Source organism: Mercurialis annua, linkage group LG4, assembly GCF_937616625.2.
Source record: "Mercurialis annua linkage group LG4, ddMerAnnu1.2, whole genome shotgun sequence".
NCBI lineage: Eukaryota > Viridiplantae > Streptophyta > Magnoliopsida > Malpighiales > Euphorbiaceae > Mercurialis > Mercurialis annua.
In genome coordinates, this window is record NC_065573.1 from 23,898,564 (window position 1) to 24,012,529 (window position 113,966).

The window sequence follows — 113,966 nt, forward strand, 5'->3', positions numbered from 1 at the left end:
TGCAATTTCCGGAATTAAAAACAATTGAATAATGATATTCAAAAGTAATCAAATGAACTCACAAACACCGCTAGGTTTGATACTTATTCCTGTAGTATGTGTGTTAGACTCATGTGGTCGTGGTCCGATCGCTCGCTAGCTGGTCGGATTTAACACACAAAGCAAACAGGATAAAACATCAATATATGTTTTCTATATAATTTCTAGGTTTGGAAACCTAGTTCTAGGTCAAACATATAATCATTTAAACACATAGCACTTATTGTCTCTTTTCTTTTAAAACCATATTCTTAATTCTCATTTTGAGAAAAAGATTAAACTTCTCTCTAGAAGTTGTTTTATGAATAGCAATACCTAACAAAAACCATTTATAGTATAGACTTAATTGTCAAAACAATTCTTAATCATATATCAGGTATTTAGCAAAACCGATTGCTAAATCTTTAAAACCGTTCAAACGTCGACTTTAACTCTTTTAAAGTCCGTTATAAACATTTTACTTTACTTTTAAAACCTCGTTTTAAAATATCTAACTTTGGTTTAAAAACATTTATTTAAAATATTTTAGGTTTGGTCGGAAAACACGTCGAGTTACTAGGCGAAAATATCTTGGAATCGCCCCTCGAAAGTCTGACAAATAGGTTCGAAAAAAGTCTGTAAAACGTCCTATCGGCAAGCCACTGTGCGTCTGCACAGAACCAACAGTGCGGGCGCACAGTTGGCTAGTTGTGCACTCGCACAGGCTACCCTATGCGGGCGCACATCATGCTGTGCGTGCGCACGGCACACGCATCCTCAGAAATTTTGATTCCCGGGCCGTTCTGACGTGCTTCTTTAGCCAAAAATGCCAAAAACGCCCTATTTTAACGCCCTATTTTAACGTCCTACTACACGTACATACAATTCAAACGTAATTCGGACGTATAAATCGGTCGTTCGATACGGTAATCGTTTATAGACGAATATATATTAAAAATAAATCGAAATAAACGCTTAATACGAATATAATACCTCGATTACTTGAGTAATCGTTGAAGAAACGGAGTTAGAATCGAGAAACGGATCAAACGGACATAACCCTAGGTTCGGCTTCGCAGTGAGAGAACAAGCAGCTCTAATTTTTTTTCGAAAGAAATGAGGCTTTTGCCTCTATTTGGTAACATTTATAACATATATATAGTTTTGGCAAAAATACAATTTAATACTAGCTTAATCATGCACTCTAAACCAACTTTTAAACTAGTCGTCCGTAGTTCAAACAGAAACGACTTCCGAATTTCGTGAAAATTTAGCTAAAAATCAAATAAAATATAATAAGAATAAAAATATAATTTTTATTCCCGTCCGACTTTTATTTTATTTTTAATAAATTATTTTTTGATTTATTAAGTCTGCATTGACTATGCTTGATAAAATTTCTACTTTCAAATTTTAACAAATTTTCACGATAACCTTTTCAAACATATTCCGCGAATATTGGCACCAAAAATATTCGCTCGAGAGTTATGAATTATTCTGCACCCAATTCATAAATCCATATTATTGTCGTTAATTATATAGTTAATCAAATTTAAATTCTAAAAATTTAAATTTAAAATCCTATAGTCATAATAAAAATTTAGAGACACTTGTAAAGCAAATTTCTCTTAAATTTAATTTACCTCCTCCCGTCTAATAAAATATTAGACACGTGATTATATTTTATCCTTAAATTTCTGGATTAATACACTAAGGTCGAATATTAATTGACAAACTCTTAAGATGTTATCTAATTCAAATTTTGTTATAAAATTTTGTTATATAATTTTTAATTATATTTTAATATAAATTGTTATACAATGGTTTAAAAATATATCAAGGTTTGGAACAATTAGAAATTTAAAATTTACCATAATTTGAAGAAATCAAATAATAGGCTAAATGTATATATTGGAACCTCACATTTGGTTTGATTTTCAATTTGGATCCTAATAAACTTTTTTTTATGGAGATAGAGGTGGCCATGGACCGGGTTGAACCGTGAACCGGCCCGGTCAAACCTGGCCCGAAATCAGTCAAACCCGGAACCGTGTTTAAACCGGCCTGGAACTGCTAGAAGGCCGGGTTCGGACCGGTTCAATATTTTTGGAACCAAAACCGGCGGTTCCGGTTCCGAACCGTATATTTTTTAAAATATATTTAAACTATTTATTGAATATATATACATTTATAATTGATTATCAATATAGAATACTATATATATTTATAATATATACTATTATAATTATATAAAAATATTTATTTATTTTTAATATATTTTAATTTTTTTATTCCTTTTAAATACTACCCACTAATTTATTTTATTTTTATAGCAATATATGATTATATCAACCATATAAAAATAATTAATTATTAAAATTTATGATAAACTAAATGTAGTTTTAAATTTTAAGTATAAAAAATTTCAATTTTAATTTGATTTAAAATATTTAAGTTTAATTTTTATTAATTTTTTTTTAATTTCGAACCGCCAAAACCGAAATCGTAAACCGGAACCGATGGGTTCCGGGTCGGCATTGAACCGCCTAAAGGACATTTGAGGGCCGGTTCAAGTATTTCTTGAATCGTGATCTGGTGGTTCCGAACCGCCGGTTCATGAATCGTGGACACCCCTAGATAGAGATACTTAACGATATAAAAAAATTTACATCGGACCCTCCGAACCTAAGATGTCGTATGTCCGCTAGTGAATTACCGATGTGAACCATCGAACCTAATATTTCAACACTTAGTTGGCCAATCACTAACAACCAGAGTTTTTTTTCATTATTGGATGTCTCATTTTTTTGTTACATACTTAGTCTTTTAAATTCTGACAATTTTCTGTTTACAGGTCTCTGCTGGAAGTATGATTCCATCAATTATTATTGTAAAGAAGATGGAGATATCGATTATAAAAAGAATAGTGATAAAAAATAAATTTTATTCGAATAGAATGATATAATAATAATTTTTTATTAATTAAATAATTGATTTTGAAAAATTATTATACGTAACCGTTACGTCATGTCATTCGTGCAACAATCCAATGAGGTGTTGACCATGTGGAAAACTTAATAATTAAAAAAATTAAACTTTAATTAAATTTTTTTTATCGCGAATGTTCATTGACCTATTATAAATATGATATGGCACAACAAATGCATAACATAAAAACTCTTGAATTTTACTATTATAAATATATATATTAAAAAAGAATAGATTAGTTTTTTGCAAAGCCATTAATTATAATATTAATGGTTTTATCAGGATAGATTTTATTTTTTATTTTTAGTGTTATAAAATTTGGAGATAGAATGAGTATATATGTAGGTGAAATAACATTTAATGCTTAATCATTTTGTATTGAGGTACTTACTCAATACACATCATAATGGAAAATTTATTCATAGCCATGATGTGTACCTCTTCATATTCATCATGAACAAGAATGATGAATTTGTTACTTGGAAATTGAAATAATTATATGGTATGGCTCTTGACATCGACAAAAACAAGCAGTATGCCTATCATCATAATTTTGTTGCATATATAAGTACATTTTAAGCTTCTCATATACATATAATTAGAAATAATAATTTGGGTACTTAATAACAAGCTTTTGATTTTTCAGTTAAACTCATCTTCTTTTTTATTTTAAAAATAAAAATAAAAAGAAATTTGCATAAAAATAGTGCTTTTGAAAAAACAAAATAGTTTTCTCCAATCGATTGTATGTTGTCAAAGTATTAAACAAAATATTGCAAATAATTGAGTCAATTTTTTTTGGACTGCATAAATCAAATTAATTCTCCACTAACAATTAATGTTTAATATTTGAAAAGCTTCGCAATCGATCATGTTGTCTCTTTCTTAAAAGGAAAAAGATGCAACTATTCCTCTCATTTAGGAAAAAAGGTTATATACGCCCATAATGTTTGACTAAGAATAATATATACTCTCAAGGTTCGGAATAGTGCAGATATATACCTCTAACATTTTTAATTGGACTTATTTAGGCCATTAAAGTTTTTCAAAAAAGAGTTATATATGCCCCTAACAAGGTTAAATGTAAAGCCTAAATTAGCTAATTTAAAAATATTAGGGGCATATTTGCACCTTTTCAAACCATGAAGGCATAGATGATTCCGAGTCAAACGTTAGGGGCATATATGTAACACCTCGTATTTTTCCATCTAGTTCCGTTAAGCTTACCAATCACTTTGGGATTCGTTTGAGTGGTTCGAAGGTTCTAAACTTTTTTATTTATGTTTTGAAGTGCCTTGGGTGTGGTCTCGGAGTTCGGAGCGGTTCTAAGCTCGTTTTCAAAAATTGAATTTTTCATCGGAGGCAGTAGCTTTTCGCGGGCGCTACTCCTTGTGGATCGCGGGCACGACGTACCCGTGTAGCGGGTGCGACGGGCGTGCTGTGTAGATCGTTGTTTTCTATTTAAACTTGTTTTATTTGTCCGTAATCAGTTTTTATCACCTCTCAAAACCCTAAAACGACTGATTCATCACTCTAAACCACGCGCGCCGTCCGGCATGGTCTGGTCTGGGTTACGTCGGTTCGAGCACTAAATTTTTTATAACGATTTTATTTTATTTTTTGCAACAAAACACTATCCTTTAATCAGCTCCTTCACATTTAATTTTGTTTGACTGATTTTATTTCAATAAAAACATATTTCAGCAAAGCCTACAGATTTTATGACTTGACTGCACAGGTGATTATTGAATCCGTGGATGCTGATTTTTATGAACAAAAATTTCCTTTTAAACGAGTTAGAATTTCGAAAGAGTTTGGAACTGATTTTCATATCTATTCCTTAGAGGAGGATCGTACGAATTTCCAAGAAAATCTGACTTCTTTAGATGCAGATTTGTGGAAGAAGCCATAAATGATTAGATGGCTTCACTGGAATTCAATAAGACATGGCACTTGACTGATGTGCCTCCCGGTTGCATAACCATAGGTTGTAAATGGATCTTGAAAAACAAGTTGAAACCTGATGGCACAGTTGACAAATATAAAACTCAACTTGTAGCCAAGGGTTATAAACAACGTGAAAACGTTGATTTCTTTGATACATACTCACATGTTACTAGAATAACATTCATTAGAGTGCTGATTTCTATCGCTGCACTATATGATTTGATTATACACCAAATGAATGTTAAGACTGCATTTTTGAATGGTGAATTGGAAGAAGATATATACATGGACCAACCTGAGGGTTTTGTGATACATGGTCAGGAATAGAAAATGTGCAAGTTAGACAAATCATTATATGGTCTAAAACAAGAACCTAAACAATGACATGAAAATTTGATAACCTTTTTATCTTAAATGGTTTTAAAGTAAATGAAAGTGACAAATGTATTTATTATAAATATGAGAATGAACTTTGTACTTTCATATGTTTATACGTTGATGACTTGCTGATCTTTGGATCAAATATTCATGTTGTAAAGGATATTAAATCATTGTTGCGTGCCGACTTTGATATGAAAGATCTTGGAGAAGCGAGTGTAATCCTTGGTATAAAGATTACTAGGAGTGAACATGGAATTTCGTTAGATCAATCTCACTATGTTGAGAAGATCCTAAAGAAATATAATTAGTTTGACTGTAAACCTGCTTGTATACCTTATGATCCAAGCGTAAAAAATTTCAATAACACCGGTGATAGTGTACGACAATCTGATTATGTGAGCATCATTGGCAGCCTTTGGTATTCCATTGATTGTGCTAGACCCGACATTGCTTACGTCTTTGGATTACTGTGCAGGTTTCTAGTAGACCTAGTATTGAGCATTGGCATGCTATTGAAAGGGTCATGAGATACCTTAAAAGAACCATGAATCTTAGATTACATTATTAGAAGCATCCTGATGTACTTTAAGGATACAGTGATGCAGATTGGAATACATTATCAGACGATTCCAAAGCTACGACCGGCTATATATTTAGTATAGCTGGAGGAATTGTTTTTTGGAAATCAAAGAAACATACGATTTTGGCTCAATCTACGATGTAGTCAAAAATGATAGCACTAGTTGCTGCTAGTGAAGAAGCAGGATGGCAAAGAAGTCTGCTAGCTAACATTCCCTTATGCGAAAGACCGATACCAGTTGTGTTGATTCATTGCGATAGTACCGCGACTATTGCAAAAATTGAGAACCGTTACTATAACGGTAAGAAACGATAGATACGTCGTAAGCACAACACTGTTAGAGAATTTATCTCAACAGGGGCTGTTAGAGTGGATCATGTACGCACTGATGATAACTTCGCAACTCCTTTGACGAAAGGATTAACTAGAGAGAAAATCCATAAAACATCCAAAAAAGTGGGATTATTGCCTATAGAATGAGTCATTCATAATGGTAACCCGACCTAACTGACTGGAGATCCCAAAAAATAGGTTTCAATAGGTAATAACAAGTTATGAATGATATGAGTCAGAACATGGAATATTGAAGCATGATTCCTGAAACGATTAGAGGATGAATTAATATAATTTCTTAATGAAGTCTATACTTCATATGGAGTGGAATACCTAGCTACAGAAGTACTCTTGATAGCTTCACCTTGATGAATGCGGAAGTGGGGCCGCTTTCCATGAAATTTGAGGCAAAATATTTAGAGCGTTCACTAAACTAGGATAGACATGTAGGGTGATAAATGCATGGGCTTTTAAATACACTTAATGAAAAGGTTATGCGTGGTTTGATGTCCGAGACAGAGTTCAAGACTACGAGTCACTCTTGTTGAATCAGAATCTTACTCACTATGTAAAGGTTCAAATCGAAAGACACCTTTGTATATGCACAATCTTATTGATACAAAAATTGCTCGAGATATTTTAAAAAATTTCAAATGGGGGATTGTTGACTTAAGTGTGTGTGAACACACTTTATTGTGAAAATTTCAAAATAAGAAAACTGCATTGAATTCCCACATTGGTAAGGAGTATGACTTTTATATGTAGTGGTTTACTCAATTGGGTTTGGGCCCGAGGGGTACTCAGTTTTGTGAGTGGGTTAGGAGTTAAATAATTACCGATTTACCACATGCGCGCGTGCTGTCTGTCCGGCCTGATCTGGTCTGGATTGGGCACTAAATTTCTTATAACTGTTTTATTATTATTTTTTGCAACAAAACACTATTCTTTAATCAGCTCTTTCACATTTAATTTCGTTTTACTGATTATATTTCAATAAAAATAGATTTCAAATTTATTGCTTTTAATGCTTTGTCCCCTCTTTGCTTTCCTATAAATGGAGGTTCTCCTCTCATTTGTTTAATACACTGAAATACGGAGCTCATTTTTGAGTAAAGGAGACACGTCTGTTGTGTTATAAATTTCGTTCTTAAGCAATAAGAATAAGTGTTATCGAACTGTCACCACAGTGCAGTGATGGCAATACTGTTCGACTGTTTTATCCTAGGGGCGATGTGGTTGATCGTCAACTTTGCACATTCGAGATGAGCAGCGATGTGGTTGATCGTCAACTTTGCACCTTTGAGAGAGCAACCTAATCCGCCACTCAGTCTTTTCAGAATTGAAAATTTCAAACAGCAATTGTTCCAACAACTGGAAACATTATAAATAGGACACGAGCCTATGCTTCCAAAGGTACGATAAAATTCGACCACTTTATATTACTCCTACACACCAAAATTAACTGACTAAAGATTCGAAGCGGTCCCGGAGTCCCGGACCCGCTGTTTCTGATTCTTATCCTATTGTCCTATTTCAGGACCCGAGCCGCACGTCAGACATCCGGATCCATCATTTGGCGCCGTATGTAGGAACCACTCCCAAAAAAATTCTTGCTGATCAGATCACGAGATGACGGACGTTAACCAAGGCGCCCCGGGACAAACGGCAAAAGAAAAAGGTCTGTTACCAGGCGGACTAGGAGGATCTACCGAGGACAGCCCTCAAACAGCCATAGCACCAGGAGCAACATGTTGATCCGAGATCTTCTTCCAAGGATTTAGCAGTCCCACGTCCGCCCCAGGAGATTGGTCAGATCAGACCTTCCAGAAAGCCATGGATCGCACAATGGACGACGCAATGAGGCGCTTTCGAGAAGATGTTGCCACGGTGGTCAAGGAAGCAACATAATTAATCATATCCCAAACGTTGAGTAGTAAGGGCCAAGACACAACCAAAATAAAAAGAATAATATTTCGCTTTTCATCAAAAAGAAAAAGAATGATTTTCAGCCCAATTGGCAGAAAATAAAATCCAAGACTCTTAAAATTTTGGATTTAAATTCCACTTTAATCAAAATAAAAAAATTTATGAAATTATTGAAAGGATGGAAGGTTAAATATTCGAAAATTGAAGACAGAAGACTGTAAATTAGTAGCTGCAAACTAATAAAGGTCGACGGTAACATTGTTTTGTGAAAATAACCAAAATTATATACGATGCAATTATCAAAATACGTGATAATTATAACTAGTAAATAGATATATATTCTGATAAAAAAAAAGGTCTGCAATTGAGTTAAAAGATCAATGGCACTACTATATGAGGGATTCATGAAAAAAGAGCTTTTGAAATGGCATGCACGTGAGAAGGAACTGCCCCTTTGCATTTCATTGACTAGTGAGTAGTGACCCCTCCATGTGTGTATCAGACGTCCAAGAAAAAGTATGTTTCCATTTATTACTTTTTTCAGCCATTCTATTTTCATTTCATTTCTTCATTCTGCTTCAAATGCCAAATCTAATGCTTATTAAACACCACATTGTTTACCCAAAAAAAAGAGAGATTTTAGACGGAGGGATCGGCATGGATCGGTTCGGTCATTGAATCGTCTACCCCTAACACTAACCGATTGTCTGGACTTTTTTAATTTGTTTGATTCGATTAAAATAGATTGATAATTGAAAATGCAAATCTTTTTTCTAATACCAAACCTTCATTTATAACAAAAAAATTTAAAATTGGTTGATTTGACCTTTTTAAGATATTTAAAACTTTTAATAATCAATTGCGAACCGAACCAAAAACTAGTATGTCATTCGCCTCAACATGATGAGTAACATGCAATTTTTCGGTTCGATTCGACGATGGCTACAGAAAGTTTTATATCTCAAAATGGTATAAATCAGACGATTTTGAAATATTTGACTATAACTGACGATACAAGCAAAACTTTTGGTATTAAAAATAAGGGATAATTCTATAAAAAAATCACGAACTTTACACAAAATTTCATTTAATCACGACTTTAAAAAGTTTCTATATAAAACTATTAACTTTCATTGTTTTCAAATCTATCACCGATTATTTTCCAACGTATTTTTACCTTTCATTTTTTTTTTCAAATCCGCCGGATTTCGGTGGCCATGTGAGTAAAAATACACCGGAAATTAATTTGGTGATAGATTTAAAAATAATTCATGATTTTATATGACAACTTTTAAAATCGTGATTAAAATAAAATTTCGTGTAAAAATTATGATTTTTTTATGGAATTAACCTAAAAAAGAATTGCCTTAATAGAAATATCAATCAATTTTATTATACTTATTTGATGTGGTAAGATGCATGACAAATTGCGTTTGCCACATCTGAGTAAACATGATTCCAATTCTAAGAATATAACTATCATTTCAGTTAAATTTGATCAGAAACAGTACAGAGTTTCATAAAAAAAATTGAATTGCCTCTTCTAATGTATTTGATATATATCCTTTCTCAAATGTAAAGTCTAGACCAGTCACTATTGGTTGGTTTAATATAGAGGAGAACTCCTTAATCAAAACCCTAGCCGTCTCTCTCTTTTGAAAAATCTCTCAAACTCAAATTCTAGTAAGTTTTCTTTTTCTTGTTTATTTGGGGGTGGTTTTTGGCCATTTTTGGCCAAAAATCACCTCACCAATCTCTCAAATTTAGTTTTTTCATAGTTTTTATCTTTAGTTTTCGAATAAAGTTTCTTTCTTGGCCAATTTTGGTCTAGATCTTGAAATTATTTTCTACCATAGTCTTTTAATTGAGATTAGATCTAATCTAATCGAAATTAAGAGTAGTTTTTTCATCTTTAGAGATGAAATTGTTTTTTGCGGTGCAAACGACTTGGATCTCTGAAACAATTATAGGCAACATCTTACGACGGATTTCATCAAGTACAGGTATGTTTTGCGTCAATATCGATGATGTTTTTAATTTTCAAGAGAACAGATGTATCACAAAAGATGTGATCAGTCGTGCATTCGAAGTTAGACTTCTTTAGAACGTTCAATAAATCTAGATTTTATTATTAGATTTAGTTTTAGTTTACAAATTTGGGTGACCCTTGGTGGTTAGTTTAGCCCTAGTCGATGACTGTATTTTTACAGCTCTCATCATCTTTTCTAGAATAGTTGACTCAGTATGTTGAGAAACCGTTCATGTAATTTTCGTTATTATTAATGGAAATTTTAGCCTTTGTTAAAAAAAAAAAAAAAAAAAAAATATAGAGGAGAACTCTTTGATTCTTAAACACTCATTGATATTATATTTCTAAGGTTAAAAATTATTAATAAATCTATTCTTATTTGCTAATCCAACGCAAGTCAAATGCTCTGATAATTAAAAATTTAAATCAAAATAATTATGAATAACTTCCATTTATTTATGACATATTTATTTTTTTTAGTTATTTAATATTATTTCCAACATAAACATTCTACATGTAGCATTCTAAAATGTCAACACTTGCACCACAATTACGCCCAAAATCTACATCGTTACGTAATAGAAGAGGAGCAATGATGGAAATAAAAAATAAAAAGTCATATTACAAGATATCTCACCACTTATTAAAGTAACAAAGGTACCCATTATTTATTGAAGAATAAATTGGATGAACCATAACGCGTGAATAAAAATTATATAATTACATGGGACTTAGAGTAAGGGAAATCACGTGAGTTAAGGATGGGGATAGTAATTAGAAATGTGCGTAACCAAACCAAAACCGATCAACCAATCCGAATTAATAAATCTAATTTTATTTTATTTAAAATATAAAACTATATCTTCTTTCGATTTGATTTATAAAGAAAATCAATTTAGTTTTAGTAGAAATTAATTTCAAATATAAAATAAAATTAAAAAGTAACTCAATGACCTATTTATTTTGATATTTTAAGAAAAATAGCTTGGTTTAATTAAAATAAATAAAATTGTAATTTAACTTGAAATTGTCAAAGTTGGAGAAGAAGAAGAGGAAAATAATGATAGTGATGATGATGAAGAAGAAGGAAATTGGGAAGGATGGGGACAGAGTGCAATGGCTTAAGGAGACAGTATGGGGAGCAGCAATCATTTGTAGTTTGGATCTTATTAGGGTTTTCAAATGCATTTTAAATAAGAAATTTTGATTTTGGTACAATGCCCATATGTTGTGGGGTCTTTTCTCTATGTCAGCCCTAGAGATAATTATTATGAGGTGATTGTTTGTAAAATTAGATGCTCTCTCCATTTTAAAATAATAATTTAATTCTTTTTACTGTTCAATAAATATATATAATGTTATAATTTTTACAATTTTTATTTATTTCTTATTATAAATTTATTAATTATTTAGACTAATTTATTTTTTAGGCTAATAATATTAAATAATAAACTTTAAATAAAAATAATATAAAAAAATCAACACTATAAAATTTAATGGACAAAAAACATGAACAAGTATTTAAGATAAAAATAAAATAAAAAAGTGTACTATTATTTTAGAACATCGAGTGTGCATTAAATGATAAAATATAATTCTAAATTAATAATTATATTAAAATGATAAACTAATAACTAAAATTTAGCCAAATTATTCAAAACCCCTCAACCTTTCATGAATATAAAAGGTAAACATGGGTGCATTTGAATATGGATTTGGACGTAAATTTGGATATAGACCGAATCCTTTGTTAGGATTATGGAGTTTAATAGAATTTAAATTGGGAGATTTACAAAAATACCTAAAAAAATTATAAATATATATCAAAAATATCTCAAAAATTTAAAATTTATAAAAACACCTTAAAATTTAAATATTAATTTTTTTACACCGCAGTTTATTTTTTTATTCCGCAGTTTCAAACAGTTTCAAAACACACTGTAAAATAGTTTCAAAATATAGTTTCTAATAGAGTATCAAAGACAGTTCCTAATTTGGTTTGAAACGGTTTATACCAGTTTCTTAAAAAATAAGTTGAAGTTGTTTTACAAAACGTTTCAAATACAGTTTCTTATAGAGTTTCAAACAGTTTCAAAAAATAAAATAAAATTTGAAACTGTTTTATAAACCATTTCAAAAATGATTTCTAATTGGGTTTCAAACAGTTTATAAGGGTTTCTTAAATAATAATTTGAAACCGTTTTAAAAAACTGTTTCAATTACAGTTTCAAAGGATTTCAAAACTTTTCTTAAATTGACATCTTTGAAACCGTTTATAATACAGTTTCAAACATGTTACAAAAACGGAGTATTTTTACAAAAAAAATAGAGTAAAAAAATAAATTCAGAGTAAAAAAATAAATTTTTGAAAAAAAAGGTAAAAAAATAATTTTTCAAAAATCGGAATATCTTTACAAATATTTTTAAAAAAGGAGTACTTTTGTGAAAATTCCTCATTTAAATCTGAGTCAAATCCAAATCAATTTATACAGATTTAAAATTTAGGATTTGAAATATTTTGTACAAACCTGATAATTTTAAATTATAATTTATTAGCTCTATTATTTTGAAAACTATCCAGTTCAACTTGTTCGATTATAATCCGATTCAGAAGGAGATTGTTTTAAAAAAAATTCATAAGATCAATTTTGACCGATGTTCTTTATCGATTTTTTAAAACAATTTACAAAATAATCAAAATAATAAAAAATATTTTAACAAATTGATCAATAATTTTTTAACTCGAACCTAAAAATTCCATTTTTTAAACCTGAACGGTCGGTTTGATATTATAAGATATTATTTTTTTGTTTCGGTTCGATCCGATTTTCGACATAACAAAATTAATTAGATTATAATATAAACCGAACTAAAATAATCTAGCAAAACCCGACTGGTTTGATTTGGATTAAAAAATAATAATTTTTTATAGACCAAATGACCAAAAAAGACCAAAACTTTCATGAAAGTTCCACAAAACTCCAAACCTTTCAATTTTATCCAATTTATCTTGAAACGCATGATTTCGTTTTAATTATATCCAACTACACAATTTTGCTTATGTGGCGCCTATGTGGCGCTTATGTGGCATTGCCACACATCAGCGCCCCATAATTAAAATTGTATAGTTGGACATAATTGAAACGAAATCATGTGTTTCAGAACAAATTGGCCTTCTTTTGTGAAACTTTCATGAAAGGTTTGGCCTTTTTTGATCATTTGGCCTTCTTTAAAATTTTGATTTTTGATTAAATTGAAAAATTTAGTTCTGTTTTATTTTTGAAAAAAAAAGTTCGATTCAGTTCAATTAAATTAGATTTAATATTATAAAAAATTTGGTTAAGTTTTAATGTAAATCGAACAAAAAATCAAACCGAACTAACTAGTTCAGTTTGATTTGAAAAATTAATTCTTTTAAATTTCAGTTCAGCATGGTTTTGGAGAAATAAAAAATTCCAGTTTGTTTTTATTTCGAAAAAAATGAAAAATTTAAGTTCAGTTTTCTCTGGTGTTATAAAAAAATTGGGTTTTAGTTGGTGTAATTTTGAACATAAAAAAAATTGGTTAAATTTTAGTATAAACTAAACCAAAAATAACGAAACCAAATAATTGACTAACCGATTAATTCAATTTGTTTTATAAAAAAAATATTTCTTTCAAAATTTTGATCCATTTTGAATTTGAAAAAATTAAAAAAAAATTGATTCGGTTCGGTTTGATTTTTAAAAGAATTAGTTAGGATTGTTTTAATTTTTTGAAAATCTATTTTTAAAATTTCAAAAAAAAAAAATTAATTTCAATTTATTTATCTAAATAAGAAATTTGAAATTTGAAATTTGTGGATTTGATATATAGAATTTTAAATTTATAGTCCAAATCCAAATTTATCCAAACACAACTTTATAGTGAATTTAAATACACATTTAATTCAAACCCTTTTTAAATGTTTTAAAACAAACTTCATGTTCCTAACATTGGTCAACAAGCGTTAAAAGAGTCAGCTGTGGCATCGTTCCGTCACGATAACGAGATTAGCAAGCGATATATTCAATGTAAACAGCGTGAATGGCATAAAATTTAAATAAATTTACATACGTTAAATATTGTAGATATAATAATATATATCTTATAGCTTTGAAAAAAAACAGTGGTCAATAAGCAATGGAAAAAAATAGCTAATTTGAACCTTGAGTTTATCACAATAGACTAAATAGTTAAAATTATGGATAACATGATAAACTTGGTCTATCTAAATATTTCTCAAAATGTATCTGAACTTTTTTAAACTACAAGCTAGTTAAGATCAGTTCGTGTTGGCAAGTACTCCTTAATCAACCAATTATCTCCATCTTGAAGTGGCAAACATTTCCTAATTGGTCTTTAGAGGGTACTGAAATTGCTATTCTGTATTAGATGCTGGACAGTGTTGGCAACTTCTGGGTAACTAGAAAGTTGGAAATTAAAAATAAAATGTTAAATGCGACATTTAAAAAAAATAGTGATTAAAAGCTGGGATAAATTGTGATTTAATATTTTATTTGACTAAATGATAAATTAAAGAAGACAGAGTTAAGACGTCCCCTGAACTTATGACACGGAATCATCTAACCTAATTTATACATTTTTTAGCAATTAACCCGAAATGTTTTCATTTTTGGGTCAATAACCCCATAATTTATATTTTTATTTCAGAAAATAGGTTTAGGATAATTTTATTGCAACAATTAGGGAAGTATTTAATTATTTTTTTGCATCCCTCACCTCCGATTTGTATTTTAAGTGTTTTAAAAATACAATTACGGGGTTATTTGATCCAAAAATAAAGAGTTTTGGAGTTAGTTGGTCAAAAAAGTATAAATTGGGTTAGATGACCCCGTGTCACAAATTCTGGGAGCGCGTTGACCCTTTGTTAATAAATTAAACACCAATATTTCAATTTTCAACTCAACTAATGTGGGCCTAACCTGAATGGTTAAGGCGTCTCTAAGTGCATCGAGAGGTTGTGGGTTCGAACCACGCCTCGGTAACTAACAACTAACATGAGACTTTAAAGAGTCGATTTCCACCTTTGATAAAAAGAAAAAAAAAAACTCAACTAACATTCTGCATAATTAAGTAATTTATTTAAATGGTCAACAAATCAAATCTGTGGTGAATTATTTAGCTGTAAAACCTAGGTATACGAACATAAGATGGTGCATGGTTACACAAAACAGAGTAGATTGAGATAGTGATTAAGTGATATAGTACAGAGAAAAAACTAAATGAGAACATCAGAGAGCAATGATGGGTTCTCTCCGGGGACTGAGCTCCTTCATATTTTGTCAGCCTTTTCTTATATTTTTGTTTTAGGGTTTTGCGTTCTGTATTTGTTCCTTTTAATGCAAGTCTCCATCACTTACTATTTTTTTCTTTTTCATTAATTTTTCAAATAGTGATGGGGATTTGTTTTATTATCTAATGTCTAAAGAAAATAAAGGATCAATCCACCCCCTTAATTTAGCTAGCATGAAATATCAAAAAAATTATGCTAAAATAATTGATAATTACTTTTAGAATTTTGCCAAACCATATTATTTTAATCCCTCTGCAAAAGAATGGAACACATAATTAAAAATTAACTATAATTAATCCTGATTAATTTAAAATAAAAATAACAATACTCTCCCGTCTCTGTGGAGTCTCTCTCCTATTCTAGGGTTTCCTAGGGTTAGGTTTTTTTCTTCTTTGTGAAGCCTTTTCTCGGTAGTTTCCGAGTTATTTTCCGTCTGTGTACGTGTGGGGCTGTGTTTCCAGATCGTAGGGTGGACTTGGGTTTTGCGATGGAGGAAGGATTGGTGGAAGCTTGTGCTCAATTGAGGTTAACGGAGGAGGAACAATTTGCAGTTAACCTCGAAGATGTGGTGGATGAGGGGGTTGAAGAGAAGTCCGACCTAAGTGTTGTGGGAAGGTTGCTGACAAATAAACCCTATAGTTTAAACCATATGAAAAACGCCCTAGCTAGCGCTTGGCGGCTTGCGAAGGGTTTTAATATGCGAGATGTAGGAGATAATCTCTTCATATGTGAGTTCTTTTCAAAGGTCGATAGAGCGAAAATTCTCAGGGAGGGACCGTGGCACTTTGACAAGCAATTAATTCTGCTTGAACCAGTTAAAGGTAATATGCAACCTAATAACCTGTTATTAACGGGCTGCCCAATCTGGGTCCGAATCTATGATTTACCTCTTAACTGTCGTGGGAAGGCAGCGGTAGAGAAAATTGGATCGAAAATCGGTAAAGTAGAGGAGAGGGATGATGATAGCGGAGGTGATTGGAATAGATATAGCAGGATTCGTGTGGTGATAGATACTAATAAACCCCTTATGAGAGGTATGACTGCTATAAATCCGTTAGGTGAGAAAGTTTGGATTTCGTTCAAATACGAGCGAGTCCATAACTACTGTTATTGGTGTGGTATGCTTGACCATGTAGAAGCTGAATGCGAAGATAAACCGGAGCAAACAGACTTCTCAGAATGGCCATATGGCCCTATTCTTCGTGCTACCCCCCGGAGGAGGAAATTAATGGGGAGCAGAATGTACATGGGATCCGGAAGCAGGAGCTGGGAGAATCAATCGAAGTCCACATCTTCTAATGTAAATTTGAGAAATGTTGTGCGACGGAATTTGTTTGGGGAGAATGATGGACAAGACGAGGTGGACGAAATAAATGACAGTGACGTGCAAAAGTTGCATGAAACTGTAGCAGTTCAAGAATCTCATGCAGGTGTAGTGATAGCTGAAGACACTATTGAAGGATTGGTGGAGGTTAATGTGAGTATGGGCCAAATTGATGAGTTGGTGAAGCAAACGAATGGGGAGGTGCATATAAAAAAGTTGGCCAAGGGAAGCAGTAGTAAAAAGAAAAAGTGGATTAGAAATACTCCAAAAAGCAAGCGTGAGATGGGGAATGGTAGAGGTACATCGTTGGTGATTTCTTCCAAACGGAATCGCTCAATGATTCAGGAGAATGTAGAGCTGAATAATCTTTTCTCAAAAAGAGTTCGAGATGGGTTATCAGACAAGTTTGGAAATATCGAGATATCGGCGGAGACTGCGGAGCAGTCTCGCCGGACGCAATGAAAATCCTGAGCTGGAACCTCCAAGGTGTGGGGAATCCTTGGACGGTACGTGCGCTTAAATTCGTTGTTCATAATAATTCCCCAAACATTTTCTTTTTAATGGAAACCAAACTTTCTCGCGATGAGTTTGGTACTATTTGTAGAAGTTTCGACTCTTTTAACTATTTTATTTCTGATTCGGTTGGGAGACGTGGTGGCCTAGCGCTGTTCTGGAAAAAGAGTATTGATGTTACGATAAATGATTTCTCGGAAAACCACATTGACTTCTATTCTTGGGATGTCAGTTTGGATGTGCAATGGAGGGGCGTAGGGGTCTACGGGTGGCCAGAGGGCTGTAATAAGCACCTTACATGTGACTTGTTGAGAAGGGTTGGTGGAGATAGAAGTATTCCCTTGTTGATATTCGGTGATTTCAATTTGATTTTGTACAATTATGAGAAACGGGGAGGACGTATAAGGGACCAAAGAGAAATTGATAGTTTTCAGGCTACTATTGACGACTGTGAGGTTGCTGATCTGGGCTTTGAAGGTAACGAGTTTACCTGGACCAACAGGAGGGAGGGCGAGGACCTTATTCAAGCGAGACTGGACAGGTATTTTGCCAATGCTAAATGGCAGGAGACCTTTGTAGATTGGAAAGTTTCCCACCTTGCTAGACACAATTCTGATCATTGTCCCATTCAGTTAAATACTCAGACTGAGAGACAACAATATGTGGTTAAACCATTCAGATTTGAACCTCTCTGGATGCGTCACGAGGGATTTGAGACTTGTGTGATTGAGTCATGGGGTAATGAAGAAGGATGTGGAAATATTATGGACAAATTAAAGGGATGCGGTCACAGTATGAAAGAGTGGGCTTTTCACAATATTGGGAGCGTCCGTAAACAAATTAAGAAGAAAACTGAAAGGTTACAATTTCTCCAAGCTAGCGACGGCGAAGAGGGTCAGTATGGAGCTGCTGTTGTGATTCAGGCGGAGCTTGACGAGCTTCTTCTTAGAGAGGAGATATTGTGGAAACAAAGATCTCGAGCGGATTGGCTTCAAAGCGGGGATAGGAATACAAAATTTTTCCACCAAAAGGCCTCGAATAGGCAGAAGAATAATGCTATCCTGCGCATTAAAGATGAGTTGGGAGCCTGGCAGACGGGGGAGGGAATTAATCGAGTTGCCATCACTTACTTTCAGAAGCTGTTTAGTACGTCGGTTCCGTCTAACCAAGAGGAGGTCCTTGCATGTATTCAGTCGAATATTTCTCAGGAGCAGGCTGTAGACTTAAGCAGATCGGTTACTTCTGAAGAAATCACCCAGGTTATAAAGCAGATGGGCCCAACTAAAGCTCCGGGTCCGGATGGATTGTCGGCACTATTTTACAGCTCTTACTGGAAAGTTGTGGGGAATGATGTGATAGCCTGTGTGAAAAAGTTTTTTGCGGATGGGGTGATGCCGAGTAACATGAATCACACTAATTTAGTGTTAATCCCAAAAGTTTCGAAGGCCACGGAGATGAAAGATTTTAGACCCATTAGTTTGTGCAACGTCATTTACAAGATTATTTCGAAGACGTTGGCAAATAGATTAAAAAAAGTCTTGTCATTTGTTATTGATGAGGCTCAGAGTGCATTTGTCCCAGGGCGCCTTATTACTGACAATGCACTGGTTGCCTTTGAAATTTTCCACTCAATGGCGAAGAGATCGAAGAGTAAAAGGGGGTCAGTGGCAATCAAACTTGATATGAGTAAAGCGTATGATCGCGTGGAGTGGTCATTTTTAGAAGAGGTGCTTAAAAAGATGAAATTCCCTTCCCATTTCATTCGGCTGATTATGAGCTGCGTGGAGTCGGTTTCATTTTCGGTAATGGTGAATGGGAAATCTCACGGGCATATTGTTCCTCAACGTGGTCTACGTCAGGGGGATCCTATCTCGCCGTACCTCTTTTTGTTGTGCATGGAAGGTTTTTCGGCGATGCTCAGAAAGGGCGAGCTTGAGGGTCGGTTGACGGGCGAAAAAGTTTGTCGAGTGGGTCCGTCGATAAATCACCTATTCTTTGCGGACGATAGCATTCTTTTTGCGAAAGCAAATGCTAGCGAGATAAGGTACATCAAACATGTGATTTGTTTGTTTGAAAGGGCATCAGGCCAAATGGTGAATTTCGATAAATCCGAGATGTTTTTTAGTTCAGGCACGCTTCGGAGATATCGTAATGAGGTTGGTGACATTCTGCGAGTGCGAGAAGTTGAGTATTTTAAGAAGTATCTTGGTATGCCCACTTTGATTGGTCGATCTAGAAAGCCTATTTTTGCTTTTCTTAGAGATAGAATCCATAAGCGTATGGACGGTTGGAAGGAGAAGTATTTATCGAAAGCCGGTCGAGAAGTCCTCATTAAGTCTATTGTCCAATCTATTCCAACATACATTATGAGTTGCTTTGCATTGCCGATTTCGTTCTGTAATGATATGCAAAGATCAACGGCGAGGTTTTATTGGAGTGGGTCGGAGAATAAACGAAAAATCCCATGGATTAGTTGGGACAAGATTTGTAAAGCCAAGAAGGCGGGTGGCTTAGGATTCAGGAATATTCGGGCATTTAACTTAGCAATGTTAGCAAAGCAAATTTGGAGGTTGCACCAATTTCCAGATTCACTGTGTGGGCAAGTATTTCGAGCTAAGTATTACCCCAACTCAGATGTCCTTAATGCCCCGAGATGTAGCAGATCAAGTTATGTTTGGCAAAGTTTCGAGGAAGGGAAACTGGTGATGAAGGCTGGATTGGCATGGCGGGTCGGGAATGGGCAGTCAATCCGAGCGAAGAGTGAAAACTGGATTTCCAATGCTCGCTTTATGAAACCGATTGGTGCATTTTCTCTATCGGATGATTGTCGGGTTAGTGAATTCATAGATACAGCGAATGGGTGTTGGGATGGGGTAAAAATTCGTCAAGTTTTTTCAGAGACCGATGCTCATAATATTCTGCAGCTCCCAATTAGCAACCGGCTGCCGCCGGACAAAATCTTTTGGCCACACGATAAGAAGGGTATTTTCACGGTAAAATCAGCCTACTATGTGGCGGACAAGTTGTGTCGGAGCGATGTAGCAGGTCCGTCCAATGCACAGGGTACCTCAGATTATTGGAAGAATGTATGGAGACTGGCGATCCCTCCGAAGGTAAAACACTTCCTTTGGCGCATAGGCCATAATACGCTTCCTTGCAATGTAAACTTGGTGAAAAAGAGAGTCAATATTTCTAGCTTCTGTCCGAGGTGTAATACTGAAGAAGAAACTATCTTGCACTGCTTAAAAGAGTGCGAAGTGGTGAGAGGCTTCTGGTTGATGTTGCCTATCAACTTGAGATCTGGCCGCTATCAGTTTAACTCGATTCCTGATTGGATTGCTTTTATGTGTTCTACGCTGAAACAGGAGGAGCTGCAGCTGTTTGTAATGTCGTTGTGGGTAATTTGGACGGATAGGAATAATTTGGTATTTGATAATCATCGACCTCCTTTGCAAGTTTTGTTTAACAACATCCAGTCGATGTTAGCTACAGGTAATACATTGAAGCCCAGAAATCCTCCATCTCAGGAAAGTGTTCAGGCCTGGACTCCTCCTCTACCAAGGTGTTGGAAAATCAATTCAGATGCTGCAGTTTCCGTCGACAAAAACCTGTCCATTCTCAGTGCAGTCTGTAGGAATTCGGATGGAGAAGTTATTCGTAGCGGGGTGGCGGTTGTTCATGGCTGCGTGAATGCAGAATTAGCAGAGATTAAAGCTGTTACTTTTGGGCTAAACTTAGTAAAGGGGTTGCAGGTTGATAAAATCATCTGTGAGATGGACGCACTGAACATAGCGAGCAGACTTCAGAATCCATGTGGAGCGGAGGACTATCTGCAGCTTATGGTGGAGGACTGCATGGCTGCATGCACGGACCGGGATGTGAGTTTCCAATTTGTGAAACGATCTTGCAACCAAGTGGCTCACGCGTTAGCCAAATGGGGTATTTTCTTTGGTAGAGATTGCGTTTTTGATGGGAACGTTCCGTTTCCGGTTAATGAACTTGTAACCATTGGTATTCATTAATAAAGCGCTTCTTATTTCTCAAAAAAAAAAAAAACTATAATTAATCCTAATTTAAACTTAATTTAAACCTTTGATAGTACCACCATATCGGCAGAAGCAGCACGACGAGATCCATAAAAGCAACACACATCATTGCTTCAATAGATCCATCTATTTGATATAAATCGTCTTCTTTATTGAAGCAAGCTCTTAAATCAAATCAACAATTAAGTTAGTTAAGCTAGTACTATTAGTTAAAATAAGTTAGTTATGTAGTTAGTAATTAAAGTTAGTTGCTAGTGTAAGGTTGTTAAAATTGACAAAGAAACAGCATTTACTGTTATTTTCAGTAACAACTCTATAAAAAACCAGCTTAGCCAGTATAGCTATTACTCGCAACATAGCGGGTTAGCTCTATAAATTGTCATATTTGATTCATTAATAAACTAATGAAAATTTTTCATATTATTATTCTTCAATGAACTCTCTCTACAAATTTTTATCTCTTAATCTTATTTTACTTTTATTGCTGTAAATTTGATATGGTATCATCAGAGTAGAAATAATTTATGCTGAAAAACTCTAAAACAATTCTTTCTTTCTTTTTTTAATATTTTCTTAATCTTGTCACATTATTCTAATCAATTTTCTTTAATCAAAATCTTGAAAAATTCTAATATTTGATTGTTTTTGGAATTGAAACGATAAGAAAATGTCGTCTGTTGAATTTGAAAGTTTTTCAAATCTGTATTATCTACACCCAAATGAGAATCCACCTTTGATTTTTGTTTCACCAATGCTAAATGGGAAAAATTATTACTCTAGGTTCATATAAATGCAAATTAATGTGTTTACTATCAAGAACAATCTTAAGTTTATGGATGGAAGTATACTAGTGACTTCAAAAGAAGATCAAATATATATTGTATAGGAAATATTTTCTCAAGAGAATGCTTTACGTATTTCAGACTTACAAGAAGAAATAAATGCGTTTAAACAAGATAGTCTGTCATGGTTCCAATATGCACTTGCACACCATAGTGTCATTGTGAAGCTTTAAAAGTTGTAATAAAATATTAACTAAAACTAAAGTATTAGTAGTTAAATTTGCATAAAAGGATTTAAATTTTTTTGAACCATTCTATGTTAAACAAATAACAAAGTAGCTATTTTTATATACTCTTTACGTCTCAATAACGTAGTCCACTTTAAAAAACTTTTTTGTCCCAAAACTCTTGTCCACTTTCAAAAAATAACTAACTTTTACATTCAATTGTTTTATATTATCCTTATTTAAACTCCACTAATGAGTAAATTGAAAATAAATTGTAAGTGGGCCCTATATTAAATAAGAGTATGATAAGAAAAATAAGAAAAACTTTACAAAATTCATAAATAATAGTCGTTTTTTTAAACTGTATGAAATATGATAAAGACAAAGTGTGGACAACTTTATTAGAACGGAGGAAATATATAATTTTGTATGATTACAAAAGATATGAGTAAACAAAGAGACATGAAAGAGCATGCAACCCTGGAAATAGAAGCATCTTTGTTCCCTTGGCTCTATCAGACAAAATTATTAATACTTTGTCATGCTTTTTTATTTTTCATTATCATAATCATAACCCACATTAATTATCAATATCTTCATATGAGTATTTATTTTCTCATCTTGGGATGCTTTGTGTTTGTTGGTAAAGATTGGGACATCAAACCCTAAGAATTTGCATTGTTTCATGATTGTCATCATTTGTTGATAATGATAATCATTCGCTTCTACTAATAATTTATAGTATGATTCTTTTTTTACAATTCTATTCCTTTTTGTTGAAAGTTGAAAAGATTATTTCCTAGTCAAAGTTTAAAAGCATAGGTAATGATAAACGATAAACATTTTCTTTTTGTGATAGATTGATTGGTTTGCTTGTTGATTTATCAGTTTCTTTTTTATTAAATTCATTTAGGAAATACAAATACAATGAACATATAATTTTTTATAAATGCAAAAATAATATAAGAAGCTTTGATATATTAACTTTCAAATTTGTATCTAACAATTAAATATATAGAAATGAAAGATACAAAAGAAAATAATCGAAAAGAGATTAATCTAGACGTAAATCTCGATAAGTGCCATAAGAGGTCTAAATGATTAACAACCCCGCTTGTTTGCACAGTTGCAGAATTTAATTTATTGCAGTTTCATATTAATTTGGACACGTCTTTAATAAAAAATTTAAAAGAAAATAACATCCAAGCATTTATTTATATATCAAAATATCTTTTTATTCTTATTTCTAAGTTTTAGGAATTTGGCCAAATTAAAAAAAAAATGATATGCAATCCGGAAAAACTTAATCAGACAAATGATCTTACACATGCAAACCTAAAAGACTTTGATCAAGCCAAGAGTCTTCAACATGCACAAAAAAAATAAGACTTAATGGCAAAAAAAAAAAATCTTTACGACTTGTGCAATTATATCTAAACCTTTTAATTTTTACAATAATATCAAATTGCATTATTTTGTTGCAATAATATCCAAATTGCACTTTTTATGTGAATTTTTTTTGAGCTTTTTGCCATTTTTTGGGACTTTTACTATATTATTATACATCAAAACATAATAATAGCCTAATATATTAATTGAAAACAACAAGTTTAGCCATCAATTTGACTATTATTGCTACAAAAAATGCGATTTGGATATAATTGCAACAAAGAAATGCAATTTGGATATTATTGCAGAAATTAAAAGGTTTGGATATAATTGCAATAAGTCGTAAAGGTTTGGTTTTTTTTTTTTCCATTAGGCCAAAAAATAATAGACATAATTTTATTTTTTGATAATTGGGGAGGGGAAGCGCTTGTGGAAAGAATCAAACCCACGACCTAGCAGTTTGCTGTCTAGTGCTTATACTATTTGAGCTATAGCTCATCGGTAAAAATAGACATAATTAAGAAGGAGAAAAAACTCCATAATTTAGAGCATTAATTGATTATATATTTGGTTTTCCGGCCACCATTCTAACCTATGATAGTAGTGTTTGTCTTTGGTGTGAAGGGTAATTACTAATTAGAGAGGAGTGTGAATATTACATGCTAATCGAATGTTTGTTGATTAATCGGTTGGAAGAGAAACTTTTTATATAGATAGACCATATTCATCATATTATCGGTGAATAAAATTAAGAAATAATCGCAAATAAAATTTTAATGTCTTACGCTTTAATCACGGCTTTTAAATTTTGACAAATTTAACGTTAACCTTTGTAATATTTCTAACTCAATGAATAAAATTAACGACTGTGGTGCTATAAAATATCGTCATTTTAGAAGTATTATAACGTAGCATAATTTCACAGTCGACTTGTTTTATGCATTGAATTGCAAAAGCTATAAAAATTAGCGACGACAAGAAAAATATTTCATTTTGAGGGCAAACATATTGTAAAAATTGTTCAATTTGGAAATAAAAATGTTACTTTTCATCTACTTCAGTCCATAAATTTTAAAATTAAAATAGACTATTTATTATTTACACCCATAAATTTACTTATAATAACTAAAAATATGATAAGCTGTACTTCAATATTCAAAGACATAACTGAAATTATACTAATAGAATACCAAAAGGATAATAAAATATACATATAGTATTCTATGAATATTTAAAAACTGAAAAGATAAAAAAAAATTAACTTTATAATATAAAGGTAATACTAAGATTAATCTAACAACATATTAAAAGTATACACATCAATATACAAATATTTTATAAATTAACTAAAAAACAAAAAACAAATATTATCAATACTATATCGATAATAAACTATCAATATATTAAAAATATACACATAAAAAGCATTTTGAGGTGTATATTTTTTGCTACCTCCTCCCAGGCCATATAAGATAAATATTGACGGGGCTTTCAGTGTAGGATCTAAAGTTGGTGTTGGCGCCTATGTAGCTTGGAACCATAAGGGCCGGGATATCTCTTTTCTCTCCTGCCGCTTCCACCATGTTTCTTCTCCGGCACTAGTCGAAACTCTAGCTCTATGAGAAACCATTGCTTTAGCATCAAACTTAAGCTTTATAATCCTATCTTTGAGGGAGACGCCAAGAGTATCATCGATGCCATGAATAGGAACTCGGCTATTGATTTGGATTGCCAAGTCATCCTCCAAGATTGTAGGAATTTATGTAAGAACTTAGTGGAGCATTCCTTTGTTTTTGTTAAAAGAAATGGTAATTGGATGGCACACATGGTAGCCAAAAAAGCCCTTAATGATTATGGCTTTTGTTGTAAATGTAATCCTGGAGCTCGACTTCTGAGGCTAGAATCGAGACTCATGTAGTCGGTTTTTTCTTCAATGAAGAGTTAGCTTTGGCAAAAAAACATCCCTATTCTTGCAAATATTTTCCAAAAAGTTGGAATGTTTGTAAAAGCTCCTAAATAATTGAAGTAGGCTCACTGGTTTATCAAGTCCATAAAAAGCCCAACTTTTATACATATGAGGTAGACAGTAGACTCGAGGTGAAGATGTTTACTTATGCAATGCATCACCCACATTGATTAGGCTAATTGAATCAATGGTAAACAGACTTTTACTGAGTAAAGCAAAATTTATTATCATGAGAGCATTAAGTTGAATTTACTGGTAACGAATAGTTGATTATGACCAACATATACAGCAAGCACTCAGCACTATAAATACAAGACTAAAAGCAGATTCAGCATCAAATACAAAGGCAATGCTCCACACAGTAAAATGAGTTCAGATGCAGTACCATTATCAAGATTGTTTCTAAGAAAAACTCATGTAAATAAAGCCATCCAATCCGTACCTAATGTTCAAATCATCAAAAAGAAACAAAATGAAGTCTAAAACCATGCAAATTTAATACAATAGCAATGTTTGTATATGTTGTAGCACAATCAACCAAAAACACGATCACTCAGCAGAATCCGAGACATATGATGCACAAATCTTTAGTTTTCCATACATCAATACTCATAACACTTCCTACAGGTAATTCCTACATATAATGAGTTCTTATTCTACAATATTTTTGAAAATGATGTGCCTGATTATTCTTGCGTTTAGAAAAAGCAGAAACAGAAGAACAAAACGTCTATCCCCTTCCGGACTACCAGCTAATAGATTGGTATCAGAAAAAGGTGATGATTCTGGTAAAAATTAAAAGATGCCTCAACCGAGTTGCCTAGGACGAACTTGCTTGATTAACCAAATATTGAACAATCTCTTTAAAGAACTGCAATTTCTATTCACAGAATTATAGAAATGTAACTGGTTAGATGACACCAGTTAGGCAGTTACAGTTAGCTTGTTTCGTCGTAACAGTCGAGCAATAAATTTTGGTGTTTATTTCTGATCTCTTCAGACTTGCTATCTGTTTCAACTACTTAAAATTCTAATCATCAAACAAACTTTCAAAAAAAAAAAAAACACTTTCAGTCTTCACATTCTAAGCAGCTAAACCATCAAAGTTTTAACAATGGTGCTCTCTAGTGTTGTTGGCACAATTTTTTAAAGAAATAAATAGCATTAGCAATTCAATATTCCCAAAACTTGCTAAACCTATCACCAACCATAAAATAAACGAAAGAAGACGATTTCTATGTTAGCTTATCAAATATGTAATCAATAAAGATGGAAGTTGCAAATTTGCAAAAAAATATTTGGATGAGACAAAAAAAACCAAGAAAATGAAGCTGGAGAAAGTATTGTAGAAAATACCAAGAGAAAAAAAATTGAGAGTATAAATGTCTCAAAGATGACTTGAGATGATGGGAACTTCTTGAAACCCTTTTAAGTTTTAACCATAACCATAACAAAAACCAAACCTAACCATGAGCAAAACCACCAAAGCAAAACAAACAATTCTATCTTCTAGGATTCTTTTCTTATTTTGGCTCCTCTAATTTCCAGAAAATATTCTATCTATGAAAAATAATATTTCTAGAAAAACATTTTTCCGGAAAATAAAATATTTTCCATCGCTTGGTTGTCATTTAGAAAATATATTAAGCAATTAATAATAAAAATAACCTAGAATAAAAAGAAAATCAAAATCAATATCTTATAGAGGGAAAATCACATATATCAAGGACAAAAGTTGGAGAAAATGACTTTTCCTTTTTAAAAGGAGAAGTCATTTTCCATAAAAGTGAATTTGCTTCCCATTGATTGAAAAATATCTTACATTGACTTATTCTTTTAGCTTACAAAAAGTGAATTATGAGAAAAATATTTTATAAAAGAGTATTTTCCATGAAACAAATGGAGCTTAACTCTTGGTATTTTTATTTCCATTAGCTTACAGCAGTTTACATTTTATGATTTTCCTAAAGAAAGAAAGAAAAGGAACTTACTTGCTAAAGTAATGAATTGCTTTCAAGACATGTTATTATTTGAACTTGAATGTAAACAAAATCATAGATAAATTAAGACCTTAGGGCAACAAGATCTACCTTATTCCATTTCATACTATATATTATGTGATGCCAAATGAAATAATTCTACAAATTTTCCATAATTATGAAGTTTGAAAATCTATGTACACTGGAAAAGCGATTTGCCTACTCGGTCTATAAATTTAACCTTCCATACAAATTCAGAGCACACGCCCCTTATGACAGTACAACAGTATTTCAAACAAATATTGGAAGAGCAACAAATGGGAGTTATACAATCACCTCATGAAAGTCAACAACTGCAGTAACAGGTGAGCTTTGTAGAGTAAAACTAAAAATGAAGGTAGAACTTACATATGTGTTGACATAGCTCGAGCAACTTCCATGCTATAATATTATTAGATGAGTCCTTCCTAGTTGAATCTTCTCCTTCTAGGCGCACGAGAATCGACTGTGTCAATATCTGATGCTCTCGGGTTATCGTTTCTTCTTCGGGATGAAGAAGTTGAAAGGGTGCCCATGGAATCAATTTCCACTGCAGTGTCCACTTGAGACTCTGAGTTTATAACTGCAGCAATGCTTGAGAAAGAATCTCTATCATCAACAGGTTGGGAAGGCTCCTGAGTCCTTCCTGTAGGATGGTGACGTAAATATGCTTCAATTAACCTTTCTGTAGAATTCAAAGCGGAAGAATGTGAAGCGTGAGCTGAAGATCTTTGAGATTGTGATTGTGATTGTGATCTACGAAGTAAAAATGAGTGGTATCTACGAGCATTCCTTGATTCTGGGCTACTCGTGCCACTCTGTGTTAAATCCACTATGTCATCAGGAGGTGCAATAGGATTTTGCTCAGATCGTTGCCCCCTAAGTGTCATAATTCTACTCAGCAGTGCATTAGTCCTATCTCCCATTTCACGAGCACCACTAGCATCCTGCACAGGATTCAAGTCTCGAGTCAAATCAAATCTGCTTCCAAGACGCCGAATCATTTCCTCCATTGGGAAACTAAAAGAACTCCTCTGAATAGTTTGCCTCCAGCTTTCAACCCGTCTTGCATGCGGCCTAACGGGGATGTCGAGACTTGAATCCTCCTCTACCTCACGGGTATGACTTCCACGTCCATATATCGGTGTAACATTTTTTATGGTTACCTCACCCTTGCATACAGGGCATTCCTTTGCATCTGAATGCACATGTAACCATCTGTACAGGCATGCCCAGCAAAACAAGTGCCCACAACAAGTAACAACAGGATCTGTAGCCAAATCCAAACAAATATTACAATCAAAGAAGCTCCCATCAGTGCCGCTTTCCTTCTCAACATCACCTGTCTTCTCCGAAACTTCATCTTCCAAAAATCCATTGTTATTTTCACACATTTTCGGTACCTCATTGGTTCTTTCTTCAGCAGCAACACTACCCTCACCAGCCTGTAAAGTGGTCACACTCTCCGAATTCCCTATCAACTGGTTCAGTTCTACAGAAAGGGAGTGCGTTTCATGAGGAACTTGGAGTGGTCGCCATCTCCAACGCTGTCGGGTCCTGCTACTACTGATTCGAACAGCCTCCCTAATTCTCTCCAAAGGGTCATCAATCCAGTCCTCCAAATTTATTGGCTCACTCGGTATCGAACCTGACCCAGTCTCAGGACCAGGACCCAGATTCAAATCAAGATTCATAGTATCAGATGTCTCCTCACCCATCATAACTAGAACAATCCCAGATCAATAAAACCTACATTTTATTAGAAATTGAACAAACTCAAGTCAAAAACTTTACCCTCAATTCATTGTCAATTCAATAAACCCAGCTCAAATATCATACTTTATATCACAAATTAAACAACCCAGGAATCAAAAATTAAAAAAATGCTAAAAAAATTCTAAAACAATAAAACCCTAACTTCTTCACATCAATTTAAACTACAAAAAACAAGGATTTAGCACAATAATTAAAAAGCTTTAAACTTTACAATTCTACAGATAATTTAGAAACTAAACCCCAAAAATTAAAGTAAAAAGAAAAAGAATAACCTGGTGCCGGACAATTAAAGAGGCCAACAACGATCAGCTTCAACAAACTCGTTCCCAACTCGGAGCTGCGTGGTCGACGAGTTGACTCGCCATTCCTAAATTCTGTGGTTGAAGCTTATAATATGAGAGAATTGCGATTTGAAATCAGTCTCTCATTACCAAAAGACAGACACAGAAGAGAAAGGGAAGGGAGAGGGAGAAACGATTGTCTGCATTTCAGCTTAGGTGAGTTCTGATATTTTTGTGATTTTGATTATTGATGATGATCTGACGGTTCCAAATTGTTGTTTGACTTTTCATTAGCTATTTTCTTTTTGTCAAAAGATGTAGAAACACCCTTAATCGTTTAAGACAAATGTTATTTGCCCATAAAGTCTAATTCGTTGCAATCCTATCCTTTAATTATAAAATTCGTGCAGGTCAGCTCTTTTCCTAACAAAAATATTAAAGTTTGTAGAATTGGTTTGCATCAATTCTGTAATTTTAGGAACCAAATCAAAATATTAAAATTATTTTTTTCTTATAAAACTTTAACAATTTGTAAGTAGCTTTTACTAATTTAAAATAGAATTAAGAGTATAATATTTTTTTTCAATGCTAAAACTATTCTAGATATGACGAATATGATATATATAAAAATAATTTTTAAAATAAAAATTAAAACTACTTCATATATAATGAATAATTCATTTTTTATTCATTTTTTTTTTTTTATAATTAGGGGAGGGGGGGAGCGCTTGTGGAAAAAAACGAACCCACGACCTAGCAGTTTACTGCTTAGCGCTTATACCATTTGAGTTATAGCTCATTAGTTTGATTCATTTTTATTATCGCTAATGAATTGATTAAAAACTATAAGTAATCATCAAATAACAGTAATTTTTCTTATAGCTTATAGTTTTTCTTATATTTTATAAATGAATGTAATTTCTTGTGATATTTTGAATGATTAAAATTATTTTTTAAATAAAATTAATCACAAATTATATTTATAATAAATTTGAAATTAACTATCATATTCATCATATTTTAAAAATAGTTAGAATACTTTTTGGTGTACATTTATATACTAAACAATTGTTATATACTTAAAATTGTATTCATGTAATTAAGTTTCTAAAGTTATAATATTATGCAAATCAGTCATTCAGAGACTGTTTAAATTTTCTTTACAAACGGACTTATTTGCGTCATCATTATAAATTTTGAGAATCAAACTGAACTAAATTAAAGTTTAGAGATGTAAATAGTATTTCATCTAAAGTTTAAGGTCCTTTTTGGCCTCTTTCACGAAAAGTCTTTGATTTTGTGTGTGTAAATTAATGGCTCGGATTGATTTGACTTCACAAAATAGTGTCAATAATTTTGAACAAAAGTTGGATCCGGCTTTTGAACTTATGTCTCGAGATCAAATAAGTTATTTTTAAACTTTTTTAATCATCAGATCTTCAAATTTATATTTTTGGAATAAATAAGTCAATTTTAACCTTTTTAGTCAATTAAATTTTAAATTCTCTTAATTTAGATCAAATAACTCTTCATTTATATATTTCAAATGTGTAACTTATTTGACTTCGAGATACATATTTGAGCATCTAATCGACTAAAATTATCTACTTGACTGTGAAGTAAAAGTTTAAAAATCTAATTGACTAAAAAAAATAAAAGTGATTTATTCGATCCCAAGACACAAATACGATGGTGGGGTTGATCCTTTATTCGAATAATTTTTAAAATTGGAAAAAATTTTGTTTTGTGAAAAAAATTCATTATTTGGAAGTTACATTTTTTAATTCATCACTTAATTTATTTTATTTTCTATCTATAAATTTACTTAAAATAGGGGTATTGTCTGAGAAGACAACAAGTGGTAGTCCGACGAAGGTGCCCGATTGTCGGAGTTTGGTGATCGGAATTTTGACCAACCAACATTGGTCAACTACGATCAATGGTGTATATTGACCAGTTAGCTGTTATCTAACGTTTCTATGTATAGAATGATCTGAAGTGAATTTTAGGTGAATTTCAAATGTACACTGCTCATTTGAACATAATAGTAAAAAGGTTAATGTCATAAAAATTCACCAAATCTACACGTTTTCTCATTTTTTATCACATAGTTTAAATTTTTTTCATTTTTGTGCACGAACTACCACTTTTTTTAGAGTGCTGAGATATCACGGCTCTATCGGTGTAATTTGCTGAAAAAATTTAATATTTTTTGATGGTTGGTCATATTGTTTTGCTAATAAATTTTGATAGTAGATAAATATGTCAAGGGCGCCTCAGAATTGCGGCATAGTGAGCTCAATCCAAAGTAAGTAGAAATAGCATTGAGTTGAACATATTGGGCTGGTTTTGGATCCAAAGTTGAACTTGAAGTCCAATCTTCGAATAAAAGGGCTGCAACACAAGAGACAGCCTCATTTTGGGTCGTTGTTAAAGATGCCGTCTCTGTGCTGTGTTGGCAGTGGGACCCACTTTCAATAAAGGTATAAATAATCCTAACAAACTACCAACTCCCATCATCTCTCTCCAACCTGGCAATCCTCGTTACTGTCTGTCTGCTTATTCCCCTCTTACCGCCTACCGCTTCAGCCTGTCATCTACACGTGCTTCATTTCTAGTTCTCTGTCCTCCGCACGTGACATAACCTCCATAATATTATTAGGTATTATTCCTCACGAAAAAACTACTCTATGTAACGGTTATTTCAAATCAGCAACGTAATTTAAAATATTAATTTAATAATATGAAATTTATTTATCAAAATCATATAACATATAAAAATCACATGATTTTAACCAGTAATTTAATATTATGAATTATAGGAAGATAATTTAGATGTTTAGTATTTTAAAAGTTAAAGATGCAACACATCTCTAAAATATTAATGAAAAAGTATGTGTATTTCAATGAACTTCAATTTCTAAAACTAAATTTATAAAATAGATATAAATAATATTTTAATAAAATATAAATCAAATTAGTTTCAATAAGCAATTTATTTCAACACTATAATTTTAAGAGTCTAATTGCATTGAATTAAAAAATTTAATTTAAATATATAAATTTTCTCAACACCAAGAATATTATAAGTATTTTAAAAAATGTGATTAATATTATACATATGAAAAATAAATTTAATATTGAATATTATTAAACTTTAAATTATTTTAAATATAATAATAGTAGTTTTATTTTAAATAAATTATTTTTACTATTCATAATATTACAAGAAATTTCTTTCATATATATAAACTAATTTTAAATAATATGTATTAAATATTTTATTTTCAAATTAATATGCTATAAGAAAAGATATTTTTTTAATAAAATTAGATATTCATATTTTTCTTAGCTTATAATTTTTTTAACCGAACTAGAGTTTAAAGTTTTTTTATATATATATATATATATTCATCAACATTAAATTAAATTATGGGTCAACTTTTATATATATATAATATTTAATTATTTATATAATGCCTCATTTGTCCTTTTTCATTACCAATGGATAAAGAAAAGGAAAATAGTATGACCGGTGCAACAAAAAAGAGTTAGAGAGAGAGAGACAGAAGCCAAAATGCATAGAAATGAAATGAGCTTTTAAAAACATAAATTTTCTTTCTTTAATATTTGTTCTTGGTCTTGTAGTATTATTATTATTTTTTTGTTGGCTTCTTTCTAATTTCTTGCACTCTCCTCTCTCAAATCTCACCCATCTTTTTAAGTCTTTATTTCTTTTTAATCGGCACTACTTGTAAATTTGTACTGATGAGGATCAGGCAAAGAAAAACACCATTTCCTCTATCATCTCTATCCCCAGGCCCACTACTTCCTCTTTCAGATCCCAACTCAACCGGACCATCGCCGATTCAGCAACTTCAAGAAGACGACGATGATGGTAAGGATCAACATAAGCATCCCCCGGCCGGTGGTTCTCAAGATTCTTCGTATTATGGGTTCTTGAAGAGAGAAGAAAAGAAGGTGAGTTTGACTTACTTTTTTTCTTTTCTTGATTAAATTTGTGTGGTTGGTGGTGCAATTGGGTTTCATTTTCAGCATTTTCTTGGATCTAACTTTATGGCTATATTATTTATTTTGCACCCACCACAGTTACATTCTGATCTTGTGAATTTTCTTGAAATTTTTACTGTAGGTATTGCTGCAGGAAGAGAAGCTGAGTAATGATATAAGGTAAGAAAAATCGAATTCTTTGATGAAATCTTGGAGTGAAAAAAAAAGGGTGAATATTAAGGAAGGGAGACCCATACATTTTAATCTTATCCAAGAAAAGAAATAAAAAGTAGTGTTAGTGGAAATACTGTTCAGGTGTTTTTATATGAACTTTGGCTACCCACCATACCATACTATATACAACTAATTAATATTTTTATTACGATTTTCTCAATTTTGGTTAGCTAACTAAACACTAATTATGTATACATAATGTTTACCGGGTGCACGTTAGCATGGGGACGCTGGTCCCCCATTCAGAATATATTGCACATATCCATATCATAGCTAGCTCATCACTCTTTAATTTTATTGTGGCTATGGATATGTTTCGGGTTTGGTTTGTTTTTAGGGGAGGGAATTTCTTCATGGGTGCACCAATTATGGGTTTTCAAGAATCATCAACTTCTTCCCATCAAGGTAAAAATATTATCATACGTGTATATGTTCAAGAAAATATTGTAACGTTTCAAGAAAATAGAAATTACTGAATGAAGTTATATTTTGTGATGCACTCGGTATGTAGCGGATGGGACATTGTGTGAGGGAGAGGAAGCAATATTAATGGAGAATGATAAGCAAATGATGAAAACGAAAATGAAGACGATCAAGAAATGCATGAAGCCGAATCCGAGCATGAAAAAGAGGGTGAGAGGAGGTCAAGTAATGGAGGGATCGCGGTGCAGTCGAGTGAACGGTAGAGGGTGGAGATGTTGCCAGCAAACACTCGTAGGGTACTCTCTTTGCGACCATCATTTAGGTAAAGGAAGGCTTAGAAGTATGACTAGTGTGCGAAGTCGATCTGTATCTAATAGTACTGCACCGCCAAAGAAGAGCGAGTCCCGGCCTTTATTGAGCTGCATTTCTGCTTCATTAATGTCAGCCGTGGAGGAAGATGAAAAGGATATACTACTGTTGGATAATAAAGTTAAATTACATGGTAATGAAGAAGATTTATCGTTCACGAAGAAAAAGCCGAAGCTAGGTATGGTGAAGGCTCGATCAATGAGCAGCTTGTTGGGCCAAGCTGCAGATGGTAGTCATGGAATTCAATTGGTAGAAAATGATTATGAGCTGACCAGCCGCTGGACGAAGACAGAAAATGTTTAGATTTAAGGTTTTTTTAAAGTGCATGGCTAGTGTAATTGTTGTAACTTGTAAGCTCTTGTTTATGTTTTGAAACTCTTGATGAATGTATAAGATGGGAAATATAATCAATGTTATTAATGTATCTCTGTATCTTATTGTTTTGTGCCTACGGGGAATCAAAATGGACGCATCATATCGGAGATACACTCTCGAGAATGTGTAGAGCAATCGTGAAGTTTGTTGAGGATTCCTTTACCTTTGAAGAAAAGAGAAATGGCCGTATACATGCACCTATCTTATGAACATAAATATGACATATGAGTGAAGTAACCAGGTGGTGTGGCCTAGGGTGGGAGCTCTTGCCCATGGGATGGAGGTTCTGAGTTCGAATCTTCACACCCACGATATTAAATTTTGTAAAGGACACACGTGGGGTCCCATTGGTAATGTGGTGTCGTCAAATATCTAACTACTAACATATGAGATTCTAATAGTCGATTATCATCTTTGTCTGAAAAAAATAATATATGACTGAAGTACATTGCAATTTGTGACAAACGTTAAACCAAAAAAATCACACATTCATTTCGATCCAAGTGGTAAATATTGAAGTGGTGTACCATGCACATTCGTTACGTATAATAGTGCACGTGTGTTTATATATCGATTAGATCTTTTCATTTAACGCCAATTAATTTTAAGATGGTCGAATTTTTAGACATATAAATTTCTTTATTGATATGACTAAATTTTTGTAATTTGTATAAGAAAGAATAGTTTGATCTATTATATATTCGATAAATGCTAAATAACCACAACTTCTTATAGTATGAGTTGAATTTTCAAATAATAATACACTACTAGAAGACAGTCAATTTGCGACGGATTTGACGGATTCAAATCCGTCGCTAAAATCAATTTTTATTAAAAAAATCATGATTAAAAAAATGTTTATTAAAACAATATTTATTAATTAAAACAATATTAATTATAAAACAATTTATTAAAAAATAAATTTATTATAATTATTTATTAATAAAATAATTATTTATTTAAAAATAATTATTTATAACAAAATTATTATATTAGAATGTGGGAGTAAAGTGTAACAGTAATAATTTGTTGTTTTTATTTAAAATAATTATTAAAAAAATATTTTATTTTTATTTAAAAATAATTTGTATGAAAAAATAATTATTTTATATAATACAGGAGTAAATTGCACGAGTACCTTTTTGTTACTTTTTGTTATATTTAAATACAATATACATAGATATAAAACAAGAATCTGAACTGGATAAGTTGGAGTAACACGCGGGGGAACTACAAAGTTAAAGAGGAGTAGATGGGAGTAATGTGAAGGATGGGTGACCTACTGGGGAGTTGGAAAATTTGCGATATTTGCGGGTCAGTGCGGGTGTGTGTTGTATAGCCGGTGGGTGTGTGATGGTGGTTGACCGTTTAAATAATATTTCATTTTACGATTTTAATTAAAAAATAATTTTTTTTTATTTTTAAAAATTAGCGACAGATTTAAATCCGTCATAAATTTTTTTAAATCCGTCGCAAAAAAAATTTATTCTGTCGCTGCAAAATTGGCGACGGAAAAATTCATCGCTAAATGGCTGTTTTTTAATAGTGATATTAGTAGTTTTAATGTGACATTTTGATATACAAAAGAGTTATGAGTATATTTGACACTTAAATAAAAAATGGACTAAACTGGCACAATTCTAAAATCGTGGTACATTTATACAAAAATCATATGAACAAAGGATCACTTTACCCCCTGAACTTGGCACAAAGTATCAAAAACGTCCAAATTAGCAAAACGGGATCACTTTTACCCTGAACTTGTCAAATTTAGTACAAAAAACCCCCTCCCCACTCTCACCCTAGAGAGTGTACCTCACTCTCCGGTTTTAATAGGGGTTTTGGTTTTCTAAGGTGGTTTTTGATTGAAAAAAGTTTAAAATAGTCCTAATTTTTTTTAAACATTTTAAATTAATACCTAATAATTTAAAAAAATAACAATTTCATCCTTTTAATTTCAAACGTAAAATTACAAATTAATCCTCGAACTTTTACTTATATACCAAATTAATCCCTAAAATTTATATTTTTTAAGAAAAAAAAATAAAAATTTTTTACACATTAAATCAGATCCATGGGTCAAAAAATTGACCCATGGGTCTTGAAGAACAGACCCAGGTCTGTTCTTGAAGAACAGACCTGCGTCTGTTCTTCAAGAACAGACGGCAGTCTGTTCTTCAAGAACAGACTGCCGTCTGTTCTGAAGAGAACAGACCGGCTGGTCTGTTCTCTCAAGAACAGACCTCGCCGGTCTGTTCTTCTTGAGAGAACAGACCCGCGGTCTGTTCTCTCAGGAACAGACGGCGGCGCCGTCTGTTCTCTCAAGAACAGACCGGCGAGGTCTGTTCTTGAGAGAACAGACCCAGATCTGTTCTCTCAAGAACAGATCTGGTCTGTTCTTGAGAGAACAGACCTCGCCGGTCTGTTCTCTCAAGAACAGACTTCCGGCGAGGAGGAAGTCCTCCTCGCCGGAAAAAGAAAAAAAAATTAAATTTTTTTTGGATAAAAGTTCAAAAAGGCCCCTAGATTTATTAGAGTTTAATTGTTATTAATTAGTGTTTGAGTGTGATTAATTAGAGTAAATTAGGTTTAATTAGAAACCCACTCTCCAATTAAGTGCCACGTCAGCATAAGGGGTGTTTTTGTACCGGTTTTAACAAGTTCAGGGTAAAAGTGATCCGGTTTTCTCAATTTGGACGTTTTTGATACTTTGTGCCAAGATGAGGGGGTAAAGTGATCCTTTGTTCAAAATCATATATAAGAATATTTTGCATATCCTTGGCCAAAAATCACCTCACCACCAATCTCTCAAATTTAATTTTTTTTCATAATTTTTATCTTTAGTTTTTGAATAAAGTTTTTTTCTTGGGCAATTTTGGTCTAGATCTAGAAATTATTTTCTACTATAGTATTTTAATTGAGATTAGATCTAATCTAATCGAAATTAAGAGTAGTTTTTTTCATATTTGGAGATGAAATTGTTTTTTGCGGTGCAAACGACTTTGATCTCTGAAACAATTATAGGCAGCATCTTACGACGGATTTCATCAAGTACAGGTATATTTTGCGTCAATATCGATGTTGTTTTTAATTTTCAAGAGAACAGATGTATCACAGAAGATGTGATCAGTCGTGCATTTGAAGTTAGACTTCCTTAAAACGTTTAATAAATTTAGATTTTATTATTAGATCTAGTTTTAGTCTACAAATCTGGGTGACCCTTGATGGTTAGTTTAGCCCCTAGTTGATGACTGTATTTTTACAGCTCTCATCATCTTTTTTAGAATAGTTGACTCAATATATTGAGAAACCGTTCATGTAATTTTCGTTATTATTAATAGAAATTTTAGCATTTGTTAAAAAAAAAATAATAGTTAGAGTTGAAAGTGATTGTCCAATTGTGGAGTGACCATGTAATAAAAAAACTTACCAAGTTAAATTCAGTTTAAAGTTTTCTCATACCAAGCTGAAGCTTAAAAAGAATGTTGCTCTTAGGCACACCGTTTGGATTGAGGGATTTTGAAATCGATGGATTTAACAAAATTAACAAATTTCAAATGTATGAAATATAAAATTGGTGGATTTACAAATTTCATCGTTTGATAGAATTTAAAATCAAGAGATTTATAGGGATAATTTTGGAATAATAAAATATTCTAACAATCCATCATGTATAAAAAAAGGTGGATTTCAACTTTCCCACTTTCTAAGTGGGAAATCAAATGAAGAATTTTGTAGTATGGTGGATTATGACAATTCAAAAATTCTAATCATTTTTTATTTTATCAAACGGTAGATTTTATTCAAATCCATGAATTGTATAAAATTCATAGATTTTTTTTAAATTTATCGGATCTCATTAAATTGAATATGACACAGTTACATTTGTAAGAAACTCGAAATAATTTGAAAACTAAACCCGATGACCTGACATGGAACAGACAAATGCTGTCTGATTCGTAGATCTTACTTACGAAAATAAGAATAAATTACTAACTGTTTCGCGAATTTAATGTAGTATCACAGTCACTTTTCGTTCAACCTTCTCCAAACACCTGCAAACTCACAACATCCGATTCAATTAACATTTGATAACTCCTTCTAAAAAAGAGACAACAACTCCTTCTAAAAAAAGGCTTAATCCAAAAAAACCCTCACCTTTTAGCCCCTTTTCAGTTGCACTCCAACGTTACAATTTTGTCAGTTGCACCCTAATTCGCACCTTTGGGTTTCAATTCCACCCTCAAAATCAAATTGGACTTTTTTCACTCGGAAAAAATTCATAAAAACCCTTATAAATTACTTGTTTGAACTCTTTTCCACATAAAAAGTTAAAAATGGATGACTTATTTTAACTTTTTTCAAATGAAAAAGAGATCAATTTAGTATTTGAGGGTGGAATTGAAAACCAAAGGTGCGTATTATGGTGCAACTGATAAAATTGCAACGTCAGGGTGCATTTGAAAAGGGGCTAAAAGGTGGGTTTTTTTTTGGTGATTAAGCCCTAAAAAAAAGATAGCAAACCTTTCACAGAAAAAGGACAACAAACCTTTCATAAAGAAAGGACAAAATAAAATATTTACAAAATTAGGCAAACAATAAAAAATAAATAAAACTAATGTAGCTCATAGACGAATCCATTTTGTTACTGAAAGATCTTCAATCTATCTCCGCTTCTTGATAATTGAATTGCGCTTCGTGATAAATTGTAATCCATCAGAAAAATGAAAAGTGGCTATTTATTATATTCTATGAAATTAAAATAATATAAATAAAGGGGTGGCTACCGTCAACAGAAAAATTAAGCCATTAACGGTTGCTGAAGAAGAAATAAAAAATAATTCTAGGCGGCTAGAGTTTGATGAGAGAAAAGAGATAATATTAATTATCCGAATTCCCTCGATGCAAACGGTGCCTAAGGATTAAGAAATAAGGGATAAGCATAAAGATATGTAATGGTTTAAGCTTAATTAATTCTTCCTACCTTATCCTCTATTCATAATTAAATACAATTAACATGCCAAAAGAAGAAAACGACCGGAATTACAGATTATGTCCTGCCTTCACAGACTGGATAAATCAATATATATTAGCAAGAATTCGATGTAAAATTGTCATTACAGGATTATAATAGTATATTGGCGCGGTGATGTACAAAATAACTGCTCATTTTCAGATGTAATAATAATATTGCATTTTCTATTTGCATAATAGATGATGAACTTTAGATTGTTTGGTGACTTTAATACGAAATTCTTATTTTATTATTTTAAACATAAATTATTAAATTTTTACAGTTTAAAATATCGACTATTTTTTCAATAAAAGTTTCATAATACGAACACCGAAGTGTATATATATATATTATAAAACCATTAATATTTAACTAAAAAAGGATGAAATACAGCCTATGAGGAGCAGATGTAGATTTATTAGGATGTGAAAAATGGGTATTGTTAGTATGTAGTTGTTCTAATCATTTTTGCTATCTTCAGTCCTGAAAAAGACATAACAACACCACCTTATTATGGGGCATTAGGCTTTTGTTGCATCTCTAGAGCTGCTTGCTCTTTTGATGTTTGCGGTTTACCTATATATTGCAGGGAAAATGGTCTTTTATACCTTTAAAGTTTGATTCCGGAATTAAATAAGCCCTCAACGTTTTAAAAAATTCAAATATCTCTCTCATGTTTTAATACATTGACAGTCAGACTCTAAAAAAAATGCTAAAGTATCAATTTTTCCTTTCAATTTATGAGTGATAGGTAATTGATATCTATATTTTTTATTTTACCAATTTGCTCATTCAACTTGACCAATTAGGTCATACTAATGTTAAGAGAGTTTAATTGATAGAAATAAAGTTCAACTGAGTCCCTCAAATTATTTTCATATGAATTTATCCAAAATTAAATAAAGATAAAGACTTTAAAATAATTAAATTGATTATATGGATTTTTAATAGTATGAAAATAATTTAAATAAATAAAATTAGTAAAATTAATATGTCAAGTTTGATTGATTAAAAAATACTTATTAAAATAATAAACTAATCTATTCAATTAATATATATATATATATATATATATTAAATAGATTAATATATATAAGCAATTAGAATAATATGAATAAATTTGTAGGTTAATCTATAAAAGCAAAAGGTATAAAAAATTTCTCGTAGTTTTTACAAAAGTATAGATCGGCCCTTTTATTTTTTTGGGTACTATTAAACCCTCTTTATTTTCAAATATAACAAATATCTTACGTCCAACACCATTAAAAACACTCGTTAATGGCTGACATATATTTCATAATTATATAGAAAAAAATCAAAAATAATTTTAAATGTTTAAAATATTTACCGAAAATTTCAAGGGTAAGTGTCCGAAAAGTAAGTTAAAAGGCTTTATTTGTTAAAATTAAAAAAAAACGAGAATTTAATTGTTAAATAAGCCTATTGTCTAACTGATAAAAATTGTTAAATTGAAGAAGCAAATTGATAAAAAATTTAAATTGATGTGAATTTGACCGTTACTTGTACGTTGAATGGATAAACTGATACTCAAGTCTGTAAACAAATTGTAAAAAACATTGATGAATAAACATAAAAAGGAACAAAGAATAGGAAGGACCCGCAATCCATTAATTTCTCCAACCTGGCTTTGTCCATAACATTGTCGTTGACAGTTTCCGGTAGCCGGTTTCTCATAACATCGGTGCAACCTCAGCCACATGTGATAGCGCTCAGGCTTCTCTAAAAATGCTATACAATTTATAGGAAAAATTGAATAAAAAGTTAATCCGATTCTTTAATTTATAAACAGCAACAGATCATTTATTTTCGACCATTTAATCAACTAAAGATAGCTTTCAAAAAAAAAATCAACTAAAAGAATACTCTTCATTTTAAAATATATTAAAAATAATGTTATATAATATGAATAAGTTCAGAGATCGGAATGATCTAATTTTATTTTTAACCAACGAGTTATAACTCAAATGGTTTAAGCGTCAGACACAAAGTGTCATGAAATCACAGACTTACTCCCTTGTTCTCTATTTTTCTAGTCTTTTCTATGTCTAGGATTAATCAAAGAAACACCTAGAAAATAGGGAATGTCCAGAAAATTCTCACCGCCATACATGGCTATATATATATATATGTAAAAGTGCTTCTATTTTATGTATGAGAGCATAAGAGAAAGGCTTAACCCATATAGAGGTCCCTGTACTTTACACATTTTTTTCCGTAGGTCCTTATACTTCATTTTTGTATTATTTGGTCCCTCTACTTACCTATTTTTGATTTTCAGGTCTTTTATGAGTTTTTTTCGGTCCTTTTGTGTGGCTGGAGGAAACAATAATTGTAAGTAGATGGACTGGAGGAAACGAAAATTGTAAGTAGAGGGACTGGAAAAAACTCACAAAGGACCTGAAAATCAAAAATAGGTAAGTAGAGGGACCAGATAATACAAAAATGAAGTATAAGGACCTATAGAAAAAAAAGTGTAAAGTACAGGGACCTCTATATGGATTTGGCCTAAGAGAAAAAGCAAGTGGTGTGTGTGCAATAGGGAGTGCTGTATGTGAGAGTGTGCAAGTTTGAGTAAAAAGTGCTAAGTGTATACTAATTACACTTTTATATAAATAAAAGAAGTGTGTTCATTTAAGTCCTCCTTCAAGACTAACAAGTGGTATCAAAGCAGGACGGTCAGGGACCGGTTCGAGAAAAGGTCGAGCAAGCGATCCGGGATCGTGTTATGTTGAAACGCCGCTAGCACGCAGTCAGAGACCGTGCAGAGTATTGGTCAGGGATCAAGTAATTTGGTTAAGTGGAGAAAATAACCAAACAAATGGCGGATTTTTCAACATCGGTGAGTACCCTTGAAAAACTCAATGCTAGTAACTATAGCACATGGAGTACTCGTATGCAATTTTATTTGCTCGGTCAAGATCTCTGGGTGATCGTCGGAGGGAGTGAAACGACACCCCCGACAAGTCAAGATGACCTTAAAATGTGGAAGGTCAGGGCCGATAAAGCTATGTACGCTTTATCAATATCAGTGGAGGACGACTTGCTACAACACGTCAAGGATGCAAAAACGCCCAAAGAGGCGTGGGACACTCTTGCTGGAGTATACACTCGGAAGAACGATGCCAAGCTCCAACAACTCGAGAATGAGATGCTATCCATATCACAAAAAGATTTAACGGTGAGTCAATACTTTGCTAAAGTTAAATCTTTATGTCAAGAAATTTCAAAGTTGGATCCGGATAATAAAATTACGAAAACACGAATGCGAAGAATAATCACTCACGGGCTACGTCCAGAGTTCAATGCTCTTGTGACTGCAACCCGTGGATGGTCAAAAGAACCAACTTTAAATGAGTTAGAAAATGTGTTGGCAAATCAAGAGGAATTAGACAAACAAATGTCTAAAACCTCAATTAAAGAAGAGGAGAGAGCCCTCTTCAGTAGTAAAAATGGTAAGGATCCACAAAGGGTGAGATCTAACAATGGAGGAGGAACGCCAATGCAAGAAAATTGTCGAAGACGACAAGGAACGGGCTGGCAACAAGGGGGAGCTCAACGAGAAACCAACAATGATCGACGAGAGGAGATAAGACGACGTACAAATAATCAATGTTTTGTTTGTGGCAAACGAGGTCATTATGCTCGCGACTGTTGGTATAGAAAAGTTGAAGGAAATGTGGCATCCACACACCCACAGGTGGAGACCGAGGAGGAGTTAGATTTTCAAGCATCTGCTGTGGTGAGTGATAACATTATTAATTATGATAATGATTGGATTTTAGACTCCGGATGGTCAAATCATATGAGTGGAGATAAAAAGAAATTTCTAAGCATGTCGGAGTATAAGGGAGAACGAGTCGTAGTTACTGCAAATGACTCGAAGCTACCTATCACTCACATCGGTAAGACAATGGTAGTGCCTCGATACAACTCCAAAGAAGTACCATTGGAAAATGTGCTTCATGTACCAGGGATGAAGAAGAATTTAATATCGGTGTCGCAACTCACATCTTCGGGAAACTACGTGGTGTTCGGACCCAAAGATGTGAAGGTGTATCAAAATTTGAGATTACCAAATAAGCCATTGATGGAGGGACGAAGGCTAAATTCCTGTCTACGTGATGTCTGCTCAAACGGCATACGCAGACAAGATGAGAAACAATGAGACGGCTGACTTGTGGCATGCACGCCTAGGACACGTGAATTATCACAAGTTAAAGGTGATGATGCAAAAGTCTATACTCAGGGGACTTCCTCAACTAAATGTTCGAGAAGACACTGTATGTGCTGGCTGCCAGTTCAGGAAAGCGCACCAGTTACCATATGAGGATTCCGAGTATAGAGCGAAGGAGCCGCACGAGTTAATTCATTCAGACGTGTTTGGACCGGTGAAGCATCCATCAGTTAGTGGCTTTCGGTACATGATTACTTTCATTGATGATTTATCGAGGTACGTTTGGGTCTATTTTATGAAAGAAAAATCGGAGGCATTACGAAAATTTATTGAGTTTAAAGAGACGGTAGAAAAAGAAATTGGTAAAAGAATTCGGTGTCTGCGTACCGATAATGGGGGAGAATATACATCACGTGAGTTCTTAAAATATTTGCAAGACTGCAAAATAAGACGTCAGTTGACCTGTCCAAACACTCCACAGCAAAATGGAGTGGCGGAAAGAAAGAATAGACATTTAGCGGAAACATGTAGAAGCATGTTACATGCGAAGAATGTTCCACCCCGGTTTTGGGCAGAGTGTATGAAGACAACTGCTCACGTGATCAACAGACTACCACAAGTGCCGATTGGATCTGTTTCACCCTACGAGAAGCTCAAGAATATAAAACCCACTGTAAGCCACTTTCGAGTTTTCGGATGTGTGTGTTATGTTTTTGTGCCTGATCATTTGCGGAGCAAATTTGATAAGAAGGCGTTGAAGTGCATAGTTGTGGGATATGACAACGAAAGAAAAGGGTGGAGGTGTTCTGATCCAAATACAGGAAAATGCTATACTTCGAGGAATGTCATATTCGATGAAACTTCCTCGTGGTGGTCATCTCAAGGAATTGTTTTCCTGACTCCAAAGAGAAAGAAGAGAGACTACAAGAAGAGTCTCAAGAAGACAAAGTGATCGAGCAAAGTACTCGAGAAGTGGAGTCAAGTGAAGAAAATAGAAGAAGTCAATCCCCGAAAAGAGCTAAATCTCCATGGCGCACATGAGTATATAAACGGACACCGGAAGAAGAACGACCAAGCCAACTTGAAGATGATATTCAAGAAGAGATTCCGGTAGAACATGAGATACAACTTAGAAGAAGTGAAAGGCAAAGAAAGCCGAATCCTATATATGCTAATATAGCACTTGTCGAACACCACAGTGCGAAAGAGTCTGCAACATTTAAAGAGACGGCTTCACATAAAGAATTAAAGATGGAATACATGAACATTGGAATTCAAAAGGCGAAAGCGACTTGGTTAGGTAAGCAGTAAATATTTCACGGGAGTAGTCGTTGAGGGGGAGTGTTATGAAATCACCGACTTACTCCCTTATTCTCTATTTTTCTAATCTTTTCTATGTTTAGGATTAATCAAAGAAACACCTAGAAAATAGGGAAAGTCCATAAAATTCTCACCGCCATACATGGCTATATATATGTAAAAGTGCTTCTATTTTATGTATGAGAGCATAAGAGAAAAAGCAAGTGGTGTGTGTGCAATAGTGAGTGCTGTACGTGAGAGTGTGCAAGTTTGAGTAAAAAGTGCTAAGTGTATACTAATTACACTTTTATATAAATAAAAGAAGTGTGTTCATTTAAGTTCTCCTTCAAGACTAACACAAAGTGTCAAGGTCGTGGGTTCAATTCCTCACACAAGCGCTCCCCCTCCCTAATTATCAAAAAAAAAATAAAAAAAATTGAAAGTATTATCCTTAATTGACTCAAAAATTGAGAGGGTGTCCTTAATTGATCGAAGGCTGAATGTAATTTATTCGATTGCGAGTCAAATATTCGAAAATTGAATTGATACTTTGCTTAAAGAAAGTTTGTAACACTATTAGAAATCCTACTTTTAACGATGGGAAAAAAGAAAGAACCCGCTTGAAAACGGTTTTCTAACAAATTGCCGGCAAATTCTATCCGTTAGCATTTTACTTGTCGCTAAATTATTTAGCGACGGAAAAATAATTAATGACAAATTTTTTAAAAATGAGCGACGGGTTTTAGCGATAGATGGATTCAAATCTGTCACTAATTTTTTCAATTAAATCGAAAAATAAATTATTATTTAATTTGTCGTCCAACGTCATCCATCCACCCGCAATTTTTACAAACTTTCCAATAGATCCATCCAACCATTATATTATCTGAACCACTATAACCCACCCATATTCTTATTATATATTTTTATATATTATATTTAAATATAACTAAAAAAACAAATATTTACTCTCGCATGTTACTTCCGCTATCTAAAATAATTATTTTTTGATAAATGAATAGTAAATAATAATTTTTAATAATTTTGAATAATATTTTTAAATAAATGAATAGTACAAAATTATTTTTTTAATTAAATATATAATAAATAATTATTTTTTAATAAATTTTTTATAATAATTTTTTTGATTATTTTTTAATAATTAATTTTTAGCGACGGATTATAAAAATCTATCGCTAATTTACTCCCACCAATTATTTTTTAAATTTAGCGGCGTATTTTAAAATCTGTCACTAACATCATCAAATAAATGGACGGGAGTTAATTATTTTTTCTTAAATTTAGCGACATATTTTAAAATTCGTCGCTAAAACCGTCAAGCTCTTTTAATTCATGATCCAAAAGCTGGATAACACGTCGAATCTTTAGAACTAAATCCTCCAAATTTCAAAAACTTTAACCAAAGGATTTTCGAGATTAGAATTTTAGTGAGAACAACGAGAACATTGGCCGGAGCACGACGAACCAAACATGTCGTTTTGGGCTGAAACGTTAGTCATGAGTTTGATCTATTTTTCGGCCAAATTGTACAAAATAAAAACGACAGAGTTGAAGAGGACGTCGATACCTTCAATTTGATATAAAGAATAGTGAATTCCGATATCGAGATAGAGAGATATCGACCAAACAATCTCGACATATCAAAACCGTTTTTTAAAAAATATATCGATCACAGAAAAAAAACGTACTATAAATTTTTTCTAGAAATATATGCATATACACTGCCATGTGTCGCTGCGCAAGAATCACCATCTGTCGCCGCGCAAGCATCGCCATGTGTCGTCTCATCTACATGCCACGTGTCGCCTCTTCGACGTTTTAATTTCAGTTTCATTTCTTTTCAAAAACAACATGGACACGTTTTTAGATAAAATTTTGCTGACTTGGACATCCAATGGGAGCGCCACGTGTCATGCCACGTCAGCAAAAATGCCATTAAAAATGTGTCCATGTTGTTTTTGAAAAAAAAATGAAAGGTGGTGCCCTGAATTATCACGTTTTAAAGGTCGTGTTATTTTTGCAATTTCGTGTAAAGGTGGTGATTTTATATGTAATTAACCCTTTTTTTAGTCCCGCTCACCCACTCTAACGAATAATAATTTCCAAATTAAATTATTATTTCGCGATTAATAAATTAGACCTATTTCAGTATATAATATCTTAACTTATATTTGATCTTTTTCAATTTAATTATCACAAATCAAAACATATGACATAGCTTTAATACCTTAAAAATTAGGGGTGGGCAAAAAAACCGGTCAAACCGCAAAACCGAACCGAAACCGTAAAACCGAACCGGAAAATATGGTTAACCGGTCCAAGAGTTTAGGTTTAGGTTTTAATTTTTGATTTTTATGGTTAATGGTTTAGGTTTAGGTTTTGGAATTTTGAAAACCGCGGTTAATCGGTTAACCGGTTTATAAATAATATATATTTTTATAGATTATATATATACATACATACGTTTTTAATTATTCAAATAAAATATATTTTACATCTACACATATAAAAATTCTAAACAAAAAAAATATTTAAAAAATATTTTATTTATCAATATATTTTTATTTTAGGAGTATATATATATATATATATATATATATATATATATAAATATATAAAGAACTTTATTTTTCTTAATAAAATATTTATATACCTAATTGAAATAGAAATAAATAAAATTTATATTTTAATAATTAAATAGAATGAAAATTAAAGTTTAATTATTAGACTATATTTAAAATTTTATCGATAAATTTTATCTTTTTTATATCTAATTTTTTTAATGGTTTCATGGTTAAAAACCGCAAAACCAAAAAACCGAACCGTTTTAAATGGTTAACCGATTTAATGGTTAACCGTTTAAAATTTTAGGTTTAGATTTTTAATTTTAAAAACCGAACTACTATGGACCGGTTTACATATTACCCTCGTGGACCGGTTAACCGGTCCATGCCCACCCCTATTAAAAATACGATGGGGTGTTACATTAGCCCCGATGAAGGCCACTAAAATAAGTCATGGACATGGAGTTGGGAAGTGGTAATGCAAAGGTGTCTCTGGAAGGGGAAGAAAAAGTGCGAGGGTAGTGAATTTGAAATTCTAATTTCTAACCCATTTATTTCATCCATGAGCTTTAATAATAAAAGTGGGGGGAATTTTAATATTATATATCTGAAGAATCAATAGAACTTTTGATTACAAGAATTCATTTTAAAAGGGGTTTGATTTCAAATATAAGGGAAATTAATGTTCCTCATGTTTTTTTTATTACAAAGACAATAAATACTTTATGTCATATGATTTCTATTTGAATGAGTCAAAAAATGAAAAAAAAAAAGATACTATAAAGGCAACTTCTTCATATTAGGTTCTATTATTAACAAACTTACGTGAAATTCTTACAAATTTTAAATACAAATGTTGACATACAAAATTGAACTGAAACCATTAGTGAATTATAAATTGGTTGGTTAGTTTCATTTTTGAATTAAAGGTCACAAATTGTGATTAAAATAGCCAGTAAAATTTAAAATTATTTTAAAAAATAGCTATATTTAACACAATAAGTATAAAATCAAGTTAAATGAAATGATTTTGAAATTATTCGTTAAAATTGATACTGAGTGTAAAATATTAGTATTTTTAATAAGCCTAATTTTAAAAGGGATGAAATGAGAGATCGATTCAAGTGGAAAAAAAGAGCAAATTATTTAGGGACTCCTGAGTTATACCATAATTAACAGTTTGATACCTCTTGTTTCAAAAGTCTATTTAATGGTCTCTCAGTTTTAATTTCGTTAACTGAGAGATCCTTCTGTAAATTTGAGGGACCAAATCGTTTAACGTATTGAAACTCGGGTACTAAATCGTTTAAAAGTGAGGAACCAAATCGTTTAATAAAATTAAAAGTGAGGGACTAAATCTTCACAAAATTAAAGCTGGGATACCAAATCGTTTGAAAATAAGTGTCGAAATTAATGGAGGGACCTAATAGTTAACGGAATTAAAACTGAGAGACTATTAAATAGACTTTTTAAATAAGAAGTATCAAACTGTTAATTATAGTATACTCCAGAAAACTTAGCGTAATTTGCTAAAACAAACCATGATCAATAGTCAAAAAAAAGAGTGATCGGAGATTAAAAAGAGCGGCAGCCCAGTTCCGGCAAGGCCAGCAATCGAACATTACATAGTAAAATTATAAAAATGAAAAATGAATAATAATTAGCATTAATTTGAACCACAAGGCGTACGAAATTAATTTTTGCATGCACAAGAATACAATTGCGAGCAAGCTAGCAGCTCTACCCCACCCAACTCCTGGTGGCTGGTGGCTGTTGAGGCTTAAGGAATTATCCACTTAGTGCACATGCTTATCTCATCATTCATCAATCAAGGACCATGCTGCAATTCGAGGGCCCTGCAAATTTTCCTGAAGATTTCTCAACTTTCCTGAATTAATAAGTTTCATTATCCTTACGAGAAATTCTTAGGTAGATTCAGTTTATCACGTCTTACGATAGTGCCATTATATTAACGACGTGTCATAATATGATATGTTAGTTCACGGATGACGTGGTAAACTGAGTCTACCTAAAAATCTCTCTATCCTTAAATCATAAGATATCAATGAGTTTCATCTATGCTAACTCGGGATTTAAACTCAACACCTTCCTATATTCAACACGATTCTTGTATTGTAGTGCATAATAATGCACGCAGAACAGCAAAAATATAAGCATAATTCTTGCTTAACCCGATTCATGTGATTGATACTCATCACATAAATTTTTACATTGTGAAATTCATTTTGCATGACTACGATTAGTTGATGAATGTCGGTCTACACACTGTCTTTGAATATATATAGTTTTTATTTTAATACATATTATGATTAGTATAAGAATGTGATGTACATGTAACTAATTATTTATATAGCTCAAATAGTAAATACGCTAAGCAGAGTTTTGCTAAGTTCATGAGATTAAATCAATTTACGATTGGCAGAAATTAACTCCTCTCCAATGATTTAAAAAAAGAATGTGATACACGTACATAGGAGTATGAATGTTTTTTTACTAATAAACAGTAGTTATTTGCATCCTTCTTGCTCGATCGATGTTGTAGCTTTCGGTGTTTGAAAACATATCGAGTAGCCGAAATAATTTTGACTTTTTCACTTATTGTGAGTTTGCATATTAATAAAATCGTAATTATACAAAATAATCAATAAGACATCTTTAGAGCCAAAACAACGAAAACATTACTACTGATACATAATGAGATTGTGCATGAGCGAAAACCGGCTTTTAAAATAATCTTAAATAATACAATCGAGAGGGAAACTATATTATATATCTCTATAGATGCATTTTTTTTTTGCAAGAAATTCATACTATGTCAGAAACAAAACAGCCAGAAAATTAAATAGAAAAATAAATCGTGATGTATCGACCAATATTAGTAATAAATTTATATACTCACATGTAAATCAAGAATGCCCATGACAACTAGAGAAGTGCATTATTCATATATAAATGAATTAATTGAACAAATCAAATTAAATTTTAATTTGATTTATTTTCGGCTAATTTAGTTCCATAATCGAACCAAACTAATGCACAGCCTGAACATCTTGATTAAACTATAGCTTCATATTAGTCACAATTGATCCTACATCATGGTATATGTCAATTCTGGTTTTTAAATAAAGGAAATTATTGCATTATCCAAATTGAGAATCTTATTTAAATTTGCATGACATTAGGGTTTATATTTGTAGAAATACAATAAAATAGTATAAAATAAGTGTTTAGTTTTAAAATGTTATGACTGATATTTTTGATACATATATATGTGAATATTTATTAAAATAAATAATTTAAATACATTAATTGACCTTTTTGACAATATTTTTTAAAATAATTAAAAAGTTTGATCCGTAAATTTTATGAATTGGATTAATTATATCTAAATTTACATTTAATTAATTTTTTATTATTTTTCTAACTGGACTAATCAAGTAAATCCACGTAAGTAATCTATGTCGGTCAAACATGTTCTAGATATAATTATTTCAATTGGCATAATAGACGAATCATAACTTTTTATTTTCAAAATATATCTATTAAAACGGTGAAAGTTTTAAATATATAAAATCTGTCTGCCATATTAAAATTAAAACATGAATACTTATAGATGTATCTTGTACTAAAATATGGATCTTTTGATTCTAAAGACTTTACCACCAAAATAAATAAATATGGAGATTAGAACTTCTGTTGAATAATTAATAATCTCCATATGTGAGACATTAAAATTACTTTTATTACTTTTAATATTTAAATAAAAACTATTGTTACCAAAAAGTTATTTTAAACATATATATCCTGAATGTTTTACAATTAGCTAGATAATATAAAATTGATAAATGTGCGATCAAAAAAATAAAATAAAAGTGATAAATGTGTTTTTTTTATATAAATGATAAATGTGTTTTTATATAACTACCTTGTATATTTTTGAATTGTACTGTTGACTAGTTATAAATTTATTTTAGGTAAATATTTTTCAATAATTAAAAAAAAGTATCCTTTTGCTTTATTTCCGATTTATGTATACCTTGTTTAAAAGAGCTACTCTGAGTAGGACTGATAATCCGTATCACCATAACATTTAAACGAGTCATACATTCATTTAGAAATAGTAGAATTTTTTCCAATCCAAATAGAACCAATTTAAGTAATTATGTCAATATGTCAAACCACATAGAACCAAATTCTAAAAAAAATGTCAATATGTCAAACCTAAACACGACACATTAATTTAGCGGGAAACCACATAGAACCAAATTCTAAAAAAAATGTCAATATGTCAAACCTAAACACGACACATTAATTTAGCGGGTTAACACGTGTCGAACTGTTTAACTCGTTTACTGAAAAAGGATAATAATGAATTACATATTTTATTTGTTTAACACATTTATTAATAATCTGTTTAATCTACTTAGTAGATTCTTTTAATTGAATAAATATAATTAAACAAAAATTCTCTAAAATAGCCATATATATTTCAACATAATAAACAACAATTAATAATTATATGTTTATATGAGTATCATTGGTCATATATAATAATTTAGTTAATCAATATAATTAATAAACATGTTTAAATGTGTATTAGACGGGTTAACCCGTCTAACCGAGTATTTAATCATGATATAAATGGATTGACCCATTTATGACACGAACTTATAAGAGCTCAATCCAAATTCGTTTAATTTTTATGTCATGTCATATAAACGGGTCATGTCAAAAATTGTCAGTCTTAACTATAATGTACACAATACTGACGAATTCATTCTCTTACCTTCGTCTTAAAAATTCTAACTTCAAATTTTAAACAGCTGCATATTTGAGTACAATTCGAATACATAACCTTACTTAAACAGAAGAGGATCTTATCTGAGTGTAATTCGAACCCATAACCTTACTTAAGCAGAAGAGGATCTTACCAACTAACTATTTTTGGGAATTAAATCTCTCTAGCCTTTAAATAATGAGAAATATAACTCAGACGACTCTCATTTATATGTCTTACGGTAAGAGTAATTTCCTCCCTACATTATATATACTTTATGCATTATACTATAAATAATTATTAATTAAAGTGCATATTTAGCCAGATAATCTCCCAGTAAACACAAAACAAACTTATATTATACCTCATTCTTTAACAAATATTCTAACCATATCGTCAATAAAGAGCTCTAGACAAAAGATCCACACCATAATTAAAAAAATATAAGAAAACAGCATCTATCTGTTCTTCACAAAAGAATCCAAATCAAGAACATGGAACGATCCTCATTCTCTTTCAAAAGCTACATTATCTGCTTGACCCAACAAGCTACTAATTGATCGAGCTTTGACTATTCCAAGCTTCCTCTTCGACATTGAGTTCATCATCAATGGCTTCTTTTCCTCTGATCTTGCTTCATTATCTTCCTCACAAAAATCCATTTCAACACAATCACCACCAAGTTGCTCATCTTTAACATCTGATCCCAACGATAATAGCGGTTTAGCAGCACCAACTTTCTTTAACGCGGGTCTAGTTCGAACACTGGTCATGCTTCTAAGCCTTCCTTTACCTAAATGATGCTCGCAAAGAGAGTATCCCACGAGTGTTTGTTGACAACATCTCCACCCTCTTCCGTTCACACGACTGCACCGCGATCCCTCCATTAATACTGCACCGCCTCTGTCCCGTCTCTTACTAACACTCTCTATATCTTGATTGTTTTTATCGCATTTCTTGTTCATTTTCGTTTTCATTTTCTTATCACCTTTTTCTTCCGAGTCGGAAGTTACACTCCCTGTGATCCTTTTCTTTAACGGAAATGATTTTTCTTTAGTAACCATACTTGTTTCTGTGTCTGCACTCAAGAAACTTCCGACCCTAAACCAAGAATTCGACTGTTCAAGATTTGATTATCCACAACCACACATATACATGAAATAGAGAGACTAGTGCAAGTCCATATAGATGAAGATGCGTGTGTATATTATAGATGGGGACCATTATCCCATGCTAACATGCACCGTATGGGCATCTATGATTATGATCACAGATATTAGATTACATCAGAAGGTTAAGCTTTAATTGTTTCTAAGCTATGTTAAAAAATAAAATAAAAACATCTTGTTAAACAGTATTTTCCACTTATGGTTTAACTATTTTTATTAGTTGGGTTTCTTTTTTTTTATTTTATTTTTTTACTACAAGGTTTTCATGAAGGAAGAGAAGTTTAATTAATTACATGAAAAGAAGTTTAATTAATTATATAAGTAAAAATTATTTAACTTTAAGCTTTCTTTAATTCTAACCTGAAATCATTACCCTTCTCGCCTTCTTCTCCCTCATTCAACCAAACCTGCAGTTGACAAGAACAAAAATCACATTAAAAATTAAAAGATCCACTGAATTGTGGTGGTGCAAAATAATGTCAAGAAATAAAATCCAAGAAACTGTTTCTTTAAGTTACATTAAGCACAAGTGCAGTCGTAGCAAGAATCAAGAACTTGAGTAGTTTGTTGTACTAACCGGGCAATCTTTGGTCTCGAGCTTATCATCACGGATCGGTTGACTTGACTGATCAGAAGAGGACGGAGGATTGAAGTAGGCAGCCGTGTCATCTTCTTGGAAAAGACTCTGATGAAATTGCACCACCGGCAAGCGGAGATCTGAAAGTGGCACCGGCGAAAGTGAAGATATAGGGTACGGTGCTTGTCTTTTCCGAATCCTCATCGGGTGCAAGACTTGATTTTCTTGGTGATTTTGTTGGATTGGTGTTGATGATGAGAGCCAAGCCAACAAATTATAATAACACAACTAACCAAGACATGAAAATAAAACTAAGCTAGTTTTAGTTTAGTTTCTCTCTCTAGCTTTTATTTGTTGCACCATGAGAGAGGAGAGGGAGGGGGAATAAGAAAAGTAGAGAGAGAGAGTGGTTGCACGTGCGAAGGAGAGGATGTGGGGGAATGACAGGGTGAGGAGGTAGCAGGTGAAGGGGAGAGAGAGAGGAGGAGGAGAATCAGAGACAGGGTACGGACGAGGAGTGACAGAGTGGATGGAGAGAGAGGTAATACAATATGATGGGAGTGGGTGGTTTTATCGTTTCTACTTTTTTAGTATGCTACTGGCTCCCACCTTCACAAATCTCTATTTTTTATTTTAACATTTTAGTATTCAAAATTATTAATTACTCCTCTCCTAAGTTGGGGATGTAATCCGGCCCAACCAATTTTAGCCCAAATTTGGCAATGGCCCAAGCTCGGATATATTTGTTTAGGGTTATTTTTAGAAAAATAACTAAAAATATTAAGAATATTTATAATATTTAACTCAAATCAAAACTTACTCCAAAACTATAACAAATAAAGATTAAATTAAAGACGAGAGTTTGTTGTTTCAAGATTTGTTAATCATTAACCTTGAAATATTATAAATGAGTTTATATTTGTACCCATTGCATAAGTCAAGTAAAAGAAAAATAAATAAAAATTGTTTTTTGGAAAAGAATTTTGACACCCCTTCTACACAAGGTGTCGCGCCCTCTACAAATGTAAGATGACAAAACTCTTTAACGGCTAGTGCCACATGTCACCCATTCATTGGGGCATCCAAAATATATTTTTTGGGCCTTTGATGGTCCTAAAAGTCGCGCCCAAGATGTTCTATATAGCACCAGTGACATTCGTAAAAAGATACGGTTTTGAAAAACATTAATGTCGCGTCCGCTACTCCTTTGTCGCCCTTTCTACACACTGTGTCGCCTCCTCTGTAGATTTTCACCCTTTCTGCAAAATTTGTAGGGGGAGACAACAAACCTGCTGAATTGAAAATTCGATTTTTGATAGAAGGCTCAGAAATGATCCGTATAACACTCAAAATAAAGAAGTATGAACAAACATATTTTATTAATAAACGAAAGTTTGGGCTAAAACTGACTTTTTACCACTTTTATTTCAAATTATCCCAATCATTTTCAAATTATGAATATTAAACTCAAAATTAATATTTCGGGATTCTAAAATAATTTATTTTAATTTAAACTTAAATTCTTTATAAATTTCTTTAAAAATCCAAAAATTCCCAAAATATTATTTTTGGCTTTCCGTATCTTTAGTTACTTATCCATGTACTTAAATTCGTACTTTAAATTTAAAAACTATCTTTCATAGTCCCGATTTTCTAAATCAGAAAGCGTGAATTAACGATTAAAATTTTCGAGGAATTACAATACTCATTTTAATTCAATAAATTGAATATAATTATATTCATGTGTCATTATTAAAAAGTGATGTATATAAAATAAATTTATCTGACTACAAATAATAATATAATCATTCAATAATCCCATATGAAATTTAATTATAATTAATAAACTTATAAGATTTGAGTAAAATTGATAAAAGAATTATATATTTTTAAATTTATCTAAATCATTATAAATTTGCCATTTCTCTTAGTTTTTTAATATAATTTCATTCATAAAAAAATATTCTATATTTGCACAATTTGTAAAAGATAATTGCACTCTTAGAGCTTCTCATTTGTCCGGTTTGAACAGAAACTAATTTAAATGTGATAAGCGCACTTAATATGAATTGTTTAGTTTATACATTCTTTTTTTTTTTAATGTGCTGACTGTTTTTTTTCCTAACCTGCTTTCTTTTTCTTTCTTTCTTCATGTCTTCGAAACTAGTTTAAAAAAAGTACCAACGGGACAACATAGCCAAACTGAAAAATCAAAGTGTTCTGTTAGCTCAATTGGAAAATTTTAAATTAAATTTTCATTATTCGATTTGAAATTCTATTTTGCACTTCTTGAATATACTTTTTTTTTTGTGTAATCCTTAACTAAATTGCACTCTTGTTTTTTGATAATATTTATTATTATAAAAGAAAATATAAAATATATTTGTCATATTATTAATCAGCTACATATATGTCTAGGGCATGTTTGCATGCACTAATGCCGGGTTAATTATTTTCAGAGTCACCGAATTATAGTGTTTTTATAAAATGGCTACCAAATTACAAAAAGTTATAAAATAATTACCGAAGTATATTTTTTTACAAACTGGTTACCGAACTATAAAAAATTACAAAACAATTACCGAAGTATTATTTTTTTACAAACAGGTTACCATCTTGATGATGTAAACAAGGAATAAAACATTTTTTTTGTAAAAAAAATAACAGTTCGGTAACTGTTTTTTAATAAAACTATAGTTCAGTAACCATTTTATAATTTTTTATAATCCAGTAACCATTTTGTAAACATACTATAGCGCAGTCACTATTTTATAATTTGGTAACCGTTTTGTAAAAAACACTATAATTCGGTGACCTAAAAAATATTTAACCCCACTAATGCCAATCTTAAGAACCAAAGAGAAACAAAGTAGAAGATCACTGAACTTGATCGAGCGTATCGCACGTCAAGTGAATGAGAAACCACCGAAGATACTTGCCAGAAGAATCTGACCTGCTTGTTGGGAAACACCTTCCAAAACTCCTTTAATCACCATCCCCGTCATATTATTCTCCGTAAATCTGTTATTTCTTGGAGCCTCAACAAACCCATTATAAGGACTAATCGGACCAGCCATACCACCTGACCTGTAACCGGCCATTTGATCAACAGGATGCTCGAACCAACTTGAAGATCCTACAGTAGGAATTACGTTCGGTCTCCAGAATTGCTGCTGCTGCAGCGGTGGTGATGGTGATACCATAGCTGATGATGCAAATCGATAAACCGTAGGGTTACCAACTTGGTTCTGCTGTTTCTGCTGAATCATCGGATTAGCAGCCTGGTTTTGCTGTTCCTGATAAATGGGAGCATCAGCAACTTGGTTCTGCTGTTGCTGTTGCTGTTTTGAATTCGTCTGCGTGTCAGCGATAGCGCAGTTAAGATGAGCATCAAAACTACACGATTCGCAGCGATAAAGCCAGTGATTTGAGCCAGATCTATTACAAATATCGCACCGAAACGCTTTTTTATGATACGGAGGAGAGAAACAAAGATTAAGCACATGATTATGAGAGTTAGAACTTTTGACAGAAGAAGGCATGTGAGCACAAAGAATATGCAGATCAATTTTGCAGTCCTTACAGTGGTAACAGAACCCTGTACCGTGATCCCCACAAGCGTTGCACTTGAAAGAACCTTGAGAATATACTGGAAATGGTAGCAGAGTTAGGGTATGGTGTGGATCAATCGGATGGTTCTTGGTTGGTGGCATTTTTGAGCAGGTTTTATGGAGAAAATAGCTGCAGGAAGAAGTGCAACTGTACATCCATCCATATGCTAGTAATTTGCAGGCTGCACAGGTAATTACTAGTTCGTTAGGTATAATTTGAGAATTGAAATTCAGTAGTTTTAAGGTATGTGGATGGCTGAAATGTTGGAGAATTAAATCATGATCATGATTATGATCATCAAGATGAAGCCTTCCCATATTTTTTTGCTTAAAGTTTTTTTGTTTTCTGATGTTTCTATCAATGAAGGAAAACGATGATATTAGAAATTATGATCTGATGAATGGAGTGCAGAGAAAATTAATTTAACACCGAATATATCAAGCAAGATGTGCCAACATGGCTAATTGATTAGGAGAGTCACTAAATTTTCAAAATATTTCATTTTGATCATAAAATTTTAGTTTGTTTTATTTTGGTCAGTCACATGAAATTCGAGTTGATTCTTGACTGCTTGTCTGTTCATATGAAATAGTAGTAATTTGTTATAAATAATCAAACACTTGATTGACACATGCGCATAATATAACATGAAATTATCATAACAGTATTTTCGTTGAATGAAATTACAATGTAATCATTGACATAATAAAAAAAATTATGATAAATTGAAGGTTTACTCATTATAAGACCCCTATACTTCCAATTTTTTTTTATGTATATAGTTCTTTATAAAAATTTATGGGCAAAAGGGCTCAAAAACTACCCACCTTTCATTTTTTTTTCAATAGCACCCTGACCTTGTAATTTTTTCAATAGCACCCTATTTCGTATTTTTCAGTTTCAATAGCACCCTAAAGCATCAATTTGAACTTTTTTCATTTGGTTAATATTCAAAAAAAATCCTTCATATATATCATAAGTTCTAAATATTCTAGAATGTCTTAAATTATATATAAACGCCCTCTTCTTCACAAAATAAAAACAATATTTAATTAAATTAGACCCGTGACGGAACCCGTGACGAAATCCGAAGACGAGCTCCTCGTCTATGGAGGAAGACCAGCTCTGGTCTTCCATGAGGGAAGACCAGCAGCTCGCTGGTCTTCCATCTTCCCTCATGGAAGACCAGCGAGCTGCTGGTCTTCCATGAGGGAAGATGGAAGACCAGCGAGCTGCTGGTCTTCCCTCATGGAAGACCAGCCAGCTGCTGGTCTTGCTCCATGGAAGACCAGCTATGGTCTTCCATGGCGGAAGACCAGATCTGCTGGTCTTCCATGGAGGAAGACCAGCAGATCTTGTATGGAGGAAGACCAGCAGCAGCTGGTCTTCCGAGGAAGACGAGCTGCTCGGCTTCCTCCGGAGCGGGTTTGTTTTTTTTTTAATTTTAAATTAAATTATTAATATATATTTATTTATTTTTTTTGGATTTATTTGAAAGATTTTTAAGTTAAAGGACTTATTTGAATTTGTCCAAGTAGAAAAAAGTATAAAATGACCCTTAAATTTAATTGTTTTAATAAGTTTAATGCTTATAATAATAAAATCATCTTTTTTTAAAATTTAGGGTGCTATTGAAATCGAAAAATACGAAATAGGGTGCTATTGACAAAATTACAAGGTGAGGGTGCTATTGAAAAAAAATTGAAAGGTCGGTAGTTTTTGAACCCTTTTGCCAAAATTTATTATTCAATAGGTCCCTGTATAATTTATTATTTATTATATACAGAAGTCGTGTACGTGTTAACAGGGGCGTAGCCAGAAACCAACATTAAAAAGGAGAAAATAAAAATTTCTTCATATAATATACAAAATCTGAAAATTTATTGAAATTAAGGGGAACAATACATAGTAATTGTTTAATTAACATGATAAATTTAAAAAAAATTACTTAAAGAATTTGTATATTTAAAAGAATAAGTGGGGAAAATGCCCTTTTTATCCTCTATGTAGCTACGCTACTGTACGCGTAGCTCAATCTCTTTCGGATAGGCCCTGGAAGAAAGGAAGGCTAAAATGCCAACAGACGTCTATTATTGAATTCACCCGACCCGTTAAGTGGTTAATAATTTCCACGTTAAAAATAAAAAATGCTCTTAGCTAGACTTTCAAATTTTATTTTTACATAGTCCATTCTTTAATTTTTTTGTATATATCTATGCATTTTTTATTTGGTCTCTCTTAATGTGTTTCATGTCGAGTGTAACAGATGCTCATTTTCCATCCAAAAAAAACTTAAAATTCAAAAATAAATTAAATACATGGACGATATAGAGATAAAAGTTTAAAAATTAAATAAATAAAATTTTGAAAATATAAGAGCTTAAAGATGACTTTAGCCTAAAAATGAAATAACTTTAAAGTTTAGTCACTCCCGTATAATTCGAGAGATTATTAGGTAAATTCAGTCTACCATTCGTGGATTAGTCTATTACTTTATAACACGTGATTAAAATAGTGGCACTATCATAATTTATTTATTATTTTTTTACACTTTTAAATAGTAATATTATGATAATGTTATTATTTTAATGACGTGTTATAATGTGATAGATTTAGTTTATGGATGATGTGAGGGACCGAGTCTATTTAATAATTTTTCCGTATAATACCCGTAAAAACATCCATATTCGGATTTAGACTTATTTTCAAAAGATTTGTCTTGTTTCAGATGAATGTATCGTATAATCTGACCCATTTATTATAAATTTTAAAATCTTGATTATATGGAAGACAAGGAAGCCGGCATAGGATGATAGTGAATAATGAGGTAGACTTCTTTTCATATTTAATTATATAAATAAATTGCACTCTGCTATAATTTCCTCAAAACGATAAACAGGGAATAATAGATTATTTGTTTTTATATATAAGCTTAGAAGGCAAAATTCATACGGAGGCCTCTCTACTTTATCGGTTTTATTCGAGAGACCCCTATTTTAAAGTTGTTCACGTCCGGATCTCTGTACTTGGCAAAATCCAATTTTAACACCATTGGTTGGAGGGAAATTGGCAAGTGTATTACACTCGTCGTTAACTACAAAATTTTCCGTTAAATAAAAACAAAATATATACTCCCTCCGTCCCAATAGAGTTGTCCACTTTACCTTTATTACACAGTTTAAGAAAAGCAATTATTGTTTATGGATTTTGTAAAATTTTCCTTACTTTTCTTGTCATACCTCTATTTAATATAGAGTCCATTTACAATTTTTTTTTGTCATATGCTAAACTTCAAAAATAATAAAGTGTAAGTAGTAACAATAAACATGAATGACATTCATAAATGAATGACATTCATAAATGAATGAGTCATTCAACGTCAAATGATGATACTGTTAGACAGTCATCCAAAAGGGCTTATTAGCCACCGAATGGGCCACCCAAAATAACATTTCGGAAAATTAGATCAAAATGGTTGTCACTTCAACTCCTCATCATCAAGAAAGAATATTTTTTGTATTTATAGATATTTGATAATTATCTTTAAAGATGAATTGACGAAGTTGAGTAACAATTTTTATATTAGTCTAAAATTCCGATATCTCTGCCATATTTTAAAGGGTTAAATGCAAATTCATACACCAACTTTGACCTAATTTGCAATTACAACATAAACTTTTAAACTTGGCAATGTTGGTAACCAACTTTCATTTCTTGGCAAATTGGTACACCGACCAATTATAAAACGACAAATGGCGGTTTATTACAATGTCCACGTTAGTGTTTTTTGAGTTTGGTGTATCGATTTGCCAAAAGTGTAAAGTTGGTTACTGACATTGCCAAGTTTTAAAGTTTATGCTGTAATTGCAAATTAGGTCAAAGTTGGTGTATGAATTTGCATTTAACCCTATTTTAAAATGCCAAACAGTAGCCAAAATATAGAATTATGCCATCAAGTTTACATCTATGGTTACTTTGTTTAATTAAAAATGTTACTTTATCAAATTATTACTATTAGATGAATCATAACATTCATCCAATAGTTAAATAGATAAAGTGCACTAAATACAAAGCAACCACAGAAAAAGCCATGTAAAACATAGTTATATATATATATATATATATATATATATATATATATATATATATATATATATATATATATATATATATATATATATATATATATATATTATTGCCATATAAAGCAGACTAATTATCAAGACATTCTATTAGTAGGCCACTATTTTATCATCCATTCGCAACATCAAAAGTTAATTAAAGTATCAATTAATTAAAATCAAACGAGTTAATTTCAACAAAAGTTGACAAAGTAATTATTTTTAATTAATGTTTAAGATATTTATTATCATTTCAAAATGTTTAAAGTATTATATAAAAAAAGAAATTTAAATGAAAGATAGCCAAATTTATAAATTTCATACGAAGTGCCAAAATTTATGATATAAAATCATGCCAATATTTATGATACAAGATCACGCCAAATATATAAACTTTACTTTTAGAGCATTTATAATGGACTTTTCAAAAATTGTGTAAAAAATCTAAATATAAAACAATATTTTAATGGACTCTTTATATTCAAAAATAAAATAAACCGTTTAACTCTCCAAGCAAAACAATTCTATATTTTAAGAAACAAAATATGTATTATATACTTTATTACTTCTTTTGTAATTATTAACTTTTGCATTTTAATCTTTGTGATCTCTAAAAATAAAAATTCGCTTAAATTTAGATTTCTATTCATTATTATTGGGAATTCTCTTAATTTATTGAAACATGCTCTTTATAAAAAAAATACCATTAAGATGCTTTAAAGTGAAAGCGCCAAAAAAATGATATATAATCACGTCAAAATTAACAATACAATCTGAAAGCTTTTTTAATAAAAATATTATAGTGATAAAGTAAAATTTTATAATATTAATATTACTGAAAATTAATGTACACTCAAATAATAATTTGAACTATTGTTTATTCAATAAAAGAATTTTTATAGAAAATATTTATTTTTGATAATTAAATTAAGTAGTTCGTTTTTGAAAAAGAATGAAGAAACTAAAAAATGTTCATGAAAAAAATGTAGAAAAGGGTTGGTAAATGAGAAACCATTATCAACAAATCACTATGGCAAAAGAAAATAAAAAATCTAGATAAATGTTTCTGAAAAAAAAAAAAAGTGCTTTAGAAGTAATATTAATTAAAAAACAGTTTGAAATCCGGAAATTTGTATATTAGAAGTTAGAACAATGACTTTGTTCAAGCAACTCATTATTTAAAAAAACCCTAGCCGTCTCTCTTTTTGAAAAACCTCTCAAATCTAGTAAGTTTTTTTCTTTTTGTCATTTGGGAGGTTCTTTTTGGTCATTTTTGGCCTAAAATCACCTCCCTAATCTCTCATATTCAGTATTTTTAGCTTTCTCCATAGTTATTGTCTTTAATTTTGAATAAAATTTATTTCTTGGCCATTTATGGTTTAGATCTAGAAATTATTTTCTATTCTAGTATCTTAATTTCATTAGATCTGATCTAATCGAAATTAAGAATAGTTTTTTTCATCGTTAGAGATGAAATTGTTTTTTGCGATGCAAGCGACTTGGATCTCTAAAACAATTAGAGCCACCATCTTACGACGGATTTCGCCAAATATCGGTATGTTTTGCGTCAATATCGATGATGTCTTTAATGTTCAAGAGAAGAGATATGTCACAGAAGATGTGATTAGGGACTTTAACGATGAAGTTATAGCTGCTAGCTGTAGCAGTCGTGCGATTAAAGTTAGTATTATCATGGCAAGCGAAGCTAATCTAATTCCCTTTATTTTAAAGGTTGTAATAGATGCTTTCAACAACAACTCTTTGCTTTGTAATATTATGAGTTTGATAGCAAATGACTACTTTAGCTTAATTGGAATGCATAAATGTTAGAAAATCTCATGTGGTAGCATATGACTATTTTAGTTTATCTAATTGGTTGGGGCATGTCCCTCCGATTATCAAATTCTATGTATTGGCTGATCAATCAGCTTTTGATTAATAGAACTTTTTATCTCAAAAAAAAAACAATGACTTTGTTCATTTAGATTTGTGTCATCAAAACATATACTTATGATAATAATTTATCATCAATATCAAGAATCAAGACCGAGTAATGTCTTTAAATTCAGAATATGCATATACAATATTAAGGAATCAGCGTGATAACATAATTGCTTAATTTTTGTAAAAAAGGAAAAAAAAAACAGATTTCAATAAGGTAACCACCGTAAAAAATACTACATTTTCAAAGAAAGGAAATTTGAGAGAGATTCATGAAACTTACACGAAATGAGAAACCTTGCGCTTGTTGTTATCACGCTGATTTTATTTCAAACAAATTAAAATTAATTAAAAATGCAAACTAACCCTCTGCTGTGCATGCGTCTCATGGTGTTTGTTTTTGGGCAAAACCATCAACTTTTTCCTCATGTATATCCATCACACGAGGCAATCATTAACATTCCATTCTCCAAATTTTGGTAGAGGCCGGCCAATGTCTTGCGACGCCGTGATCACTGAATAACGTTTGATATATTGATTGTTAGGGATCGATAAGTCACTGTTTTTACAATTTATTTTTAATTTATTCATTAGTGTATTTTAAATAAGGGTAATATAGGAAAGTTGAGCGTAAAAGTTAGTTACTTTTTGAAAGTGGACAAGAGTTTTGAGACAAAAAAATTTCTCAAAGTGGACAACTCTATTGGGACGGAGGGAGTATTAATAAAGTTATATGATGCCACATCAGATTTCACTTTAAAAATTAGGAGCAAACTTGAGGGAGCAAAATTAATATTTTACCATCTTCTTCAAAAGACGTTATCATCTTCTCCTATTATAACTAAAACTGGAAGTTTAAATTTCAAACAACAAATTTATAAAAAAGAATTGGAGTAATATGATGTGGATCCTTTAATAAACATATAGATCTTTAAGTTTTAGCAACATAATGTCGTCAACAACTATTTTCGATTTCTCTACGCCATTTCATGCTCTGAGTTCAAAATATTTGTCTTATTGTTTTGAAAATCTGAGAACAACCCACTTGCTAAAAGTGAATTTAAACATAACTCATATGGATGGATTGATGAAGAAAAACCCAGTTGGTCCTTCTGGTAAAAGAAAAACATGAAAATCTGAAAGTTCTAATGACCCAATTCAGATTGCTAAAGGGAAAACTGATTCATCATCATTGGTAGTGAACAATTGTGAGGAACAGTGTAGAGAATCGAGTGTTTCTGTTGACGGTGAGTAACCAGAAAAAGCTTGAATTTTTCGTCGAGAAGAGGAAGATCTGATGAAAGTATAGGGTTGAGTGTTTCAGTTGATGAAATTGATAAAAGATTAATTCTTGGACAGAAAGTAAGATATGAGGACAATGAGAAAAACCCAGGTCAGATGAGAAATGAAATATCTGATATAAAGGAAATTGTTGATACCCAATTAAGGAAAATGAAGTCAGATCATGTTTCTAGTGAAAATAATTCAATTAAGTTAAAAAAAAAAGAGACGGAAATTGAATAACTGAGCATAAATGGTGAAGGAAAGGACAAATACAAGTGGTTCCAATATTTTCTGGAAATGGTGAAAGCCAAAATATTTCTCTTTTAAATTTTCTCATGTATATATTTCATCATGCAACACTTCAACTCTATAATTTGTTGTTTATTATTTTCTATTACCTCTATACTATTCTTAGTGTGTGGATTGTGTGGTAAAATGAATAGACAATGTCTAATACAAGTATATATAAGTACTCATGTCTGGAATAGGTTACTGCCGTGAATGATGATGATAAATACCAGATGAAAGACATTAACCCATATTGGTTGATATTTGGTGAAAAATGTCCACTCGCAGTTGAATTTAAGAAACAAAGAAAAAAAGAAAAAAAAATCTAGTCAGCATTAACATGTCATCACTTAATAAAAAAAATGATCGTGCCACTTTTACTCTTCTCCCCACTCTCAGTAACGGCAAGTGTAATACACTTGCCAATTTCCTTCCAATTAAAGGTGTTAAAATTGAATTGTTCCAAGCATAGAAATCCGGACGTGAACTTTAGAGTAGAGGTTTCTCGAACAAAACTGATAAAGTACAGGGGTCTCAGTATGGGTTTTGCCTAAAACAATCTAAACATGCAAACTAAGATATTAATTTTAGTAGTACTAAATCAATTGTAATGTAAAAGTGGTGGGAGAGTTTAATGGGTTCTCATAAGTATCGTTATGAATCCTTAACTCGTTTCAAGTGATCCAAATATGAAATCCAATTGCTGATCGATGTACAGCACTGTATTCATGAATGATTGAAGCGTTTTATTTGGTTTTATTAACTGGTGTGTGTGCGATGGGGGGGGGGGGGGGGGGGGAATTCATCCAACACTAGAATTCCTAAAATTTGGTGTTTTATTTTTGTACTTCCGGTCCGATCCTTAGTTAGATTGTACCAGGGTTCTATTTATATAGGTGAATTCAGGGTTAGTGTTCCTAGAGTCTAAGTTCATTTAGGGTTCTGTTAATTGGAGTTATAAATGTACATAGAAAGTGATAGAGTTTTAGGATAAGATTTTACATTTATTAATAGGATTTTGGATTTTAACTTGCATGTTAAATAAAGAGGCACTAAAAAATCTAATTTTGTGTTCAGAAGTATCAAAAATAACTTCTAGGACCCTAAGGGTTTGGGTACGGTCAATTTTATTCCGTCAAATTTACAAATTGCCCTTAAACTTTTAAGACATTGCAATCGGTCCATTTTTTAAACTTAGATCACAATTTTTTTTGAATATTTATAGGCTATTTGTAGATAATTATGTTTTAATCTCTCAAATTTGCAATTGCACACAGATCTGCCTAACGTGAATCCAACTAAGTGGACCACAAACTCATCACTCGAATAAATTTCTCTAATAATTATCATTGTATACTTCAGTTTGTTATCATTTTTTATCTGTTTGGAAAATAGGTGTTTTCAATGCGGATTTGAAATTTATGAAGAAACTTGATCTAAAATCAACATAATGACATTATTTGTAATTTTATCGAAGTTCAGAGTATAAATATTGGTCCATTTGGACCTAACTCTGATTGGAAACGGGCATTTTAGGCCAAATTCAATAGTTTAAACCTTTTGAAAAAAACAAATTCAGGTTTTTAACCAATTTATTCAATTTTATTAATTTTATTAAATTTTTCGTTTTTAGTATATATGTGTGTGTTGCTTTAAATTTTATGGAAATAATTTTTAATTGAATAAATTTAATTTTTGAATGGATAACTTTTAATAAATAATATTTTTCCTTTAATTTTAAATTTGGATTCTTTCTCAATCAACAATTATTGTGCTTAATTCCTAATGTTCTCAGAATAAATAGATTTTAGAAGTTATAATACGACTTTGATGTATGAATCAACAAATTTAATAGCTTTATCAATTTTTTACTACATCAAAAATTATACTATGTTGATATGTTAAAGAAAATGGTTAATGTAAAAAAAATCGTGAACTTTACACGTTTTTTCATTTTAATCACATAGTTTAAATTTTCTCATTTTCATGCACGAACTACCACTTTTTCTCAAATTCATGCACGGTGTTGAGATGCCATGTAAAATGATATCCACCTCAGCGAATTACACCAATGGAACTGTAACACCTCAGCACCATGCATGAATTTGAGAAAAAGTGGTAGTTCATGCATGAAAATGAGAAAATTTAAACTTCGTGATTAAAATGAGAAAATGTGTAAAGTTGGTGAATTTTTATGACATTAACTCTAAAGAAAAATACTATTTAATCCATCATTTTTTACTATTTTTAATTTTTTTTTATGTGGCAGTATTTCATTAAGCCAATTCTTCTTTAAAAGTGCAGTTTTTAAAATCTAATTTTTAATCTATCCATTTTTTTATTATCACGTCAGGTGAGTTATAATAAATGAGTTTACATATATTTCTTTGAAATTAATTTTTATATATCATGAAAAATACATAACTAAATATTTTAAATTTTGTTAGAGGAAGAATATATGATTTATTTTTCCATATTTTATAGGTTTAATAATTTAAGAAATTTGAATTATTTATTCATAATTGTCAAAGAGCTGAAATGAATTTTCTATAAAAAAATATTTATACTACATTTTCTTCTCTATTTCAAATCCTCCACTAATGGATAGGCATGAAGCTCAGGGTAGGGGGGCGGTCTAGCCACTGACCCACTCCCTTTGGATATATTTTCAGCCGAATGGGCAGCCGTCAATCCTCGCCATTAAATCCGGCTATATATAAAAAAAAAAGTTTAAAAGATAGTAAGGAGAGATTCAAATTCAAAATTCTTTCATTTAAATGTAAAATGTCTACTGAGAATATTAAAGCTGGCAGTTGCGAAAACAGCTAGCAGTTGTTAATTCTGAGCAATTTTTTTATATTACTCCATTATTATTATTATTTTCAGAAAATGACATATAAAGATAATATTTCCTGTATATATACGTTTTATATACACATCATTATGGACATATTTTATAAAGAGAATATAAAAATAAACATACTTTATAATAAATTCGTGCCGTCCTTAATTCTGATACTACATTTTAAGCAACCTTTTGTGTCGTCTGATTCAGTATTTCCTGTTTATATATATTTTACATACACATAACTATGGAAAAGAAATAATTAATCAATTACATATATATGTAGATTTCGTATAATTTTCATTTGGGAAAAGGTTTGTTTATGCTTTTGATGTTTTCCTCAAAACCCGGATTTGTCTCTAAATATGTTTTTGGCTTAGATACACCTTTGATGTTATAAAACTGTCCTACTTATGCCTTTATTTTTGGCGAGATTAAATAATTCAAATTTTCAGTCATCTCTTATATTTCTACGTGCATGATGACATGGATGACATGAATGGTACACCTAAGCAAATGTTTTTTTTATGTTCCAAATGTTTAATCTAGGACTCGAATTCATCCTTAAATTAAACACTAATTTAAATTATTTTTTTAATAAAAATTAAAGAATTTTTTTAAAAAAAATTACACTTCATGATGAGGCTTAGGTGTAACAACCGTTAGGGGTGGGCATGGATCAGTTAACCAGTTCACGAGGTTAATATGTAAACCGGTCCATAGTAATTCAGTTTTTAAAATTAAAAACCTAAACCTAAAATTTTAAATGGTTAACCATTAAATCGGTTAACCATTTAAAATGATTTGGTTTTTCGGTTTCGCGGTTTTTAACCATGTAACCATTAAAAATATTAGATACAAAAATAAAAATAAAATTTTAAACACAGTCTAATAATTAAATTTTAATTTCCATTCTATTTAATTATAAAAATGTAAATTTTATATATTCCTATTTCAAGTAGGTGAATATTTTATTAAAAAAAATAAAGCTCTTTCAAATAAATATATATATATATATATATATATATATATATATATATATATATATATATATATATATATATATATATATATATATATATATATATATTTGTATGTGTATATATATAAAATTTATAGAAATATATATTATTTATAAACCGGTTAACCGCGGTTTTTAAATTCAAAACCTAAAACTAAACCATTAACAATAAAAATCAAAAGCTAAACCTAAATTTTTGGAACGGTTAACCATATTTTTCTGTCCAGTTTTGTGATTTCGGTTAGTTAATCAGTTTGACCGGTTTTTTTGCCCACTCCTACCAGCCGTGCCATCATCCGCGTAGGTAAGAAAATCAGGGGTGTATTATTTAACCCCGTAAACAATAAGGGCATAAGTAAGACAGTTTTACAATGTAAGGGGTGTATTTAAGCCAGGAACAAATTTAGGGGTAAATCTTGGCATTGGGGTAAAAATTAAGGGTATAAACAAACTTTTTCCCTTTTTGGTTTTGACATTATTATGAAAAACTGCTTCAGTTATGAATCAACATCACGCATCAACTATACTTAATTTTTCATGGCTTTGCAAATTAATATGCTTTATTGCATCATGCAAATTTTTTAACAACACCGAATTTTATATACACCATCCATTCTATAATTGTTATATATATAGACTCATTATTTTATGCTTTATCGATGAAACTTTAACATATATATCTATTATTTTAAATAGAATATACACCCTTAATTTAGAAAGTTTTAAAAATGGAAGGTCGATCTTAAATTCGTCAATTTAGGAAACAAAATCCAATTGCAAGAACAGTCATTAATCTAATTCTAAATTTAGTTTTTAGCACTTCTATATAAATCCGAATTGCACACTTGAACATTTCATAAAATTAATTTACTTTTATTTTATACAATCATTGCAGAATAATACAAGAGAAGTGAAGATGACCATGAACACAACAAAAACCCTTTTCCTTATTTCTTGTATCGTGATGATGTTGAGTTTATCGACCGCTATTCCTCAAGGTACGTATGTAAACTAATAATAAATATTCTTAAATTTCTTTTTTTTTACGAAAGATGATACAACTCAAATCCGAATGTTAAAATACGTTCATGCGATATAAAATTCTTGCACGGCTAGCAATATTTTAAATAAAGCAATCTGTATTTATATATGTGAACATAATTAACATATTTTATTTGGTAAAATTAATGTAGGGAATGATCTGAAATGGTGCCCTAAGAAGGATACATTCCTGGGGGGACCGTGTCCGGCGAACGGCGGCACACAGTGCTTGCTTGATTTTATGGGAAAGTATGGAGCAAGCAGCATGCCAAAGAATTGTATATGCTCGACTTTAGGAGCTAATTCAAGATCTTGCTCATGTGACGTTGTTTGTCAACAATATTAGCACTTTTCTTGTTAAATTATGCACTTTATTTCACACCCTAATAAAGAAATTTCCTTCCTTCTATGTCCTTAGTTTATTTATTTCTTTATATGTTTTTGTTGGTGATTGTTTTTTTTTTATCGGTTTTTAATACGACTGAATATTTTGCGACATACCCTCTTCCATTCCGCACACCATTTGTACTGAAGGATCTAACTGTAACAAAACAGAAGGAGCCAATCTTTATAAATCAGAGTACATAAATTTAATGTCAAAACATAAAATTACAGGAACCTATATGCCTTCTTTTGACGGACAATAGAAGGACCTAATCACCGTAAATAAAAGTGCAGGAATTTAATATCAAATTAAAGAATAAAAACATAGGAACCTGAAAATGTATTATGTTATGCCTTCTTTTGACGGACAAATCGAACACAAATTATAATTTATTACTAGTAGTCATCTACTAATTATATTTTAACGCCAGAACGATAATTTAAAATTTATTGAAAGTGATTCATATTAAATTAATTTTAGTGCCTTGCATAGTTTTGCTTAATTTAATGCAACTGGGGTGTCTAAAATAACGCCAATGGGGTTGATAGGTGACATGAATATAATTTTCTTTATCATCATAATTTATTTTAATAATTATAATTTTTTATTGATCAATCACGAAAAGAAGCAATTTGAATAAGAACCTTTCAGTTTTCACAATCGTTGAAATCTATTGATGCTAGTGATTCATTTAGGTGGGTAATATTTTTCTGTACAAATTTTGATCTTCTTTAAAGTAGATTCTAATTTCCCTGTCGATGCATAAAATTAGATTATATAAACCCTTAATTAATAAAACCATTAAATCAGAAAAATAAGGCTTAATTACTTAAAAATTCCCACTTTTGAATTTTTTTTTCGTTTATACCTTGATCTTATAAAAAAGTCATTTGTACCTAATTTTGGATTTTTAGGTTTCATCTCTACCCAAAATACTAAAATTGCCTCTTTTCACTTGAAAAAAGTTTAAAATAATCCTTTAATTTATGTTTATATACTAATTATACGTATGATATAATTTTTTATTTAATTGTTTTTAATTTTTTTATCTTTTAATATATTAAATTGTCAATTATATTTTTGTATTGGGTAGAGATGAAACTTAAAAATTCAAAATTGGGTACAAATGATTTTTTTACAAAATCATGGTATAAACAAAAAAAAAAGTTTAAGGTGGGATCTTTTTTAAATAATTAGGCCGAAAAATAATAACCAAATTCAGGCAAATTTTACAGTTACTTTATTTTTAGCATATGTTGTTTATTTAACTATGGATGAAAGCTTCTCTTTTCGCTCTAACAAACCCTATCCGCCTAGAGCTTTTTTCTTATTTTTTTCTTCGGCAGCCGTCAATGGCTTAATTTTCTATTGACGGTAGCCATCCTTTTTATTTATGTTATTTTAATGTTATAGAACATAATAAATAGCCAACTCTTTTTCATTTTTCTGACGGATTAAAATTTATCACGAAGCGCAATTCAATTATCAAGAAGCGACGATAGATTGAAGATCTTTCAGTAACAAAATGGATTCGTCTATGAGCTATTCTAGTTTTATTTATTTTCTATTGTTTGTCTTTTTATGAATGTTTTACTTTCCTTTCATTATGAAAGATTTGTTTTCCTTTCTCTGTGAAAGGTTTGTTGTCTTCTTTTTTAGAGGAGTTATTGTCTCTTTTTTAGAAGAAGTTATATCAAGTGTTGATTGAATCGGATGCTGTGAGTTTGCGGGTGTTTGAACGAAGTTTGAACGAAGAGTGATTGAAGACTGCACTTAATTTGCGAAACAGTTAGTAATTTATTTTTATTTTCATAAGTAAGATCTGCGAATCAGGCAGCATGTTGTCTGTTCCATGTTCATCGGGTTTAGTTTTTAAATTATCCCGAATTTCTTACAAATGTAACTGTTTCATATTCAATTTAATGAGATCTGAATTCAAAAAAAAATATGGATGAAAGCGATAAAAATTCATCCTTCCAAACTATAAGAACAAAATTTTACTCTGAAAAATAAAATAATTCTCAAAATAATATTAATTTTTTTTATTTTAAAAATAAGTGTGATCTAATCAAAAAACTCATATACTTAATACTTTCAAAATTTTATTTTTTTAATTCCTCTTCAAAATTTATTTTTTAATAGGTTATTATACTGTTCATTTTTTATTTAATTGATATTTTTATCGATATAAGTTGTAAGTGTATAGCTCAGTTTTCATTAAGTGATTAACAATTTTCACGTCGAAAATAATAAAAAGTTGCTATACTTTCAAATTTTTATCTATTGACCTTTTCTTCAAAATATTTATCCAATAAATCTTTGTACTTATAAATTTTTGTTATCTCGCCTCTATCCAAGTTTGATAATGTGATCCTTCTTCCAACGTGTCGAGTTTGGTGGATATTTAATCCGGTTTCACACGTGTTTCATGGTTAATGTAATTTACGCTTTTATGTCCAAACAAAAACCTATAAATTTAAAATAAATTAAGCATAGGAAAAAGGAAAAAAAATTGACAAATGACCAGATGTTTATTTTTGCAAGCATATAAAGATCTAAAGATAAGTTTCGCCAAAATAAAATTAAAATAAAGAGGATGCGAATGAAAAGAGTATATAATTTATAAACGATATAACGTAAACAGTTGATGAGTTTGGTTTTGAAAAATAATTCATCAATTTACTTAATATTTAAATTTTGACTTAATCACCAAAAACAACCTCACCTTTTAGCCCCTTTTCAAATGCACTCTGACGTTGCAATTTTGTTAACTGCACCCTAATTTGCACCTTTGGTTTTCAATTCCACCCTCAAATACTAAATTAATCTCTTTTCTATTTAGAAAAAGTTAAAATAAGTCATCCATTTTTAACTTTTTGTGTGGAAAAGAGTTCAAACAAGCACTTTATAAGGGTTTCTATAAATTTTTTCCGAGTGAAAAAAAGTCCAATTTGATTTTGAGGGTGGAATTGAAACCCAAAAGTGCGAATTAGGGTGCATCTGATAAAATTGCAACGTCGGGGTGCAACTGAAAAGGGGCTAAAAGGTGGGGTTTTTTTGGTGATTAAAACCTTAAATTTTTATAGTTGTTTTGTTTTGAATTTTGAAGTCTAACAAAACTTAAAATAAAACTCTATATCTATTATCCAAGTCATTATAATAGCTAAATTTATACTAATATATATATATATATATATATATATATATATAATTACATAAATATTTTAATTTAATAATTATAAATTATTAAAAACATATTATCCCTATTTTTTTTAATTATGTCTCTAACAAGTAATTAATAATGAGGAGACAAACAAATATTTTGGAGATTAGAAAATATTCTTCCAACTCTTTATGATCATTTAAAAAAATAATGCAATCTATATTATTAGGTGAACTATAGAGACTATAGTACAACAATAATCAAATTGTAAAATTGGCTGCAACCTAATAAAAAAAGTATGCTTCATATCCTTGAAAATTTAATCACCATCACTTGTTCACATGCCTCCATTTTTGAAGCTATTAGAACATTTTTGGTACCCTGGGTCATACCAACAGCTAAAGAGCTTCATCCAAAATGAACCCATTGAATTTTGCTGCAAAGCCAGGACAACAATTATAATGATGCATCATGTTCTTAGTTTAATTTTATAAAAAAAGTAAAATATAAATATAAAATTTATGAGTTTTCTTCAAAATCCGAAACCATACAAATAATATTTCCGTGCAACATAGATAGTACATGAACAAGAATTTAAGATGGCATACTTACTTTTTTCGATTTGATACCGTTGTATTCGATCGGTCTAACTCCATTTTTATTGTCTTTTCCAATTTCCTGATGCTGTCCTAATTTTCCATTGGCACCTCCAAATGAAAATTCTTCATTCACCAAATACAGAGGATTGAATACATGTTTTTTAAGCATTTTAGCTGTATCAGGATTGGCATTTGCTTCACCTTCAGGAATTATTTTCTCCATTTCTTTATTACTAGCTTGTTTGTTTTCCTGACATTCCTGATCTTGACTTGAATAAGATTTCAATATATCTATTGAAAAACACAAGTCACTAAATTGATAGCTTGGCATTGTCAAGTCTTCAGAAATCGAAGTTGTTACTGAATCCTTATTCCGAGTTTGATCTAATGGACTTGTAGAAGTGTTAGACATTTGCATTTCTGCTTGATCCGACGGAAATTTTCCGATTCCTGATTCTCCGATGTTCCCGTCTTGATTGCTTCTTAAAACTCCCTGTAGTACTAATTGCATGAGTTCTTGACTATCGATTCGAAAATCTGAACCTGAAAATAAAATATTCTGCCTTGTCAGAGTATTAGGCAGTAACAGAGATTGAATTCTTTGATCAGAAATGGCACAAGAAATATGAGCATCGAATTCGCAGAAGCGACATCTATACAGCCAACCACCTAAATGATTTGGTTTATCACATAGATCACAGCAGAAATCATACGGTGGCGAAAATTCGATGTTGAGTGTGTGATGATGGGAAGAGATTGGAACTGAAAGAGGGAGAAATGAGCACAAGATGTGAAAATAAATGTCACATTCCGCGCAGTTGTAGTAGAAGCCGGAGACGTTATCTCCACAAGCCTCGCAGTTACACGAGCTGTTTGCAGTTGTTGGCGAAACCAGAAGGGTTAAGTAGTGATTGGGATGTGCAGGATGTTTGATTTTTCTAGGTATCTTTGAACATATACTGTGAAGAGAAAACGAACAGGTTTTGCATTGGTGGTAGTCGTTTTCGGGCAATATTCCGAGGCTGCAACCATAGCAAGTAATGCCATCGGTGGAAGGCGAAACGGTTCTTTCGAGCGGATGTTGATGGCTAAAATGGTGAAATAGGTGCTTGTCTGCTTCAATCATTTTTCAATTTTCAACAGTAAGTAGGTGATCTAAATATTAGATATACAGCATACAAAAATCAGTAGCTGTCTTTTTCTTGAGGTATCCGCTAGTACTTTGAAATTTCATAGATTCTTTGTCCTAATACATTACATAAAAACAAAATGGACTAAATTGAAAGGATTGTACAATTACTCAGACAGAAAATTTTCCTCTTAAATAATTCTATAATGCACAAGCCGGCAAGCATACATCACTTTTTATTTTCATAAAAACAAAAGAAAAAGTTTGGAATTAACAATCTGAAATTGACAGGATTAGCTTTGCCAATTTCTCACAGAATACGGAAAATTCAGACTGCATACTCTGATAGAAAAAGGCCTAGTACAATTATTGATGTTGCACGAAAACAGAAAGTCAAAAGAGGAAACGCTGAAATGAAAAATGGCGGAACAATATGTTTTATAAAATTATGTTATAAAATATAAAGTTCCGGAACTAAAGAAGCATTTTTCAGAAACAGAAACGAAACTATTCAATAAGTTTTCGTGCAACATAGATGTTCACGCACAGCCTTAAACTCTAGGAACTTATATCTGAATTATTAAAAATAGTCTGGACAATCTCTTGTCCTATCCCTTCTCCGATACCAGTAAGTATCCCGGTAGCGACAAGTCCAGCTATTCCTGCCCCGGAGGTCCCTGTAGCAGTACTAATTCGGACTCCAGGATGAACAAAATTAGTCCCTGGATTAGACATAGAACTTGCTGTTGGTTCCGAAAAGTTTATGTAAGGAGCTGAAGGACCATAATTCATGTCGTACGCACCCGTTTCATTAGGTGGAGCTCTGAGAATCCTCAGGTTGGTGTGTTTTTCTGGGATTGGCACAGAATAGATACAATTAAGATGCACATCAAATTCGCATTCCTTGCAGCTATAAAGCCAGTGATCCGAACCAGGATTACCACACACGTCGCAGCGAAAGCCTTTGAAAGGCAAATTGTCATACAAAGGAGACACCACGAGTTTCAGAAGATGTCCATGAAAAGCAGATGATTCTGTAAGTGGCATTCTTAAGCAGAGTGAGTGATAATTGCAGGCACAGATTCTGCAATTGTAGCTGAAACCCGAACCCCTAAGTCCGCAAGCTTTGCATTCGAAAGACGGCGAGAGGATCAGGTTTAAGTGATGGCCTGGTTCGGCCGGATGATTGTATACTGTTGCCATATTGTAGCAGACGCGATGAAGAGAAAAGGAGCAAGATTTACAAGTGTAGAAATCTTTTCCGGCTAATATACTTCTGTTGCAACCTGAACATGTTGTTCTGTCTGATACTTGATTGGAATTGATCAGTTCTAATGGGTGTTCATGAGTGAAATGACTATATTTGGGTTCTTCCTCTTCATCTTCAATCCGAACCATCTCTCTAGCTTTTAGTCTTTCAGGGTTTGTGATGCAGGATAGAATATTATAGATATATATTTTGAATAGCAATTATAAGACGAGAAGGAATCAAAGTTAGCTGCACAAGTCTTGGTTTTACACTGATGAAGTTCGACTTGATACGTATACAATTAAATGACTCGATACGAAATTAAGCAGGTTCAAATTTAACTCTGATTGTACTATTTTGATATTTGGTATACGTCATGATCTTGGTCCATTTGTATATAATGATTTATACTACTTGGATCTTGATCAAATTAAATTCTCTTCAAATTTGTAATTTTATAATCCGAATTAATTTAGCTTATTGTAGTTTCCAAGAAGTATCATCTCCGGTGAAAGTTAAGAAGTCACCTTCACTGCCACAATCACATTTGCTTATTTTTATGTTCTGCTGATTTATTTTTGTTAAATACAAAGAACAAAGTTTCAGAATATGATTTGTCTCAATATTAAAAAAATGGAAAAAGGTTTAGCTATTGCCATGTCCGAATCTTGTTCAATAATTCAATGTCGAAAATATAGTAAAAACCAAACAGAAAATTATTTGCTATATTTCTGACACTAATTTAAACTTCATTTTCGTAAATCTCATCAGGTTGTTGAGCAAGAGAAGCAAGAACTTGAATTTCAGCTCTGGTTCTAGCAAGCTCAGTTTCAGAATTATGTATCTGCTGGTATAACTGAGAGATCACCCCAACACAACCATACACAGGATCTTCAGTTCTGCATTTCGCCTCATAGTACAACGAATCTGCTGCTAATTCCCTTAGTTCGTCCGGAAGTTGCTTTATCATAATACAAAACGCGAAAAAATCATGTCAGGAAATTTATTATATAGTATTAGCTAAATTAATTTTTCAACAGAATCATGGGTTATTTAATGAATACCTGAAGCAACTTCCCAACATTGCTGGCACCATAGATTTTGTGAATATAAGCAAATCTTTGAGGATTATTTGAAGGAAAATAAGGTGAGAAAATACAATCTGAAGGGCATCTTCTTCTCAGATATTTGCAAGCTGCACAACGACCGTTATTACTCATTTCTGAAAATCTAAAAAAAAAATCTAACCTAAAATCTTAGTAGCAAAGAAAATATTCTCTCAATTTTCCTTGTGTTCTTAAAAAAAAAAAATTAATCTAATGGAGATTTTTCATGATCTATATCAAAAAGATTGTCATGTTAATATAAGATATACAGAAATTTTCATAGGAAACATATAAACTAGCTGTTGGATTCCAACGGCTACTTTTTCAAATTAGGGTTTGAGAAGGAAATTTTTCTCAGAATGGAATGCATCCAGTAAGGAAGGAAAGAGTGGACTAATAATTTAGATTTTTGCCATTAAACTAATTTATTTAAAAGCTTGTTCATCTTAAAAAGCTTAGCAACAATAATCATTTGAAATTTCTTTTCTGTTTCTTTGTTCTATATTGCTGCCTCGAAAAAATTCCAATCAATAAAATGATTGTGAATTTGTGACCATAGCTTCTATAATCCAAACAGAAACTATATCTTAATCACTCCACTTAAATATCAAATGTCCGGTGAATTTACATGCAATGATCAATGAACACCATAATTAATTAATATGTTTGCGGTTAATCCCCTAAATAGGTTAAAAAAAAATTCAATTAGCCCAAATTTTTATCAATTTGGTTAACTAGCCCCCCACGGTTGTCTTCAAAATTTAATACATTTGATCTAATTAATTTATTGAATTTTATCAATAAGCCCAATTTTTTTAATCAATTTAATTGGTTAATTATTGCTGTTTTCAAAATTAATTTGTTAATATTATCAATTAGCCCTATTTTTCATCAATTTGGTTAATTAGCCCCTTACTAATTTTTTCAAAATTAACACATTTGATCTAATTGATATGAATTAGAATTTCAATGGATTAATTAATTAATAAAATTGATATACTTAGTCGCTGGGGTACCCTTAGCAAGGATAGGCTCCGGCCCAGATTGTGATCAGAATTTTAAAAAATTAGAGGTAGGGTTTGTAATAAACTCAGGATTAGAGAAAAGTTAAACATGGACTGCCGGAAGATCAGAAATAAACTAAAGAATAAATCCAAGCTGAAAAAATAAACTTGAATTCATGAGTGCTTAGTCGAGTCAATTCGCGTCATAATTAGTTCAAAACTAGTAAAGTAAAGACATGAGAATAGATTGACAAGTTATTAAGCTAATTTCTTAGATTTCGACACAGAAATGAATTAAAAAAATCGTAGAAAGTTATTTATTTTCCTTTATGAAAGTGTATTACATGTGTCTTTGACAATCCAGCCTTAAAAAGCAAAAAATAATTAACGAGTAACATGGTTGATTATAGTGATAAAAACATAACATATTATATTATTATTGCATAATCATTTCGCTGGAGAATCAAGTTTTATCAACTGATCCACACTTCTTTTAGTGTAAAAAGAAAGAGCACTCAAGCAATCATAAAATTTAAATAAAAAAGCAAAAAAAGAAAAACATATAGCTGATAATTGAAAAAGAGTATGAAATGATCAGACGAGAAAAATAATACTGAAAAGTAGAAAAATAATTTAAAATTATACTCTTAGGTGGAGTACTAATCTTAAAATCTAGTAAAGGAGATCCTATTGCAGTATAATTTGACTATCTTCGTAAAGGAGATTAGGAGACGATAAACTTTTCAAATTATTGCTACTAAGAGCATTTTTAAAGGGCAAAAATACTTAAAACTCCCCCACCTTTGACTTTATTTTCAATTGCACCACCATATAAGAGAATTTTCAAGTACACCCTATTTAGGGTTTTCAGTTTTCACCTGTACCCTAATTGACTAAAATGACCTCTTTTCATTTAGAAAAAAGTTTAAATTAATCATTCATTTTTATTTTTTTTAAATGGAAAAAATAATAATATAATTCTTCTATTTAGTTGGTTTTAATAATTTTATCCTTAAATTGTCAATTTTTTTTATTTTGAGGTGCAGACGAAAACTGAAAATCCTAAATAGGGTGCAATTGAAAATTCTCCTAGGTGGTGGTGGAATTGAAAAAAAATTTAAAGGTGGGGGATTTTTCAGTATTTTTGCCTTTTTAAAGGTGCTCTTTATTTTAAAAATATATTTAGTAAAATAAAGAATATTTTTAATATAAAAAATAATATATTTAAATTTATTTCAATAGACTTTTTAATATTAACTTTTTATTTTATTTCTAATTTTTATAAATAATATTAAAAACAGAAAATATTAATAATATTTATTTATTTATTCAGTTTTTAAATTCAAAAATACAAAATACTACATTTTAAATGAAAAATAACCAACTGATTTTAAAATTTGAAAGTTTGTTTTTTTTAAAATGAAATAGAGAGTGAAAATTCCTCTCCACAAATAAAGAGTCATTTTCACTCTCTTTTTTAAATTTATAGAGAGTTCATTAGAGTTTAATTTATTAGTAAAACTCTTTAAATTAAAAAATTTATCAATTTTAAAGAGGCAATTAGAGATGCTCTAAAATCTGAACTAAATCCATAAAATTTAGTGGAATATAACTCTAGCTATTCTTTATTATTAGCCAAACGTAGCAATATAGTCCATAATTTTGCCTAAATAACAAAAGTCAAACGTTTTATTTTTGATAAAAACAAAATCAAATGAATTAAGCAAATGTGTGGGGTTATCATGTGTTACAATATTGATATCCATTATTGAATTTTTGTCACTAATTGTCGTGACCGGTTTGGTATACGTAATGGAATCGACTATTCGGTAGGTATTTAATTATGGATTTGATTACCAAATAATGCTACTATAGCAAAATAAATAAATAACACAAGATATTTACGTGGTTCGGTATTAAAGCGTACATCCACGGACAAAAGAATCGAATTATCCACTAATCATCGAGCATAAAATTGGTGGATAATCACTAAATAGAAAATATCTCTATTAAATATGTCCTTAGAAAAAGAAAAACGCTACAAAATGTTTAACTATCTATAAAAAAAATATGTGATAAAACTTAATTCTGACATTAACAATTTTTACAATAGGAAAAAAACTTTCAAAATAATCCAATCCTTCAACTTGAATGAAACCTTTTACAACACTTTTTGCTTTATATCTATTTATATAACCATCTAGTTTAAGTATTTAGAAATACGAATCTTATCAAATATATGTATGACTAGCCAGTATCATAGCCTCACCATGGGCATTTTTTCAACCGGCCCGTTCTCTTAATATTTGTTGATATTTACAGTCGTTTATAACACAAGGTTTTGATTCATAGGATTCTCTAGTAGAGGCAAGTGAAGAGCATACTCTTATGCCATTCCTGGATCCAATTGTCCTTTTTCCTACAGACAATAGAGTTAATTCCCAGGCTTGGTTCATTTTCAGGGCATTGATTTCTTCATTCATAACACTATATTGAATACTTTAGCCAAAATAGATATGTAATTATTAGTAATTATGGGAGTTTTACGGAAAGGAAAAGTTAGAGGAGTATAGGCTGCGATATTTGAGATTGACAAGAGATTCTGGCTGGAGTTCTAGTAACTAAGTTTGTGTTATTTCTATCATCCTAGATTGTTTAGTTTTGGTTCTGGTACCGTGTTTCAAGGGGTTGTAAAATACAATAGTGTCCGGTGAGTTTGGTCCGTGTTATATGTTGGTTTAAAAATCCGCAAGTATATGAAATTTACAAGCAATATAGATTAGGAAATGTTGATATCGTACCCACAGAAAAAACTACTAGATACACCCAATTATGATATTCAATTTGATAAACAAAAATATTTAGAAGAGTGATTGAACTAATAAAATTAAAATAATAATTATAACTAAAATTAACTAAAGCTGAAATTAAATTGAGATGTAAACTTATAAGATGAAAATTAGGTATTGTTAACTATCATTATTCTATCAATCAAATGAGTTATAGAATTGGTTGTCAAATTACAGTTTAGTCTATTCGAAAACACATATACCGCTCTCTCGAGTGGTTACGGGCAAAAGCCTAATTATCTCAATTAATAAACAAATAAATCAATCTCGTATAATCATAAACCTAATAATTAATCAATTGGCATTTATTAAACAAACCTTAAAAGCACATATTCATTCCTTCACTCTCGCGTAATTAACTCATACGTTATTGATTATATTGGTCTATCTCAATTTAACTCTCCCAAGTCAAAATTGAAACACGGGGAAATGAAAAAGGAATTCCAATTTAATATGCAATTTAAACAATAACCCATAATCCAATTTAATTAATAGTTAAAAGGGAATTCATAGTTAAAAGAATACAAACAAGAATTAATCTCTCAAGAATTTTGTCGTCTTCGTATCTTAACTCCGCCTTCAATCTTGATGTAAAATTCCAAAAAAATAAAGTAATCGAATGAAAAACAATTAATCTAAGCTAAAACTAGGGTTTATGTCTAATGATAATTTAGCAAACTTCTCATACGATGTTAATGTTTGATATTTATACCATTTAAACTCTAAGATTATGTCTATTTTTGAGCTCTATGAAAGTCCCAAATTATCCACGTCTTCTTTTGTCCAAGTCAAATCTCGTTTAACCAAATTTGTAATTTTGGCATGCAAAACTGGGGTTGGAACGTCGTACCCCTTGTCGTGCGGTCGTCGTGTAGGATCAATATAATGATAGATATTGATTGAAGAGATGATGATTGTATTTACATTCAAAGCTGTTATATATACAGCAAGTACAACAACTATTCCTGAGATATCTCTCAGCTTACATTTGAAATAAAGATAAAATACATTCAAATAAGAAACAGAAAGATATAGATAATATTGAGTTTGAATTATTCAAGGAGATATCTTTGACAGCCCCCCTCAAGATGGTGGACGTTGTGAGACACCAATCTTGGTACGCATCAGCTGAAATCGATTTCCAGAAATAGACTTTGTCATAACATCAGCCAATTGATCTTGACTACTGACGTGAGCAACTCGAAGAAGATTGTCCTGAACTAAATCTCGAACAAAATAATAATCAATAGCAAGATGTTTCATTTTGGAATGGAAAACTGGATTGGCACTGAGTTGTGTTGCTCCCACATTGTCACAGTAGATGACAGGTTTCTGAAGTAAATAAACATGAAGTTCTTTAAGCAGATTACCTACCCACACAATCTCAGCTGCTGTGGCTGCAACTGCTCGGTATTCAGCCTCTGTTGACGAACGAGCAGTTGTACGTTGTTTCTTTGAGCTCCAGGAAATGGGATTTCTGCCAAGATAAACTACATAAGCTGAAGTAGAGGACCAATCAACTCTGTTGCCACCCCAGTCAGCATCCGAAAAGGCATGAAGGTGTATTGGCGATTGAGTGTGAAACTGAATTTCAAAGCCCATAGTTCCTCTAAGATAACGTAACAATCTTTTGACAATGGACCAATGTTCAGTAGTAGGAGCTTGCATATATTGAGAAAGTTTATTCACCGCAAATGCCATTTCTGGCCTTGTTATCAACAAGTACTGTAGAGAGCCAACCACCATTCGATACTCTTTAGGATCAAACAATGGAGTTCCAGATTTTTGAGTCAGTGAGAAAGAAGATGGAAGTGGTGTAGCAATGGGTTTTGAGTCATGCATATTAGTCCGATGTAGAAGATCAATCACGTACCGTTGTTGTGAAAGCAGAATACCATTTTGGTTTGGCACCACCTCAATTCCAAGAAAGTAGGATAATGAGCCCAAGTCTTTAAGAGAAAATCTCTTAGATAAAGTATTGACAAATTGCAACACTTTGTCTTGATGAGATCCTGTGAAAATTATATCGTCAACATATACGAGCAAGTATAGGAGCACATCACCTTCATGAAACACAAACAGAGACGTGTCTGATTTGGAGTTGTGAAAACCAACTTGAAGAAGAAATTGTCGTAACTCATGGTACCATGCTCTAGGAGCTTGCTTCAAACCGTAAATGGCTTTTCGAAGTTTGCAAACATGATTCGGATGGTCTTTGTCAACGAATCCAGGTGGCTGGCTCATGTACACATTTTCATGTAGAGTACCCTGCAGGAAGGCATTATTGACATCTAATTGTCGAATTAGCCATCCATTAGCTATGGCAAGACTAAGAACAACACGAATTGTCGTGGGTTTGACAACCGGACTAAACGTATCATGAAAATCAATACCTGGCCTTTGATTGAAGCCCTTGGCAACCAACCTTGCCTTGAATCTGTCAATACAACCATTTGAGTCCCTCTTGATTCGAAAAATCCATTTTGTACCAATGATATTCTGATCAGATGTAGCAGGGACAAGTTCCCATGTACCATTACTCACTAATGCATCAAATTCTTGACTCATAGCTTTTCGCCACCTTTCATCACTTAAAGCTTGTTTCACAGAGTGCGGTTCTTGTATTTGAGGTGATTGTTTTTGGGCTGCAAGATTTAATTTTTGAATGGGTTTTGTGATGTTATTTTTAGCTCTTGTAACCATAGTGCGTTGAGGATTCGGTGGTGGCTGGATTGGTGGAGATACTTGAACTGTTGGAAAATTTGTAGGAGAGGAATTTGATGATTGTAAGGACTGTGTGGATTGAGCAGAAGTTGGTGAAGGTGTCATATGCACGGTAGAAGGATGAGATTGAACTGAAGATGGAGGAGTGTATGTAGACTGAATTCTGATTGCAGGAGGAGTCCATGGAGGAGTAGGATTTCTTGGTGTTTCACTTGCTGTAGAACTTCCCACCTGAAAAGGAAGAATATTTTCTACAAATTGCACATGTCTGGATATGAAAACCTTAGAAGTAGGAATATGATAACAGAAATAAGCATGTTGCGTTAGAATAACCAATAAACACGCAAGGAATTGAACGACTCTCTAATTTATGTTTATTATACGGTCTGACCCATGGATAACACAAACATCCAAATACACGTAACTTTGTGTAATTTGGTTTATGACCAAAAATACATTCATAAGGTGACCGAAGTTGAAGTGTTTTGGTGGGCATCCTATTGATAAGATAAACTGCTGCAGGAAAAGCAAATGACCAGAATTTTGTGGGCATGGAAGCTTGCATTAAGAGAGTGAGGCCAGTTTCAACAATATGTCTGTGTCTCCGCTCAGATGTGCCATTATGTTGTGGTGTATGTGGGGGTGTAGTGTGATGAGATATTCCATGATCAGCTAAGAATGAAGCTAAAGCAATAAACTCCCCACCATTATCACTGTATAAAATCTTAATTTTTCTATCAAAATAATTCTCAACAATAGTTTTGAACCGAATAAAGACTTCTTTAACTTGTGACTTTGCTTTGATTGGATAAAGCCAAATGTATTTGGTATGATGATCAACAAACACAACATAATATTTAAAGTTATCAAATGACATAACCGGAGAACTCCATACATCAGAGAAAATAATTTCAAGTGGTTGAGAGGACATCAAAGTAGATTCAGAAAAAGGAAGCTTATGAGCTTTATTGCATGAACATGCATTACAGGTAACATCCTTAATGACATTAGACTGCAAATTATTTGTGCGAATAATATGCTGTAAAATTGGAAAAGCAGGATGTCCTAAGCGTTGATGCCAACAAGAGGTATTTGTTTTAGCCGTAGAGAAGGCTAAAATAGGTGAAGTATTGGATTGATTTGTTGGCCATACATACACTCCATCCTTCACAGTTCCTTCTTGAAAAACAGATTTAGTGCATAGATCCTTCACCTGAAATTTTTGGGGGAAAAATTCAACAGAAACATTATTAGAAGAACAGAACTGAGATATGGAAATCAAGTTTTTCTTCATAGATGGAACACAAAGCACATTATCTAATGTAAAACTTTTGTTTGAGGAAGGTAAAGAAATTGAACCAGTGTGGCTTATTTGCAAGCCGGTACCATCACCAATCATGATGTTGTCTGTTCCGTCGTAGGGCGAGTGTAAAGCCATATTTTCCAAGTCAGATGTCACATGATGAGTTGCACCACTATCAAGAAGCCAACTCGATGGATTATAGCTGCTGGAAGCAGCTGTGTGAGCCTGAGGTCTCCATTGATTCGACCTGTTGACTTGTGAAGATGAGGCAGCTTCAATTTGATTGGGAACGAGTTTGTATGACATACATTTTTTGGCGGTATGCCCTTGAATACCACACATTTGACAATATCCAAGGTAGGGGCGAGGATTATTTCTGTTGAACTTGTTGTTGTTTCTGTAATTTGGTGAACTGAAGCTGGTCGAGTTTGGTATCGGGTGTTTGTTGTGTTTCGATAATTTTGCTTTGCGGCCAGATTTGCTGTTGCGGGATAACTTAAAGTTTATGTCTTTGTATTGCTGATCTCAAAGGTAAGAAGCTTCTCGTGTAATTCTTCAAACGAGATAGCTGTTTCTCGAGCTTGGATGGCTCTTGCGAGTTCTTTGTATTCATCGCCTAAACCTGCAAAAATGATGTCGGTAACATCTTCAACATCCATGGGAGAGCCCAACATCGCAAGTTCATCAGCTCTTGATTTAATGGTTTGTAAAAAATCGGTTGTAGACATGGAGCCTTTGGTGAGTGATTTGATCTGTTGTTTGATATGCTTTATGCGCCCTCTAGACGGTTTGGCATATGTGGAAGCAAGGATGTCCCAAGCTTGTTTGGCGGTTTGGGAATTGGCAATGAAAGGCACTATGTTGATTGAGAGGGAGCCAACAATAGCATTTAGGATTAGTTGATCTTGTCTAATCCAAAAGGTGTAGGCTGGATTTGGTATGATGTTGTTATTGGTTGTAATGGTTGGATCTGGGCAGGGTTTAGAGCCATCTATGTAGCTTAAAATATCATAACCAATGAGGAGAGTATGGAATTGAATTTTCCATGAAGGATAATTGGTACTGTTGAGTTTGATTGGTGTTTGAAAGGCAGTGTTGATGGTGACCAGATTAGTAGAAGCATGGAGAGTACCGTTGGTGTTTTCATTTGCCATTTTCAGAAGAACAGATCAAAGAAAAGAAAATTAAAAAAAAAAAGTTGAATGGATCACTAGCTTAAGAAAGCTCTGATACCATGTAGGATCAATATAATGATAGATATTGATTGAAGAGATGATGATTGTATTTACATTCAAAGCTGTTATATATACAGCAAGTACAACAACTATTCCTGAGATATCTCTCAGCTTACATTTGAAATAAAGATAAAATACATTCAAATAAGAAACAGAAAGATATATATAATATTGAGTTTGAATTATTCAAGGAGATTTGACACGTCGTGCCAACTTTTTGAAGTGATTTGATAATTTGACGCGTACCACGTTTCTACTGCAAAACTTCAGACTTTAAAACCTCATAACTCCTTGTAAACACGTCGGAAAAAAATGGTTTTTGACTCTACGAAAAGCTTAAAATGTCTATTTTATTTATTATGAGGAACACAAAATCAAATTTGAGGTCTCTAAATGAAGATAAAATTGTTAAAATTAGAATATTAATTGTGTTTCTTTATAAATTGTATGAAAAGAAGAAAGATGACGATTGTTTTGAGACAGAGAAAGTATTATTTATCAGCTATCAGTAACCAGTTAACATCTATAGATTAATAACAGTTGTCAATTATAATTAACAACGGAACTAAACATATTTTAAGTGTGTGTGTATATATTTTTGAATGCACATATAAAAAATTCAAAATAATGACTCCCCTACTTTTCAAAATCAATAGACCAGATGTGCAAAATTAGTTGTCCGACAAAATTAATGCAGTGATATAAATGTTAGATTATTCGCAAGTTATTTTTTTTTCTATAATAGAAAAATTTAATAATAACATAAATCCCCAAATTACATCAAACTTCCACGAACTTTGGTTTTATAGACCCCTAGCTTGTGCAAAATCTTCCTGATGGACAAACATATATTCCCCACATTCAATATTCTTATACGAATAGTTCATCACTACTCAATACCTATATATTGACTTTCATAATTTTTTTCTTAGATTTGATTGTCAGTTCTACATCCCCAGCTTGGAAGAAGGAAAAAAACAAATATTGCTCACTCTTATTCAAATTTATAGATATTTTAGGACAAATAAAAATATTTAAAAATGATTTCATTCATAAAAACTATTATATTTATTTTTATTTATTAATGAATGTTTACCTTTTCATCTTTTATTTTTTTTCTTTTAAATATATTATATTATAACTAATGATTGTATATATAATGATAAATAAAATAAAAAATATTATATTATACCTATCATTTAAATACAAAAATAAATTTTTATTTATTTATAAAGATAACGTTTTAGATGAGAAAACCTTGACAAACAATACATTTTCTTCAGCATTTCCAATAAATGTTGCTATCATTGACAGGCATTAATATATATATATATTCAGGGAATTCTTATTGAAAACCATTACAGTTTCTATAGTCATGTCCAAATTTAAAAAATTAATTAATTTTCATGACTGAAATTCTGATGAACTTCCTTAAGCTTTGAATAGTACTATTGCATCTACCACATAAATACAGTCAGTTTATTTTGACCATATATATGGAAGCGGCATATGTTTATGGGTTACATGTCTTATATAAATTGTATCTCTAATTTGTAATTCAGTTGAAACTTGAGTTGAAAGTATATTAGTAGTATTTTTAGATCAAATTAAACTGACATGACAACTGTATAAATTATTTTTCAAAATCTTTCAAGCTCCAAAATCTTTACTTAATATTAAACTTCCTTTCTAGAGGAGAAAATTAAAATTTATCATTCTTTTTAAATAATGGATTATATTGATATTGAATTATTCCAAATATGTCCCTATAAATCTATCAATTTTATATATTTTTAAACTGAAAATTTATGAATCATAAATTTCACATTTCATTAATTTAAAATTCATAGAGTTAATAAAATTCATAGATTTGAAAACTTCCAATTCAAATGGTATTTAAATTTATATATCAGGAAATTGAATATGGAAGGCCATTATAGTTTCTGTGGTCATGTCCAAATTTAAAGAAATTATCTAATTTTCATGACTGAAATTCTGACGAATCCTTAAGCTTGGAACAGTACTATATACACTAATGGATTTAGAAACTTTTTAAAATGGTCAAGATTATAATGAAAGTATGTGAAATAGATAAAATTGATAAAATATAAATTTTAAAAGGTTTAATAGTCCAAAAATATTCAAATTTTTTGATTTTTTTTGTTTATAGTCCAAATTTTTAAAATCTTCAATGTTAGCCTATTTTTATTTTTCGGTTTTAATTATAGCCTATTTCTCAAATTTGAGAGGAAAACAATTTAATATACGCTTCATATTACTTCATATTTGGAATTTTTGACGGTAAAATGATAAATTAGAATAATACGAATTAATATGAACAACATATTTATTCATCTACCACATTATTGTTTGATCTATCGTCATCAGTTTGTAAGTTTACTTTGACCGTATGGCAGTAGCATATGTTTGTGGGTTACAAGTGTGAGAATTATTTAACTTGGATGTAATATTTCAAGTTGTTATCTAATTTCAATTTGTATCTTTTTGATATTGCATCTCTAATTTGTAATTCAGTTAAAACTATATTACTATTTTTCGAACAAATTAAACTGATCTGACAATTATATGTTGTTTTTTATGATATAATATCTTATAAGCTGTCATATAATTTAATTTTTAAAATAAATTAATGTGACAGTAGTTGATATCGCATGAATTTAAATTAAAAATTATGTAGAAGTCTAGAAACATATAATGCAAGATTAGGCACAATATAAGATGGTAAAATAATTTTATATATATTACAACTTTGACTTTTTTAATTATTTTTTAATTAAAAAATGGATTGTATGTTTTGTCAAATTTATAAAGTAAACAAATATATTTAAAGGGTTAAATATTTTTTAAGTTACCGAACTATAATATTTTTACTAAACCGTTATTAAATTATAAAAAGTTATAAAATAGTTATCGAACTATAACTTTTTTACAAAACGGTCACCGAACTATAAAAAATTACAAAATAGTTACTACAGTGTTATTTTAGATTACCATCTTGATGATGTGGAGAAGAAAAATATGTATAGTAAGATAATCTTTTTGTAAAAAAAATCAACAGTTTGGTAACCATTTTGTTAAAATAACTATAGTTTGATAATTATTTTGTAACTTTATAGCTCGATAACCTTTTAGTAATAATACTATATTTCGGTAACCATTTTATAATTCGATAACCGTTTAGTAAAAATAATATAATTCGGTAACCTAAAATTAATGAGATATATCTGAATATTAATAATCAGATATATGACAAAATTTAATATTCAAATATATTAGTCCATGTTGGTCACAAGTTATTAATATTCTAAATCCAACCCTTGACAAAGTATACAAGATTATAAGATCGAGTGAACATGCAAGGAAATTCACTCCCTTTTACTTTTATTAATTAATTTGACCTGACTTTTGATTTTATCTTTTAAAAGAACAAATTGCCAATAAGTATCTCCAATTCTGTCATATGAACTTCAAAACCCCAACTCATCTTCTTCTCCTCCCCCTCCAATATTTCCATAAAAAAACCTGAGTTCTAGTTTACTTGTTTTGCAAGCTATGTTCTTTTCTACTGCAATCAAGTTCTTAATCCAATCAACTTTTTTATGGGCTGTTCTTACTACTCATGTTCAATGCTTCAATCTCAACTACACCGCGTTTAATGACTCGTATATCAACGACTTCATCATTTCTCCTCATTCCAGATTATTTCTCGATGCCATCCAAGTTACACCAGATGTTCGTGGTGCAACTATGGCTAACAGATCAGGACGAGTCCTGTACAAAACCCCATTTCAACTCTGGAATAAAAAGGACATGATCAGTTCATCTTTTACTACCACTTTTAAGCTTAATATCTTAAACCAGACAAATCCAGGTGGTGAGGGTTTAGCTTTTATATTAACAGCTAATCCTCAAGTTCCTCCCGACAGCGACGGCGCGTGGCTCGGTATTGTAAATCAGCAGTTGAATGGAACTTCTGATGCTAAGATAGTTGCAATAGAGTTCGATACGAGGAAAAGTTACTCAGAGGATCTTGATGATAATCATATTGGCTTGGATGTTAACAGTGTGTACTCTCGTCGGCAATTCTCGTTAACTCCGAGAGGCGTTAAAATATCCGATGGAGCCAATAAAGATGTCACAGCTCGTGTTCAGTATGATGGAGTAGGAAAAAGATTGACTGTTTTCGTTGATGATATGGAAAATCCTGTGTTCTCTGAGAATCTTGATCTGTCTCTTTATCTTCCAGAAAATGTTTATGTCGGATTTTCGGGCTCAACGAGCGGTGAGACTCAGCTAAACTGTGTACGTTCTTGGGAATTTGATGGTATTGATATAGATGATGATGATGATAAACGATTGATTGTGATTGTTGTTCCGGTGGTCGGTGGGGTAATCTTGTTCGCTAGTATTGCGATTTTAGTGTACTGGAAGAGGAAATCCGACAGGAAATATCTGGATGATGCTTTTGGGATCCAATTGGCGATCGAAGGATCGTCGACTGCTCCGAGGAAGTTCAAATTCAAAGACTTGAAGAAGGGGACAGGCAACTTCAGCCCGAAGAACAAGCTCGGAAAAGGCGGATTTGGAACTGTTTACAAAGGAGTCATCAGAAATATAGAGGTAGCTGTCAAGAAAATTTCCAAGAAATCAACTCAGGGAAAGACAGAATTCATAGCAGAAGTCACAACAATCGGCAATCTTCATCACCGAAACCTCGTCAAGCTAATCGGATGGTGCTACGAAAGGCGCGAATTCCTGCTCGTTTACGAGTACTTGCCTAACGGAAGCTTAGACAAGTACATATTCCACGACGACAACCAATCAGAATTACAGCAGGAATATGAAATCCTGAGTTGGCCAGTAAGGCTGAGTATAATCTCCGGCGCTGCGCAGGCATTAGACTACCTGCACAATGGCTGCGCGGAGACAGTGTTACACAGAGACATTAAGTCAAGCAACATTATGTTAGATTCCGAATTCAACCCGAAATTGGGAGATTTCGGACTTGCTCGTATGATCAAACTAAACGATCAAACTCATCATTCCACTAAAGATATCGCCGGAACACCGGGTTACATGGCGCCCGAGAGTATTCTGACGGGAAGATTCACCGTCCAGACCGACGTGTACGCATTCGGCATACTGATCCTGGAAGTTGCCTGTGGAAGAAAACCTGGAGGTCAGAACCATCAGAATGATTATAGCTGTAATATAGTGAATTGGGTGTGGGAATTGTACAAAAAGGGAAGAATTATTGATGCTGCAGATAAAAGATTGGAAGGAGAATTTGAAGCAAACGAAATGGAATGTGTTCTTGTTCTTGGATTGGCTTGCTGCCATCCGAATCCGAACAAGCGGCCATTAATGAAAATTGTTTTGCAGGTTCTTAAAGGAGAAGCTGTAGCACCTGATGTGCCTAATGAACGGCCGGCGTTTATATGGCCGCCATTGCCTCCGTCTTTCAAGGAATTGGATATTTCTCTCGGACAAATAACTCCATTTTCGGAACTCAGTGGAAGATAAAATTAATCTGAACCTGTGTATATATATAATTTGTTTAGAAAATTTAAATTTGAATGTTCTTAATTTGTTTGTTGTAATTTAAAAAACTTAAGTTTGGTGATGATTTATATAAAACCTAGTAGGTATTATATAATTATAGTCCTATATGTTTTTTATTCTGATTTGTTTTACTATGATTTTATTCTTTTAAAACATCAAGCCTGCAGGATTCAACCATCTATTTTATATTCTGACATAATGACTGAATCAATAATTAAACTAATGTTTTACTTACTTAACTGATTTAACTTCTTCGTATAATTAATGTTAATCTTTCTTGTTTCTTTGGGATGCAAGAATTTTGTTGTATATTGAGAATGGATCATCCATGGACTATTCTTATTTGATTTACTTGTATCATACGAAAACTTATTTTTTATTACTCTCAAGAGAGATGATGTATGAATTCGGCATAATCAATGATACAATGAATCACAATTAAATTTGAATTTAAAAGTGAGAAATTAAGAATGACAGATAATGATTTTTTTCTTCAACAATAAAAAATTGAAAAGAAAATAAATTTTATTTTTCTCCAGATATACAAGATCATTCCTAATATATGACTTATATATGAGTATATACAAATATTTTTATATGCCATTTACGTTTCCTACGCGCTTATGTTGAATACATCGTGTACGGTTCTGTTATCGTAACAATACGATACTGTAGTTGACGCTTCTGACGCTCATAACCTTCCTTACATAAATTTCGAGTCTTCTCCATAATCTCTCAAGCCTTTTTCATAATCCACTAGACCGCTCCATGAGGGTATTTTGTAAACCGTTCTATAATAGCATAGTTTTAAAAATTACAAACCTAAATCTAAAATTTAAAATGGTTAACCATTTAAAACGGTTTGCTTTTTCGGTTTTGCTGTTTTTAACTATATAACTATTAAGAAAATTAGACCTAAAACAATTATAGAATAAAATTTAAAATATATTCTAATAAAAAAAAATTAATTTCATTCTATTTAATATTTATAGCAATCAAATAAGGAGTTATAGAAATTCAAATTATATATATAAAAAAGTAAAGTATTTCTTATTAGGTGAATCAATTCAAATATGTAAAACTATATTTTATAACTATCAAATACATATGCACCGTCTACTATTTATAAACTTATAAGTTTATATATTCTCATTTCTATTAAGTTAATATTTTATTAAGAAAAAAAATTAAAATATTATATATATATATATATATATATATATATATTAAATGTAAATATATTCTTAGATGAAAGATTTTTATATTTAGAATTTCTATATATGTAACTTAGAAAATATACTTTATTTTAATAATTAAATAGTATTTATATAGAATTAATAATATTTATATATAAAATATAATTGATAAAAATATAATATTTATAAACCGGTTAATCGTGGTTTTTAAAACTCCAAATCCTAAATCTAAACCATGTACCATAAAAATTTAAAATTAAAACCTAAATTTAAACCATGTACCATAAAAATTTAAAATTAAAACCTAAATTTAAACCTAGGGACTAATTAACCATATTTTTTAGTTCGATTATCCGGTTTTGGTTTTAGATTAATCAGTTTCAACGGTTTTTCTGCCCTCCCCTATAATTCACCAACATTTTATCCCTCTTGTGAATCGAATCCAAGACCTCTAGACTTTTAGACCTCCCTTCTGATCAGTTGAGTTAGGATTTGTTGGTGAAAAAAATAAACAGATTGAATTAACTCATATAATCTATATCTATATAATAAAATATGATAATTCAATATGATGGTTGTGCCACATTTTTCATTCAACAAACAAACGACTCGTTTGTAATATTCAGATATTAATAATAAAACATAAACAATAATTTAATATTTCAACATTGCAATTTATTTGCTTGATGTAAAAAAAAGGTGTGTCAACCGTTGCATAGAATTAATCACTCAATATAAAGCATAACATTTTACTTATATTATGATACATATGAACTCTGATATGAAAATATGTGTGCGCGCGAACGTATGTGTGCGTGCGTGTGCGTGTGTACGTGCGGGCGCGCGTGTGTATAATTTAACCCCCAAATTGAAGGTTTTTAGTCATACCTCAAAAAAATTCATTGTTTACTTTTCACTCTGCAGTTTCAAATGATTTCTAAAAAAATAATTTGAAACTGTTTTATAAACAACTTCTAATGGTGTTTCAAATGATTTCTAACGGTTTTTAAAAGAATAATTTGAAACTATTTTTAAAATCCGCTTCCAGTACAGTTTCAAAAGTTTTCAAAAGATTACAAACAATTTTTAAATACACATTTTTAAACCGTTTTCAAAACAGTTTCTAAAAAACGGAGTATTTTTATAAATTTTCAAATTATAAAACTAAATATTTGAAAAGAAAATTAAAAACTAAATTTTCTTACTCGGAGTATTTTTCGCAAATTTTTTCAAAAACAAAATATTTTTGACAAAATTTTATAGAATGATGATTTTATCCAATTATATGGCATCCTATTCAATGGTCTAATGGTGCTAAAAGGTCAAACCTTTTTGACTTTTTGAAAATTTATCCAAACTTTCAAAGTTTGTAAATCTAACCCAATTCGATAATTTAACTGCAATTCCATTAATATTTTTTAAATCAATTTAATTGTATCAATTTTTCACTCAATACAATACCTATTTATTTTATTTGACTTTTATGATCAAATTTTAACTGAAAAATTATTGCACGCAACTGTTGCGCCATATCATTTGTACAACAAACCAATGGTGCGTTAATCATGTGGTATTAATAGTTAAAAGATTTTCTGTCGTAAATTATTGGCTTGTTTTAAATATGATATGGCATAACCAATGCATGAAATAAATACTCATTTTAACTTTAAAGTTGCTTCTTTTATGCTTCAACCACCAAAAGTTAGAGAATTTAAAATTAAATTTTGACATTGTCTTTAATCTTATTTAGATTAGAAGTTAAATTGTAGATTTGGAAAATTTAGATTTGCTTATTACTTTCTTTTTCTGCAAAAATCTATTTTTTTCATTTACAAAACTATTTTTTAATCTACCAAAAACGTAGTTTTATAAAAAAAAAGTATATTATCATAAAAACTAAATAACAAACATATTTTTGCGATTTGACAAAGACTTGTATCTTTATAAAAAGTTTTGAAAGAAAATATAATTAATATTTTAAATTTTTACAAATTTATCATTAATTTTTTTAATAATACTCTTATTAAATGCTATGACTAACTTATTTTTTTAAAATAATGACAATAAATAGTTAACTTTAAATAAAAAAATAGGCCTAATCACTCAAAACCCCCTCACCTCTAAACTTTTTTTCAATTCTACCCCGACGTTGAAAATTTGTCAATTTTACCCACTTTTGAATTTTCCGTTTTCAATTGTACCCCAATATTTTAATTTTTGTTAATTTTTTTACTTAAATGATTAAATCGTTCAATTAATTAAGTCTAAACATGAAATTAAATTCTTTTTTATTCAAAAAAGTACAAATAAGTCCTTTATTTTTAAAAACTAACTAAAAACCATAATCAAATTAACACTAATTTAAATTCTTAATTAATTTAACTAAATTTAAATAAATTTTAAAAATATACAATTAATATATGCGAGACATGTAGAATGTTTTAAACAAATTTCCAAACGCAAAAGACGTTAATTTAATTTTTCAGGGTACAATTGAAACACAAAAATGCAAAATAGGGTAAAATTGACAAATTTGCAACGTCAGGGTATGATTGAAAAGGGGCTAAAAGGTCGGGATTTTTTAAGACATTAGGCCTAAAAAAAATATAGATAGATTAATTTCAAAGATTGTGATTTACTAAAAATTGGCAAGTACTTGAAAAACAAAAATTGACAATTATACAGTAGCAGAACAGTTTTAATAACTAAAAATAGAAATAGGGCATCTAAAATGAATCATAAAAGTAACTTTGAAAATTGGACAGATGGAATATCATATGATGCAGGGGTAATTATATTATGAAAATCAAATCATCGCTTTTTAGAATAAAAACATATTAATTACAAATTGCTGTAATTTTCAGAAATCGGTAATTATACATTGACAATATAATAAAATCAATAATTATACATTGGGAATCTGGGATAACAGATCATAAATTCCCCTGTATTGATAGTAACTTATTTCTCGTGAAAATAATTTTTTAACAGAAAAAACAAATGAAAAACTCATGAAGTGCAATCTAAAGCTAGTTGTACCGACGATGGATCAAGTAGGGGATGAGTCTTTATTAGTAGTCAGTCTGCACTATAAGATCCTGAACGCCCAAATCATGGTATAAACCATGCACAAACTGTAATATGGGTCTATCATCCACCCCTTCCTTCACCTAAGTAACATCCAAATATACAAGCAAATATCTAATTTAGTAACTATAAACAGGTCTTTAACCGTGTAGATTGATAAATTGAAGTTGTATTGATATAATTGGTAAATAGCTAAATTGTTTTATATTTTATGTGAGCTTATTTGCATGGAAGAAATTTGATTTTATAGAGAATACATGCAAGATGATGCACGTATCAAGGATAGAAGAAAGACAAAAAATGAAAAGAAAAAATAGGATTTTTCATAAATAATCAAAAAAAATAGTAGTCCGACAAGTAAAGCAATTTTTCAGTCTATAGAAATGGCATATAAGCAGAATTTTTAATTATATGTACCTGAAGTGAAAGTGAGCCAACAACATGACCAGGCACCACTTCCCAAAAACGAGCTTGCGAAACTTCACTAACATCTTCTCGAGCTGTAACCTAACAAACGAAATTTGCAAAGAAAAATAAAATAGATGGCATGTAACTGCTCAACCAAAAGATGTTGCTTATACAACTAGATCTCACTCAGCATAGACATTCACGGCATATTTGCAGGGGAGTAAGCTGCGGATCATTTCAACTCAATATCAAGTCAAACTAGAAAGCAAGAGGATGAGTGGCTCTTTATGTAACTTTTATGAGTTAGCGAAATCCAACAGCAAAACTAGCGGGCAGCTTCTCAACAGGAAACTCGCACAATTAGAAAGCGGTAAATAATAAAGATGGTCTATAACACACTTGGCAACAGAATACCCTCTCATCGGAATGTAACCCTCAAACCAAACTAGAAATTTTTCTCCATTAACAAGCTATACATACCCTTTACTTTTCAATTTAAAGCCATTTACTGCTAAATCCTTTACTTTCATATGTTAAAGAAACACTACATAATCTTCTCCATGTAAAGTAAGCTACATTTTAATGCACCCTAGGAGCAGGCAAGTTGGTAGAAGCCGATTTAGGATCTCACCTGTCTCAAACATTTGCTCAGTGCTGAAGATGGTATGCTAGGCGGTGCCATTTGAAGCAAGATGCCAGCAGTAGCCTTAAAGAGCGGCATGACAAGCATAAAGACTGCAACTGAAACCAGCCCCAAACATAAAACTTCAGCATTGGTAACCCTGCAATCAAAGAAACAAATTATAAAAATAATTGACAACATGTAACGTCAGAGAAGGCCAAAGATACAACGAAATAAGTAGAAAAATCCAGCAATAGATAAATGAATATTACCCGAGGGACAAAAACCAGGATGCCAATATCAAACCTGCACTGAGAAACAACAAGAATAACAACCTTAACATGAATATAGAAAGAAGAAAGCGAGTACTAGGCAAAGAAACACAATTTTGCAAACTAAACATCTACATCAATAGACATAAAGAGAGAGCGGACCTGCGAATAGAATCAGCAAGAACATGCAAGCAAACTGAGTGGTAATTCATATCTTCTGCCTTTCTGTAGACTACAAAGAAGTATGTATATGAAGATCAGTTCTAAAAAAGGAAAACCATCAAAAGAACAAAAGTGGCAATCAATTTAATCCCAGGACCGCTACACATTAATTATGTTATTTTTCATGAGGGTAAATCTCAAATTCACAATGTTACAGATATTGCCACTCCTTATAAAAAAACAAATGACAAATCCCAATAAGCGATTTAATTTCTTGTCTAGAAAACTTAATATTTTACCATTTCTATTACTAAATCTTTACTACAGGAGATATTAATTAATAATTTGATACCTAAAACTGCAGTAGAAGACTTACCAAGATTAATGCGAGCATAGTTCCTGAAGAACCAAACACCAATAAGATTTACGAGTAAATTTGTCACTGCAGAAACAATCAAATAGTGCCTGCAAGAACATTTCATCAGCAAAACTACCAACAAATTATTCTAATATAAACAATACAAAAGCTCAGACCAATAATGTATCCAATACGTTACACGTGAAAAATAATTAATATCATCTCAATTAGGTATCTCAAAGCCCACATGGCCAACTTACTTGTGTTCAGACTCTTCTTGTATGAACGCATGAAGTGCCTCCACAGCAATAGAAAATGACATGAACAAAAGAAACAGCTGTCTACACAACCACCAGAAAGAAAATACATATGTTAGCACATAGAAAAGGGCAGAGACCATAATGGTAGCAACTTCAAAACACTTAAGATTGTCAGAGAAACTAACAAGCTTGCACTAAGGCATGATACTAAAATCTATTAATCACATGACGTAAATAAACCTACTTGGCAATATTGTGGCGCAGAAGTGTTTAGCTAAATTAAATTATGAACTCCAAAAATCAACCCTGAGCGAACATTCCCTAACTATCTGAGCCGATGCAAGTTTCACTAAGTCAACAATAAATCTAACTATGTGCTAAGATATTTGAAGTTCAATAATTTATTTCTCAATATATCTAAGTGATGATGATCTAAGGTAGCAGGTGTTTCCATCCAAATAACCACTTATTATGCAATTATCAATAGAAAACATTTTACTCCACCTGTTATAGTTGCAATAATAAATCTTAAACAACCACATTTCTAATAGCAGAGAAGAGAATATAACCATCAAGAAATTAAAAACGTAATTTAGTTCATGTCGACATTTACATAAACAGAACAGGAAATGATATAAACTTACAGCATTAGTAAAAGCAGCCAGAACTTCGAGCCTTTTATACCTGGTAAAACAAGACAGTATTTAACAATTTAAACACACATATAATGACAAGCTAAACTAAATGATCTATCATGGATATATAAACATGGTCAGCTGAAATACTGACCCGTAAGTATAGACACGATCAGGCTTGTTTCTAGAAGCAGCCATGGCAAATATAGAAAAGGTTAAAAGACCACAACCGAATGTCAAATGAAAAGCATCCGACACCAAACCTTTAAAACAAACACAATAAATAGCATCAGCAAGAGATAAACTATTCAAACTAACAAACAAAATAACACCAAAATCTATAAAACTCCAAAACCTTACCAACACGGCCAGTTAAGAGACCAATCCCCAATTCAGCAGTAGAACAAGCAACATTAAGCGAAATCAGAATAAAAAGGCGCTTCATCTGTTTATTTCCAGTTCTTAAAACCCTAAATACCAAAACCACTGGATACAAAAACGATGAGGAAGCGGTTTTCTCCTCGACGACGTCGTTTTGCTCGAATTCATCGTAATTGTTAATAGAATTGTAAAGCTCCGGCGGCACATCAATGCTTGAAACGGTGCGTGAAAGCAGCGAAGGATTGGTAAATGAAACAGGAGTATGTGGCTGCTGCTCTGATTGGTGAAATGAAGATTGCCGAAAATAAGCGTACCTGCGATCGCTTGTACCGAATCCGAAATCCCCTGTCCATTGGTGTAGTTGGCGTTGTTGTGAGTCAGTGTCTTGTGTTTGGTAGTTAAAGGAATTGGATTTCTCCATTTAAAATGAAGCAGTTAACTTTAAAAACCCTAATTTGGAGAGATTTGAAATGAAGACGAGAGATTTAGAACTGAAGAAAAAATGTAGAGAGAGAAATGAGTGAGTGCAAAATGGGTGTACAAGTCAAAGTCAGTTCAAAGCTGTGAGTTCAAACCAGCTTACTTCATTATTTACTCAATTTAGTACGTAACATAATTTTCATTTTCATGCTTTAATTTTTGTTTTTCTATGTTAATTTTTTTTATTATTATTGTTATTCCATAGTTTGAACTTTTTTACTTTAAATTTTTCATTCTTATACATTTATTAATATTTAAATTAATAATTTTATTTTTTATTTTTTAACTCAGAGGAGTGCGTCCTCGTTATTAAAAAAAAACAAGCTATATATTTCCTTAAAGTTTGGCTATAGAATCAAGTAAATCCTCTCCAAAAAAATTCTAATATGCCGTTAAAGTGGCCAAATTAGGGACATGGTTGTTCAATTTTTAAAACGTTAAGGACATATTTGAACCTTTTCGGATGTTGAAAGCCTACTTGATCGTCGAGACAAACCTTAAGGGCATGAATAACTCTTTTTTCTAAAAAAAATGATATTCGAAGGTGTAAAAAGAGCTACTTGAGAAACGAAAAAAACCATCAAAAATCAAAAACATTAATTACAAACTTGGGGACTAAAGTAAAAATATGAAATTTCAAGAGGCTTTTTAACAAAAAAGTTCAAGGGTTTAATTAGCTATTTTTTCAAACTAATTTTAGTTAGTTGATTAGAGCCATTTCTTAAACTAAAATGTCAAACAACATATATAAACATAAGCAAATCTAGATTGTATATCCCCTCAAGCAAACAAAACAAATCACAAATTACAACCTAGCAAATCAAATTTCATCAAAATGAGATATTAACATAAGTTTTGCCAAAAAAAGATATTAACATAAGGATTCAAAACACAAAACCATGAAAACTAGCAATTGTAATTCAATGGTGACAGAATTTCGTTTCAATGCACAGGATGAACTTACACTAACTGTACAGTTTGGCTGGAGTATAAAACTAAAAAAGTCCGCCCATTACAAATGAATCAGCTTTCAGGGAATGATAATTTCCCGTAGTTCTGTCATTTATACAATACATTTGCTCCCTCGCTCATTGATATACCCTCAGAACATCAATGGTTGCTTCATCGATCGCCACCTCCCGAGTGGGATGAAAAATGAAAGAATTAAGATCATGCTTTCTCTGTCAATTAGTTCACAAGAAAAGGCCTAATAGATCGCCATTTTCAGCAGTCAGTCAGCACTGATGATGATAATCAAGAGTAAAGGAGCAGATATCAGAAGGGCTGGTGCCGGGCCTGTCAAGAAAAATACTAAGAAAGATACCAGAAAGATAGACTTGAATAATAAAGTAAACGGCAGATTTTTCGCATTCGACCTTGCGAAAGTTGTGTCCAACTAGAATGAACATTGAAAACGAAAAATGGCAAAATGATATTTTTTACGCAGATTATGAATATAGAGTTTCTGAGTTTGGAAGCAATTTCAGAAACGCAAACGAAAAAATTGTAGGACTCTAAAGGTTTCCCCTGCAACATAGCCTATGCGTTTATCTGAATTAAGTACTGTATATTTGCTCAACTGACTAAACTGCTTTGAGACAGGAGGTAAATAAGTTTATAAAGGAAGTCTAAAAATTCATATTAAAGTACCTTTTGTTAATGATGCCATAGTGAAACTTTAGGCTTCCAGCTTTAACATCTTCAGCATACTGCAAACACAAGATGAGAGACTGTTGAGTAATGCATAAAGAGATCACAAATTACAGCCTAAAATAAACTCTTACCAATTTCAAGGTAACCAACATGGATGAAAAGGCCAGAGAATCGTAAGGTATTTCATCAATTGAAAACAGCCGGCACTCCAATGACTCTGGACCTGGTGAAAAGTGGGGCTTCTTTAGCTTCGCCAAGAAAATTATGTACGTCTGTTCAAAATAAGGCAAAAAAAATTAAAAAACTGTAAAGCACTGAGCAGATCTACATAAAATCAGTAAAGGCACATAAGAGACGTCTCTTCCTTACTTGGCCGATAAGAGGGATGTCCAAATGAGCAAAAGGTGATAGCACGTCAACTTCCGCACCCGCTTCCTCCCAGGTTTCTCTCATTGCCCCTTCAGCAGTTGACTCGCCCATCTCCAAGTAACCAGCAGGAAGGGTCCTATACCAGCACCATCCAAACATCTAGGTTATCAGTGGTGGAGCTAGATCCACAGAACTAGCTATTGCCAAGCAATAAATCACAAGCACCTTTGCAGGTAGACAAATGATCCGTCCTAAAAGATAACATGCACTAATCCATTTGAAATAAACATTCCAATCTTAAATACATACCAAAGGCCATATGATGGTTGGATATTTCTCTTGCATAGTAGCAACTTGTTATCATGCTCAATCAGGCATCCAACAACCTACATGCAACATCAGACAACGGCATGAGCATCACATTTAAAAGTAAGTAATTAATCCTTAATGTGTGGCATCAAACATCATAAATACAAAGTCAAGAAGATATATTATCCCACAAAACTTACATACAAATAAAACATTATGAACAACATAGGTTTCGGAATTGTTCTAGAATAAAATGATTACTAAATGTAGTGATGGGCAACATAAATCTTTCTCCAGCCTATTCCTTAAATAAATCACTAAAATCTAAACCTTGCCTCTCTCTCTTTCTCTCTATCTCCAACATCAAAGGGAATTAAACCTTTTATTTTGTTCAAACAAGCATAACTTTTTCAAATTCCATTCCCAATTTCAGCATTTCAGTTCATGACCATCTATGTAGTAGAGTCATTCTTCTTTGAGAGACATTAATTCAGAAATCGAATTATTCAAGACCGTACAATCTATTGTATTTCATTCTCAACTGTCAAAGTATCGAGTGACGTTGTGGTGCCAGTACTTTAAATAACCAACTCAAGGTCGACACTTTTTCTGTGGTTATTCCATGGAAAAGTATTACCATATTGATTCTTGACAATTCCAGCATGAGAATCATAAATTCATAATATTAGAAATCCTTTTATCGATAAAGTTGTGTTGTCATATTAACTCTTATTTTGTTAAGCTATGTTTCTCCGATAAATTGCAACAGCTTAAAGTTAACCACACAAATTGTAATGAAATAAATATCAGTCACTGAGATCTAGCACCAAAAAATAATCCATCCCTTTCAGCATAATTGAGCATCAAAATAATCAAGCTCAACTGACTAATTCAATCAAACCTTGCAGTCCTACTATACTAAAAGACTATGCAATCTTCAATGGTAAAGGACTGTAGGCATGGTCATCAATGCAGCTGATATGAGAAAATAAGAAAGGTCAAATTTTTCCGGGTAATGTCCGAACTACAAATTTGTTGCTCATTGCAATCCATAAAGATAACAGGTTGTTAATTCAAGGCTTAATTACTTAAAAACCACCCAACTTGAAATTTTTTTTCGTTTATACCCTGACCTAGGAAAAAATTCATTTATACCCTGACGTATGTATTTATGTTTCATCTCTACCCAGAGGAACTAAATTAACCTCTTTTCATCAAGAAAAAAGTTTAAAATAGTTCTTCATTTTTAACCTAAACTAATTAGAGATTAATTAGAAATGGATTTTTCTCTAAATGAAGGACTATTTTAAACTTTTTTTTAAATAAAAAGAGGTTAATTTAGTGCCTCGGGGTAGAGGTGAAACATAAACACATACGTCAGGATATAAATGAACTTTTTCCTAGGTCAGGGTATAAACGAAAAAAAAGTTCAAGGTGGGTGGTTTTTAAGTAATTAAGCCTTAATTCAAAAATGCCAGCACGGCAACACTTCAGAAACCCAATGTATAATGACAGCCAAAAGCCTTTTGATTTCTTTAACGAAAATCAAAAGATCACAACTCACTCCTCCCAGGAATTAACAAGAGTCTCATAGTACTCCGTTTACAATAGGAGATATTTATTCCAGGATTTTACTTATCTGAGAAAATTTAGAACGCACATTATAATAAAATTAAGTTGGTCATCTACCATTCCCAGACCCATCGTCATGCATCGACATTATATAACTGTGACAGGTAAATTGCAGGTGAAACTCTATCATACCTCCCCCTGACATCATAAGTCATGCATCAACATTATATAATTGTGACATTATGTTTTAGACTTTCATTTGTGCGTAATTCATTAATGCTTCAGCTACATGCTTATAATAATCATTTTCAATCTCATTGCAAAAATAAGCAATATAATTCACTAATATTTCCTACATTCTGCATATTCTCTCTCTATCCTACATGAACTTTGTCCTTTTGTACAATGTCCAAAATCACATTCGGTCGTTGTGATGTATAAGAGGGCATAAAACCAATATTTCATAAACGTTATATGCAATGACTAGATCTAGTAGTTCATTCGGTTAAAAATGTCAAGATCAGTGTTGTTAAAGGCGCAAGGCGCTCTCAAGGCGAGATAGCCATATATCGCCCGAGGCGAGAAGCGCTAAAAAAGCGCTCGCCTTATCGAAGTAAGGCGCCAATACCTAAAAATATTAAATATATATATTTATATATATATTTAATAAAAAATCATAAGTCATAAATATAAAACTCTTAAATTTCTAAATTTAAACCATAATCATAAAGCTAATAGATCTATAATACTAGTCCTAACCCTAAATACTTATCATCCAATACCACAATCAAAACGAGTTTCAACTTTCAACAAAAGACGATCTTACAACTAATCAGAATAAGGAATTAAAGTCAATCACTAAAATATCCATCAACATTTTCATCAAATTCAGCTCCACCACCACTCTCATATCCTTCAATTTCATCCACATCTGAATCAATTTCATTGTTGATCATATGGATTTCCATCCTGGATCTTATGGATTTCCATCATTTGCAAGTAGTTGTATTTCCATCCTGGATCCTTCTTCTTTTCAGTGGGTGTTGAACCATCAGTGCATGGTTGAGGTTCGCTATCCATAGCGTGAGAAAAAAGAATAAAAGGCTCTGCTCTTTTTTTTCTACTGAACGTATATTTTAATTTGAAGTTATTGTGTTTTACTTAAACCTAAACACTTAAATAGAGACTTGAATAGACTTTTAGACTTCCTAAAAGACTTTTAAATTTCCTAAGTTAAATCCATTTAAAGCATTAATTAAGGCATTAATTAAGGCTATCAAATAGGAATGTCTAGATTAGAGTAAAAGTCACCTAAAAAACGTAAAAAAACAAAAATTCAATAAAGCGTGCTTTTTCCATCTTCCAAGGCGAGCCAAGGCGAGCGCTTAAGCAAATAAAGCGCTCGCCTTACTGAAGGCGCCTCGACTGGAAGGTCTGGAGGCGCCATCAGTCTGTGGCGCCTCGCCTGAGCGCTTTAGGCGCTCAGGCGAGCGCTTTTAATAACACTGGTCAAGATGCTTGAATCAAATTCAAAGGTTGAGCAAAAAAGATGCCCTAAAAAAGTATACCCAGATGTGCAATCGCACAAGACAGCAGAAAGTTCAAACACAATGTTGGCAACAGATATGCATCATTGTGACATACCATTTTAGGATTTTGGTAGGCAACTTTCCCACAAAGTGTGCAAATAGCTCTCAACTTTTCGTCTCCTTCAGGTATCTCATGCTTCATTGCACCACCACACCATTGACAAAAACTAATACTCCGAACATGCTGAACAAAATTAAAAAAACAAAAATAAAGACTTCTCCATAATAAACATACATTTCTGTTAATTCCAGGCAACAAACTTAATCAAATTAAACCAAATTCTAACTTGAATAAATATTACAACTAAGTGTTTACTTTTGAATCAATACAGGCTTAATTAGGTCAGAAGATCAAACCTTTACCTACTATGCTTACTTTCTTGTTCTTCAATACTAGCAGTCAATAAAAGATGCAACATTTAATATTATTATGTCATAAGTTGCTCAAAACCTAGCTACAAGAAATACATTTCTTCAACAATCGAATAATCTGCCAGGTCGTGGGCTCTATTATTCTTGTGGGAGCTCCCCTCCCCAATTATTAAAAACAAAAAAAAATCTTGATACCACCCAATACCCATTTCGCCAAAAACAAATATTCAATTCTTCACTACAAAATAACAAACACATTATATGAATCAAGAGCCCATACTTACAGCTGATTTAACAGCAGCAGTTGAGGAAGAAGAAGGAGAAGGAAGATCCATCTTGGACTCGCAGCGAGTCGATTGAGCACGAATTGACGTCACAGAAGTAGACGATTTAGGAAGGAATAAAGGGGAGAAGAAGACATGATTAGGTTTAGTTATTGTAATTGGGGAAGTGGGTCCTTTTGTATAGGATAATGTGTTAGTGGAGATTAAACTGTTAGTGACATATTGAGGTTTCTTCCATCGATGACCCACCAAACCTCCCGATGTTGATGACGATGTCGATGATAAACCCAGATTTTGTATTGCTTTTAGCATTGAATGAACCAATTTTCTTGGATTTTTGAGGAATGGACAATTTTTAATCCAATTTCAAGATTTAATGCTCAGAAGACCAGTTTATAAATTTTATAAACGACATGCCGTTAAAGTCAAAAACTGTGGACGAGTTGTCGTTCCACGGTCTGTTGGTGTAGCGGCGGCGGTAAATTGCTGGCGGGCAGTGACTAAGGGAACGGTTGCAGTTATTTAAAATATTTAAAGGCGAAAGTCATAAAGGATTCCTTTAGCTTTTACTTTTCTTGATTGGGTCCTCCGACTTTTACTTCTCATGTAATCGGATCCTCCAGCTTTAAATTTTAAATTTTATAATTTGTGAATTCATGACTACTAGAAATTAGGAACTTGTAGTGCAGATAGAACAAAATGTGTAACTCCATTAAAATGAAATTTAAACTTTTTAAAGTATCTAAATAGTTTATTTTTGTCTTTTTAGATGGAAAACATGTATTTTCAATTTCACTAGCTATTAATTTTGAACAATGTTGGAGATGACTGGTCATTGTGGTCAAAAATTAAACTTTAATTTATTTTGTTTCCAAAGTTACAAAAAAATCTATATTTTTGTTATTATGTCCTCTTAAATTTAAAATAAGTGTTCAAAATAAAATTCTAGTCTTTTGTTATACTTATACCACAGACCCCTTTATTGGCATGGCAACATCAAATTCCAATATCCATACAAGAAAAGTCTAACATATACAAGTTATATTACACTTTAAAATAGAATTTAACTACAAAAATAATTTAAAATATATGTGAAATAAATAAAAAGGAACAAACAACCACTTCAAAATAAATCACATGTCCTTATGCATGCAGCAATTATAGGATATAAGCAGTACATTACAGCTAATGATTAAAATTTTAAATATAATTTTAAACAATGGATACTTGATAAGTAATAATTCTAATTAATCAAGTGTAAAATATTCAGAATATGTGTCGAATAGATGGTACATATTACCAAGTGTTAGGTAATATTTGATAAAGCTGAAGATTTAAACATTGTAATTTCATATTTTTAACTACTAAAAAATGGAACATGTAAATGTACAAGGGTACCAGCAAATCACTGCTATGTTCTAAATCTATCTTGAATTTCACAAAATTAGAAATCTTATTCAGTACAATCAGCCTCAAGGCATGCTATTACTATCATTTTCTGTTGGTTATTCCAATCCTAAACCTGTTGCTAATTCCACCTCTCATGTCTTGAAACTTCTCGGATACTAAATAAACTTCAATGAGAGTGCGCTAAATCTACAACAAAACGTAAGTGACTGGCTATGTAACACGGAAACATTTTATAAGAATCGGTTATAAATAGAGTTTCCTGGTTTTAGAAGCGTTTCCGGAAACAGATTTGAAACACCAAAACTTAGACTTGCAAAAAGTTTGTTTCCATGCAACATAGGTTACTTGAGGTCGAGTTTAGAGAGATATACTTTTGGTGGTCTTTAAGCAGGAGACAGCTTATCGCACAAAGACTGATATGCTGCACTACAATGCTTGAACTTTTCCTCTGCAATAGCCTGTTCAAGAACATACGTTAGCTGTAACGGCGGTCATCACACAAGAAATCACAGACTTAACCTAAATGTACTTTAAAATTTACTTCACATAAGGTGTATTTTTTTTTTTCATAATATAATTTCACTGGCATCTTAATCCAATTAAGGACAATCATTTCTGAATATAGTTACTGCTGACCAAACTTAGTAAATGACTGACAAAATTAGTACCTTCGAAGAACCCTGGTGACGATCTGGATGCCATTTCAAAGCACACATCCGATATCTGAAGGAGGAAATCACAAAGAAAATAAAAATGTCTCCTAGTTGCCAGCTATTCTGCACCCTAACATATTAACAATACGAGATGGGCAACGAAAAAATAAAACTATATTCACTCACGCATTTTTTACGTCTTCAATCTTAAGAGGACCAGAAGCACTCATCCCTAGGGCGAGCCTATCTGACGCCGACTCTGGCCCCATATTATCAGAGTCCGATGAGGAATCATAATCATCATCAAACCGGTATCTTCCGTTCCTCGCATAGTAATTAGAGTAGTTAGATGATCTCCTCCATTGAGGGTTCTCTTCATTTATAAAAGACCAATAGAAGTATCGATTTCCACCAAATGCAGATCGGAAGATGGTCTCGATGTCAACCTCATCCTCACAAAATTGGAAATCTTCTGAACAAAGGTCGAAAACTGCATAAGTTTCTAATAGAACTCCAGAAAGTGAAAAGGATTAATCCAAAGTTCCAAACTAAAACATGCAATTTAAGCATCTTTTCACTCTAAAATATTCAATAATAGAACTCTCATCCTGCTCAAGCTTAAGTATGCAATAACATAACAGATTAGCAAAACATGCTGTGGTGGTCGAATTGGAAATTGCAAGCAAAACAGCAACTATGTTTAGCAGCAATGCAGATAAAGTTGCTACTGGACAATGTTTTTCCTGAAATTATTTTAAGTGTTTTGTACTTTAAAAGGATTGGGAGATCTATCAGAAAGAAAACATTTTTTCAATCCAAAAGGGATAGCAGACTGTCTGTCTCTCTGGTCACTGTGAAATTTAATAATGGATTTACATTGGACATGTCCATCATAGTCTCTCAAGGGGACAGATATGATTTATTAAGTGACATGAAAACAAATTTTCCTCACTTCTACTCGGACGCCTAGCTCCCTGATTGCCTTTCCCGTTTTGTCTGAATCCTCCAGGATATTGCTTTCTAAACCATGAGTTGCCTCTGCTTGACGATTGATTATCTTCATCAAAATCATTCCCCGAGTTCTGCGACGTTAGGAAACAATGATTTTGAGAACACAAGTAACTCCCCAATGACCAAATATTACAAAGACAGGAACATAAAAATTAGCCAAAACCATAAATCCTAATACAAAGATAATTTAACAAACAATATGGCAAGTTGATCATCATGTAACAATGTAACACAGTGGCCCCAAATGAAGAAACAATCTCCTTGATTGACTGTTAACTTAAGTGAATAAAATGAAACTAAGAGTTCAATGAGTAAGGTTAACAGTTCTTATAAATTAGGCTCTGCACACCAATATTTTCTGCTTAAGACAAAGTCCAGGAACCAGTATTTATGGTTTTAATGCTGTTGTTTTTTGTTTTAAGGTATTTGGTCCCAGCAAAGAATAATTAACCAGCCTGTATCTAGTTCAACAAGCTGCAAAAATCACAACAGACGGTTATCTACCACTCTACGCTTGAAGTATTTTCTAACACTAAAAGATTTCTGCAAAGTTTGAACTTGTCAAGTAAAAATGTAGAGTGATAAACTACAAAATTATTTACATTACGAAACTAAAATGCTCAAAATTGTGTTTTAAGTTTTAAAATAATTGGAACTACAATTTTCTTTACATACATAGGGGGGAGGGAAAAGCATGGGCTAAATAAATTAAATATAACTATTTCACAGTTATACAAACGTATAAAGAAAAATTAAGGAAAATATTGAAATTTAACTAAACACCAGTAATTCAACAAATCTAGCAACATTATGAATGCAGACCTTGAATAAGTAGTCTACATAAGCGCCGACATTGTTAAATACTGAATGCTTTCCGTTCAGCTTCCTTGACCGCCGGGCATAACCATGAGATCTCTACAATCAAACCATTTTACTCAGCAAGAGAATATAGGCCATTTGAAACACACAATAAGGAGTATATAAGTGCTTACACAAGAAATATAATGACAAAAGAAATCTAGATACACTTTTTAAAGAGAACTTATGGGCCGATTAATCCATGAGATTGCAATAAAGGAAAAACTAAAACAATATATGGATGCTGAAAAAGAACATTTAAGGATGTGTGAATAAAAAACTAGAAGAAAAAGGAAAAACAAAAATTTGAAGAGGAAGAGAAACCTTTGAGTGATCAAGGAAGCATACAAACTTCCGATTTATATAGCATAATATTGGACAATTAGAATAGTACTGCAATATTTAAGCTGCTTAAGACATCAAAGATTGTCTTTTAAGATTGGATTATGGATGACACTTTATATATAGCAACAGGAGAAAGACATTTTCCGGACCCATGAACCTCCACAACTTCCGTATGTTGCAACAAGATTATGAAAATTTAATCAATTCTTTTGCTACCACAAACATAAATTTAAGGAAATACAATCTAATATAAACCCAACCCAAGTCTAACTATTATACCAATTACCAAGCAACTGCTCCGCCATATCCAACTTGACAGCAACTTGTAAATAAATTATGCACCATCTTAACTATAGCATCCTAAACAAGGAGATGAGGAAATAAATACACAAAACATACACATAAATTTGTTAGCCATGTCCCTGTAGGATTTAAATAAACACTAACCATTTATTCTCTTACCTAACCAACAAAGTTCTCACATTTCTGGTCAAATTCTAAAGCATTGCTCCAAAAACAGAATACAGATACATCAAACTTCTAAAAAACTAGCATTACAGTGTCAAATGAGTAACATTCACATCCTCCACCAAACCTACCCGTGCATCTTCTACGCAAAGCCAAACCATATATAAATAAACCTAAGCCACACAGTAAAATCAAAATTCAAGACTGGTACACAATATTAAATTCAACAAGTACAGAGAGAAGGAAAGAAACTAACAGAATCCCAAAAACTGCGTCTTTTGCGTTCAAGAACAGGACTGGAATGAAACAGAGCCGCCGGTTGCCGGAAACAATTGGGTTGAGGTATAAAAGTGGCTGCTTTCGAGCTTCTGTTCATCATTTTAACGCCAATTCAAATCCAAAGATCACTTCAAGTTTCCATCTTGCGGGAAGACGATTCCTTCCATGAACTCGCTTTTTTTTTGTGTTTTTAATTTTTTTAATGATGGTAATAAAGTTAAAATCAAAATATTGACTCCCGGTAAATAGTAGTAGTTTTTTTACCGTTAGTATTTCTAGACTAAAATGAGTAAATGCCACATTGACCTCTAATCTTTCTTTTTTCTATTTTTTGTCCTCTTTTTGGAAACAGTTTCAGATAAACCCTTATATTTCTTACTAATTATGTCACAATGCTAATTCATGGGCCATGGCCATAGTATTTGTTGTTGGGCTAGGCGTTGGAGACTGAAAATGGACTCCAGCCCCTCAGTAATATCATCTGTTCTTTTGAAAAGAAAAAAACTACTCCCTCCGTCCCGTTTAAAAAGTCTCATATTCTATTTTGGGATGTCCCATTTAAAAAGTCTCATTACTATTTTTAGAATATTTTTCCATTGAATACCCCATTTTACCCGAGTGTTTATCCCATGCAACCGTTGCGCCACGTCATTTTTACATCAAGCCAATGAGCATTTGCGATAGGGAATCTTTTAATTATTACTTATTTTTTTTATCATTCAATTTTCCACATGGCTAACGCATAATTGGTTTGTTGCACGAATGACATGGCGCAACGGGTGTGTGCAATAATTTTTCATTTTACCCTTATTTTAGTTATCTTAAAAGAATTTTATGGAAAATTTCACTATCATTAATAGGGGCAAAACATGAAAAAACATAAAAAGACAAGAATAATTAATGTTTTCTTAATCTGTGTGTAAAGTCAAATGGGACTTCTAAAGTGGGACGGGGGGAGTATTTAGTATTTAATTTATAAAGCATTCTTATGAATTTTTCATTTTAAGAATATTTCTATTTTTTTTTAATTTTTGACATTTTTATTGATTTGAGCTATAAGATTAAATGTTAGAGGAGAAATTTATGATGTGGCTTTGTAGTTTTGTAAAAAATTTAGATATTAAATGTAAATTTTTCGGTTAGTATTCTTTTTAATATTTTCTTTTTTTTGGAGTTTTTTTTATAATTCTCTTAATTAAAAGTATTTTAAATAAAACAAACAAACAAAAGAAATCCACAAAAATTAGAGTGTAAATGAACTTTGAAAACACAAAACGACTAAATTTGTCGCAAATAAGTCAGCACGTCATGCGGTTTTCATGGATAGTTATGGATGTCACGTCACTGTATATTTAGACAAGTACCATATCTACCGTTAGATCCTTGACTACGTCACTTGGTCAACGACGACATTGCTATTATTGGCGAAAATGAAGGTATAACAGTCAATTAATAATAGTATTGGGAGCACTTGAACAAACACTTTCAAATGAGTTGGAAATACAATGCTGAGTTGGCAACTGGGCTCCAAAATTTTCTTTTA

General features: G+C 31.7%; 13 protein-coding genes across 16 annotated transcripts; 4 read left to right on the forward strand and 9 right to left on the reverse strand.

Annotated features, from left to right (window-relative positions):
• The first annotated feature begins 6,064 nt into the window (after nt 1-6,064).
• Nucleotides 6,065-17,323, forward strand: LOC126678468 (uncharacterized). The gene is made up of 2 exons (XM_050373366.1): nt 6,065-6,215; nt 15,999-17,323. The coding sequence occupies exons 1-2, from the start codon at nt 6,065-6,067 to the stop codon at nt 17,321-17,323; spliced, it is 1,476 nt and encodes a 491-aa protein (XP_050229323.1).
• Nucleotides 17,324-27,912: 10,589 nt separating this feature from the next.
• On the reverse strand, nt 27,913-30,068 carry LOC126678040 (uncharacterized). Its single transcript, XM_050372907.2, has 2 exons — nt 29,851-30,068; nt 27,913-29,551 (listed from the first exon to the last, which is right to left on the reverse strand). Exon 2 carries the CDS (start codon nt 29,521-29,523, stop codon nt 28,231-28,233), a length of 1,293 nt encoding a protein of 430 aa, XP_050228864.1. The 5' UTR covers nt 29,524-29,551; nt 29,851-30,068; the 3' UTR covers nt 27,913-28,230.
• Nucleotides 30,069-33,392: 3,324 nt separating this feature from the next.
• Nucleotides 33,393-35,320, forward strand: LOC126676448 (uncharacterized). The gene is made up of 4 exons (XM_050370657.1): nt 33,393-33,840; nt 34,013-34,050; nt 34,442-34,509; nt 34,616-35,320. The coding sequence occupies exons 1-4, from the start codon at nt 33,628-33,630 to the stop codon at nt 35,197-35,199; spliced, it is 903 nt and encodes a 300-aa protein (XP_050226614.1). The 5' UTR covers nt 33,393-33,627; the 3' UTR covers nt 35,200-35,320.
• An 18,179-nt stretch (nt 35,321-53,499) lies between these two features.
• LOC126676219 (uncharacterized) lies at nt 53,500-55,471 on the reverse strand. Its single transcript, XM_050370378.2, has 3 exons — nt 54,909-55,471; nt 54,692-54,738; nt 53,500-54,263 (listed from the first exon to the last, which is right to left on the reverse strand). The coding sequence occupies exons 1-3, from the start codon at nt 55,110-55,112 to the stop codon at nt 53,669-53,671; spliced, it is 846 nt and encodes a 281-aa protein (XP_050226335.1). The 5' UTR covers nt 55,113-55,471; the 3' UTR covers nt 53,500-53,668.
• Nucleotides 55,472-57,701: 2,230 nt separating this feature from the next.
• Nucleotides 57,702-58,913, reverse strand: LOC126678142 (protein VACUOLELESS GAMETOPHYTES-like). The gene has a single exon (XM_050373030.2). The coding sequence runs from the start codon at nt 58,835-58,837 to the stop codon at nt 57,815-57,817; it is 1,023 nt and encodes a 340-aa protein (XP_050228987.1). The 5' UTR covers nt 58,838-58,913; the 3' UTR covers nt 57,702-57,814.
• Nucleotides 58,914-70,897: 11,984 nt separating this feature from the next.
• Nucleotides 70,898-71,470, forward strand: LOC126676639 (putative defensin-like protein 244). The gene is made up of 2 exons (XM_050370875.2): nt 70,898-71,018; nt 71,214-71,470. Exons 1-2 carry the CDS (start codon nt 70,937-70,939, stop codon nt 71,405-71,407), a joined length of 276 nt encoding a protein of 91 aa, XP_050226832.1. The 5' UTR covers nt 70,898-70,936; the 3' UTR covers nt 71,408-71,470.
• A 3,369-nt stretch (nt 71,471-74,839) lies between these two features.
• LOC126676635 (uncharacterized) lies at nt 74,840-76,407 on the reverse strand. Its single transcript, XM_050370871.2, has 2 exons — nt 75,222-76,407; nt 74,840-75,045 (listed from the first exon to the last, which is right to left on the reverse strand). Exons 1-2 carry the CDS (start codon nt 76,332-76,334, stop codon nt 74,947-74,949), a joined length of 1,212 nt encoding a protein of 403 aa, XP_050226828.1. The 5' UTR covers nt 76,335-76,407; the 3' UTR covers nt 74,840-74,946.
• Nucleotides 76,408-76,746: 339 nt separating this feature from the next.
• On the reverse strand, nt 76,747-77,887 carry LOC126676636 (protein VACUOLELESS GAMETOPHYTES-like). The gene has a single exon (XM_050370872.2). The coding sequence runs from the start codon at nt 77,733-77,735 to the stop codon at nt 76,896-76,898; it is 840 nt and encodes a 279-aa protein (XP_050226829.1). The 5' UTR covers nt 77,736-77,887; the 3' UTR covers nt 76,747-76,895.
• Nucleotides 77,888-78,230: 343 nt separating this feature from the next.
• LOC126676637 (LOB domain-containing protein 24-like) lies at nt 78,231-79,167 on the reverse strand. The gene is made up of 2 exons (XM_050370873.2): nt 78,651-79,167; nt 78,231-78,547 (listed from the first exon to the last, which is right to left on the reverse strand). The coding sequence occupies exons 1-2, from the start codon at nt 78,804-78,806 to the stop codon at nt 78,329-78,331; spliced, it is 375 nt and encodes a 124-aa protein (XP_050226830.1). The 5' UTR covers nt 78,807-79,167; the 3' UTR covers nt 78,231-78,328.
• Nucleotides 79,168-91,235: 12,068 nt separating this feature from the next.
• Nucleotides 91,236-93,506, forward strand: LOC126676520 (probable L-type lectin-domain containing receptor kinase S.5). The gene has a single exon (XM_050370736.2). It carries the CDS (start codon nt 91,381-91,383, stop codon nt 93,349-93,351), a length of 1,971 nt encoding a protein of 656 aa, XP_050226693.1. The 5' UTR covers nt 91,236-91,380; the 3' UTR covers nt 93,352-93,506.
• A 3,937-nt stretch (nt 93,507-97,443) lies between these two features.
• LOC126679403 (metal tolerance protein C2) lies at nt 97,444-101,342 on the reverse strand. Its single transcript, XM_050374421.2, has 10 exons — nt 100,751-101,342; nt 100,545-100,653; nt 100,400-100,439; nt 99,756-99,832; nt 99,514-99,602; nt 99,138-99,207; nt 98,976-99,014; nt 98,713-98,863; nt 98,091-98,180; nt 97,444-97,756 (listed from the first exon to the last, which is right to left on the reverse strand). The coding sequence occupies exons 1-10, from the start codon at nt 101,190-101,192 to the stop codon at nt 97,658-97,660; spliced, it is 1,206 nt and encodes a 401-aa protein (XP_050230378.1). The 5' UTR covers nt 101,193-101,342; the 3' UTR covers nt 97,444-97,657.
• Nucleotides 101,343-102,100: 758 nt separating this feature from the next.
• Nucleotides 102,101-107,773, reverse strand: LOC126678919 (nudix hydrolase 23, chloroplastic). The gene is made up of 7 exons (XM_050373833.2): nt 107,400-107,773; nt 106,799-106,927; nt 103,583-103,659; nt 103,274-103,409; nt 103,036-103,176; nt 102,902-102,960; nt 102,101-102,547 (listed from the first exon to the last, which is right to left on the reverse strand). The coding sequence occupies exons 1-7, from the start codon at nt 107,709-107,711 to the stop codon at nt 102,487-102,489; spliced, it is 915 nt and encodes a 304-aa protein (XP_050229790.1). The 5' UTR covers nt 107,712-107,773; the 3' UTR covers nt 102,101-102,486.
• Nucleotides 107,774-108,813: 1,040 nt separating this feature from the next.
• LOC126679606 (uncharacterized) lies at nt 108,814-112,623 on the reverse strand. Of its 4 annotated transcripts, none has more exons than XM_050374676.2 (7): nt 112,401-112,623; nt 112,276-112,317; nt 111,296-111,388; nt 110,415-110,544; nt 109,649-109,931; nt 109,478-109,532; nt 108,814-109,267 (listed from the first exon to the last, which is right to left on the reverse strand). In XM_050374676.2, exons 1-7 carry the CDS (start codon nt 112,521-112,523, stop codon nt 109,193-109,195), a joined length of 801 nt encoding a protein of 266 aa, XP_050230633.1. In that variant the 5' UTR covers nt 112,524-112,623; the 3' UTR covers nt 108,814-109,192. The 4 variants fall into 4 exon arrangements, with proteins under 4 accessions (XP_050230633.1, XP_050230632.1, XP_050230635.1 ...); XM_050374675.2 differs by having other exon boundaries at nt 109,649-109,934; nt 112,401-112,622; XM_050374678.2 differs by lacking the exon at nt 112,276-112,317 and having other exon boundaries at nt 112,401-112,622.
• Between the last annotated feature and the right edge of the window lie 1,343 nt (nt 112,624-113,966).

Excerpts from the sequence above, each read along its gene's own strand:
- LOC126678468 (XM_050373366.1), top strand. The coding sequence starts at position 6,065 with ATGATAGCACTAGTTGCTGCTAGTGAAGAAGCAGGATGGCAAAGAAGT. Across the intron at positions 6,216-15,998 it reads TGAGAACCGTTACTATAACG|ATCGTAGGGTGGACTTGGGT; the intron begins GTAAGAAACGAT and ends CTGTGTTTCCAG.
- LOC126676635 (XM_050370871.2), bottom strand. The coding sequence starts at position 76,334 with ATGATTGAAGCAGACAAGCACCTATTTCACCATTTTAGCCATCAACAT. Across the intron at positions 75,046-75,221 it reads ACGGTATCAAATCGAAAAAA|CAAAATTCAATGGGTTCATT; the intron begins GTAAGTATGCCA and ends CTGGCTTTGCAG.
- LOC126676636 (XM_050370872.2), bottom strand. The coding sequence starts at position 77,735 with ATGGTTCGGATTGAAGATGAAGAGGAAGAACCCAAATATAGTCATTTC.
- LOC126678040 (XM_050372907.2), bottom strand. The coding sequence starts at position 29,523 with ATGATGGGTGAGGAGACATCTGATACTATGAATCTTGATTTGAATCTG.
- LOC126676520 (XM_050370736.2), top strand. The coding sequence starts at position 91,381 with ATGTTCTTTTCTACTGCAATCAAGTTCTTAATCCAATCAACTTTTTTA.
- LOC126676448 (XM_050370657.1), top strand. The coding sequence starts at position 33,628 with ATGAGGATCAGGCAAAGAAAAACACCATTTCCTCTATCATCTCTATCC. Across the intron at positions 33,841-34,012 it reads TGAAGAGAGAAGAAAAGAAG|GTATTGCTGCAGGAAGAGAA; the intron begins GTGAGTTTGACT and ends TTTTTACTGTAG. Across the intron at positions 34,510-34,615 it reads ATCAACTTCTTCCCATCAAG|CGGATGGGACATTGTGTGAG; the intron begins GTAAAAATATTA and ends CTCGGTATGTAG.
- LOC126679403 (XM_050374421.2), bottom strand. The coding sequence starts at position 101,192 with ATGGAGAAATCCAATTCCTTTAACTACCAAACACAAGACACTGACTCA. Across the intron at positions 99,208-99,513 it reads CTATGCTCGCATTAATCTTG|TCTACAGAAAGGCAGAAGAT; the intron begins GTAAGTCTTCTA and ends ACTTCTTTGTAG. Across the intron at positions 98,181-98,712 it reads TGAGCAAATGTTTGAGACAG|GTTACAGCTCGAGAAGATGT; the intron begins GTGAGATCCTAA and ends TTCGTTTGTTAG.
- LOC126678142 (XM_050373030.2), bottom strand. The coding sequence starts at position 58,837 with ATGGGAAGGCTTCATCTTGATGATCATAATCATGATCATGATTTAATT.
- LOC126676219 (XM_050370378.2), bottom strand. The coding sequence starts at position 55,112 with ATGAGGATTCGGAAAAGACAAGCACCGTACCCTATATCTTCACTTTCG. Across the intron at positions 54,739-54,908 it reads TCGAGACCAAAGATTGCCCG|GTTTGGTTGAATGAGGGAGA; the intron begins GTTAGTACAACA and ends TGTCAACTGCAG. Across the intron at positions 54,264-54,691 it reads GAGAAGGGTAATGATTTCAG|GGTCGGAAGTTTCTTGAGTG; the intron begins GTTAGAATTAAA and ends TTCTTGGTTTAG.
- LOC126678919 (XM_050373833.2), bottom strand. The coding sequence starts at position 107,711 with ATGCTAAAAGCAATACAAAATCTGGGTTTATCATCGACATCGTCATCA. Across the intron at positions 106,928-107,399 it reads CTGCTGCTGTTAAATCAGCT|CATGTTCGGAGTATTAGTTT; the intron begins GTAAGTATGGGC and ends AATTTTGTTCAG. Across the intron at positions 103,410-103,582 it reads CAACCATCATATGGCCTTTG|GACCCTTCCTGCTGGTTACT; the intron begins GTATGTATTTAA and ends GTGCTGGTATAG.
- LOC126676637 (XM_050370873.2), bottom strand. The coding sequence starts at position 78,806 with ATGAGTAATAACGGTCGTTGTGCAGCTTGCAAATATCTGAGAAGAAGA. Across the intron at positions 78,548-78,650 it reads ATGTTGGGAAGTTGCTTCAG|CAACTTCCGGACGAACTAAG; the intron begins GTATTCATTAAA and ends ATTATGATAAAG.
- LOC126676639 (XM_050370875.2), top strand. The coding sequence starts at position 70,937 with ATGACCATGAACACAACAAAAACCCTTTTCCTTATTTCTTGTATCGTG. Across the intron at positions 71,019-71,213 it reads ATCGACCGCTATTCCTCAAG|GGAATGATCTGAAATGGTGC; the intron begins GTACGTATGTAA and ends AAATTAATGTAG.
- LOC126679606 (XM_050374675.2), bottom strand. The coding sequence starts at position 112,523 with ATGATGAACAGAAGCTCGAAAGCAGCCACTTTTATACCTCAACCCAAT. Across the intron at positions 112,318-112,400 it reads GACGCAGTTTTTGGGATTCT|GTTTATTTATATATGGTTTG; the intron begins GTTAGTTTCTTT and ends TGTGTGGCTTAG. Across the intron at positions 109,268-109,477 it reads GTCACCAGGGTTCTTCGAAG|GCTATTGCAGAGGAAAAGTT; the intron begins GTACTAATTTTG and ends GTTCTTGAACAG.